This window comes from Coturnix japonica, chromosome 3 (assembly GCF_054131305.1).
Source record: "Coturnix japonica strain WE chromosome 3, WE-NBRP24, whole genome shotgun sequence".
Classification (NCBI taxonomy): Eukaryota; Metazoa; Chordata; class Aves; order Galliformes; family Phasianidae; genus Coturnix; species Coturnix japonica.
The window spans coordinates 3,197,914-3,312,350 of NC_140665.1; the positions used below are offsets into that span (position 1 = coordinate 3,197,914).

Consider the following 114,437-nt stretch of genomic DNA (forward strand, 5'->3'; position numbering starts at 1 on the left):
AGTTTCTGAGCAATCAGTAAATACATATTTAATTATTGATCTTGTAGGCCAAACTGAAGAAAATCCTCAAGCCTTTTGGAGCCTTTTGTCGAGGAGGCTGGAGGAGGGAACTCTAACTTAGGTGGCTTAGATCTTCATAAAACACGCACATTTTGAGCTTTTAAAACCTCTGCCTTACCTGTCACTGAAACTGGCCACCAAGCTCCAAAAATAAATGCAAGGAAACAGAAAAGCAGGCCGCATGATCAGACAACTTAAGTTGTCTCTTAAGTAACCAGAGAAAAATGCTGTCCCTTACTCAGCAACCTTTTGCTTACAGCAAAGTCAAGTAATCTGAAAAGGAAACCAACACTGTTTTGAATATAACATCCATTGTCTCCCTGGAAATTACAGCTGCTACTCTGAGCTAAGTGTTAACTCTGCCTCCTATTCATAACTTCAAGGTAGGAAAACACTTTGTGTTAAATATGCAGCGTTGTAATACTCTAATATTTTAGCACTACATCGGTTTATACGCAAAGTCTAAACTCAATAGTTTCCATGACCTACAGAATGAATATTTGCTCCCTCTACAAAGGTCAGTTTTTTAGTACCGAAAATAGATTTCAAACATCTCAAACCTGTTAAGCATTAACAGCATCAATGTTCATTATTTTCTTAAATATAAAATTATACAACATATTCTTTAAAAGCATTCATCCATCCAAACTCGACGATTGCTGTGAGTCACCCACTGTCCCTTCTCAAAGAGAATCACCACATTTCAACTGCCACTGCCTAAAATAAACAAGCAAATCCACACTTATACCTCACTTCTGAAAACTGGAGTATTGATACATCAGCTCTAGGACCCTGAATTCAAACACTTTGCAGTTATGAACCCACTGCACAGCAAACATACAACTGGGCAATAAATGCCAGTCGCTGATTCAGTTTTGAACAATTTAATGTCTTAATAATCAAAAGGAATGTTAGCCAAGCTGAGGAAAGATGCATGGATGAGTGATAAGATAAAGTAATGTATCTTCAGTGAGAAAGAATGAAGAATAACTCATTCTTCCTGAAATAAAAGGTAAAAATTGCAATGCACCTCTACCTGGTGACAGCCAAATGGATTTCAGGAATGTTTTCTGCACTTTTTCTAAAATGTAGGAGAAAATGAGAACAAAACCTAATTAATCATACAATGCAGCTATAAGAATGGCCATGAAAAAATACATTTTGGGGTGTATGGATATGCCTTTCCCCAGAGGGACAAAGTTCCTTATACTCAATTTCTGGCATCTCTAACCACAATCCTGATTTTGACGGGCAGACCACTTTGTCATCACTTGCTCTATGTACAAAAGCATGCTCTGGAGTTACCATTCTAAAAGGCAAACAATAACTCATTTCATGGCTCTTCTTCAAGTGTGGATAGTGAAGTCTAATGTATTTCTCAAAGTCGGAGAGAAGCGGGACACACAAAAATGTGGGACCAGTAAAACCCAAGCAAGGCCCAAGAACACTTGAAGGTGTCCAGCAGAATTAGGTGTAGTAAAATAACTTCTGGAGAAATGGACAACAGCTGCCATATTGAGGAAACTGCTTCAGTCCTTGTCAAGCTTGTTTCTGCTCTCTCATTCCCCAGCAGTAGCTGGAGTTAAAACAAAGCAAAACAAGCAAACAACAGCAACAACAAAAACAACCCACATGTGTTTTTTTTGCTTTATGTAATGATTCATCAAGATAGTTGTATCTTTTTTTGCAGTATGATGAGTGCCTAATTACAATGATGCAGATCTCTTGTCACCTGCAGGCTAGACTACAGATAACGATGGTTTTTAGTCGGAGTTGATAGTGAAAAAGAACTTGACACAGCATGCAATTGTTTGTTAAGCATGATATATGCTTAAAACACCAGTATTAAAAACATCACTCCCCTTATTAATCTAGCCAGGAGGAGGAAGAAATCACATGTTTTCAAGTTCAAAGTTGCTAAATCCCTTCTCCAGTAGAACATGCTTGTCTGATTACATTTTCAGGTTGAATGCATTGTCACTCCATCACCTGCCTCCACATTCCGTCCCACTTTGAGCCTGTTTGCTTCTGTCAGCTCTTCTATCTCCTAATTTCTCTGCAGTTTCTTACAAGTTCCTTCAGCTTATTATCCATTTTTCTCCTTCAAAAATGGTTATATGCTAGTTGGGCCCCCTAGTGAATCTTGATGTTAATGCACTAGACATCCTTGATAAACATTCCCAGTGTTTTTTTACATTATGTTCTATCCTAGTAAGAAACTTCTCAAAGAACAGCTACTTGTCCATGTGCCTTTCACAAGTGGGCCCTGTATGTGCTCATACAACCTCAAAAGAAGCACAAGCTGAGCAATGTCCACACTAGTTGTATTGTCACTTACTATCAAGACCCAGACTCAAGTACTCAGCTCCATGAATGGCAGCTTCTGCTAACCCGCTGAAAAATCTGCATCAAAAGCTCAGCAGGAAACTTGAGGGATGAGGTCAGAGAAGCAGCTTCCTCACCAGGAGCAAAGCTCAGGAATGAAAACCGCTTAACACTTCAAACACAGCTCCTTGATTAGGACAGAAATCTGAAGTATCCCTGGAGATAAAAAGGCTACAAATGGCATGCGTACACACACATACACATACCAGGTATATGTGGGAAATGGCAAACAAATTCGGACCCTAAAAATGTGATTGCCTACAGCGTAAGTCAGTGAGCAACACTCAAACATCTCACAAACCATGCTGCATGCCTTAAGCCAAACTCAAACTCCTGCATTTAGAAAACAATCTTAGTACTTCCATATCCCTAATTTCAAATTCTTCAGGTACCATTTCATGTTCATTAATGTAATTATTCATCTAATCTTGAGCCATTTACTCATCTTCTGCCTTTAGTTTCTTCAGATAAAAAAAGGACCTTGCTAACAGGAAAAACTGGAGTTGGTTAAAATGATATAAAAGACTGCAATTAAATTTAAACAGATTTGTGATATCACCTAAAATATTCAGTTTTTTAAAGGAATGTTTAGGTTTCTAAAGAAACGTTTTAAGAGTAGGCTGTATTATGAACAAACTCCAGAATTAGACAGTCAAACTTGCAGCAATCTTGGGGAAAGAACAAATCAGTGACATAACAAAGAAACTGGCCATGGTACAGTTAGTACTAACAATGTCAGTATTATCCCTATTAATTATCAATCTGTTGTGCATTTAACTTCACTAAGTGGGATCTCTAAATTGATAAAAGCATCAAAGATCAACAAACATAGATATGAATGTCCTCTGTAAGAATATCTGATGAATCCTTTCAGCCGTGATAATCAACAAGAAGCCTAACAGAATCACAATCTAGCAGTATAGGAAAAGTTGCACATATTGTTAGAACTTCTAAGGTTACTGGAAATTCAGTCCACCCTTTGGCTGTGTCATACGCAATCAAGATTTCAAAAGAAGTTATGGAAAGGAAGATATACATGTATTTCAAAACAGACTTTAAAACAGCTTCTGAGATTGTAAGCCTTCCCAGTTTTGGAGGAAACATTAATTTACAGACAGCTGTAGATGTCCCAGAACACGAGAAAGCAGCATTCAAGTGAGCAGGTTTTCTAATAAGCTTTGTGTTATCTGATGAAAGCAAGGCAAGTCAGAAGCATTTGGAAGCCTGTTTTTCTTTCACTCCAAGATTAATTTTAACTTTACTTCTGAAACCACCAGCAAGCTTTCATTATCACTTAACATGTGCATACGATCTGCAGACAACAGATGTGACAAAACACGAACAAGCTTCAAAAACCAGGGAGTGAGGGGCATCAGACTGTATCTCTGTCGCTTAATTCCTTCAGTCCACTTGAAAAATAACCTCATTTAAAATAAGGCACACTTATTTGAACAAAGATTCTCCTGAGATTAATATGTAGCACCAGATTAATGCAAGGATGAAACCTGTCCTGCCTGATTTCTAAATAAAACACAGTTAAACTGTTGTCCCTGCATAATGAAGTAATGACTGTTTATGGTTTCTCTGAGAATTCTAGTAGTAAGGTTTTAGATGTGGTCACAGAAATCATAAATCTGCTTTGTTATCTAGAAAACAAAACAATTACAGCAATTTTCTGCTATTACAAGCAATTGTCTTTAATTACCCCAATATATTACTTCATTGTCTGAAAAGACAGGATGTCAGGGTGAATAGCATTGGTTTGGCAGCCCCAAATTATCAACAACCATCAAAATGGTACATGCTTTTTCTCTTCCCTTCCCTGAAGACAGTATGTGAGCTTTCAAAGCAGGCTGACTTTCTACCTTACTATCACACAAAAAGAAAAATTAAAGTGAAAGGAATCAGGCAGATAATTTCACAAATTGCAAGTGGTGTGTTCGGGGCTTTCAAGCTTGTTCTTTGCATTGTGCATATCCTTTAATTATCAATCATTTCACAGCTCAATCCACTCTCCCTAGCAACCCATTTCTCATTTGACTCCAATTTACAAAAAAGGTAAGTGGCAAAATAATAGAAACAATGGCACTGTGCAAGCAACCTACTACTTGCCAGTAATTGCTGGCAGCTACACAAGGAAGCCTTGACAATATTGGCCAAACAGTGGCAAATTTCTTGTTCAAAAGAAAAAATCATTTTTATAACAATGAGAAACACCAACCAACCACAAAACGATAGCAACTACTCACTACCCTTACTTGCCATGAAAATCAATCAAATGCAAAACTGTAACACCTCAGTTACGCACCTTGACTGCTTTATGTAAACCTGGGCACTTACACATAGCCAAAGTCTTTGCCCTTGTGTTTGTAACTCTGCACACCCATGTATTCCCAAGACATTTTTTATCATTTACAAATTTTAGAGAATGGCTTCCACCACAAAGACCATATTTGTCATTCTTAAGCTGTTCAAAGACTAATTAGTTACTCTTAAAAACACATTCATTCTGTGCAATCTGCAATGATTTTCTCTCAAATGGGAGCAGCGACAGGTCCATCTACTTAGCTGCAACATTTGTTTTCTTTCCATTTCCATAGCTGTATTAGAAATGATTAAGTTAACTCATACATGCAAATGTGATGTTCCACAGCAGTGGCAATGCAAAAGTAAAGTGCTTCAACTATAGGAAGCAAAGTTAAGTGATTTTTTATTTTATTTTTTTTTAGAAGTTTTTGTTTTACAGAAGTATTTTATGGCACATTGAATATTAGGAGCTCTCTCACTTTTATACGTAGATTTTTTTCCCCCAAGAATATTTGAGTCGGGTTTGCTCAAATTAAAGTTATGGCTGCTGTTACACCTCTGCGTGATGCTTCTTTTTCAAGTACTTTCATGTATTCAGAGAGGCAGCAGTATTTTCACCATTAACACTATTTGTTTCTTCAAATGAAGGCCAGCTATGTATCCTCACACTAATCCATGATTCATGTGACAGTTATGATATACATGAGAAAAAGATGCAGAACTTCCACTCTTCTGCTTTCTCACCCCATTCACCAAATAGTGCATTTCCTTTTATGACAATAACTTTAATTAGACTCCAGCAAAGAGATTTTCTTAAAAAAAATGAAGCTGGAAATAAAGGTAAAATAACCAAATTACATGGGCTCAATTACAAAAAGACATCTACATACATGAACAGACATACTGTTCATCCACAATGGGAGAGTTTTAAATTCATAGCATCCTATCTTCTGAAACTCAAAAAGCAGTACCTCCAAAGGGGCAGTTCATTTTCCATGCACTGGACACAGATACACCTCAACATTCTGCAAAGCAGAGAGACCCAAAAAGCCATTCAGGGGATTTTGGTTATCATATATAAAAAAGCCTTCTCAGAAAAAGAATAAGCAAATAAAAAAAAACTGGTAAAAGAAGGAAGGTGAGTTAAACATCACTGACACATGCCAAAGAAGTCAGATCAGATGGAACTTACTGCAATCTAAATATTTAATTTCCTTTGATGAAATGTCAAGCAATCGAGTTATTTCTCAAGGGACTGTTTGATTTCAAAATAAGTTCCACTTACAGCCTAAGCACTTATAACAATTTAATGGCTACTGATTCATTATCAGTCTGACTTTTGTATTATACTTCACAAATGGCACTGTGTTATGAATTCTCCAGTACCAATCTTACACTGAATTCCACAGAGACCTTTGTAGCCACCTGAAATTAGTCTAGTCAACAAGACTACCAACATGTACAGAACTCTGCCGACAAAGCACTAATGAACAATCAAAGCTTTCACCTAAATTCTGTCCCAAGCTGTACCTCATTTGTTGAGGTACAAATATCACTTAATATGTACTTAACACCATTAGCTAAGAAATATAACTACACAACCTTTTTCTGACTGTAAAACTGGAGATAAAAACTGTGTGCCCCAGTAGTGCAAGTGGTAGGAATGCCGCCTTGTAACACCAGGGCCCGGGGTTCGAATCCCCCCTGTGGTGCAAGTGATAGAAGTACCGCTCTGCAGTACAGAGGCTCGAATCCCGGGAGTTGGACTTGATGATCTCTAAGGTCCCTTCCAACCTGCACGAGACTATTACTATTACAAGCCTTCCAATAGTCAGGGGAGATGGTCCCAACATTTATAGAGCCATTTAGCTTTCCTCCAAAACAGAATATTCTCTAAAAGCTTATTTCTTAAGAGATTGGTGATTATAGTGAAGTTAGATAGCAATAAGGCTTTATTGCCCCAAGGTGGATGGCCTTGCCTTTCAAGAGGTGAATTCAAAGACAGTCCTCTCTCATACCTTATACAACGGCAATTGCATCTGCAAGAAAGGGCCTCTTTGCCCACACAGAAGTATGGCTGGAAGTGTCTGACACCAACTACAATGGAAAAAGGCAGCCTACCATCCTTCACAGACCTCAGCTCCCACAAAACGGGACAGAGCCCATGAGCAGAGTGCCAGCAGGCATGCTGATGCCCACCGGTACTCCCAGCAGTGACAGAGGATCTCGCAGGGTTGCAGTACTCCAGTAGCTTTCATTACAGAAAAGTGAAGTTAATTCACCAAGAAATGAGCCTAGTATTGCAGTCAACCTAACAGCAACATGAATGAAGTTTCATTAATTCATATCTCACACAGCTACAACGAGATTCACATATACATTATATACATGTATACTTATAGTTGATATCCACATAACGAAGGGCAAAAACATTTACTAAACTGCATTTATCATGCATCTTAAGGCACATGGAGATCACTGTTCTTTCAGATTCTTTCTGCAGCTCTTAAGTCTTTAAAAAAATCTCCCTCTCTCCCATCTGGTTTGTGAGGCGAATCACACTGCTACAGTTTCCCAGGCAGCCCTATTTATAAAACAGCTTATCATGAAACTCTGCATTGATTTGAACTATTAAATTGTTGACCTGCTCCGGGACGCTTTTCATTTCTACCTCAGTCAAAAGCAGAAACAAGAAACAAGTCACCAACAGGTGAAAGAAAAACAAAACAGAGGAGCACAGATACAGTTTCAAACAGAAACGTAGCACTTTGTTGCTCTGCCAAACACAAAAATACTCCATTCCAGGACAAGAAATACACACTAGAGATTCTGTAACCATTTTGTAATTACTCTCTTCATTTTCTGAAGAATGTTGTGAGCTGAAGACTCACTTTCCAATTAGTTTTACTATCAAATATAAGGTCTAAAACTAAACTTAAAAACAACAAACAAAAAAACATAAAAGTGTAATTAGAATTTTATGTATTTACCAAAGCAATATAAAATACTAAATATTTGTCTTAAGAGAAAAGGAAAAATGCATACAGTGAAAAGAAAACAACCTCTGTGGTAACTTTGGGGTCTTACAACTCATCAATTAGCAACGGAAGCTCTAGGATCAAGTCTTTGAGAGTATATTGGAAGGTTTAATGAAAGAGACGACAAAAAGCCATCATGGCAGTTTCATATGAGGAAGCTTTAATGTTAGTTGCAATGTATAAAAAAAAACACAACCCAACATTCAAATGAATTATTTTTCACTGCAGTATGCCTAGTTTTTGGAGATAGAATTAAAATTGGGCTTTCATTTTAGAGCAAGTAAAGCATAATATTAGACTATAATACTGCATGCACTATTGAGATCCAAATGCCCACGGTGTTGCAAGAGAACTTTCCCTCAGGCATTTGAAATTTAATGCTTCTTTAATATTCTCTGTTGGATATTGTTAGAATGGAATTTCAAATATTTCCTGCAATTTGAGTTAAAGATTACTGAATAATGCCAAGCAGCAACAAATTTTTGAAGCATACATCTAAAGCTGCCATAGTAGCTCAATGTCCTGTTGTTTCTTGCTTTAGCAAAATTAATTTCTACAGTCTTCAACCATGAATTCAAGCACCACCTGCAGATTCAAACCCATAATTTAACTGTAGTGCATTTCTCCTTCCCTTGACTAATACATTGAGAGTAGACCCTGAATGTCAGACAGCTATAAAAGGTAGAGGCCATTTCATAGCAATACTTTTATATTATTTCAAATGAGACAGAATGCAACTTGAAAATCATTATCTGGCCTATTACTGTAAATAAATGGAATTACCTGCGATGAAATGAATATACATGGGTTTGCCTATATTAAGAGTATATACTGGAAGAGTAGCATCTTTCTACTAGAACTCCACGTCAAAAGGATTTAGTTTAGTTAAGATCCAACTTCTTCAGCACCCATACATTAGTGAACCACCATAGCCACTCAAGAACTAAAGGCAGACTGCAAATTAAACCTTAAAAAAAGTGAAGCACAGCTAGAACACTGTAGAAACAAAGTAGGAAAAAAAACAAATCAAACAAACAAACAAAAAAAAACCACACCCTAACCAAAATCACAGTTCCCTCTGCTTAATTACTTCACAGGGAAACTTCCTTCACTCAGGGATGCAGCTGCTTTCTTTTCCATCATTTGTGTCCAGATTACAAGCACAGGATGCTCCTGATTTGTTCGAGAGCCACAAATCCCTTATTCCTACCAGGCACACACTGACTCGCTCTTTGGTTACCCCTCTATGTCAATCCTTTCAATTCCTCTCAAAATGGCCCAGAACGCTGCTTCAGAAAGTACAACTACCACGACTTCATATGAAATACTTCCTCCACATCTTCATAGACTTCCCCTACTGTAAGGAATTGATTAAAAAAACACCCCAAAACTTTAAAAACTCTATATTGTAAACCAAGGTTTTCACTCCTTGGGTATTTATATTGATATTGTAGATAATAATTTAATTCTTAAGAGAAACACAATCCACTTAGTGGAAGCCATTGACTAGTTACTCCTGTGTAAATACAAAAACAAGTAAAAAGTGATAGTGTAAATCAACCTGAAATATTTTAAGTAAATTACGAAGCCTGACAACAAACAACCTCTTCCATGTGCTGGCTTGAATGAGTAGAAAACCCACACTGCTGTATGGGTGTAAAAGTTCCTGTTTGATGAAGAAAAATACCAATTTCTATTAGAGGAGTGAAACTAAGACTTACTCATACACCAGGAAGAGAGTTCTCCTATTCAAAACAATTCAGAAATTCAACTTTACCGAATGTACAGCTAAGATACTAAAGTCTTTGCACATGTGTGCTATTATTTTTCTTTCACATGGACTCTGTACTTGGAAGAACGGAGAGCAGAAAATCCACTGGAAATGGATCACAGATAGCAGATGACAACAGAATTCTCACGGTTTCTCAGCTTTAAGCTACAACAGAGTAGTTATTACCAAGTCTCTGTACTAATGCAGCCCCAAGTCAGTGAGGAAGCCCTGCAAGAGCAAATATACCTGAGCTGCACCCCAAGCTCCAGATCTAACTACACAGAGACCACCAAGGAGGCTTACACAGTTGGAGTGATCTTTGCCAAACGAGTGACAGGTGTTTCTACCATTAACATAGAAACGACCAACAAAAAACGAGCAATCTGGTCATATTTTTAATTCAGATTTGATTTATTGGTAGTTCATGAAGATGACTGATAGCTCTTACAAGTGTGCTATGCATCACTTGTCTCTTCATAGTAGTCACATTGATATATGGCATCCCATCCACCTACTAAAATAGTAGGGGCTTTCTAAATTCAATTAATGAATGATCAATTACCTCTAATTACATAAAAACATACCTGAGCTATTAAGAAATAAAAATGAAGCCATATCTCTGAAACCAATTCCATAGACAGAAAGCAAAAGTTCTACTTAAGAACATTTTCTGAACTACAGCAAAACAATTAATAATAATGATAATAACAATCAGGGTTATTAGCAGAGGGTCTAGATACACAAGTTTCTTCATAACAATTAGCACCCATCCTATGCAGAACCACATAACAGAAGTTTAGAAGTGGATAGTAAAAAAAATTTAGATCTGGCCATTAGAGTGGGGAATATAAAAAGTCCAGTATGAAAACATCAGTACATTATCTTCTTATCTACCTTTATTTTCTACACTGCGATTCTTATTGTTCTTGCTTATATCTACAGCTTTATCCTGTTTTAAACTCCTGCAGATTTCCTGTCATCTTATAAACTGACTTCTGGTCCTCTCGATCTCTTCCCTGGGATAGACTTCCAAATGCATTTGGTTTCTACTGGTGTTTCTGGGATTGAAAACAGCAATTAGATAGTTAATTTTTTTTTTTTTTTTTACAAGTTCTTAAATATTTCAAGAATTACTTTTGCTTTAGATACATTTTCTGTAAGCAAGCGTTAGAAAAACTGTATTACCTCCACAAATCATTGGAAATTGGGTGTAAAATCTTACCAAAAATAATTCAGCAATTTCTATAGATAGCAGTGAAGAAAAGCTGATCCAAAGTATAGTTACAGAACACTGCCAACTATTAAGAGAATCATTCATTTTAACTTAGAATTTAGGAGAAAAAAACCCCTCAACAACAGAAAACGGGAATTATTCTGGTAGAGTAGGCTATTGAACTACTAGATGCCTTGAAAAGTAATACTTAATCATCACAAGACAGAGATCAAAACAGCTTGAGTATTAATTGTGTTGTTTAATTACAACAATTTCTATGTTACTTGTTTCTACTGAGTGCAACATCTGTAAATTGCATTTCAACAACTAGCTGAATGCCTGATCTGCATTGCACACTGAAGGTTCATTACTTCTTTTGCACTTAATTTGTTTCCACTTCTGCAGCTCTTTGGCTTACAGCCCTACACAAAAGACATACACTAATAAAACACGTGAGGTGCACTAAAGAATGTTAGAAAATGACACCAACATCTCACTGTCTCGGAAATAATGGCAACAGGAGATGTAAAAGCAGCAAGAATATTCTGAGACAATAAAGAAAAATCCCACAAGGAAATCTGAAGACTGTGAAAAAAAAATTGACAAGAAAAACAGCATTAAATTTAGAAAGAATTTCTCTGTTACTCTGAGAAGGCGTGAAAGCAAATATGTCAGCAAATATAACAAATACAGCACACGTCTTGAGGACAAAAGAGAGCACAGATTGAGAATGCAGAAACTCAAACAGTGCATGTTGTTCATAGATCCCTGCAGCACCAGCTATCTGAAGACAGTGACATGATTTAACAGCATGAGGAATACAACTGAGGACCAGCACATGCTGCCAAGAACACCAGAAGAGTTTCCACTCAGAAGCAGAAGATATATTTTAAAAGCTAATAAACATCAGAAAAGAGATGTAAAAAAAAGAGATGGAGAAAAGAAAGCATCTCTCATTTCCCTTGTTTAGTTTCGTACAGTTACATTTTGCTTGGAAGACAAAAAATACTCTAACAAAGAGAAACACCATTTAAGCCAATAAAAAAAAGAACTGCAGAGTTATGAAGTTTTGCTGACTTGAAAAACCTCAATGCTGTCTTCAGTTAAAACATCACAAAAGGCAGGGCAGACTTAAAACAGTGTTATTCTATCTGTCACTAATTACACCAGGAGCATATTTAAAACAAACTGACAAACACTCATTACAGATCAGTTTCAATATTAGGTATGTTATCTCCAGCAGTAAACCAAGGAGCACAAGCTTGGGCAGAAAAGGATGGAGAATGAAAACAGAGCTTTACCTACAGAAGAAACAGCAACTAGCTTAACTGAAATACATTTAACCAATATAACCTGCTATGCTGGCAGACAAATCAGTTTATAACACGCTTATATTGATTTCACTGAAAACCGATATGCAATCAACTCCAAGACAACTGATAATGCTTAGTGAAAATCATCTCACGCGGGCCCACATCAGCTCCTGGGTAAACACAGATCTTAAATAACCTTCATTAAGTCTGTATGATGCATGGATGCAAAAAAGGTCAGAGTTACTGGTGTAAAGGATATTCTGGAACGGTCTGTCTGGACATCATGCTTCCTGGCACTGATGAGGCACCTCTCACAACAAGGCAGACTCTGCTTTCATTCATGGCTATTTAGCTTTGAAATTGAACCCGAGACCTAAAACTTAGGTCCAATGTGCATTCACAGCACGAGTGTATGGCTGTTAAGCAGTACAGATCAGCATTGAGCAGTATGAGACTGAAAACAAACTCAGCACAACGATACCTGTTCAACCCTGAGACTGCTGTTTTCAGTGCTTCAGGAGCTACTTCAAGAGCTGTCAGAGGGTCGGTCTCGATCAAAGCACGGGAAGCCTGGAATTGTGGCATGAGGACGATTAGCAACAAGGCTGCAAACACTGCAAACACGTTGTGTGCTGTGTGCTCACGTTTACGCTTAACATCACTGCCCCAAAGGAGTAACTGATTTCTGAGGACTAATATAAGTCAGTCTACGTGCTGCCCAAGGTGTTAAAACAATCACCTGTAAGGGGCTAAAACAGGATTAACAACTAATCCTGCTGAAAGATGTCAGGGCACGTGAGCCTACAGGCTGAGTGCAATTACAGGGTTTGTTCTGTGAGAACCTCGTCCCGGCCTGAGGAAGGAAACAACCCTGCTGTGGCTATGGCAGCAGCTGGCTGCAGGCTCGGGCTGACAGAGCTCAGCCCCACAACAGCACAGGCCGGCTCTGAGTTCTGGCACAACCAGAGTAGCGTGTCAGCAGCACAGAGAGCAGGACGGGGATGGCGGGCCCGAGCAGCGTGCCGAGCAGCGCCCAAAGGCCGCAGCACAGGGCGGCATGGCGGGGGCCGAAGCGCCGCTACCTGCGCACGCGCAGCAGCCACGCGCGATGTCCCGTCCTTCCTTCCCCTCCAGCCGCTGCTGCCTGCTCCCCTGGCGCGCATGCGCACGGCCCGCGGCTCTCGAGCTCAACGCATGCGCAAGCAAAACACCAGGCCTAACCGCCTTCCAGGAGCGCATGCGCAGATCGCAGAGCCGCTCACCGCCCCCTGGCGGCTCTATAGGCGAACGCGTTCAATGAATCGGCCGGACAACGGCGCCAATAGCGTGCGTGCCCCGAGGCACTCTGGGACTTGTAGTTCGGCCGCCCCCCTCAACAACGCATGGCGGGGTGACTCGCAACTACAGTTCCCATGCAGCTGCGCGCCGCGCCGCGCCCCGCCCCCTGCACGGTACCTCAGCGCTACGCCGGCGGCGGTTGCAGTCGAGCCGTAGAGGTGACCTCGAGGCAGCAGCTCGGCCCGCCGCTCCCAGCCATGGTCGGTACCGTTCAACGCTCGGGGCTGCGGGAGGTGGCTGGGGAGGGGCCGGTGCTCGGGGCTCCGTCGGTCGGAGGCGATCTCGAAATGGCGGCGGAGCCCTTCCCGCCGTACCTGGGGCCGTATAAAGGCGCTGGGGCAGCGGGGTGACCTTGCTGGGGTCCAGGCCCGTCGTGCGGCTCTGCCTGAGACCTGAGGGAGAAACGGCGCAGGGCCGGGGCGGGGCGGCACCTCTGCTCGCTATAAGGGCGGCCAGGTCGTTGGGGTCACCGCTCGCACCCCTCGCTTGTCTCTGTAACAGGCGGCCTCCGCGCTCTGCTACTCAAATCTTTACTTCCAGTACTTTTCTATATGCATTAAAAGTGTTTCTGTGCCCCAAAAATGACTTTTTCCAACGCTTTTCAAAAAAAAAAAAAAAAAAAAAAAAAACACCCCAAACCTCATCAATTCTGCTTCTCAACTCTCGTTTCTATTCGAGACGTGGACTCTCAAGAGCCACCACAAAACAGAGCACTTCATTTCGCATGTGAGCTTTCCAAACTGCTTGCCATGGATCTGCTGCTTTAAAGCTGTACTTGAATGCTCAGACTCATTGGAACATCATTGCTTACAATCCCCCCCCCCCAGCATTCTGTCTATGTATTTGCTATTAGCATTAAACTTCTGAAACAGAATCTTGTGTCTATTGATGCAACTGCAGTTAGCTGGATGACATGGAAAAAGTTAACAGGGGCACCAGCCTGAAGGTCACTGCTGAAGGAAAGAATCCCCTTGGAGTTCTGCCCCTCCTGCTGATGCTGTCTGCCACGTTCCCAGATACATCTGCTGTCAGTGCCTCCCTGTTCCTTTGGAGGAGCAAGGGGAGGGTTTCATAGGATCACAGAATGGCTTAGGTTGAAAAGGACCACAATGATCAGCCAGTTTCAACCCCCTACTGTGTGCAGGGTCACCAACCAGCAGACCAGGCTGCCCAGAGCCACATCCAGCCTGGCCTTAATTCATAGGCTCCAAGCTTCTGAGGGCACTGCATCTAGTTAGGCTGTCTACTAAGTATTCTCAGGCATGGTGGGATTGCTTGGTTGGTCAAGAATAACAAAGATGGCAACTTGGCAAACAGCCGAGTTTAGCTGCAATAATGCTTATTCTGGTCTTTTATAACTTTAATTAGTAATCCAAAGGTCATCACTTGTGTAAGCAGACAACAGATTTTTCTTATTCCTACATCTGGTAGATAATGGGTTAACATCACTCTTTAACTAAACTTCGTAACTTCCTGATCTGTTTTGCCATGTAGTGCTATTATCATTCACAGCACTGATATTTTAAGTCTGCTGATACCAGCAGTAACCACAAAAGTAATTTAGACACCAAGTTCTTGAGTCCCAGCTGGGGCTGAAGGCATTAAACCCATCATTTCCTTATTTGATATCAGAACATTTGCTTTTAATTGCTGAAAATCTGAGGGGGTGGCAATCCAACATGTGTGTTGAATGAGGACAAACAGAGGTCACAGCATTCCCAGTTCCATTTTGTTCTTTTCATTAGCTTTACTGCCCTTTGTTTCTTAAAGGTTTTTAACCACATATCTGATGTATGCAGAGTAGAAAAGGCTTTGGAATCAAGTGCTCAGTTACTCATTCCATTTTTTTCCCTAGTTCAAATGTACCTGAGAGTGATTAAAGGTCACCCCTGCACTTACCAAAGCATGCCAGTATTCTCGTTGAAGCTCTTGGCTCATGCAGTCATGGATTAAAGTGCCTAAATACAAACATGCGTGCACCTACAGCTCCTTCACTGCAGGAACACTGTTAGCTTGAGTGCTACGTGCTTCTCCAAACTTCCTTCCTCAGCTGCTCAAGGATAACAGTGCATGTAAATGATGTGGTATAAGCTTGCTAGGAAGAGTTAAACACATTCTGCCTTTGTAAGAAGCACAATAGATTCAGCGTGTTGATCCAGCTTTTGAAATCAAGGTGAGAATCTTGATCCAGAGATTGTAGAGTCAAAGAGAAGAGACTCAGTTGCTGATGGTAGGTGGGAAGCTTTAGGTTGAGTATAATATAGTGATGGCTTAGAGAACTAAGTAGACAGTAAGTAAGCTTGGAGAGGGAGAACTAAGTAGGCAGTGAGCAAGGAGTAAGCTCCTTACTGTGTGTTAGCTGCTGTGTTTCTTCCAGGCCAAAATGGAGAGTGGAAAACAGAGGGATGGCAGGAAACATTTTTTGAGAGGGTGGAGATGAGTCAGACTGAGAGCTTTTTTTAGCAAGGGTAAGTGTAAGGTCTATTTTAGTTCCAAAATAGAAATTAACCTACTTCTTGGTTTCTTTCAATCTTCTGATCCTTTCCTATCTTGTTGCTAGGCTGAATACATTGGAGTTTTTTGTTTGGATCACACCAACATGGGAAATACACAGTCTAAGATATACATACAGTCTAAGAAGTTCATCTCCCTTCTGTGACACAACTTTAGATAGGATCTTTCTCCTTAGCAACTTGTGAGCCCGATTTCTTAAAATCCTCTATTACAGCAAAAGTTCTGCAGCACCAAACTCATAATTAAGCCAAGCTACCATGAAGCTCAAAGGAAATGCATCCTCTTATTATAGCGATAAGTTCTGGAGCAGCACACTAATTGTCCTGCAAAGCAGCAAATCTGCTTCTGACAAGTTATTTACAATACCAGACAAAGTATTATGGGGAATAGCAGTAGTCATGTACAGGAAAAAAAAGGTTAACTCACCCAGTTGGTGATGAGGGGCTCCAGTTGTAGAATACTCCTCACTAAGCAGCCTTCATCCAGGATGCCTTCTCTCCCTTGAGGCCAGCCCTCAAATGAGCCCAGGGCTGTATCTGCATCCAGCCCCCTTCTAGTCACAGGGAAATTATTTGCACCTGTGTTTCCTGGGCCAGCCATAGCCCTTCAGGTGCTCAATCATCAGTTCAGGCCATGAGCTGACAGCTCCATTACATATCCCTTACAGGATGGCTTTTCATATGCTCCCAATATGGGATTTTACCAGGCCAAGTTTTTGCAGTGCAGTCATTTTCCAGTACTTACTTTCCAAACTGCTAAGATTAGCAGCCTTAAAACAGCATTCACTGTTCCATTTCCTAAATAAAAAGTAGATTCTCCTTCAAAACACACCAAAGTTGGTTCTTAAACCTGATATGCTTCTGAGTCTGCACAGCCTATCATTATTCAGACATCGCAGTACATTTGTAGCTTCCAAAGCAGCACACTGGATCTAGCTTTGAGATTTAATGTGGGAAGAATTGATTGGCTCCTCTCCTTCTTGTTCCTCATTAGTTTTCATGAGGTTTGCAGGGTGAGACTCACAATAAGATGGGTTCAAACGAACGCAGTGCAGCTCAACACCATAACTGGCAGCTAATTAACTAAATATTTAATGAAAAATAAAGGCAAAATCACACAGAATTCTAACTCCATTTATTCAATAGATTAACTTTTATCACTTGTGCTCTCATTTTATCCAGTGCAATGTGGAATGGGACAGCTCCTAGGTAGCCTAATTTTTATGATCATCTCATATTAGCTTAATGCACCTGTGCTTGGCTGGTGACTGTGGCAGATTTACACTCAAATCATAATCATTGACTCATAGAATCATAGAATGGCCTGGGCTGAAAAGGACCACAATGATCATCCAGTTCCAACCCCCCTGCTATGTGCAGGGTCACCAACCATCAGACCAGGCTGCCCAGAGCCACATCCAGCCTGACCTTGAATGCCTGCAGGGATGGGGCATCCACAGCCTCCTTGGGCAACCAGTTCCAGTGTGTCATGGCAGGAATGTTGGTTGGAAAGACCATCTGGTCTGACCTCTCTGTTGCTCTTGAGTCTGAACATCAACTGATCCAGCCGAATAGAAAGTCTTCTGCTCCTTTAGTGTGAGGTCATGCATGTTGTTGTTTTTTCTGTTTCGTTTTGTTCTTTTATCTGGATCTTAAAAATCTTAAAATATCAAGTGCACAAACTCTCTGGGTACCTGGTTCCATTGAGGCATTGAGGCATTCTCTTCCTAACACCCATGCTCAACCTCCCAAGCTTTGCTCCAGAATGGTCTCCCATTCCACCATCTATTACCATCTATTAAGTGTTCAGCAGCAATATTTTTGTAGCTCTCCTTGAAGCATTAGCAGGCTGCTGTTGGAGCACCCTCCATTCTCTACCTTTCCAGACTATGCCCAGCTTCCTCACCCTCATCTTACAGGACGTGTGCGCAGGGCTGCATTTGGTCATGTCATGTCATGCTTGCCTGGATCCTGTCTTGCTTTCAGCATCACTCTTTAAACTCAGGCTCCCAAAGCTGGATCTGTATTTCAGCTGCAACCTCTTCAGTGCTGAGCAAAACAGCTGCCTTTGGTCTGCAAGCAGTGCTTTGTACTGGAGTTCTGTATGCAATTCAATTACTTCTGACATAATCAAATGTTGTGTTTTGTCCATAACTGAAATGATAATCTTTTAAGTGATTTAATAAGTGAGTGTAGAATTCCAGCAGACTGGTCCAAGCCTACTTGTTCCTGTTTAAGCAGTTTTCCCCCTGTTGCCTCTAGGGGAAAAAGAATGATACAAAAAGCAGGCGTAAAGAATATTGGATTATGAATAGCCTTTGGCATGTTTTGCCTTTTCAGTATTAACGTCCTTTTGGAGCTCCCTGTGTCCTGGTTCTGATTAACAGAATGGACTTTTGCTACAGAGTAAGCCTTGTGGTGTTTGTGTTGTGTTTTCTTTTTGTCAGTTACAGTGTAACACTGTATAACACTGTGCGCTGCTGTGAACCTGCACTGTGTGGCTGTAGCTCAGTCTCCCCCACTTTCTTCCAGGGTGAACCCATCAGAGTCCTGGTGACAGGAGCTGCCGGGCAGATTGCTTACTCCCTGCTCTACAGCATCGCCAAGGGAGATGTCTTTGGCAAAGATCAGGTGAGTGTTAACTGAACTGTCCTTTGTCTTTGCTGTGCAGAAATGAATAAACTAATGCCGGAATTAATGTTTGACCACTATACAAGTGATTTATTCCTTGAGAGTCCTGCTCTGTTACACAAGCTTTCAGTACTTGGTTATGATAAAGGCTTTCAGCCCTTTGTGAGTTTTAAGTTGGTATTCCTTACACAAGATACATTTCTAGTAGATAACAAAACAAATTAATTTTCAAAGCAGATTAGTCTGTGACCAATTCAGAGTAAACTGTTTCTTTCTTTGCAGCCTCTTGTACTTGTGCTGCTGGATATCACCCCTATGATGGCTGTCTTGGAAGGCGTCGTGATGGAGCTGCAAGACTGTGCCCTGCCGCTGCTGAGAGGTGGCCAAAAGGCATTTTTCTTGTACCTGTATGGTGTTCTAACACAGCTGCTGGGTTTAGAATTCTATTCTAAACAGGCACAAGACGGGGAACCAGTATATGCCACTGTGATTATTACAGTACTTAGGTGAAAAGCACGTAGCTTCTAGCTCCTGTACTGATCAACCCCTATTCAGTTTGAATTTTTGGAGGCAGTGGAAATCTTCACTTGTATTTGGCACTGTAAATTATTGACTTCTTTTTTGTAAAAGAGAAGAGCAATTTATGCATATTTATGCATGCACATGTGTATATATATATATATATATGCATGAATATGTATATGTATGTATAAACAGAAGATATCTTCTGATGCATCTTTCTCCTGTACTCAGAATTTATAGCTGAAGTTTTAAATAAGTATTTGCACATAGAAACCGTTGAATAACAAATATTTAATCTTTGGATTTAATGCCAAATGGTTTTGCTTGAATTTTTTGGAACATAAAGGTGCTGCTGGTTTCGTATCAGATGATATATATGTATGTATGTATATATGCATTAATATTTTGCTATAAAACTTAGATTTTTGTCTTTTCCTTCCCCTTTTTTAGAGGTCATTCCGACAGACAAGGAAGAAGTTGCATTCAAAGACCTTGACATAGCAATTCTGGTTGGCTCCATGCCGAGGAGAGAAGGCATGGAGAGGAAGGATTTGCTCAAAGCAAATGTGAAAATTTTCAAGTCTCAGGGCGCAGCTTTGGACAAATATGCCAAAAAGACTGTCAAGGTGAATATTGAAACTGACTTGTAAAAATTCAACTCATTTAGAGATCTGCATACATTGTGGTATGATTCTGTGCAAGTAGGAACCTATTCAGTGCAGGCATTTTGTTTCTTAAGTCCTGGAGGCTATAACGCTGTGAGAGCTTGATGAGATATGGTGTGTTAAATTGGTAGATGGTTTTAGTCCTTAATTCATTCAGTGAAAAAGGTAAGTCTTAACATTCTATTGCAATATTCCATAAACACCAGCAATACTTAAAATATTGAAAAGAAAAATCTTTGTTATCTCTCTTCTGTGGGAGAGCTCTTTTATCTGTGTGCAGCTGTCTACTTCATCAGTGGCTTTAACATAATGACCCTAACTTCAGTATCAATATGGAATTACAGTTGCACAAAAGATCAGCTTATTTCAGTTGTTTGCATCTTGGTCTTTGGAGCAGTGGAAGCTTTTAATTGTTCTCTCTCAGATTGTTTCAGCGCAGTTAATGGGATCATGTGGCTGCTCTCCTACTGCTCTTAATCTTAGACCAGACTCCAACTGTGCTTTGTAACTGACTTTTTAATGTCTACTTCCTCTCCTGATGAACTTCCTACTGCTTCTAAAGACTTGTTTGCTTCTTTATACAGTTGGAATAAAAACTATCAGTGTAACTGTTGCAGAGTAATGGAAAATTTACTGAACTCATTTTCAGTAGGGGAAATATAGAGGAAGGTTTGTAGATTAGCTTATGTGATTGAGATTATGTAGAGCTAGACGTTAATAATTTGAGGCATATTAGTAGATGAAAGATGAATAAAAAAACAGATTTCCCATAGTAATAAATTGATCTGACTTTCAGCAATATTTCACTTCTAACTGCCTATGAATATTGAGATAAGCAACTCCCCTGGCTTTCTTAATTATAAAGCAATTACATAAAGCAGTGACAGCCAGTCTCGGAATAGTTTTTAAGGTGATGATAGCTTAGTATTGTTGGAGACAACCAAGAGTTAGTTTTGTCAAAGGCAAAGCCATTCCATTTATACAGTATTTTCACATGACATTGGAAGGAGCTGTGTTTTTAACTGCATACATTTTGCTGCTTCATCATGCCATAATTCCTCTTCTCCTCTTTTCTTTTTAGGTGGTGGTAGTTGGGAATCCAGCAAATACTAACTGTTTGATTGCATCAAAGTCAGCCCCATCGATACCAAAGGAAAACTTCAGCTGCTTGACTCGCTTGGATCACAACAGAGCTAAATCTCAGGTAAAAAGAACCTGTTTATGCAGAATGCTTTCTGTGGTCTCTGCTAAATACAACAAGAGGTGTGCAAAGAAGTTTGTGAATTGAGAAGCCGAAGCTAATTCAAAGGGCATGTTTAATTTTCAATTAGATTGCTCTGAAACTTGGTGTGACTTCTAATGATGTGAAGAATGTCATCATCTGGGGCAACCACTCCTCCACTCAGTATCCAGATGTTAACCATGCAAAGGTGAATCTGAAAGGAAAGGAAGTTGGAGTTTATGAAGCTATAAAAGATGACAGCTGGCTGAAGGGAGACTTTATCCTGGTAAGATCTTGACTTTTAATTATCATTCTGTATTTACAATTTCTTCCAGCTTCGCATGAAACCGTGTAACTGACTGTCTGGAGCAGCTATCCCTATCTCAGAATTTATCCATTTAGCGAGAATAAATCATCCGCAGATACTTGTTCTCAGTCAGTTATTTGCTCTTTAAGGCATTGTGGTACTTATGTAAACACTACTAGAAAAAGCCACTTGGAGTATTCAAATGATTCAATACAAAGTTTTGGTCATAGTTTTGTTGCAGCTCATCTGCCACACAAGCACCAGTTAACTGGTGGTTTCATAGGTGAAGTAGGAAAAATCAGCTTAGCAATCTTCAGCACAGTGTGATCACCCTCTTCTCCCAAATCTCAATCTATGGCCTCATCGGCAGCATTTCTCAAAAGTAATCTGAAAAATATAGAAAACCGAATGTTTTAATCCAGAGTATTAATAAATGAAGTCAGTAAAACAAAATTGAGAACACGGTCTACTTAACTGCAGTATAAAGCGAAAGGTTTATACTTGGCCGGACTGTCCTGGCACGCCTGTCATTTAGTCTGGAGTTGGTGCCTTCTGACTTCCATCTGTTCAGTCCAATAGAAGATGGACTGTTGTGGGCCACGTTTTCCTACCAACAATGCAGTCATTGCAGCTGTGCATCAGTGGGTCACCTCTGCTGGTGCAGGGTTTTACATCTGCAGTATGCAGGCTCTTGTTCATCCCTGACAAAATTGCGCAGCTGATGGCGGTGACTGTGTTGAAAAACTGTTTTGCAGCTGAGAATTTGCTCTACCAAACAGCATTACTGTGCTTTTTGTATCGGTTGTGGTTTCCATGGAAATAATTGGGTGATGTTGCTTTCGGAGCAACTTACATGTAAAGGAACAAGCAAGCCTTTGAAATATGACATTGTGTTCTTGTCTTGGCAAAACTCTGATTGTATTTCTTGCTCTGTATACAATGATTATTTACGGATCGAATAGTATAATGACCAATTAAATGAATGTTTGTAAGTTGGACTTTTCCGTATGGAATTTATTAGCAACATTTAGGCCAAATTGTGATATTTTTTTTCTGCTCCATAATTTAGTATGTTTTATTTGCAGACTGTTCAGCAACGTGGAGCAGCTGTTATTAAGGCTAGGAAGCTGTCCAGCGCGATGTCAGCTGCCAAAGCTATCTGTGATCACGTGAGGGACATCTGGTTTGGCACTCCAGCGGTAAGGTGTTGCTCTTCAATAAGTGTTCGTTTGCCTGATGGTTTGATTACATGCCAGTGCCACTGACCTTGAGTGTGTGTGTTGAGAGAGGGAACAGTCTCTCTTTTCTGGTACAGTGCATGTCATACATGATGCAGTATATTGGAAGGTAAAGTTTTGCTTTCTTCTACCGGTAAAAAATATGTCTGTCCTTGACTCTTGTTTTCAGGGAGAATTTGTTTCCATGGGAGTCATTTCTGATGGCAATTCTTACGGTGTTCCTGAAGACTTGCTATATTCATTCCCTGTTGTGATCAAGGTAACTAGCCTGGATGTAAATCTAAGCCAGTTCTGCAAGACCTTGCTAAACTGTCCTATAAAACAACATTGCTTTCAGTGTAAAAGTGCCGTGACTGGTAGTGTTAGCAGTCTTTCACAGAAGGGACCGTTATTCACTCTTTTGGAAGTAGCTGTCAAAGAAATACTGATAGAAAAGTGGTCTGACATGAGCAGCTATTCAATGGTCATATGAAGCAAAAAAAGAGCAAAGTTCACTTCTACCTGATCTGGTTTTAAAGGTCAAACACAACCGATGTGGTCAGAAACAAGGTTTATGATAGAATCAAGAGTAAGACCGCTTCTTTATGACTTCAGATCATATTATAAAACAGCAGGAAAGCAGGATTTTTCATGTAGCTGTGAATAACTTGTAATCTTACCCAGGTACTGACTTGATGTACATGAGTTTAAGCGAGCAAAGTTTTAAATGAGGGTGACATTTAGTTCTCTGTAGTGCTTTCACTGTAGTGAAAGAGACCCTTAGTGCAAACTGAGTGAAGCTTGCTCTCACATGGGAGTGTTTTTGTTTCGTTTTCATACAGGACAAGACCTGGAAGTTTGTTGAGGGGCTTCCTATTAATGACTTTTCTCGTGAGAAGATGGATCTGACTGCTAAGGAGTTAACTGAAGAGAAGGAGACAGCTGTGGAATTCCTATCCAGTGCATGACTAGATGATCCAGAAATGCAAAGCCATTTGAGAGTGGAAGAATCTAAAAGTCGTCTCTAAGTGTGCAACCAACCACTGTTAGTGTATTCAAGTCAACTGTCTGTGGCTATTGTGCATTTTGAAGTTCATATGCTTACTGGTATTACTGGGCCTCTACTGGATATTAGCAGAAAGATTATTCATTAAGTAAAATTAGTTTGTTGACCAAACTTTATCTGTTCAATACTAGTTGCTTTCTGTGTATGATACAGAATAATTGCATAATTGTTTGCCTATGCCTTGGCTACTAACGCACAATTTCAGTTTTGATTAGAATTTGGCACTGTTGGAATACGTCCCGATCTGTCCATCACTTCAACATCCAATGGTTCGGCTGAGAAGGAAATTAAAATGCCAGTAGTTCTCCTTGAAATGGTCATTCAGTGACTCAAGTCTATTGGTAGATAGGCTCCATATATATACTGTTCGCTCTGGTCTTGCTTACAATGTTTATCAATAGAAATATTAAAAGATGCTTGATCACAAAATGGCTACATGTAGTCTGTTGCACTTCATTTGCATCTTTTAGTTATGTAGGTAGCAGGACTCAACAGTATAACCAGGAAAAAAAAGGACCTAGTTTATAGCAGTAAGGAAGCAAGATTGGGTAATTTTTGTTAATAACATTTCCATTCATCTCTTCTAGATAAAATCTATTTGTCAACATCAACAGGACAGCAATAGGCTGGTATCTGCTTTGGCATTACAGCTTGAAAGCATTGTTGGTGCTGAAGATCAGTACTGATTTGGTTGTGGCTTTGAAGGCAGTCGGAGCCTTTTGTCCCAGGAGACAAGGACTTGCTTGGCTTAATGTATGTGCTTGAGAATGCTTGCTGCAGTCTTCAGACACTTAGCTGCAGGAAGCTACTTTATACTGTATATATTTATACTGTCTTGCCAACACAGGTGCATCTCATACACCACATCAGTGCTAAGTTGTTGTCTGTCCAATTCCAAATCAAAAGAGGAGTGAAAAAATAAAACCATTTTGACCAAAAACCAAATATCCTTAAACAAACAAAATCAAGAGAAGGCTTAAAAGCTCCAAATGAACTCTAAGCAAAAAGGAAGGACTTCTGTGGGGATTTACTAACTGGAATATAAAATGTCAGCAGACATCAGTAAGCTAATCCTTAATTAAGTTGTTCTCATAACACTACTGTAGCTGTTAAATGAAATCAGGGTAATACACCGAAAAGCTACTAAGTATAAATACTTGAAAGTATCATTGGCAATGCAGGGATGAAGGGGTTTTTGGTTTAGGTTTAAGCTTGTGTGGGAGATCTGGCTCTTCAGGATTTGTTGATGTTTGTTGGGAAGCATCACCCTCCAGATGAAAACTCACTTCAGCTCAAGTGGTGCTTATATCACTTGGTATATCAAAACAAGTGCATAATTAAGCTCAGTGTTTGATAGACTCTCTTGTCATTTTATCTCAAGAAGAGAGAAGAAATGAAGCTTTTCCCCAATGAATGAAAAACACTGATTGCAAACTTTCCTTCCTTGCTGTTCTTCCACTGGAGATACTCCTCGTTATCTTTTTGCAGTGACCGCAGGGGAAGCTGGAAACTCCAGCTCTTATGGATGAATCCAAATCAATGTGATGCCGATGCTAACTGTGGAGATTCACACTCTGGGCTTATTTATAAAGCATCATGTCATAGAATATCTATAGGATTTGAAACTTGATCCGTACCAGGGGAGGCAAGAGGACTCTGGCAAAAAGAATAAATGCAGAATGCTCTCAAGGCTCCAGACTACACAAAAGAGGATAGTTGTACTGGAAGAGTTTATTGGCACTATTCATGTTTTGGGGGATTTTTTTTAGGTTTACAAATCCATTTTTCATTCCAAACAGCAGATCTCAGAGCATAACTACGGCTCAGATGTTAATATATAACTGTGTTACACTATCACTGTTGCAGCTGAAAATGGAAATAACCGATTTGTGTTCAAACACCAAGTGCTGAGAAAATGTTCTGACATCTTCAAAGCAGCAGCTTTGCAGAGGAGCACGATAAGAAGTGCTATCGTGTCAGAACAGAAGAGGAGCAGAGAGATGCGTAGAACAAAGTACTCCAAATGCAAGTGAAGAAATTGCAGGCCCAGTTGCAATCTTCAGCTTAGAATTAAGCCCTGCTGTTTGGGTTTTAGAGAACCTTTTATCATGCATATTTACTACCAAAGATGTGAATGTACAGAGGCTTCTCTGAGCCTGCTAAGTACAGGCATCAAGTGTTCTGTAGCTAAATGACACAGCAGGCTTTACACGGAGACCTTTGCTTGCTCTTTCTCAAAAACACATATTCATCATGTGCGTGGGAGTGATTTATTACTTCAGCGTGTTAAAAGCTGCATGAACTCAAACCAGCTCACAGCTGTGGACCCTGGGAGGCCAGGACCTGCGAGGGTGTGCAGAAGTTGAGCAGAGTACAAGGATCAGGTTAGCCCCCATTGCAACACAAGAGGAAAATATAAGGAAAAACGGTTTAGATGATTTAAAGATATGATTTTGTTGTATCCAACATTTCCCCATTGCAAAATGACTAAAAAAAAAGGGCAGCTTGTCTCCTAAAATAGTCTAAACCAACAGACGTGTCACCACCCAGCTGTTTGTAGACTCAGAGTTCAAGAGCAGCAGCCCGGATGGACACGAGCATCCAGCATGGCTCTGCTATCAGAGGAGATACACCAGCAATGTGACGTGTGGCTCTGGTGCTACTCCTGCTGCTGCCTCCAGTTTCTGGCATAAATAACCCAGTGCTGGTGTTTATGGCAGGGTGGTTCCTGCACCAGCAGTTGCTGCTGTCTCCATGCCTCTGTTAGAGCTTGTTGGCTGCGCAGTCTTCTCGCCAGCATAACTTTTATACATGGAGAATGGGAAGATCTCGCCTGCATTATTCACAAAAAAGAAAGTGCCGCTACTGTTTGTTTCAGTAGTGAGAGAAATCCCTAGTGATACACTGTCCTAACATAAAAATAAGTGGATACGTAATTAAAATGTGAGCATGTTTTGAGGCCTCCAGGTGGAGCTAGCAGAGAGGGAGTCAGAGCAGGAAGAGCTTTTCCCCCTCAACCTGTGAGCCTGGAGAACTCAAATACCTGACCAGAAAACAAACAACAACAACAAAAAAAAGACAAAAAAAAAAAAAAAGGCAAATCTTCTACCACTTCTGTAGTTACAGGGGTAGGGGACCAGGAGGGTATCAACCCCCTGTTTTCCCTCCTTCATTGCAAAGAGGCTCTGTGCCAAGGCCACACCGAATGGGCGCCTCCTTCCACACGAGGGGCAGATTCCCTTGGGTGAGAAGAATGAACTTGATACACACTTTGTGTCAGAAACTTGATGCTTGCCCCTTGCTGCTGACCCTCCCTTCCACTCTCAAACAGGAATACTACTTGAGATTAGGTTGTAAACTCAGGAAACATGTTCTGTTCCTGGCTCCGTGGGTGACATCCTTTCCTGCAGCAGATAACCCCTCTCTGCCTCTCAGCTCCTTTTCCCAAACCGAGATGATAACAAGAAGTGAATTGTATCTAAAAAATAGCTGGTAGCAAAATGAGCTGAAATCCTCAGCTGCAGGATGGTGTTTGGCTCTGGAGAAGACAGGGTGGCCATGTACCACACACACAGTGACATAGAGCAAAAAAAGCTCTCAGCCAGCAAACAGGTAATGCTGACAAATAAGGCTTTGCCATATTGTTTGTCAGCAACCCATTGCTCTCTGAACTGTGTAATAATGGCACATCCCCTCCTCTGACTCTTCATGTATATCCAGCATGAAGAGATGTGGATTTTGGAGGATCTTGGTGGAGTGCTCAGAGTTGAATGACTGCAGCAACAGAACTAGCACTGGTCTCTGTGACTTTTCCACAGCTTTCATCTCCTCCCTCACTAGGCTCCCACCTCTGCTCTCCATCCAGTTCCCAATGTCTGGCTCTCAGAGCTTTGTTTGCTTTAATAGCAGGGTGCTGTGTACCTGTTTGCCTTTCTGTCATCCCACACATACAAGAATGCTGTTTCCATGTCACTTACCACACATGTGGATCTAGCACTCAAGCTTTCTACATTATACTTCAGCCAAGAATTTGAGTCAACAAAAGGCATTTCACCCCCAGCTCCCCAGTTCCTCATTGATTCACTCAGTCTGGTGGGGTCACTCCTTGCAGCTGGGTCATCTTGGAGTCTTTGCTCCAGCATTTTGAGCTCACTTGGTACCAACAGCCAAGGGAGCCTCTGTGCAAAGTGCAACTTGGGTCTGACGAGCCCATGGTGAAAGAAAATGACAAAAAATGTACAAAGTCTGTGTAAGGCAGACACGCTTTTTGTCTTCACTGATTTTCCATGTGGATGTTCAGCTGTCCAGAGAAGGTGTGGGACCTTCCCAGAACAGGCTGGGCTCACACACGTCACTTGGCTCAGCCACATCCTAGAGCTGTGTGACGCACAGGGTGATGGTGACATTGCAACACAGCATGGCAAAGCAAACCTTGTTTGCTTTAGCTGTGAGCCAGGCTGAGGGAGAGGTGTTCCTGCTTGGGACATCTGGTGACATCCAGGGCTAACAGTGATGTGGTCGACACATGTAACAGATCAACCACAGGTATGTGAGAACTGTTCCAGTCCACATCATCAGAAGATTCATTTATAACAGCCCAATGGTGCTGTGAAGCCTTGGATGATCACAGACTGCACTTCTATTTGGTTCAGGCCAAGGTCCACGCAAGCCTGGGCCCATCTGCCTCTGTGAAGCTATAAAGGCTCCTATAAGCCACACTGTGCCTGAGCTGGTCATGCCCAAGAGCAAAGTGCTTATAAAGACTTTGCAGCTAATGAAGTTTTGTGCGGGGAGTGAAGACCTCTCATAAAAATAGCACATGGTCCCACATGATTTTTCTCTCTAAAGAGAGATGCAAGAAGAGATCAGACAGATGGGCTTCCCACCAGGAGGTCATCATGACAAATGCACCAGAAATGATGAGCGTGTCACCTCTCTCCAGTATAAAAAAAATAAGCAGGTTTTCTCTTCTGTAGGTCATCACAGACTTTTCTCATACTCAGTATGACAACAGCAAGTCTGTCACAGACCTTCTCCCTGATTCTATCATCAGGTTTCTAGAGCTTTAGCCAGTTGAGTCTTGATATCAACTGACAGCAGCTCTGAACAACCTCCCGCTTAATTAGTTGGATGGAATTTTGCTGATAATACCTAATGAGAATCTCCTCTATTTCACTTCATGTCTGTTGTCTCTTGCTCCCTTGCTGTGATAAGAAAGAGCCTGACTTCATCTTTTCAACATACTCCTTGTAGTTGTTAGTAAACCACTTTTAAGTTCTCTTCAGGCCTCTTCTCCAAGTGAGAGAAGACCCTTTAGAGACCACCTGCATATCTGACTTCACATTCTACTTCCCATTTTTCTCAGCCTGTAGAGACACGGAAGAGGTGCTCTTTCCCTGAATACAGCCAACCAAACACAAACCAAAGGGGCCACTGGAGCCACGAGGTGTCCTCACAAGGCAGCTGCACAGGCTTGGGGAGGGCAGAGGCCCAGGAGAGGAGTCAACCCTGGAAGTGTTGAACTTACAGGTCTGCCTCTTGATATCTCATACTGTTTTTAAAAGGTGAGCGTTTACTTTTTGGCCTATGGTAGAAATGATGCTCCTTTTCATTTGGAAAGAAAAATATCTGATCTATTTCAACCTCCTTTGTATTCTTAACTGGACGAGAAAGTAGAAGTGCCACTTGCTTCATCCTCACTTGTTTCCAGTGCCTCAGTGTCTCAGTCTGACTGTCAGGCAGATGCAGAAGTGGTCTAAAGAAGTGGCACTCCATCAAACTGATTTTGCAATAAGTAATCATTCATGGGCAGAAATTTTACATTGCAGTTCCTGAGCAAACTGAATGAGACTCTCCAAAACTACAGGGTAGCTGCTTTAAGACATGGCTCAGAGTAACTCATCCTGAATAATGTCCTTGGTCTTTTAACCAGGTCCTTAGCCTGTATGAACTCCTCAGTTATGCAATGAATGACTGAGAGTAACATTTTATCTCTACTTTTGGCATGGGAATTGCTGACCATGCACTGGGGGTAAGAAGAACTGGATGGTGTCTGCAGGCTGACTGTCTTCCCACATTAGCTGTACACAGAACTTAGGTAGCTCAGGATGAAGAATTAGAACAATAGGATCTTAGAGTCATGGGACATCTGGGTTGGAAGGGATCCACAAGGACTGTGGACCACAACCCCTGGCTCCACATAGCATCCCCCAAAACCCAAACCCAATGGCTTAGAGTGGTGTTCAAAGGCTCTTTCATGTTATCAGCAAAATGTTCTTTGTATATTTTACTAGTTGGACCTCCATACAGATCAGCCACTCCTTTGAAGAGACTGTGCTACTGAAATTACAGAGCATTTGCAAGAAGTGGCAACAAACTGGGAAGAGAACTTTTAAACTTTTAGTTCCTGTATCTTGCTGTCTTTCAATAACAATTTCACACCAACTAAATCTTCCACTTCACATTTTTTAGTTACTCTTCTACTACCGCCCATACTTACCATAGAACAGTTCAGGTTGGAAGGGACCTTTAAGACGATGCAGTTCCAACCCTCTGGTTGGTTCCGACCACCTCCCTCTAGACCTCCTACCTACATCATAGATAGATAGTTCTCAAAAGAAGATGTGTGAATAGTAAACCTTTTCAATTGTCATGTCCTTTCAGTCATTTGTTCATTCATTTAATGGTGAAATTAGGAGACAACATTAAAATAACAGTGCTTTAGTTCCTGAAGACTCAGAAAGAACATCACTTCATTGATAGGATGAATGCTCACATGGTATCATTCCACACTGCGTGGCAGTAATATCCTTTGAATTAATTTCAGAGCTAACATTTACCAAGCTTCTGAGAAACCATGTGCTTTGCAGAAGCCATTCCTGAGAAATCTGGTAAGAATGTTCAGCAGCTGTGAGAAGATAAATATTTAACCTCTCTTGTTATAGAAAACCTACAATGGGTATACATTTGAGAAGTGTGTTCAGTAGTAAAATCCCATTTTTTAATCATCCAGTGTACCAACAAGGCAGTTCCAGAAATAACTGAAGACAGTATTAGGCAGCACAGCCACAGAGGGAATGCTGCCCTATTTCCTTCGGCTCTCCTTGTGCCAGCCCAGGATGTTGCACATCCATGTAGCAAGCAAGAAAGCTGAACACTGGCCAGGCTTTTGGGGGCTCAGTTTTATAGGAATTCAGTTCCCTAATCCATCTCACCACTGGATCACCGCTGCTTGGGAGACCAAGTTGTTGGCATGAGAAGATGTGGGTAGAGGAGGAGAATGCAGAGGTGCACACCTTGCTGCCCACCATCCTTGCTCAGAGTACAGGAGCTGAAGTGTGGAACCATCCCCAAGCGCTTCAGCAGTGAAAGAAGGGCTGCCATGTTCTGGATCTGTATTGCCCTTTAAAGACACATGGCTCATTACATGAAGGATCCACATTTCTGATATGTCCACAAAGGTGGTGACTAAAATGGCACCTGCTTAGGGGCAAAATTTCTCCCAAGACAACAGAAGTGACAGCTGAGCAAATAAATTGGCATCTGACTCACGGTGCTCTTACGTGGGGCTCCTCAGCCATAACGTGGTACAGCAGCACGGAGGTGCGACTCAGGGAAGTGGCTGCAAAAGAGCCGTTCATTCATGGAGAGCTTCAAATACACTTAAACAAACAGAAGAGTGTGAGAAAAGGTCGTAAATGATTACTGAAAGTTTACCTTAGCTTTTTTTTTTTTATTGAGCTAGAAAGCCAACCCCAGGGATAACATGACACACAGCAGTTCTTGGACAGCTTTTAAGAAAGTCCAGCCATAAAAGTGAAGAAATACAGAAAATGGTCAAGTGACCTCAAAATGAAAACCAACACCACAGAGATGCAACCTGATCAAAGCCGTCTTGGGGCTTCCTGATGGATTTTGCTATTGATTTTGACTGGGTTTTGGCCATGGGCTTCAACAAAAGCGGAACAAGACAAAAAATCAATGTTTCTCACCCTTCTTTTCAGTCCATTATATTCCATTGATAGCACCAGGTATTTTTCCTTATGATGAGTTTTTATCTTCCCCTTTTTACTTCATAAACTTCCTCTTAAGATCCCTTTTGCCCATCCAGCAGATAGACACTGATCTGTCTGGATAGCTATTAACAGAGCTCAAACTCACTTCCAGTTTTAGTGCCCTTCCATACCATCATCTTCCAACTGCTTCAGCTGAGAGATATGTTTGTTTTTGTGGGCTTTTTTTTTTCTTTTTTCTGATTTAGAGTGGGTTGAGAACAATGATGTGCGTAACCCCCATGTTCTCCCAGCTAGAAAATGTCCCATGGCTTTTTAGAAAAGCTATCTAGCTGGGAGGACACGGGGGTTCCTTCCAGACAGGAGGAGCTGATGACATGGAATGATAAGAGGAGTGTGAGGGAAGCCAGACTGGTCTGATGGAGAACTGCAAAAGCTGCTGAGCATGGAATAAGGGAAATGTGGGCAGAAACAGGGAGAAATCAGGTCAGTGGAGAGGGAAAGATGGATTAGCCCTGAGGTAAGGAGAAAGTAATGAGATGGGGCAGAGTGGTGCTGGTGCAGTGGGGAGCTGGGTGTTTGGAGGCAGAGGGAGGATGGTGTCCATCATGTCACCCATGTGAAATCCAAGCAGCTCTGATCTCTGAAGGAAGCTGGTGGAGGACCAGGCTCCAGCAAACATTGTGACCGGCAGCTGAGAGCACACGTGGCCTGAAGCGATCTGTGCCACGAGGTGCCTCTGTGTGTGTGCTTTGGCACTGAAGAAGCAAAGAGTGTGACTGGAAAAAGCAGAGTGTGGGTGGCAGGCAGCCAGCCCAGCCGGGGTGTGTGTACGGAGCGTCACCTCACCCCGCTGCTGTCACAGCACAGAGGAAGGGACGGGAGGAAAATGCTGCTCTGGATATTCTGCTACTGCGAGGAGTCAGGGCAAAAGTCAGAGAGTCAGGTTACAGGAAAGGCTTAGGATCAAATCATGCGGATCAAGAATCAAGACAGGCATCGGCAACAGGAGAGAGGCAGAGCTTGGGGGTGGTCCAAGCAAAGAGCTGGGGCAGGGCTTACGGAATGCTGTGGAATTCCCATGGAGGAGGCTGCTCCTCACTCCAGCACTGAGCAGAGTTGGTTAAAGAAGGAGCATGTAGGGGCTGCAGGGCCACAATGGAGAGATGTCCGTGTCCACATCTCCACATCCCATTGCCAGGACCCAGCGAGACCCGCCGCAACCAACTCTGGCTTGTTGGGAAATTCACCCACACGGCAAAGAGACAGGGGTCCGCAGTGCAGAGAACAGCACCAGGCTGCCATGCTTCTCCCACACCATCTCCTGTCCTTGAGCAGCAGAGGGTTGTTCAAAGAAAGACTCAGATTTTCTTTGGACTTTCTTTCTGCCGTGCATTTCCCAAAAACATGTGCTCATTGCATCAAATGGATGCAGAGCTTTGGTGCTTAGACTGGAAGGCTACTCCTCCATTTAGTTCTGAATCGATATTATAAAGATGGATTGTTTGGCCAAGTGACTGTTTCCCTTCCCAACTCCCTTGGGTGCATACATCTGTGTTAACTCTTGTACACGAACACAGTTCTTTGGAGATATATAAAAATGGTGTGAGAGGGGAAAAAAGTAAATCATTAACCCTCCTCATCCCCACCTCTGCCTATCCGCACCCTGCCGGCTCCACCAAACCACAGAAGATATGGGGGGTGAATTTGCACAGCCCTGTTTATTCCCTCAGAATTATTGGTAGAGTTATGCTTGTGTGGCTGTGTATAACTGAAAACAGTGAGAGGAGTGGTTTGGGTCTCTGCCTGGACAGCTTCACCTAAAGTTGTAACAACCTTTCCCAATCAGGTAAGCAGAAGATGTGCAATAAACAAGAGCCTGTAGATTAATCTGGAGGCATTCAAGGGTAGGACAAAAGTTGTTATGCTATTTATATATTACACTATTAGCTCCAACCCAAACATAAGTAATGTATCATCTCAAAGCTTCACCCATTTCCGAGATCATTCAGCCATGTGTGACTGATCACTCCCAGGAGCAGAAGTCTGTGCTGGATGAAGAACAGAGTGGGTACCTTGCAGGGTTAATGTTTAATGGTGTGGGGCTTGCCAGCACATGGACACATGCAACGCCAGCTGTCTGCGCCCCATGCATGGCTCTGCTCACAGTGCTTACATGCTATCCCACCAAGGACAAAGCCTTATTCTGTAGAGTACCAAAGTCCCCCTGATAAGATGAACTGACTCACTCTCCAATCTGCTACCACACAGAAAAATGCTTTAAATAATCTTTGCCTTTGCTTTGCTTGGCCTTGAGAAAGCAAGGAAGGGGTGGCAGGTAGAAGATGTGTTGACAGATAGGAAAAGATTTCTTTTTTGAGCTTGTTCCTTTTCCCAGAAAGCCTATGAGATGCCTGGGGAACCTGATGGGAGATCTGGGAAGCTGAAACAAGTTAATGATGTCTTGGCCCGGGCAGGATGGCACTGATGGACACGGTTTGGTGATGGGGCTCAGAAGATCAGATTGGTGATCTTGAAGATCTTTTCCAGCCTACACGGGTCACTCTGAAACTAATGCTTCCCATTTATTTCCATGGAAACTGCAACAGATACCAATAACACTGTTGGATAGAGCAAATTCTCAGCTATAAAACACTGTTTTTCAACAGTCACCACCATTAGCTGTGCATTTTCACCAGCCATGAACACAAGCCTGCATGGCGCCCTCCTAAACAACTGCATGGATATATGAAACCTGGTTTGTCCTTCATATCAGTATCACTGCTGAAACTCACCACCCACCGCCTCACTGTGCTCACATCCACTGTTGGGTCTCCATAAATATTCAGCAAGCATCAATGAATGTCAATGGGGGGCATTATTTCCACACGGAGCAATTTAGTGACCTTTGTCACCTTTAATTCATTCACTTTCATGCTAGACACCATTCTGTCAGATTGCCCCTCTGCTGCCCTCTGTCCCACAGCAACAACATGTCATAGGGAACTGGTGAGAAGGTTGAACCTCTGCTGCCATACCACCAACATCCACCTCTAACTCCGTGGGCCAGCATAAAAACATAGGAGGCATTACTTTTGGAGCAGCCCTTGTAGATGACCCTCGGTACCACATCACTATCAGGAGGCTGCTCAAGTAACAGTAACATTCATTAACAGGTTCAGCTGGACAAAAATGCCAAAGAAGTCTGTATTGTGGAACGCTGGCAGACTCACAGTCAGGAAGGCAGGGCACAGAGAGGCAATAAAATGACTTGAGCACTGTTAGAACCAGAATCCTTGTTGGTGCTCAGTTTTTGGACTTGTTTTATGCCATCTGACAGCAATCTATGGGCAACATTTATGGGCAGGAGTGACTCACTTTCCCGGAATGTTACATCAGGACACAGGTTGGGTCCCAGTAGATGCTAATGCGGCTCAGTTGCTTGCCCATACCCTCACTGCAAGGATTAGGAAATGAGCTCTCACTGACTGAACAGCACTGGGTATTTCCTTTTCATTTCTCTGGAAATGAAATGCTGTTAACGAAGTTAACATATATCAGAATATCAAAAGAACGGTTTATGGTAAGAATGAATAACACATATTTAGCGCCCGCTCTGACTAAAGCACCGGGGGAACAGGCAGCTGTTTAAAACTAGATCTAATAATAGCAGGTCTTAAGAAGTGATGACAACGGACATGCTGTCTCCTTCAGAAGGAGAACGTGCAAGGGTTTTATTGCTGTGTTTGTTAGTGAGCTGTGGGGCAGCCACTGGAAGCATCCCATTTACATCTGAGCAGCCTGCTGGCACATGGTAACATATAGGAGGGTGTATTTTGAAGAAGAGATGGGAAGCAGAATGTGAGGAATTGCAAAGCATCACCTTATCTTGAAAAATAATGTGGGGAGACATTCAGACAGGCAGAGCTCCCCTCAGAACGCAAGAGGGAGTGATTTAATGGGAAGGATCAGCTGCCAAACCCCTCCCTGCCCAGCATCCCTTCTGCCTAGCCCTGTTTGTGCAACAGCAGGGCACTCACTTCCCTTCCCACCAAGTGTTGCTGCCTGCTCCGGCATTTAGCTCTGAAGCTTCCAATGACCTCACAAACTGACAGTGCCGAGCTTATTTCTCCTTGCTGTTTATTCTGGAGCTCCAGCGTGCCTAGCAACTTTGGATGTTTTTTTTTTTTCCCATGCTGGTTTATTGTTATTTATGTAGGAGCAGATGAAACGTGTGAAAATTCCCTGTGGGGCTGCGCTAGCAATTTACCCATAAATGGGACTAAGATCTGGTGTTTGGGATTACTCCTGGACACTTATGCTTGATGTGCATGGCAGTGCTGGTGTAAAACCAGGCTGGTTTGGCACTAGGGGCCTGCTAGCAAAGAGCAGGTTGCATCCACACTGCACCCTCATTTCAGATGAAACTCCATATCAAAATCTGAACATCCCACGCACGGGAGAAGTGCACTCATACATATATGTGTATTTATACACAAGCACTCTTACCCACACAGATACCTGGTGTTTCTCAGTTCATCACCCTACATGACCCTTTTCTTCCAAAAGGGCTGTGGCTGCAATTCAAGCTCTATTTGCTTTGTTAGTGGAGGCACCCACACTCATCCCATCCCATCCCATCCCATCCCATCCCATCCCATCCCATCCCATCCCATCCCATCCCATCCCATCCCATCCCATCCCATCCCATCCCATCCCATCCTCTCTACACTTGCTGGGTGTGCCATTGCCATATGGCTATCCCCTGGTTTCCAAGGGTCTCTCAGCAAATCCCCTCATTTCAGGAGGAAGGTCCTTTCTAAGACCTCTTTTTCTCCAGGGCACAAATCTGACTACAAAGGATTCTGACATCCCAAAAGTACTGCTGGTGGGGAAAGACAGCACATCTAGGCTGAACAGTCTGGGTTCCCACCAGCCAGGGTCATTCAGTTTTCCTGATTTAACCAGCTGGGCATACTGGTTTGGCCAGATTTTCCACTTTCTTGTCCCTATTGCAGGTTCACCTCACATCCAAGGGTTTCTGTGCCCTGTGAAGTGAGTGGGAGGCAATCTGAAACCCGGATGCCAGTGGTCCCAAGGTAGTTAGAGATGCATGGTTTGAGGCACTGGCCAGGCTGAAAAACAACCTCACACCCCCTAAATCCTGCATGATTTTATCAACATTGAAACCTAAACCCTTGGTTACACCTACTTGTAGACTCAAAGGCATGACAGATGATGCTGTCATCCAAATGTCATCGTGGCAGTAACCTTACACAGAGTGACCAGGGCAACAGGTATCATGACTATTGTCATATTTTTGGACCTATACTTCACCCAGAGATAAGGCTTCCCTTTGCAGCTCCCTTTCTCCACCAGGATTATTGATGTGCACACCCGACCTCTGAGTCAGGACTCCCTAGACCACAGGATCCAGCAGTTCTCATGCTGCTGGGCTCCTCTCCAGGAGGGGAGGGAGGCTCAGGGCATGAACCTGTGGTCACCCCAGGCGATGAGCATTACACCTCCCTGGCACTTTTACATCAGAAGCTGTTCTGTGGACAAGAGAAAACAATTGCTTTGAGTCATTTTAAACACACTTAGCAGATCCTTTCCTTTCTGTGTCACTGATAGAAAGGAGTTGAGCCCTTCTTTTCAGGTTTACACTGAGTTTAAAATACACCTGAAATGTAGGGAGAGCCCAGCCATGATGTGCTGGCAGACCCGGTGGGGAGTTTTACTGACTGGGTGAGGTCTTCTCTTGAGACACCCCCAGAGGAACATACAAATGGCCTCCTCAAGGCTTTATTCTACTTTGAAGGGATCGATACCAGCCAGCCCTTCAGAGAGCTGCCTGAATTGGTTACTTGTTTATTTCAGTGGAAGGCCGAGTGCTGCCTGAAGAGAACGATGTTTTCAGCACAAAAAAGGGCAGATGAGGTGGTCGATACACATACACTCTGCCCCCACTGGCTGCAGGATCCATCCCATTTGCTCCCAGAGCACTTTACATTATCCTCGGGTGCTTTAAGTCCAGGTCAGCATAAAGTGGCTTTTGTATTACCGAGTATCAGACCCAGCGATTTTGTAACTCCACTTATTGCAATCCTCATAATCAGCTTGAAGGCTCCAATTAGCTGCAGCAATGAGTCAGCCTTGTTGACAAACCTTGAAGCGAAGGGCGACATGCTAGAGCTGCTCCATTACAGGGGAGAGGCCAAGATATATTGCACCTTTCTTTTTAGGCAAGAGCCGATCGATGCAGAAATTCACTTTCTTCCCATGTTCCACTGGGTGATGAGCTGACCATATCTCATTTATTTTTTAAGCCATCCGATGTGTCCAAAAGCTGTACTCAGCCAGACAGGAGTCTCCCTAAATCAGCTTTAAAAGATCCAATTGCCGAGTGGCACAGCTGTCTGGGTGCCACCTGTTTGGCCTCAATAGAAGGCGAGTGGCAGAGAGGAGGAAGCTCTTGAAGAAGGTCATGAAGTTTGAAGGGAAGGCTGTCTAACTGGAGCTCCTTCAGTTCCCATAAGCAGCTTTCTGACTGCTTCTGCTGATGATTTTGCAGAGGTCTCTCATAAAAGCTTAAGGGAGCTTCTCAGCTAGCTTTCTAGAAGGCCAACTTTACCTTACGCTGAGATCATGAGTTGATCCCACCAAAATGGCAACCACTGTGTCCCACATTGTGGCAACCACCATGCAGGGTGCTGGGAGAGGCAAAGCAAAGTCCTCGAGGCATGGGATCCTTGCAGATCCATTGACAGGGCAGGTGACAGGGCAGGCTGTGCCCATGACATACACCTGCTGGAGCTGAGCCACCTTTGTATCTCCACCAGGTGGATAGTGAGGAGGAACAGCTGGCACCGGTCTGCAAGGAGGTGCCACCAGCAAGGACCTGGTAGTGGCACATAGAGGCAAAGCAGCATGTGCCCCGGAGACACAGCATGAGCCAGCCTAACATCTTGCACGGTCGTGCCAGATTTATGGCTTGGTTTTTTCAATCCATTGAAGAGCAGAACAGCCCTCACACCCAGCACAGCCTGACCGGCACCAGCTCATGTCTGTGCTGTCCCCCTTCCTGGCTCATTCCCCACAGCAACACATCAACTGATTGCTTCCCTTCCCAGAGGCTTCCAGCTGGCAAACTCTGCCATTTGTTGTTCCTAAGGAGCTGGTTTCCAAGGTTTTCACTGAAAACTGAAGGATTTGGCTCCTGCAAGCAGTCTGCATTCAGGGAAAGCTTTGAGCTCCTCCAACCAGTAAACCGTAACTCCTGCCAAAGCTTCTATGCTGAAGCAGAGCACCTCACATTGCCCTCGGTGAGCCTGTAAAACATCCCTGGTTGCTTCTGGGTTTCTCCAGCAAAGTTACGTAGCAGTTACATTTCATGTCATAACTCAAGGAAACAACAAATCACAGAATCACAGAATCACAGAATCACAGAATCAGAAAACAAAACATACAGAATCAGAAAAACAAAAACAAAAAGGAAGTGCTTTCGGACAGGTGGGATACGTGCCATTAAAGGACCAGCTCCAAAACACTCAGAACCCAACTGCACAGTAACAAATGCTTTTGATGCTGGTGGACCCAACACAGCAGAAGACTATATTCCAAATACCAGCTGCAAGCTCAGTGCAAGGAACCTGGCAGGAACCTGGCAGTGACCTTAGGTGTCCTTACCTTCAGCAGCATTTGCTGTCCCACTGCCAGCTGCTGCTCCATGCTGTCCAGAAGTCACACACACAAACAGATGGTTTCCAGGACTGCTCTCTGCTTTTGAAGGCAACTGCCCACTGTGCTTACCTTGATGAGGGGCCTCTGGGAGCAAAGGAGACATTGTAGTGTGCCTACCCCAGCAGTGCTGTCTCCTAGATTTTATGTGCCCCCATAACAAGAATAACACACCAAGGATGGAATAATTAACCAATGACTGAAAGGCCTCGATTTAGATTTGTGATTTTCCATTCCCAAGTTTGGCTTGTGGATGTGGATGGCTTTGGCCGGGATATGCAGAAGCAGAGGAGGCAGGGATGGACCTGCCTGGGAGAGGCTCCCCAGTGCTGAGGCCAATGAGAGGAACACAGACCTCATTTGTTCCTGGCTGGGTTTTAGCATCTCTTAGTCACACGCTGCGTTAGGCAGAAAATCACTTGGGACTGCTGCAGAACACCAAAATGTGTGCACCAGGACCATCCACCCCTGCAGAAGAGAACATTACTGTGCAGGAAGATGTTGAGTAATGGGAAAAATATGCCATCACTCTCCTCCTTCCAGGATGTGATGCCACTCAGCCCTGCTGCATCCACTCCTCCCCTCATTCTGAGTCCTACAGCCATCTCCGACTCACTACCCTTCAGCTACAAGCCTCTCCTTGAGAGACAGCTAAAAGGCCCTAATTGTGATTTACAACTCACAGACAGCTTTACAATCCAAGGAACAGCTCTGAGACAATCCATGGAGTCGCCATCAAAACCTGAGCAGTGGTGACATGTCACTGAAAGGAATGCAAGGCTCCCTGTTTGACACCAAAAGGAGATATAAGGGAAGTTCCATGTGCTGCTCCAAGTGGCTTGGGCAAGAGAAATAGTTGTTTTCTGGCATTTCACTTAGTACCGCAAAGAAAACGAAAAGCAAAGGTTCCAGCTGAATTCTTTTGTTGCTCTGTAACTAAGGAAGGGAAGCAAATATGGCATTAATTAAGAGGATTTACTGAGTGCTCTTTCTAGTGAAACAAGCTTGTTCCAGCTGAGATGGAGCAGGGAAGACTGGTGTGGGGCAGAGCTGGGTGAGGACATGGCACATGGCACACACCATGGGTCAGCAGGCACCAGGCCCCCCCAGCACCATAACCTGCTCTTGTTCCCTACAGCCCCACGAGACCAGCAACAGATTGAAGAAACAGATGAAGAAGTGGCTCACCAAGGAGAACCCATGGCAAGGTCATAACTGCTCCTTTTGTCTCACTCATCACCAGTCTACGTGCTTTTCCAGGTTCACCATGCTTCAGTGCACACATGTACAACATCTAATTACCAATTACTTGCCAGTCAAATGCCTATGGGTACATAGAGGTGTAGGTAGACACTAAGTTGTATAGGAGGGTAAAGGGATGTAGATGGGCATGGCAGTGCCCACATCCCAAGGCATGGGAGCAGTGGGATGCAGGCTGGCGTGGGGAAATGGAGATGGTTTCAAGCAAATTGGGGAACACTCAGACCCCATGACAAGCAGCTTTCTTCTTTTCCCCTTCTCCATCTCCTGTAGCTCGGCTTCCAGCCCTGAAAGGAGAAGCTGCGTGCCAAGCACATTTATCACCACATCCAAAGAGCAGCCAACACCTGATTTGCCCTTAATGACAGCGGTGGGAATGGGACTGGGGGGGCAGGGGAGGGGGAAAGGAGGGGGTGACAGTCAGGAAGGGGCTCAGCTGTCATTCACTGTAGGTCACTGAGCCAAAAATAGGCACTGAATGACGCCGGAGCTTTTGTTGGGCCTGCAAGTGAAGCTGCCCCTGCAAGTGAAGCTGCCCCTGCAGCCGCGTGTCCCAGGACAGGGGACAGCACAGTGGTGTTCCCAGCTCCTCGCACAGGCCCCGCGGTGCTGCTGTCGCTGCGCTGAGCAAACATGAAGCAATACAACACCCATATCCGCGCACTGAGCTCGTGCTCTCACACCCCGTTGCTCCCTATAACCCGCCCCTATGACCGCTCCCTAGCGCCCCCTAGCGGACACCCGCCACCGCAGCGCGCGTGCGCGCAGGCCGCGCGCGCCCCCCCCCCACCCGCGCGCGCACGCGCCCCCGCTCCGGCTCCGCCCCGTTCCCTTGTCCCCGCCCGTCCGGTGCCGGCGGTCCGGGTGTGTTCGGTGGGTTCGGCGGGGTCGGTTCCGCTCGTTCGGTTCTTAGGGGCGGGGCCCGAGGGCCGCTCGCATTGACGGGGCCATGGAGGGGCGGCAGGGCTGGGCCGGAGCGGGGAGGAGCCCGAGCGGGAGCCCCGCGAGTCGGGAGGCCCAGCCCGGGGGAGGGTTCGGGGAAGGGGTGGTGAAAGCCGGCGCCGTGCGGGCCCGCCTCTGCCCCAATGAAATTTAAATCGCTCGGGGCTGCCCGCGGGTTGTGCGGGGACGGGAGGCTGAGTCCGGGGGGGGGCCGCTGTCGGTGCCTCTCCGTTCGCAGCAGGCCGGGCGCGGCTCCCGCAGGGCTGAGTTGCGCGGTGCTCGGCCCCGAGCGAACATGTCCTTCGCCAAAGGTAAGCGGGGTTCTGCCCCGGTTCTGCAGCGCGGACGTGGTCGCAGTTTGGGCTTCCCGTATTGCGAAACGGAGGTGGATTCAGGAAGGGAAATCACGTCTGCGCTCTGAAGGCTGCCCATCCCCTCCTCGTTCCCGCTAACGGGGCGCCTCCGTGGTTTCTGGTTGCGAACCCACGCCGGCCTACGGGATGTCTTGCCGCCTGCAGAGGGTCTGCTGGGTGAAGCCGGGAGCTGGGCAGGCTGTGCGGAGCCGCTGCTGTGCCATGGATGTGCAGCGCTGGGCAGTGCTGTGCTGTATGAGCGCACCAACAGCTCGCACGCGGGGCAGGAATCGCGCTGAGATGAGATAAACCCCTGCAGACTGTGAACGTGGGACAGAAATAGGCTCGAACCGAGCTTCTTAGGGCTGTTGGCTGATCTGGGCCTCCTGCTGAAGGTACCCAGCTTGTGGAAGATGGTCGGGAAAATTTCTGCCCTGATAGGCTTTATCTGTCAGCTTTATCCCCAACAGACAGAGAAAAATAAAGGGACAGTCTCCTGGTGGGGCATTCTCCCATGGGGTCTCTCCCTTTCTTAGTCTACTGGAGTCATTCCCCTATAGGATGCCCCCCTTTATTCAGAAGCTGGAAATGCTCCTCTATCTGTTATAGGGATAAAGAGAACTGAGCAAACCTATCAGAGCAGCAGTTTTCCCAACGTCACCAAGAACCTGGAAGCTTTCTTTTAAAAAGTATTCAGCTCTGAGATTCTCTGCTGTTATCCTGAGAGACGTCGCTGGTGTCAGGTGGTATTTTTAGCCCGAGCAGCTCCACTTGAAATTGCACTGCGTAACCTCGCAGCCCTTGGTGTGTGTAGTTGGCAAGTATCAAGCGAAGGGGTGTTTGTTAGTTTTATGTGCTCCAACGTGGGTATTTATGAGGCTTTTACCCCCGTCAGGGATAAAAATTGCCTTGAACTTTGGAGCGGAGCTGGTGGAAGTTGAGGCATTCGCTCTGTACCTGCAGCCCCGAGTTCACGAGGAGAGTGCTTAAAGTTCAGCTGCGTGTTTGAACTTATGGGTCAGCTCCTGGATCTTGGTGCAAGTGGGCCGGCTCCAAGGAGATGTAAATAGTTCTCTGCTGTAGCTCATCCCACGTGCTTACTTGGATTGCAAAAGGAATTAAAACTCGTAACCTTCAGCCCAAACAGATCCTCTTATTTCCCTAGGAGGACTTGTTGCTTGACTTGTCCCGTGCTTCTCTCCTGTGTGCCTTGTTCTAAGGCAGTGAAGTCCTCCTTGGAGTGAGACAGTGGACTCTGGGGGCAGCAAAACTAAGCTTTGTTCGTTACCCTTGTTTTAATATAAAATAGGGATGGCCGAGAGGTAATACACTGCTGTTTGTTCATGTGCAGTAGAGGAAGATCTGTTTCTGATCATTCACAAAGACCCCCTTTACGGTAGCTTGATCTTTCTTCTTTTTCCCTAAATGCTGGTTATAAAGCCATGCACGACAAACATGAAAATGCCCAGCCATTCACTGTGATGTGAGGGCAGTGGCAGGTTGGCTGTGAGATAAGGGTGTGGGCAACGGGGTTTAAATGAAATCCTATAGAGGTGGCTTAACTGAGCGAGCGTTTCCTGCTGAAGGCATTAAAACTACGTGTGTGTGAAGAACACTGATACTGTAAAAGTGAGCTTTGTCCAGAACCTGAGGCCGGTGGCTGCAGAACTGCTTGGAGGAGGCGTTTATTTTCTAATATAGTTTGGAAGCTTATGATAGCTCTTCCAGCACCCCAAGCCTCCCATCTGACTTCACAGAGGCGCAGTAACTGCTTTCCATTGCAGCTTCAGAAAATGTCACTTGCTGGTAGGAAATGACTGCTTTCAGCAATGCAGTTGCACTGGCCTTTCTGTGTCATCCTTGCTATTACGGCAAAGGGGGAAATAAACCTTAATGTGGTCTGTTAAATTTAACAGTGCACTCAGTAAGTGTCGGACCCTGCACAGAAAGCCAGGCCATTATCATGTGTTTACTTTTGCTGTGCCTTCTTTTGGTCTGTTTGTGGTATTACTCAGTCTCTAAATGCTTGTTATCTGGGAGAGACAAGTCTTTTGGACACTGTGGACTAACAGGGTTCTCCTACGTACGTGGCAGCCCGGGGAAGTCTCTTGTGGCTCTGCCTTAAGCAAAACACGATCAGCAGCGCGAATGACGGTTCCTGTTGAGCACTACTGAGTTTCTGCTGGGTGTGTTGCATCATAGCGGGAGGTTCACGTGTTTTACAGGCCAATGAGCTGCTGGAAGTGGATGCCGTTGCTCTGGCTGCAGCCGTGTATTGCAGCACGCGGTTGGGAGGGTTACAGACACCTGGAAGCATCTTGTAGCTGTTGTTGTCCCAAAGTTTAAGCAGCGTTTCAATCTGTGTGGGCTCAAAGCCTGTGAGCAAAGGCACAGTGCGTGCTGAGGCGCTAAGCTGGTATAGATCTCCTTATCCTGATGTAGGAGGAGGTGAGCCTTAACGAAGAGCTCTTGTGCTTCTCTATATTCCACCTAGGAAGGGATACCTGCCAGGCTTTGAGCTGCTCGTACTGCCAAACAAAGGGCATGATTTAAAAACAGACCTATTAACTGTGCTGTTCCCCTTGCGCTTGCCTTTCCCCCCTTCATCACAGCACAGAGAGCTCCGCAGCGCTCACCCCCTTTTGTTTTCTTTTCCTTACCTGCAAAATGATGCAGCCAGGAAAATGGCTTCTGTGGCCTTTGGAGTCACTGTCACTGAATCTGAGGTTGTAGGGTATTTTCCTTAAAGAAAACATAATCACAACCATATTAAAATGAACTGCTCTTGGCTTTCTTAGGCATTCAACAGTCTTTTAACGCGTGTTCCAAACAAGAGAACTTGAAACATGGCTGCCCCTTCTAGCAGTATTTCCTGGCATCGTTGCTTGCTTCATTTGCAAAGTTTGCTCCCGTCCCTTTTTGCACTGCTGTTCACGGTGTTTCTAAATCCCAGCTCTATTTGGCAAGGCAGCACCTCTCAGTGTTACAGAGAAGTGATTGCTCGGGGGATTTGGCAGAAATTAAATTAACTGAGGTCTTTAGAGAACGTACTGGGAATGTCTTTTGAGAAGGCACTCACTTCAAATGCTTTCTTCTGGAAAATAAAGCGGAGTTATCTTCCATTTCTTTCTGTGAGGTGCTTTGGCAACGTGGACTTTGCCGTATAGTCCATTTGTGTACTTATTCTTTTTCACTTTTATGGAGCTTATCACTTTCAAAAGCAGAACAAATGCCGCAGTGATAGACGGGCTAATTCTCTGGGTTGCTTAGTAACTTGAAGTGTGTGCCATAGTGTGAAAATACTCGTATGATAAAATAAGGGAATATTTACTGGAGCAAACTGAGGATTGTGCGAAAGAGTACTGTGTAAATAATTAAACCACGGCTCTATTTGGTTGTGTGAACAGAAGGATACCCTTGGTCACAATGTTCTGTATCAAATACATACTTCAGTGAATGGCTTTTTCACTTTTCTTTCATTGCTGAAGTATGCTGATGAGTTAGGATATGAATTCTGGATTTCCGGATGCTTCTTGAGATGGATTGTTGGGGATTTTCTTTGGGTTTTGAGAGCCGTTGCTTATTGCTCCCGAGTTAAGGTCTGTTCTTCAAACTACTAGGAATGAAAGCTTTGGATTCCTGGCATGGTAATCAAATGAGATTAGGTCATGTGAATTGACTACATATATGTGGATCTCTCCAAAAGTAATGCTTCCTAGTTATTTCCGGCAAAACTACAACAGATACAAAGAGCAGAATAACACTGTTTGGTAGAAAACATTCTGGCTACAAAACACTGTTTTTTGATATACAAATCAGCTAATCACAGAATCACAGAATTATCAAGGTTGGAAAAGACCTAGAAGATCATCTAGTCCAACCATTACCAATACTTCCAGGCTAAATCATATTCCTCAGTGCCACATCCAAGCGTTTCTCAAACACTCCCATGGTCGGTGACTCCACCACCTCCCTGGGCAGTGCATTCCAATGCCTGACTACTCTTTCCGAAAAGTAATACTTCCTGATGTCCAGCCTGAATCTCCCCTGATGCAGCTTAAAACCATTTCCTCTAGTTCTATCACTAATGACACGAGAGAAGAGGCCAACCCCCAGCTCACTATAACCCCCCTTCAGGAAGTTATAGAGAGCTATAAGGTCTCCCCTGAGCCTCCTCTTCTCCAGGCTGAACAATCCCAGCTCCCTCAGCCGCTCCTCGTAAGGCCTGTGCTCCAGACCCCTCGCCAGCTTTGTAGCCCTCCTCTGAACACGTTCCAGGGCCTCAATGTCTTTCTTGCAGTGAGGGGCCCAAAACTGAACACAGTACTCAAGGTGCGGCCGCACCAATGCTGAGTACAGGGGGACAATTACCTCCCTGTTCCTGCTAGTAACACTGTTTTTGATGCAAGCCAGGATGCCGCTGGCCTTCTTGGCCACCCGGGCACACTGTCGGCTCATGTTCAGCCGAGCATCAATCAGTACCCCCAGGTCTGTTTCCTCAACACAATCCTCTAGCCACTCTGCCCCAAGCCTGTAGCGCTGCCCAGGGTTGTTGTGGCCAAAGTGCAGAACCCGGCATTTGGTCTTGTTGAACCTCATCCTGTTGGCTTTGGCCCAGCTCTCCAGCCTATCCAGATCCCTCTGCAGGGCCTCTCTACCCTCAGGCAGATTGACACTCCCTGCCAATTTGGTGTCAACCGTGAACTTACTGAGGGTGCACTCAATGCCCTCATCCTAATGCTGGTGATGGAGGGTGAGCTGACTGAGACACTCTTCATTTCCTGGTCATGGCCACCCAGAACACGTCTTTCATATTGCTGTTGCCACTGCTGAAACTCACCACCCACCTCACTGTGCTCACATCCACTGATTGGTCTCCATAACAAGCATCGATGAATGTCAGCGGGTACAATTATTTCCTCATGGAGGAAATCAGTTCCACACCTTTGTTTCACAGGCACTCCCATTTTGGACGCCATTCAGTCAGGCTGCCCCTCTGCTGCCATCTGTCACACGGCAACAAAATATAATGGGATATTGGTGGGAAGGTTCAGCCTCTTCCGCCTCTGATGTTGTGGGACAAAATAATGGACTAGGAGGCACTACTTCTGGAGCAGCCCCCATATATTTATAAAGGAAATATGAAAGCTGTCTGTAGTACAAATAGGTTAGTTTTATGTGTTCATTTACTTACTCCCTTGAACTTGTGTATTTCATTTTCACTGCAGATTTCAGCAAAGCAATGTCCCAGGCCGGCCCCTCCCAGTTCCAGGAAGTGATTCGGCAAGAGCTGGAGTACTCAATGAAAGTGGAACTTGATAAGATACTTGCGACTGCGCCCTCCAATGAGCTAGAGGTAAGAAGTCTGTTAGAGGCAGGAGACAGAGGCAAATTTTATACAGGGGGACAATGCAGAACAATGCAGTTCTTATTTATAGGATGTTCTCTAATCCCATGGAGAGTAGCGTGGCTACAGTGTCTGTAGGAGACTTTCAGTTTCATTCGAAACACGTGACAGAGTTATTACTTGGTGTTTAATCATCTTTATGTGTGCCCCGGTGGCGCAGTGGTTAAGGACGCCGCCTTGCAACACTGGGGCCCGGAGTTCGAATCCCCCCTGTGGTGCAAGTGGTAGAAGTGCCGCTCTGCTGTTACACAGAGGCTCGAATCCCGGGGGCTGGACTCGATGATCTCTAAGGTCCCTTCCAACCCGCACAAGACTATGACACTATGATACTATGATCTTTAGTTATTAAAGGTTCTCTGTAATCCGTTACAGATTATGTAGAGGAAGGGTTAGGTGTTATCTTAGAGATTGGGCCAGGTTCCTGTAGTTATAATTGTGACTGAAGACCTTCCAGCTGTCCAAGATATGTTGGGTATTTTTTTGTTTGATGTTGTTTTCTCATATTGAGCTTTAAGTGGAAAGGATCTTTTGGCACCTTTTTACTTAAAATTTAGCATGTCTGTACTTTATATGTGGATAAAACTATTCTTGTGAGCATGCTTTATGTCAGGTTTATAATAATGCTTCCATGATCTAATAGGTATGCAATAAATACCTTTGTTAACTAACGTATTTCTTCTTTGTAGCACACTAAAAAGGACCTGGAAGGATTTAAGAAGCTATTTCACAGATTCCTACAGGAGAAGGGACCATCTGTGGACTGGGGGAAGATTCAGAGACCACCAGAAGATTCTGTAAGTTGCAATTAAGTGATGGCCTGTAAGAACGTAAAGCTGATAATTGTTGCTGCTTGCAACAAATGGCTGTAGTTGCCTACAGGAGATGGAACTGCAATGGTTCTGTGGGATCATGTAGGATGACACTTGGGGTTCTAGCTGAGACAATAATTTACTGTCATATGTTGTATGTGTTCATGAACACCAGGTCCTGCTCAACATATGCATCAAGATCTCCAGTGTTACTTTGTTAACGGGGGAGCCGAGTGGACAGATGCCATCCTACCATTTGCTACCTTCTCTGGAGCAAATGGTAATTCTTGTTAAAGAGCCAGTAGGAAGGACCTTCGTTATCACCCTTTTCTCCTGCTGGTGAAGGAAGGTTGCGCGCCTCAGATGAGGCTGTTTCCAACAATCCGTTCCGCTAAATGATTTGAAAGGGACATATGGCGAGTGGGCTGGGTTATAGAGCTGGTTTAGCAACTTCTGTAATCTACAGCAGCTCAGAAGTGAGGAATCTGAAACTCGCTGTTGACTGTAAGGTTTTTTGAGTGTCATTTTACAATGCCATCTATGTTGTTATAATGGATAACCTTCCACTTGAGATGCTGCTGAGAAAGCACTAATAATGTTTTTCTGGCAGTGTTTAGTACTGAAATAAACACTTCCCATTAAGCCTAACCTCATTTTATTGATTCATCTGTGGCCCAGGGCTGTTCTTTTGACTCTTGCGTAACAAATGGTGTAGTTGTATTACAAACTCTTGCTTTTCCCAGTGTAGCAATCTTGGCATGGTGTGAGACTTCTGTGTCCTTACGCATTTGTGGTTTCCCTTTGCCTCTGCAGTGACTCAGATAGGGCTCTGTTTGCAACTGAAAGACAGGCTGTCTAGTTACTTCCAGAACAGATGCAGCACTGCTTTCTAAAGCATTGATGAATGATGCTGTTTTAGAGCAAGGATAGGGTTTTTTCCAAGGCTGAGTGTTTTCTTTTGACTTTAGAAATACGTGATGTCTGTCTCTTCCGCACTGTAAAACTGAATGAAATGTTGTTGTAGGGGGAAAAAAATCCACCTTGAATAAGAGGCCAAGGTGAGAAACTGGAGCTCTAGGTAACATGTCTTACAAGGAAGGCTGCAGAAAAGGGGCTTGCTTTTAGTCTAGGGAAGGCTGAGGCTTCAAGGAAGCGATCATGCTTAAATATGTAAAAAGGTAACTGCAATAACGAAGGGAATAAACAGTTCTCTGTGTCAAGATAAGGCTGTGGATTAAATGACAACATTTTGATGCTAACGAATGGACTGCTTTGTGGAGAGGGAGAGGGCTGTTGTCTGTTTTTGAAGTTTTGTACACTTTCATTGAAAAAAAAATCAAGTTCTTTAAAGGACTGAAAATTACTGGGTAGGATATGGGGAGCAAATGTCAAACCAGAATAGGTTGTTGGAGATTCCCAGGCAAGGCAAGCTGTTTAAAAAGGTCCAGCCTAGGGTCACAGAGGCCTGAAAGGATGACGGGATTAGAGATGGTATCTCTCTTCTTCCTTATGGCCTGTACTGGCTCATGCTCATTTCTGTTGCTCAGTTAGGAAGCAACTTTTGATTAGAAATGTGAAAATATAAAAGTATGTATATATAGTAAAGGCTTTTGCACCATCCTATTGCTTTGGTTCAGGTGAGATGCGTGCTTGTTCTTGGCAGAAATTCTGCTTCCTAGCGTAAACTCTAAATTACATAGCAGAAAATGTCCCAGAGGAAAGCTAGAGAAAAATACCCTCAAACAAACTTCCTACCCATGCTGCGTGTGAATACGTACAGACATATACACACGTTTATACATGTAAGCACACAAAAAAGCAACCAAGATTTCAACAGCTTAGCGTTCATAAATAGGTTATGGGGCACGTTGGCTTTGTCTTCTAATTTTCTGTTCCACATGAAGTATTGCTGAGATCCAGGCTGAGGAGGAAAACTGTTCCAGGATTCTGTCCAATGCCGTGACTGTGATATATGGGAGAAGAATTTCTGATCAGACTTCATGGGCTTTTCATTATCTTCATGGATAACGTTTTATCCACCGTACTTGTTCTTTGAATGTAATTTTCAGTTCTTTTGTGAAATACCGGTTGGCAAGTAAAGACTCCTGATAACAGATTGCAATGGAAGAATGGCTGTGGTTTAATATTCCCCCCATTTTTCTCCCTCGTGTTTTTAAGTATGACAACTAACAACAATGGGCAAGCAAGTTTTAGGCTTCAAATGATAAACCCATTCAGATGAACCCATTTATGTGTGTTTATACCATGTTATCTTGGTAAGCTTCGGACTTGTTTTTTTTCCTTCCAGACGCTTTCCTTCTGTATATCCAAAAGCTTACAGTAGTAGCTTGACCCATTTCTGTTACAGACTTCAGAGAAGAAAACGTGGACTTAAAGTCCTGCTTATCTAGGAGACAAAGTAAAGAACGTGAACATGTCCAGTGTAATTTAATCTTATTGATGTAGATTGCAGTGATCTGCTTGTTTGACTTGGAAGCAGTGGTAAAGCTCTGCTGGGGGCCTCAGAGGAAACTGCAGTGATCGAGTTAACCTCAGAACAGCAGTGCAGACCCTCATCCTCGATGTGAACATCTGAAGCAGTTTGAGTGTGAGCAAGCTGTATCAGGAGAAGTTTGGGCTGGATGTCAGGAAACGTTTCTTCTCTGAAGGAGTGCTGAGGCAATGGCACAGAATGCCCAGGGGGTGGTGGGGTCACCGTCCCTGGGGGTGTTCCAGAACCATTTAGATGTTGTACTCAGGGACTTGGTTTAGTAGGGGAATATTGGTGGTAGGTGGATGGCTGGACTGGATGATCTTGGAAGTCTTTTGGTGATTCTGTGATCATGAAGGAAGAGATTAAAAAAAAAATGAAGTGCTTTTAATCAAAGCTAAAACTTCTTCCTAATCCTGAAGTCTTAAGGCAGGTCTGAAGGGTTCATTTTTGCTCTCTCTAAAACTGTCCTTCCATGCTACCTTGTTTTTCTGTGACTACAATATTGACTAATATGGGTGTATTCTTTTCCTGTCTCCCCATGACGATGGCCTGATGCTCATTTTGTCTCTGGCAAACCCTCCCAAATGTCCCTGCTGTAGGAGTGTGCTTCTGAGATCTGTTAGTCACACTCCCAGTGTTGCCTCATGCGAACTGTTCCAAACATCACATCTTTGCCACTATCTGCAGAGCTGAATGGAGCTGGAGATCATCTCAGAGGAATCCCAAACCACAGTTTCAAGACTGGTTTGAAATGACTAACACTGTCATCACACATCTGTAAGCACTGCCATTCCTGCCCGGTTTTATTCCTGACGTATTTTCTCATTGGCGCTCTCTTGTCAAGTCCACTGTTCCAAACTGAGAGCAGGAACTGATTCTTATTATTCTGGAGCACTTTCTACGCTTGTGTGTATGCTTATAGGTGATGAGGCAGTTCTTTTACATATTAGAGCCTCCACATGCCTGCAAGTGCTTGGTAATAGCACCAACACCGAGCAGTCCAGATGCTGGAAGGATCCCGCTTGAATCTGAATTCCTGACATTTCTTCCTCTCTGAATTAAAGACCCTTCAAGATCCAGGGCTTCAGTTCCAAGTTGTCATTTCCAACACCCGCGCCAAAAGAAACTTTTGGCCAAAAGAAATATTTAGTAAGGCTGAGTTACGAATGTTGTGTTGAAGCCACAGCAAATGAAGTAAATCCTTGACAAGAGGGTTTGGGGTAGAATGGTTGATTTCATTGCGATCAGATTTTTGCTCTGAGCTTTCTGCATAAGCTCATTTCTAATGCAACAGTGAAGACCAAAAAGGGGTGGTTGGCATCCAGCAAATGATTTTTGAGGCAAACTGACTCTATTTTTGGATGCGAGAAGAGCACAGTGAGACTTTAAAGGCGTCTTTTTCTGCTTTTCAGCCAACACCTGAACACTGGGTGTGACTCGTGTCCTGCCCAGCCACATGTTTGAAATGCACTGGCAGTCGAGTAGGGGTGGTGTTGACCTTGGAGTGGATAGGAGATGGAACAACAGCATGTGCTCAGCACTGGATATCTCCTGTCAGTTCCTGCATTCGTGACCCCTTGTGCTGCATCAACTGACCCCGCCTTTCTGACAGATCTGTGCTTGGAACCTTTGGGATCTTTTACCTTCTGTAGTTTGTTCAGATACATCGTACACAGCTGAAATGCTGCCTCTGTCCTGCCTCTTTCATTTGTTCTCCATGTTCCCTTCAGAAAGCACAGCAGAATAAATGGACCATGGATAGAATGAACTGACTCTGAACAGATGGCATTCCTGAACCAATGTGAGAAAGGAATATCGCACTAGATAATATGCAAACAGAACTGAAGCTTTTCAACTGCTTGTTGTTGTATCCAGTTGTGTAGTATCCAGAAGATTGCCAAAGGATTCTCTTGTATATAGTTTTCCTTGTAGCTGAAAGGAAGGGGAAAAGGAAGGAGAGGGAGATGCAAAGGACTTTGTGTGGAAATCATTTTGCCTTGAATTTGTTGCATGTTCCTGTGCATGTTCCTGCTGGCCATAGTTGTTGTAAATTAGGGCTTAAGGTTTAAATCACTTCTCTGGGGGTATGGCACAACTGATGAAAATGGTAATGTTTCCAGTTGGACCTGGAATAATGGACATTATTTGTATCCTTTCTTTCTCCATCCTCCCCCAGCCTCCGGTTAGCAATAAATTTCTTGTGAAAAGGTCCAGTTCTGTTAAAGGTTCCTTTGAATTATTCTGTCCTTTTGATAAGTAGTGAGGAGATGACCAGACCCGACATGCAGATTCATTGCTATGCTCATCTCCAAGCTGTGGTTTTGCTCCAGGCATTACCAGCCAGTTCTGTCCCTCCCACCTGCTGAATGGCCTCGGAGTACATTCATGGCAGTGAGTGTGTGTGGGTGCATAATGTCAGTGCAGCAAGCAAGCATCCTGCTCTGAGCAAACAGGCATCTGTGGGAGCAGGTGAAGTCTTCTCACTTGCAATACTGTCCTGCCAGGGAACACTGAACGTGTCAAGCAGAAAATGTAGTGGATGCTGTTTTAAAAGGTCACTTTCTAATGGATATACAGCCAGGGCTGCTGCTATAGCTTTGGTTTGGATTATTGCAGTTGTGCTCATGTGCTCTGTTGCAAGAAGACAGACATCTGGAGATGCTAAGGTGTTGCTGAAGCGAGATCAGTCTGGCAAATGCCTCTAGGCTGCAGAACTGCTCGCTGATAACCAATTGCTGGAGCTGTTCTTGCTGCAGTCTTTGTGCAGTTTTGCTTGGGTCGGTTACCTCAGGAGTATGCAGGGCACGCCATGCAAGATCTCCAGGTTTGCTGAAGGCAACGTCCACATACCTGTAGTGTCTAGTGCTTATTGTCAGGTCAGCTGTAGCTGATCAGCAATCCCTTGAGGTATGATTACGTGAGTGAGAACATTATTACTTCTATCAGGAAGCTTTGCCATCCAAGCTTCCTGTTCAGTCAACTGGACAATCCAGCCTTTCTGCGCAGATGGGAAAGGTATGGCATGTATAATGTGTTCTCACTTCCTCCTTCCCTAAGTAGCTGACTTTTCTACTCCTCATTTAGTCACCTCTTAATATTTACAAGAGACTCTTTGTTTCAGAGCACATACAGGCATGTATATGATAAGCCATGTATGTTCTGTTTGTTTTCTTTCCTTAAACGCTGGTCTCCTGATTCTCTGCATCTCACTTTCTGGAAGAAATGAGCCTCTCGGCTAAGTTATAAATAAAACAACTCTGGAGACTTGAAAGCTTTCTCTGTCTTAAATTAACTGAGTAACTCTATTGCTGGTCATACGTTTTCCTGCTGAAGGGTTGTAGTGTTCCTCTGTAAAATTAAGTGCCTGTGCAGGCAATCTGAAACCGTCCTGTTTCAGTCTGGTAAATGTGGGTATTTAGGAAGTGGCTTTGACATGGTGTTTGTCCAGGTTGTCACAGCTGCCCTGACTTAGTAACCTCCTCATCCTGGTGTTCTTTGGGCAGTTGTGGCTTATGCAAGTGGCAGAACTATGACAGAAGCCAGGATAGATGCAAGTGACAAGAATCAGTGGCTTAGTAACCCTTGGACTGCATGGGTACAGCTGAGGGCTATGGAGAACAAGTGCCCCTTGTAGAGGAGGAGGAAAAATATTTGAGGCCGCCTAGAGAGATGCAGACTCCTGCTGCAGGCGGGTAGGTCCAGTTTCTCACTTTGCAGCTCGCCTTCTGTAGTAGCTGCTGTGGTCAGTCCGCCTTCTGTTGTCCTCCTTCTCTTCCAGCACATGCAGAGTGAAGCAGGACAAGCTGTTTCAAAGCAGTGCAACCTGCTTCATTCTTTCAGCAAGCAGGAGACGCTGGAGCTCACATCCTGTGCATGTTGGAGGCAGGCAATGCGCTACTGCAAAAACAGGCAATTTCATAGTTCAAGGCATTTCCCTGTGTAACACTGCAATGTCACGTACTGTTGTTCATTTACCAGAAGTACAAAGTTCAGGTAGGCTATTCTTTGAAATAGTTTGTGGAGGTATTATTTTTTAGGCTTCGATCAAGTTTCTGAATAAAAAAGGGAAACAAAAAGAGCATAATTCTTTTCAGCACATTTACCTGCTGGATCTAACAACATTCTCTAAGAGAGCCTCTTTAGAGCCTTGCCTTCAAGGTATCTGAAACCAGAGGGGCTCACAGTCAGCAAGCAGTGCCTGCTCCCCAGGGTGCAGTATTGTGGTGTAGGGGTGTGGGACAGGCTGGGCTGGGGGATGTGATCGCCACCTCCTCACCACAGCCCTCCTGGAGCCCCTTCTAGGGAAGCCAGATGCTGGGACTGCCTGTCATGGGGCTTTTAGTTGCAGCTGATTTGCTCTGGAGCCACGTTAGGCTGCTCCCAATTTTGCTTATCCATCTCTTAAGCCTTTGCTGAAGTAGGACTGTGGAAGTGCTTCCAGAATCCTGCTGTGAAATTTAAAATGCGAAGAGGAATGTTTTGATAAGACTTAGCGGCTTTACATTGGTGTACTGGCGTTTTATTTCTTGTTATTTCAGGTCTTTTGCCCCCATGCCCTAGAACTCCATTCATTTCGAAGCTGTCACCTTATCTTCCACCTTCCTCCCACTTATCAGTCTCAGCTGTCTCTTTCCTTACTTATTACAACCTTCTGCCTTCCCTGGATGATGCAACTGAGCATAATTTATAACCTGGAGGCAGAAGGCTGTGCCAGAGTTTGGGTTGCAAATAGGTTGCAGCCAGCTTAGAGGTCAGAACCAGCAAATAAATGTAGGGGAGGGCATGGGCAGCACTGTTGGCTGAGGAGAGGAAAGCAAAGCAAACAGGGACGAGTGTTTCCCTTCTACTAACAGTCTGTCTTGCCTTGCCTGTATCTCATGGAGCAATACATGGTACAATCCTATTAGCAGCAGACACTGTGACTGTCTGGGAAGATACGTTTGTGATTGGAACGGTTGTTTCATTCCTAGATGTTACCAAATAATTAATCTTCCCTTTGTTTTTCCTTTTTGCCTAAAATAGACTCAGTCACACCCTCACACGAGGAAGCTGGAAAGACTTACTCTACTGCTTCACTAGAGGAGCAGTCAGACTAACATACCTTCCAGCTGCGTGGATGATACATGTTAGGATCTTGCATAAACTATTGGCAGTGAATTGTGAAGTTCTCACTTGAAGCTGCACGTTAAAAAGCCTGACAGTTTTAAAGTAAGGGATCTTGGAGAGCTGTTTTATACAAGATAGTTAATAAGGAAGGAGCCCATTGTCGGTTCTTCATTTGAGGTAGCAGCCATCAATCGTTTTGATGTAGGATCACTGTAGACATGCATTGCTGCTTTAGTGTTGTGGGATTTCCTAATCTTATGATATAGAGTCAAAACTTAAGCTGTCAAACTGCTGGGACCCCCTGAAAGCACTGCTTGAAAACCACCCCTCATAGATACGTGTATTTACTAAGGTAAATCGGTAGGGATGAAACCTGTGGCTGTCCTAAGGTCAGTGCTGAACTTAATGATTTGGCTGACAAATTTCCCCTCATCCCTTGTTGATGCACATAAATCTTTCTGTCAGACCTGTCTGAAATGGCATTTTTTATTACCGCTATCATCTGCGGATTAAATGGAAACTGACATGCCAACATCACCTGCTTTGTTTCATCAGTTAATTCCTTTCTCTAGGGAGAACTTGGATGCTCGTAGGTGACTGCAGCAGTGATAGTGTTACTGCTTGCTGCCCCAGCCATGAGGATGCTGCCTTTCCCTTCTGGCTAGTCTGCTGAAAGGGTGAAATAAAAACTCTGTAACCACCATGTCTGCTACTGTGATGTACTGGAAGGTGGAGGCTTCAGTGCATATGATTTCCCTTTTCACAATTAACCCTTACAAGCAAAATCACCCTCACCTTGAATGCACTGATAACTTAAAAGCATGGGATAGTTTGAGCCTTACTCATAAGGCTCCTCACCTTATTCATAAGGTGCTGTCTCAAGGTTTTTTAGCATAGGGAACCTCTATTGCTTTGAACCACAGGTTAGTACAATGAGTTCAAACTTACCGGTAGGTTGCACAACTTCTCCTCTTTAGTCCTCACCTCCGAGTAGGAAATGCAGTTCTTGCTCCATTGCAACATGAATTTCCATTGGATCCCCAGCCTGACTTGCCCCAAGCTAATGCAGACTTCCGAAGACTGCTAAGCACGTGTTTGTCTTTGGTAATCAGCTGTGGATTTTACACATCCCTTATCAGCACAGAAATGATTTGTTGCTGCTAGAAATACATACAGCATTGAAGCACAAGGGCTTTTCTTCCACAGAAAATCTCTAGAAGGGCAGGTTTAAAAACTGATTGTATTGACTTTGCTTTAACAGTGTTGGCATGGTACTTATCCTTGCATTATTAGCTGCGTTTCCTTGACTTAGGTGGTTTGGATTAGGAGAGAAGCAGTGCCTAATGAAAGGCATGCTGGCTTTCATTACAAGCCTGATTTTGCTCTCCATCTGTCACCCCAAAAGCAGCCCATTCTCTGCTTTTAAACTTGCAGGATATAGCTATCAGCAAGGCAGGAGCTGGTAAACACATCTTGAAGATACCAGGATGAGAAGAACTAAGAACTTCCTGTCTTCTATTTGGAGACATGAATGATGATATCAGGCTATTAAGTGGAGTAATAGTTGGCTTAGACTGAGTCAAAGAACCAGCCTTTTGCCAAGAGCATTGCCTCTGAAAACCTTAGTGCAACGTATCAAAAATGCTGTGGTTTTATGCTGCTTGAGGATGGAAAGCTGGGACAAGTGTGCAAAGCAACTTAAATTGCATCAGGCTGAAGGAGGACATCTTAATAGGGAAGGGTTAGATGTTAGCAAATGTTAAGATTTGAAGTTTCTAGGAGAGAGTGATTTCATTACTGACTTTAAATTAACAAATTATTTTCTACAGATCCAGCCCTACGAGAAGATAAAGGCCAGAGGACTGCCCGATAACATCGCTTCTGTCTTGAACAAGCTGGTAGTTGTGAAACTAAATGGCGGTTTGGGCACAAGCATGGGCTGTAAAGGCCCCAAAAGTCTTATTGGGGTGCGGAATGAGAACACCTTCCTGGATCTGACGGTTCAGCAGATTGAGGTAATTTTTAATATGCTTTGAGTATTGGTGTGTGTGCTTCAAGAGATCTGTGTGCTCGAGTCCAACTTAGAGCTGGAATTCCTGCTGATACAGAAACCTTTCCTGTGACAAATCTGGTCTCAGTTGAACACAGTTGAACACCCAGTAAGTGGTCATGCTTTCCCTTTCTGAGGTAAGGGAGAGTTGCCAGAAAGACTCCAAACTGTTTGTTGTGCAGAACAGTTTTTGCAGCCTCACAGACTGTAACGACTGGGGGGAAAGCGAACCTTTCATAACCAACAGTTGGCTGAAATTTAGATCAGTCATTTTGCAGTGCTCTTGAAACCTGGAATCGTCATGCAGATTTGAAAACTAAGATCAATTATATGTTAATTAACATGGGCATTACCTTACGTGCTTCACTACTTACAAGGTTTTGTTTTCCTTCACTTGATTTATTAACATATTCGATTAGTGTAAGAGTATCCCTCTTTTATCTCATAGTTAGGCAATGCAGACTGGAATTAATAGGCCCGTTTCCTTTTTCCACCAGTCCTTAGGTGTCAGGAGTTAAAGCTAAACGTTCATGCTGAATTTACCATTTCTTTCCGATCTCAGCACTTAAACAAAACCTACAACACCGATGTTCCTCTTGTTCTCATGAATTCCTTCAACACGGATGAAGACACAAAGAAAATCTTGCAGAAATACAGTCAAAGCCGATTGAAAATATATACCTTTAATCAAAGCAGGTATGAACAACTTTTCTACTTGAGTGAAAGGGAACGCTAGTTTGCATTTCCTCATATTCCAAACAGTTCCTAGTTCTGCAATTTCCTTGCTGTAGCTCAGCATTTGGATTAGTCTTTCAGTTTAGAACAGTTACTTAAACTAACCTTGAACGCGTGGAGTCAGAACTGTATGAAGAAGCCCACACAGTTGCAGGTTAACTTCTGTATTTTTGTTTTATTTTGTGCTGTTCCGGCATTGGTGGGGCCTTAACAAAAATGTTGTCTTCCCAGGTATCCCAGAATTAACAAGGAAACTCTGCTGCCAATAGCCAAGGATGTATCTTACTCAGGAGAGAACACGGAGTGCTGGTATCCCCCAGGCCACGGAGACATCTATGGCAGTTTCTATAACTCTGGTCTGCTGGATAACCTTATTGCAGAGGGGAAGGAATATATTTTTGTATCCAATATAGATAACTTGGGTGCTACTGTGGACCTTTATATTCTGAATCATCTTATGAACCCACCCAATGGAAAACGCTGTGAATTTGTCATGGAAGTCACCAACAAAACCAGGGCAGATGTGAAGGTAAATGCAGGTAGTTGTGTGGCACGTCTGAATGCCTTCATGTTGCTGCGAATGGAAGCCTCTTGTCTCTTCCCTATGCGTGAATTCAGACGTGCATTAAATCTTCTTACAGCTATTTCAGACACCTTTTAACACATCAGCTGTGGTCTAATATAAGTGGCACACAATCAGCAAGTTTATAAAGTTTTAATTAAAGGAACAAAGTGGATCCAGGTTCTGGACACCAGCAGACAGTGACAGCTTGAACTTGGCTGGTTACTGAAGGCGATTTCCACACGATATGGGTCATAACCTCTATTCCTTCTCAAAACTGTCAGAAGTTTGGGGATGGTAATAGCAGAGCACCGAGGACCAGGATACAGCAGTTGTATTGCTACTGACTGAAAACTATAAGCTCCTTAAGCAGCTGTAAGTGCGTGCATTATGCAACTCAGCTTGTCATGGCTGCAAATCCGCTCCTGCCCCAGCCACTTGACTTTGCACAAAGTGCAGGTTTGACACCTTGTCCGCTGTTTAGGCTGTTTATCGGGTATTCCCAGCTGACAGTAATTTGTCACATAACAGAACTCTGTGTGATTTTTCTCCCTGTTCATTATTAGCCATCCATGGAGAGTCCAGGTTACTGAAGTACCACTTGTCTCTTTAGTAAATTCTAGCACAGGACAACTAATTGGGTCATTGAAATGTTGCTCCATAATGTTGCAAACTGGTATCAGAGGTGTTTTTTTTGACAAAAACAGCATTTGCAAAAGATTCCCAACAACTTTCATTAACAGAAGTAACTGTTCTGGTGCTCTGAAATGTGATCATTTGACAGCTGTAATTTCAACTTGCTCTATAATTAGTAACCCAGTGAACACAAGTTTTCACCAAGGCTCAACTTTAAATGGCACCAAAGCAGTGCATGTGTTTGGGGGCGGGGGGATGGTTTCTCTGCTCACATCTCATGCACAGGACCTAAAGCTGCTTCTTTAACCCCTGCAGGGTGGGACGCTCACGCAATATGAAAACAAACTGAGACTGGTGGAGATAGCTCAGGTCCCAAAAGCACACGTGGATGAGTTCAAGTCCGTCTCAAAATTCAAAATATTCAATACGAACAATCTGTGGATTGCTCTGTCTGCCATTAAAAGGCTGCAAGAGAAAAACGCTATTGACATGGAGATCATTGTTAACCCAAAGGTAATCAGCTGGGAACGGTTCAGAGCAAACAGAAGAAGTATTTGTTCCTGTGTAACTAAACAAGGGCTGCTGCCTTCAAGAAGGAGCTGGTCTGCTGGTACACGCAGAACTGTGAGCTAAGCTGTGCTGGTTGTCATCGAGTACCTTGTGTTTACACGAGTTTTCTCTTCCAGACCCTGGATGGAGGCTTGAATGTTATCCAGCTGGAGACTGCAGTTGGTGCTGCTATTAAGAGTTTTGAGAACTCTCTGGGAATAAACGTACCTCGTAGTCGTTTTCTGCCTGTTAAGACCACGTCTGATCTCCTGCTTGTGATGTCTAATTTGTATAGTCTTAATGCTGGATCTCTAACAATGAGCGAGAAGCGTGAATTTCCAACTGTTCCTCTCGTCAAACTGGGAAGTTCTTTCACAAAGGTAAACTCCTATACTTAGGTTTTCTTTTCTCTCTTTGTATAAAAGTAGTCCATAGCAACAAATCCATTGAAAGTAGTTTACTTTACCTCACACCCTTGTCCAGCCTGACCCAGAATGCCTTCAAGCACAGGGCATCGCCCACCTCTGGGCACCCTGTGAGCCTCGCCATCGTTATTGTAAAAAACCTTCCTTTTATCCAATCTAAATCCTCCCCTCTTTCAGTTACAAACCATTTCCCCTTGTTCTGTCACAACAGACCCTGCTGAAGAGTTCGTCCCCTTCCTTCTTACAGCCCCCTCTTTAGATACTGCAAGGCTGCTCTCAGGTCTCTGTGGAGTCTCCTCCATGCTGTCACATGTAGATTTGTCAGATGTAGGCTCCAGAAGCAGACTTGAATTGAGTTCTGAGGGAGCTCCCATGCTTGTCTTAGTCCTCAAACAGATGCAGAACAGTCAGTATTCTTTCCTTTCCCCCAAAGGTTCAGGATTACCTGCGGAGGTTTGAAAGTATTCCAGATATGCTGGAACTGGATCACCTTACAGTTTCAGGCGATGTTACATTTGGGAAGAATGTTTCATTAAAGGTGAGTACCACCTTACCTCCTCAGTTGGCTTAAGGTCTGCGGGCCCACGCTCCTCAGTTTGGGATTCTTGCTTTCTTGACGCTAACCCATTTAGTTTCTTTCTCAATGCTCCTTCAGGATTTGAGGCACTTATGTTTATTTGCCTTGTAGCTGTGGTGGTGAGCAGTGTTACCAGCTAACATGGTAACATTCTCGCACCTAAAAGCAAGCAGGCGTGATGCAAGCACACACAGCAAGGCTCTGTCTGCTTTACAGCTGAAACTTACATTGATCCTCCAAACACCACTTAATGTTGACTTGGAATGAGCTAATCTATAGCAGTGTTTCTAAACGCTTGCTTTCCTCTCTGTGAATCCAGGGAACAGTTATCATCATTGCAAATCACGGTGACAGAATTGACATCCCAGCTGGAGCTGTACTAGAGAACAAAATTGTATCAGGCAATCTTCGGATCTTGGACCACTGAGCCAATGGAATGGCACGGCCGGTTCTGCAGACTGCTGTGCTAAGCAGCCTCATCACGGAAGAATATTTAAGCATTAGAAATAAGTACACAGAGGGCCTCCACTTTGTCATCTTCACAGAACCCTGCAGTATTAATTTTAAGTTAATTTCTCTCGTTTATGTTTTTAAGCAGATACGTAGCGCAGTGGATGTGCATAAGTGATCTTTCAGACCTTAAAGAGATTCTGTAACTCAGTTAATATAACCTTGAAGTGCAATACTGTTTGTCTTGAGGTAAGATGGACAGACCTACTTTGTTAAGAGGCTTGCCTCTAACACGTAGTTGTTTTGACTTGCTTGTAAGTGCAGAAAAAAGCTGTGAAGCAATACATGTGGGACATGGTTAGCTACTCACACAGCTTTTTCTTTTCTAGTGAAGTGTAAACAGCAGGCACAGTTGAAAAACCAAAAGTTTCAGTACTGCTAAATGTGCTGTTAAAAACCCCGTAGTTCATGTGCTCACAAATATCCCAACCTTTAACCCTAACCCCCCCCCCCCCACAGTTGACCAGTGGGATTCCTATCACAGTCATACTGTATGTCCCCATTCTAGGCAAGGCTGTCAGTACCTCCATTCTGTATCATGAAAGAGTGGGCATCCTGATGTACCAAACTCACCCAAAGAACCTAATACTTGAGAAAAATGCCTCAGCATCCACCTGTGGTGTTTGCTCTTCACATCCCATTTAAGACTGGATCTCCCATTCAATACCTTGATCCACAGTCTGCCCTCTTTCCAATAAATAACTATAGTCACCATGATGCAATCTGTGTTCACATCATCACAGCCACTTCATTATGTTCATTATTTTCTCTCGCCTCATTTCTAAATTTTTAAAGCAGTTGAAATCCCTCTTCTGACCGCTATTGATTTCTTAATGTTTCTCTTGTAATGACATGCAGACAATTTATTTTATAAGCTTAGTGATAACACTGGTATGTATCATTAAAGAAGTTGGTCTTTAAAAAACAAATGTGATTTTATACCTTTATTTTTGACTGACAATTGAATGACATCTGTTAGGCTAACAGATAAGCATGCCTGCCTCAAGAAACCGTAGGCACACACACACACTGTAAGACAATTCCATCATACATCATCATCACAGGGTTAGGCACTCAGACCGTTCAGGTAAAGAGGTGTGAGGTGAAATACACAGGCACTTTTACTTTGTACTGGCAGCATCCAGTCTTAAAAGGTAGTATAAAAAAAAAAAAAACAACCAAACCTCTTGCACCTTCCTTAAGGGTACAACCTTTTATGAGCAGCCTAAAAACTTTAAAACGCTTCCTGCCCCGTTTTCTGTGTCCTCCTCTGTCTCTATACAGCTGTTTTTATCTTTTAAAGGGGGGAGCAATGAGCTGAATAGTGAAAAACTCACTGTACTTACCCTAGTGTAAGTGGCAGTGCCCAGCCAGCCTTTGGGTAGCTGCAGGAAGCCATCTGCACATCAGCCTTTTTACTTCCTTCAGGTTCCAATCAATGCACCACAGATCCATCCTGCAGTGATGGCTTCGGTCAATGGGCCCACTTTTAGAAAGTCTCCTCTTGAGCCGGCAGTGTGAAGCTCAGCTGTGAGAAATACCCTGACACAGGACTGCTCCCTAACAACTCTGAATCCTATATGCAAGCAAAAGACATTTATTCATATAAAGTAGTTCTGTAAAAAAATAGATTTTGGAACAGTATAGTTTTATAGAGAAAAAAAATTTTCTACAGAGTTCCAACTGCGAGATTTTCTTATGTTGTACCATCATTAAATAAGGTGGGACACCATGTGAATTCCATTGCACTAGAAGAAATGCAAAGCATCTTTTTAATATAAAGATATACAGAGCATTCTAGACAACTACAGCTGTGTTACAGCTATGTGTTCTTTTGGATTTGGTCCAAAGAAACCTGAGTCTGTTTCCAGAGAGAACGAAAAACATTGCACAGACAGCTGATCACTTGTTTCTTGCTGAAGGACACCGAGAGATCACTCCCTGCAGATCCCTCTGAGCCTCATTTCCCCAGCTATCAATAGTGTCCTTTTTTGGACTCTGTTCTTCAGTATTCATCTCACAGTCGTCATGCTTCTTAGAAGAAAGTCGGTCTGTTGTCAGAGCCAAGCGACTGCTCCCGGGGGATTATCACCTCTTCTGCTCCCAAATTTCAGCCATGTTTAGGTCTAAGTTGTTAAGGCCTTTCAGAGCTTGAAGGTTCCCAGTGTAGAAAGCTACATCTGACGTAACCAGTCTGCATTGAAACGTGCACCAAGGTTAGCAGCTGAGCTTAACGAATCTACCACCAGTTTTCAGAAAGACAACCAGAGGTTGTTTATAAATCAGGCAAAAAGTTACAATAATACACCTTTAAATACTTTGCTTGCATTAATCACGTTAAGTATCAGTTCAAAACTCAATGCTCTGGAAAAGGTTTATTTTGCAAGAGCAAAAGCGTACAACTTACAATTACTGCCTGATATAAAAGTTGGTTGTTAGGGAAGGCAGATAAAACAGCAAGTTACAATAATTCAGCAGGAAGTGATAGAAACACAGCCACGGTATTCTGATTGGAAAGCAGCAGCAAGTAGGAATAAAAGTTGCATTTCATAGCGAAGAATTAACCAAGATGAACAGTGCTCAACTGTTACTGCTACTACAAAAACAAGCATTTTGAGGCAGGATGAGAATCAGAAAAGCACATTAAAACCTAGGTCAGTGAAGTTTGGTATTTTCTTTGGTATTTTCTTTCTCAACTGGCCTTAACTACTTTGGAGCATATTCTAGAGGAAATAAATGCTGCTGTAAAAGAAAGAGACTTGGGGCATCCGTTTCCAGCTGGAAATTAGGGACCCCCCTGATGGGAGGGTGTTTGTGCTGGGAAATGCAGTGCTGGTGTATCAGAGGATCCTGTTCTTAGAAGGGGGGCCCTTTTAGGCCCTCCAGCTGCAAGGATTACACAAGATTGAAGGTAGCAGCATGAAGACATGATAGCACATGATTCAGGACAGATGAAACATGCCAAGAACACACCCTGGGTGCTCTTCTTTCTCTGACTTCTTCAACCTAAGACAGTGCTTCACTGCACGGGGGTAAGCTGGCTGAATTCAACACCCAGCCCCCCGACCTCTTAGCAAGCTTGCTGCATTCTCACAGTTAGTAAGAAAAGGCAAAAGTCTTTGTGCCTTTAGTGTAAAAAGCTCCAAATGAGAACTGAAACATGGAGCGTGGCTGCATTCTCCTATAAATTCTTGCGTAAGACAACGCTCGCCCATTTAAATTCATCGGTATAAAAAAGAAATGTGGATACTTACCCATTCTGAGGTCCTCCATCATTGACAACATTGAGGTGGGCCAGCTGCCTCTTCAGATGAAGTTTGTAGCTTGCATTAATTCTCAAAAACAACATCTAGAAGGAGCAAACCAAACCGAATGAGGAGCCATCCCACTGCCTACAGAGAACACACTGCAAACATCTGAACCCCCACTAACTTTCCGTTTCTTTCATGCAATTCATGTGCTTTTCCCATCTGTCAGGCTTTCCTCCTCCTAGTCTAGCTGGCCACTACAATATACCACTGCGTACAGGACAGAATACACTCTTGCTTATCTCTTACATGATGCACTTAAAGGACAGTTTTATTTATTTATTTATTTCTCTCCCCTGTTGTCTGAAGCACCCAGAAACTGCTAGAAGAATTCACCTTTTTCCTGCACTATAACCATTTAGAGTCTTTTTTCTTCTTCCAAGAGGAAGTGCACAAAGCAATCTGAAGGGAACATTTAATTTAGCGTAAAAGAGAAACTACGATTCAGCACATTCAGCAACTCTATCAGTCCTTCCTGTCCTTAGATTTACAACTCTAGTTGTAAATCTAAGCAGTAGCACTAACTGCAGCAAAACACTGAGAAAGGCCATCTGGTACAATCTAGTTGCGTAATACATTTGGAACCTTCAGAACCCGCCCTCTTCGAGCAGCGTGTGACAGAAGAATTCCTAGCAAGGGTTGTGTGTAGGTTTTGCCAAAGCTCAAAGATTCCCACCCCGTGCAGACAAAGCAGAAGTCTCTCTTGTTATGGAGTGCAAGTGCATTTGCAAGAGAGGAGTCACAGGCTTCAGAGGTAACGCTCACCTGAGTTTGCTCCTCAGGAAGGAGGTCGTATATAGCTTCATGCATCTTTGCCATTTGCTTGCAGATATTCCTGAAGCATGCTGAAGGAACAGGAGCTTTCACTTCATACTGGAAAGAAAAGCAAAACTAGTTACTCTGTTCTGTCCCTGTAGAACAGCTTATATAGGAGAGTTTCCAACAGCCAGCAGGATCTCTGCGCTGCTGCTGCTATCATGAATTTCATTTAACTTACCACAAACGAAATGGGCACTGGGCACAACATGGTGCTATTCACCCAAGGACCATCACCACAATCCGTCTTTTAGCAATTCCTGCTTTGTAAACACACTCAAACCAGGATGAAATCTGAACATTTCCACACCTTCATCTCTAACTAATCACCACCAAAGGAATCTACTCCTCTATGATTACCTGCATCTCTGCTCTGGAAAGGGAAGACTGGAATGTGATTTTTGAAGTACCTGGAAAAACTATGCTGGCAGCAATGCCAGCACTTCAGTTGCTGGTGGAGAGGCTGTGCTGGCATAAGCCTGGGTTAAACACCCGTGGTCTCCTCTGCAATCTCCAGCAGCATTCAGAGGAAGAGCTGACTCACTAGGACTAAGAAACAGGAGGAGATGCTCGCTTGTATACTAGTCTGAACTGGGAAAGAGAACAAAGCTTGCCTGAGTGGGAGATGAAACGGGGGAAACAAAATGGGAAGGTCTGAGAAAGCCTTTAAGGAGAAGCCAAACCAATGACTAACAGGAGAAGCAGCAGAAACACAGTGCTTAGTACTCCAGGGGCCCTGCTCCTCGCACAGCACGCGGGATTGTGCCTCAAGACATTAGAGTTGGGCAACCGGTGACTTACAGTTCACCAGTACAGTACAAAGCCAAAGGGAACTGGCAAGCTGCAGCGATGGCTCCTGCGGGACTACAGACAAACTCCTCATTGTGACAGAGTAGCAGCAGCAAGAGGAGGAAACATGAACCCAGCGCTGAGAGTAGCTGCCTATTTTCATCTCCAGCTAAGGTCAAGAGCAGGTAATACCATGAGAGATCAGACAGATTTACTGCTCTTCTTTCCAGATAGTCACAAGGCAGAAAGAGAAGCTAAGAACTCCACCCGGGTTTTTTCCATGACCATGCACCCTTTCTTATCAATTTTAAAAGAGAGGTTTTTAGAACTGTTATCCCACCCTTTTTTGTTTTAACTCCATGCCAAATCCAACAGAGATGCCAGGATCCGTACACAGCACATGGCCTCATTGCACTGGGATGGTGTGAGCACGGCTCCTGCTCCATGGGCTCAGAGAAACTAAAGCAACATCTCACACTGGCCAAGGACCAGGCCAGCAGCCTAACGACTGGGCTAAGTTGTTTCTCTTGCTCCGAGCAGCGTGCCTTCTAGACTGTGCAATCTGGTTTTAAACTGCACTAGACACAGCCCTGCCATGAAACTCACTTGCTCATCCTTTTGGATTTGCATACTTAAAAGCAGATGACCACTTTATCCATCCATAAGTCACTCAAAGAAGATACTGACATGGTTACATAGTTTGCCCATTTGCAAATTTTCCAAGCTTTCTTTTTTTTTTTTTTTTTTTTTTTTATGTTCTTCACTGCCTTCAGTGCTGAGATTTCATCACCGCAGGAACAAGATAAACCAGATTATGGGACATGTTAGGAAGGGAGGCAAACCAACACATGGCATCCTCTTCTGTCCTCTGTGGGTTGCATTAGCTCACATGAGCCAGGCACTCTCACTCAAGCCTTTCAGACCTTTAAAATACAGGAATATTCACAGTTCTTTTACCCTGCCAGCTCACAAGAGGTGAGCAGACTGGAAAGATGGAAGGACAGCAGGGGATGGGTACTTAATAATTACCATCAAAAACAAAAATAGTGTTAATGACATTCTGTGGGCTAACTTGGTTAGTACTAGTAACCAAAATTCTTGCATTTATCTTTCACTTTCAAGAGGAAGATGACAAAAAAGGGCTCAAAGAGCGACATTTTTGATAGAACTTCTATTTTGTGCAGGGAACAGAGCACTGTTTGTGTATTTAGAAAAGGCCATAAGCATCTTTTTACAAGCATAAGCACAACAAGAGCATAAGACCCACATTAGACCCAAAGCAAATGCTAAGCTTTAATAGTTTCTCCACCAGATTAGCAGGCCCAGCAGACCCCACCTCAGGGCAGTCTCTTCCACGGCCCCAAGGAGCGCAGTGTTCTCTACTTCTAGGTGAGCCAGGAACTGGATCCTGCCCAGGACCGATCAGTCCAGTTGACAGACACTCATAAAACACTAAGAGCATTTAATGGCAGAGCTACCATTTCTGCCACACAGTGGGACCCTCTAAGTGCAGGCTTGCAGTCCCCAGGCTTACAGACCTACTGATGGTTTGATCCTTCTTTGTGGAAAATTCCTCCCCCCAGGCAGTTTTTTCTGCTTCCTCAGCTGCAGGAAATGAGGCACCATCAGGAAACTAAGGGAAGGGGAGCCAGCTTTTGGGGAGAGGTGGCAGCCTGGCTGCAGATGAGCTGTTTGTGGATAGCATTGCCCAGAGGAAGGGCACTTCAGTTCCTGCATGGCAAAGCATCTGCACCAGCCCAATCACATCTGGTACAGAAACAGTTTGGGGGGAGGAAGGAGGAAGACAAATGAGGCCCATGTGACAAGTGTTGAGACAAACGCATGAGTGCAACACAGAGCTTTGTGTATATAGAAGAGTTCCAACAACTGATGAAGAAAGTTTAAGACTTCGTTTGAAACAACAAGGCGCTGCACAGTGAGACCTCCAACAGCAATTTAGTGTCTAATTATTTCTGTAAATCATTACCTTGGATAACAGCTTGTCAAATAAGCTATCCATTATGGCAACGAGCTTTGCTGAGATTTCAGCTATGTGGTCGTGATAATCCTGTAATGAGAGAGAAAGTAGATTTTATTTATTATCTAACGACATTCGTATTTTTCAGAGCACAGCTAAGAAGCAGAACTTCCTGCTTAATTAGGAAATGTCAAAAGAGTTACCTTTGTAATGTGGTCAAAGTGCCTGAGCATGCTAAACTGCTTTGGCTGCAGCCGAGCTTCAAAATGAGCCCTGATAATAGGAATGTAGTGTACGATGAGCTGTAGGCAACGTGAAGACAGGGCTGTAAATCCAGAAGTGAGAGAGGAAAAGCAATTAGTACACAAGAAGAGTCATTCTGTATAGACTGCACCTCCTTTAATAAGGTAGATCTAAACACAATGTAACCTGCTTTAAAAAAATACAAGGAAGGAGGTGAGCATTTATTTCCACTGGAGGAGCCTACCCAGTGAAAAGGCTACACTAGCACCTGGCTATTTACACCCAGCTGTGGTAGCATACAGAATAAGGGACTAGTTTTACAAGGGGCCTTAAGTGTCTACTTGACATTTGGAGCCCTGAGCACACGCAGACATCAGAGATCCCAGAAGACCTGACTCAGCAGCTATCTAACCTCCATGGACACATTCCCAAGGCACCAATGTTTCTCCCCCAAGCGATGTACACAAACACACTGCCCTGCCAGCACCAAACTGCTTGGAACCAGCTCCTGCCTGAGTGCCCTCAGGGTTCCCAGCACTGAGCTACTCCTGAGCACACAGGGTCAGAGCCAGCAGCAGAACATGGTGGTGTCAGCATAGTCTCTGTGCTGGCCAAGTCTGGAGCCAAGAGCTGGCTCCAGGGGAGCCTCTGATCCCACCCTCCTCAAGCTGATCTCTTAGCTGGTAATCATTGCACCCTGAAATATAGGAACTGGAGGTTAAGGCATTTGCCTCAACCCATTGCTAAAGGCTCTTCATTTCAGGAAACACTTTAAAACATGGAGGAGGGGTTCATTGAGTACAATCATCAGGCTTCCCTGCAGCATGAAGCTGTGCATTTAGCACTGCCACGCTTCAGCTGGAGCAGCCTAGGCACGTAAACTCTGCTGAATAGTTGCACAATCTAAAGCTCAAATCTGACTTTGGATTCAGCACACAGAGCTCTAATTTACCTCACTGCACCAAGACACTCAACCACATAAAGACTTGCTATTTGGTTCACGGCCACCTACTGAGATCATGTTGTGCTTCACCGAAGCGTGGTTACAAGCCACAGGAGGAATCTGTGGACGCACTGTTCCAAAACAGCACCACAGGGCAGACAGGATGGCACAGCTCAGCAAAACACAGGGGGAGGCTGGTGTCTGGCTGCACCCTCTGCCTACACCGCCCATCTCCAGACCCAAGCACTACACAGGGCACACAGACACCAGAGTCACCCTTGGAAGAGTAACTGCAGCTTCCCACAGTCAGAACATTTTCATGGCAAACCTGCCAGCCTGTTTCCCTCACCCAACACAGTGGAGTTTTATACTCACAGCATTCAGCTAAAACAGCAAAGGGACTGGTTGGATTTTCATGCATCTCTTGCACAGGCAGTTAGCTTTCGTACATGTTTCACCCTCAAGTAAGCAAGGCTTTATCACCTTGTGTTCCACACAAAGCACCCCAACACAAACATAAGTGTTTAGTGTTATGTTTTAAGTGTTTAGTGGATTATTTTATTTTTTGATAGGCAGGAGTACAACAGTTGATGCCTTAAATACAGAACCACATACCTAGATTTTTTGTAGTGATTGTTTTCAACCCAACAACTTGCAGTGCACCGGCTCCAAGCACCAGCTGGCAACTTCGAGAGTTGAAATACTATGAGACATTAAAAAAAGATAATGAAAACATATGCTGGCTGTGTATATATATTCGCTGTCTTCATCAGAGGGAAGTAAAAATACTGGTATTAAAACTACATTGTTACATAAAAATCTTAACAGCTACAACAGAACGGACAAAGTATAATACAGGAATGGAGAACAGAAGAATGAGTTTCTGCCTCTGGCTCCACACCTTTCACGCTGCTTACCATAGAGGAAAACTTGAAAGTATCAATCTCACTACTGCCGAGGTGGCTGAATTGGTGTTACTTACACCACAGAACATGGAAATCTAAGAAATGTCATACAGAAAATGTTAAGTCACGCCAAAAAGCAGGAGTAGAGGAATTCCTGGTATATTAAAGACTTATAACTTGACCTTTCTAATGTAGCTCCAAGAGAGAAATGTTATTAAACAGACACAGGCCAATGGGCTCTCTGGGACAGTAAGAGAGCTCCTCTTAGCATATTCTGTCTTAGGAATTCTATTTGTTGGCCCAGCTCAAGACCCAAGACATCCCACGCTGGGTTGCACGACGCAGTAGAGATGGAAAAAACATTCCTGTAGTCCCAACCCCTGCTCAAAAGGGACAGCAGGAATTCCAGGGCTCACATTTGAACACAGCTGCTTGACATTCACTTCCTCTCTTCCTCCTGAAAAGCAGGATCTTTTCTTGTACCTCCTGGTGGACTTTGGAAGTAGAGCCACCGAGCCAAAGACAGATATCCTACACAGCCTCAGCCCTCTGAGGTATTTAACTTAGGTTAGAGCAACACCTCCTCCTTGTGACTGTTTGGAGGAAAGTATTTCTGCATTCTGGCAGCGTGGCTGCAAACCTTCTCATTTGTGCCAGCTTAACTCCAGTGATGATGACTGTGTTTTTGTTCACTCACAGGTGTCATTTCACTCTGTTTAGAGCGACAAAGTTTCATCATCCAGGAACCACTTTACAGCTTCCAATCACAGAGTATTCTTGCTACCTTCGAAACTTGCTAGCTTTGAAAGTTTTCAAATAAACAGTAGTGAGCTGTAAGGACACTTATTTTGTCCAAAGCATAAAGAAATGTGCTTTTGGTTTTGCTAGTTGTCACCTCTCTGATGGTCATCTCGCTGCCACAGAGACAGGAACTACAACTAAACTGGATGCCTGGATACCAAGCAATAAAACATGAATCATTTATCTCGAGCTACAACAAGAAAAGGAAGGCAGAAAGAAGTAACACAGATGCAAAGGTGCTTAAGTCTGAGGCAGCTGCTGCTGTTCTGCCTGCCTTCACAAAGGTTCTGCAAGTCCTGTGTGAAGCAGCAGATTTAGTAAAAAGAGGTACATCCCCAGTCCTGGATTGACTAAGTTCTCCTTGAATGGCATTTAAGAGGGAAGGTTTGAGGATGAACACAAATGATGAGTACAGGAACCATTCCTGTATCTGGTTATTCAGATAATGACCACTAACAGAAGGATACTATTTCAAGGCCCATCTCCCCAGTATGTTTCCATCCCCTTCAGCCCCCTTTATGTAAAACATACTTTGGCAGAGTAGACTGTTTGCCTTCTATCCATCATCCTTATGTTCAGAACTCTAATACCTGATATAATAATTGTGGGCAAAGACAGATGTGAAAACCCTGAAATAAATAAACGGTGAGCTCTGGATATATAACCAAGGTTTTATGTTGGTTTATGTTTATAAAAGTACTCCCTTTATCACCATTTCTTTGTATCACCTTGCAGCATATACTCTGCCAGTACTCCTCCTCTCTAGAGAGAAAGGAATGAAAAAAGGCCTGGTCTCTGATACCTTTACACTTTTCAGCAGCAGTTTCATCCCATGCTACTTCTCACGCTTCTACTGACTTGTAGAAATCGAGGGACTAGTTCCCTTCCTGAATACAGACAGATCTCCATGACACCTGGAATCAAACTGCTTCTTTGTCAGCAGCATTAATCCTACATCCTGCATGAAGGATGGACAGCCATGACAAACACTACAAGGTGGGATTTCAAACCATCCCTGGTGAACGAGAAGAACAACAGCCTTCTGGACACAGCACATGGCACCTTCAGCACCCTTAGCTTAAAAGCCTACCTTATGACACAGTAAAAAATGCAATCATTTCTTGATAATTTGCATCATTTTCATCAAGTTGTAAAAGTACATGAAACATTACAGTAAATTCACTGCCCTGAATACTCTCAACTGGCACGGACAGCACATTTGGATTCATACCTTCAGTAAATCAGACAGGCGGGTGAGCATGTCGGTGGTGATGGAAGGAATGTTATCCACACACTGGCAGTACTCGAGGATTATTCTTATTAACAGCAATACTGTCCTACAAGGGAGGAAACAGCCAAATACGTTACCTCAGTGCACAGATGATCTCAAAAAAAAAAAAACAAGCAGGCCAGTCATACTGACAATTAGTCCACGGAGCTAAAAATAAAGCTTCAAACGAGCAGAGATTAACTATCAAATACACAGTTTATTGAGTAGACTTCATCCTTTGAAGCATGTTCAAATGCTCCTACTTGACCTGAAATTCTCTTTTGCAGTGATATCAGTAGGCTGGCACTGAAGTTCTGAACCACCAGCTTGCTTCTAATTGAACAATGGTACATCATCATGAAGCAACTCACGAAACAAGAGCCGGTCAAAGACTTTATGTAAATCAGTACTTTCCCCTTTAAGTCTGGGGTAAATTATGTTAGGACTCTGGAAAGTGCCATGTTCCAGGTTTTACTCCTAAAAAAAACCCAACACCTCCAGGCATATTTAACAGTTAAGCCTCTCCATCTTTGGAAACAGAATGCTTCTGAATGAAAGAAATGTGGGAGTACTACGTACTTTAAATTATCTGTGATGTAGCTACAAGAAACTACTTTCAAACTCAAAGCAATCAGGCTACCAAGAAATATGGATTACAGCTTCTGAGATAGCCCTCATCTTCTATTTTTCATTCTGAGTAAGATAAGCAATCAATCAGTAGAGGGCTTGTGTACTTTGCCAGAGACGACCTATACTGTGAGACATAAAAACAATGTGCTGTGACAATAAATCTATATTTTCCATGAACAAGTGTTTTCATGACAAAACTGCAAAAATCAAATGAAACCATAAATTTCAGCCTTGTCTTTCAGAGAAGAAATAGTATTTTAATAATACAGAAGAGCTTGAAAGCTGGTCAGGAACTAAAAGGAAACTAATCTGTGCAAGGAAAGGTTTTATTTCTACTTAAATAAGATTGCTAGAGCTATTAGTATTCATCACAGTTCCAGCCCAAAACACTTGCCAAACTAACCCACTGTTAAGGGAAAAGTAACTCTTACCCAACTGTTGCATATTTTTGTCCTTCAACAATAAGGAATTCAGTTGGCTTCCTTTCTTCAGCACCTAAACATTTTAGCAATAAAGGAAAAGGATGAGTTCAACTAAGAACTAGTATTAAATATAAAAGCTGGTTTCTAGAAATCAGGCATCCCCTCACTCAGGTCTGAAACCAGTGAATCAATCTTTGGGATACTGATCCATTTAAAAAACTGGGTCACTCACTATAATTAATAAGCAACCTCACTGGTCATACCTACTCGAATACAGATGGGATTTGACATCAAAAATCCCCCAAAGTCCCACAGTCATTACAGATTTAGAAACTTCAAATACAACAGGTTAGAAACACAATAAGAAAAAGCAGAAAAGGCTATGAGGATTTCTACTGTAAATTCTCCAGTGATTTGCTATGTATATTAATATTTTACCTTCAAACCACTTTTTCCCTCAGGCTTCACAGCAGAAGCTCTTACTTATGCAGTGTTTCATGCTAAATTTGATGCCTTCAGTTTCCTGTCTTCTTGAAGAAAGCTGCAAGAGCTTCTTTAGGAGGAATGGCTGACAAGCACTGGAGTTGTGTTCCATGATTTGTGTATTAAGGTATGGATGGAAGGTATAAGGCAAAACCTTCCATCCCTTCTGCACTCCTTTTGAGGGGCAGACAGGGCTTCTGCACCACAACATGACTGTATTCTCACCTATTGCCATCTTCCTTCCCCTCTGGGAAAGCTATCTCCCCATTCTAACTGTTCACAGACATTTATCGCGGCAATACAAGATGAAAATCCCCACGAGGTAAGAATACATTATGCATTCCCATAGTGCATGTGGGGAGACAAAGCACAAGGAGAAAAAAGTGACTTGTTTCAGGTCAAACAAGGTTTCTGTGTCGAGGTAAATAACTGAATGTACGTAAGTTTTCACTTCCATGTGTGGCCATACAACATGCAGTCTTTCACTTGAACAACTGGCAGACAAAGCAGTGGAAAGGTGCAAAGCATTTCATAACACAAAGGAAACTGAACACATGCACATACTCCTTGTTCCCTTGCAGCACTTCAATGAAAGACTAAATTTATGCATGGATTGTAAGCTAAGCCTTTACACTGGGAATACTACTGGGAACACAACTCCCTTCCTGTGCTAACACTTAAATGGGTTTTCAAATGAAAGAAAAATAAACTTTTGAAGTCAGCCCAAGTTTCAACACTGCTAACACAAAAAAAAGCATCTGTTTCCTTCCTTCTGATGCCCCAGTCATGCTACAGAAAACGAGCACAGAGCAGAATACATCCGTCAACATTCAGCAGCACTGTCTGTGGATCACACGTTTAGATTCCACTAATAGTAGAACTGCAAGATACGTACCTGATGGCTTTTTTTCCGGGAGAGAAATTCTGCCATCTGACACAGAATCAACGAGATCCTGAAATTCGGCAGGAACTTCAGCTTGCTTCCAGCGCTCGTTGTCCAGGAGCAGGCTTAAGTTACAAAGACAAAAGAAAGGAGGATGAGAAAACAAAACACCCTGTCCAGACACTTCTCTTGCCTGTACTGCTGCTGAATCAAACCTATAGTAATATAAAAATAGCCAGTGGCCCAATGTGTTACATCATCAAACTTTATTATTAGAAAGAAGTGCTTGATGATTAGTAGTAGCAAACCAGAAAAACACCTTTTTGGCCCAGAGATCTGTTTATTCAAACTATCACAGAGCACAGTCAATCCCAGTAAGTAATAAAAGTCCTTACAAGATCACTGCCACTGAAACAACGTGGAAACACTGGAACTTTTGATGCTTATGATGAATGAAAACAAAGGGACTTGGTATGTGTTACTGGGAAGACTGCTTCCCAGTATGGGTTGGATTTTTGTGGTGTGTGGGTTGTTTTTTTCCTTGTTTTTTTCTTGGAGGTTCTTCCCTCACCAGCTAACTCCTGAAATAAAGCAACCCCATCCTCCAACACCACTTCTGAGTTCTTCCTGTAGCTACAAGCTGTCCTTATTTACTTAACTATAGAACAATCCAGTTTAAAGAAACTGCTCTGAAAGCTGTAAAAACCTAAAACAGTTGAAAATAATTGTGTTTTAAATTGGCTGCCCAGCCTGCCCCTCCTAAGTACAACTAAGTTATGAGTGATCCAGGCAATGAAGATTAGCGTTTTCCCATGAAAGACTTGTGTTTCCCTGGTGTTTAATTGATAAAAATTATGCATGTAAGAACATGAAGGTCTTCTACACAGAAATACCTTAGCTTTGTCTTCCTCTCCTCATGGAACCTATTCACAAATTTATTGGCTTGACTTTGAAGTGCTCCTCGCAAGGACATGCTTTTTCTGCCACAGATCTGCTCAGTATCTAAGATAAAGCTTTCCATCAAGCGAGAAAGAGCGACAAACTCATTGGAATTCAGCTTCTCCAGGAAGCCACCCTGTATGCAAAGAAACACGTATTGTAAGGAGACATAACACCACAAAAATTCAGAGAAGTTGAGAATCAACTAGACAGTACATCTGAGGGTTAGCAGTATTTTAAAGGCACATTCTTTTATCCTACATGGGACAGAGTATAGAGAGACTGCAGTACAAACAGCTGTCTTGTCAGAGATCATGCATTCTCTTCATGGAACTTCAAAGACAGCAAGTCAAAATATTAAACAGAAAAGTAGTGAAAACTCATGTTACTTTACAGTGATGTGATACATTAAAGCTTGGGTGCTGCGGGCATTAATTAACATCAAGTGACTGTGACAACAATTACTTACTACCAACTGGGAAAGCAATTTCAGGATTACTCATTAAGCCAGGAACTTGTAGTAACTTCGCACTGAGGATGAAGCTCCACCAGCAGCCTGATCCAAACTCCTTACCTTTGCTCTTGCCATGAGGAACTTGACTGAACGATCATGGCAGATATCAGAAGCATTATACAACAACTCTTGAATATTATTTGCCAGCCTGCCCAGTTCCAGTTCAGTCAACTTCATGTCATCACTGATTCTAAAAATGACAGAACCATTCATTTGAACATCAATTCATAGAAAACGGTGTTTCTGCTCACAATTTGAAAGAAGAAAGAGCTTTGCAGCAGCTGTCAAACATAGTTAATCACCAAAGCCACTCTGTACAGATGGGACCATCTAAGCTGCTGTCAATGCCACATCAGTCCCTGTGACAAGCAAACACAAAACCAAACTGTCCTTATATTCTGTTTTAATATCCAAATTACTATTACTTAAGGAAAAAACCATGCAACCATTACTAATACAATAAATACTGATGTTTATTGACCTAAACATCACCCAGCTCCCGTAACATTCGAGCATCACAAACGTATGATGGATAAACACAGCATTTTAGTCCCAGTGCAGGTGTAAGGTCTACCATAAATCCCTGTGCTCTCCTGACTGAAGTTTACAGCCATCGTTCTGCTACCTCTTTACCCTTCAGGGTCCTAAGCCTTGCCTTTTAAAATAACTTTGTGGCTTGTCTATCATTGTGAAGCAAGCACATAAGCACAGCTCTGCCATTCACCTAACCAGTGAAGATAACAATCTTCTGGTCTAGCCTGGCTGCTAGTGCTGACAGCATGAGATGAGGGAGAAAGCCTGGGACACAACAGCACATCAACTGGGCGAGCAGCACCCTGACTGTGTAATGAAATGCCCATCTCCAAACATGGAGCAGAGGTACAAAGGAAAACAAAGAAGGGGTGAAGCAAGTCCATTTCTGAACAAAGTTTCACAATTAGACTTAGGAACTCTTTTGTTGCTTGAGAGCTCCATCTGTGTGGTATATTTTTAGCTAACTTCTCCAGACCAGTTGAGATCCTGCTACCTCCTCCTTCCTCTCTCCTCACTCTAACTCCGTGGACTCCTCTCATGTTGTGTTTTTCTCCCAACACAGGGTGAGTTGGTCCTTGTGCCACTATATATACAGAGGTGAAAACAAAGCTAACCAAACAAATCTGAGTAGGGACAGTGGCAGTCTATATGGATGACGGTGGTGGATAACCACTTTGTTTACCTAGAAAAGCACATTCCCTCAACGTACCTTTCGTTGCACACAACCCCCAGCTCCCAACACCCTGCTCCTGACAGCTGAGGCAGGTATTGCATGTACTCACATCATCTCCACTCCTCCTGGAGTAACAGACGATGTTGGCTCTTTGCTGGATGAAGAGTCGGTAGTGCACTCTGGTTCAGAGACTGAATCGCTGCTACAGGGCTCGCTGTTGGGGGAAGTGTTTCTCTGAGAGGTAGTGTCAGCTGCTACAAGTGGGAGGTCCCCCTCGCTGAACGCATCGCTTATAAACATGCCTTCGTGAGTCAGGTAAGCCACTTCTGTGTCCACGGGACTGTCTTTCACAGAGTTCTTTTGCAAGGTGTCCTCCAGTTCTCTGGTTCTTTGGTTCTTGTCTAGAACCAAGAGAACCACGCTACGGATAGTATTTAACGTTGCCTAGAATCAAATATAACTTTCATTACACAAAAAAAAGACCCAAAACCCTGTACCGTACACTCGCACTAGGAAAAGATTTTCTTTTACCCACAAAAATCTGACTAAATCCTGGCTTTATTTCCTGCCGTGCAATTAGCATTCAAAGGCAGACCCATCTGCCTTTGATGGTAACCTATATCAGATGTTTCCGAGAACAGTGAAAGAAACCTCATTTGGAGCAATCTAACACATACAAAAGTCCTGTCCTAATCCCCAGCAGCCTGAGATGGATGCAATCAGGCTACAAGAGGTATTATCTCCTTCCCAGCGCTCTCTTTGTTGGCACTAATCATTTTTACCCTGGATGGTGATATTCACATATCCCTCCTTTCAATCTAGTTTGAATTCTATCATCAAAAAAAACTTCAAATGGAAAGTAACTTTATCTCGTGTCTGAACCAGCTACGTGAAAATCTTGGCAAATTAATGCCTTACCTTTATTCTCTTGAGGAAGATAGTAAACTTAGAAAAAATATCCTTCAATAAATCAAACCACTGAGGAAAATTCATCATTCTTATCTGGTCTGCAAGCCTAAAAAAAGAGAGTGGTATTTGGTAAACAGCAAATATTTACTAACCATGCTGACTACCGGCACATCAAGAACAAAAGCAAGCTCTAAATGGAATTGTAACTGTAACGAAAACTGCGTAGACTTATCTAGCAAGACAACAGACATCACCTGAAATACTGTCGTGATTAACAGTGTGTGCAGTGGAATGGAGAAGAAGGCACAGAAAGATAGATCATGCTAGAGAAACAAAAGCCTCACTTTAGCTTTTCTAGGGCATAAGGCTCTTTTCCCAGAGATAAGCGTGTGTTACCATGAAGGAGGAGCTGTGGATTTAATAATATTTTAATCAAAAAATGAGACAACAAGGAAAAACAAAAATACCTTGCAAGTATTACAACAGCTGTGTTATTAAGTTCATTTTGCTGCATTGCAATGAGATCACTTTAATAAAAGTGAAAGTCAGCTGTTTGTAGCAGAGGGCAGGAAAGTCATTGACTGAACAGAAGTGAAACTCTGCAACAAAGAGTTAGGATCCAAGCACAGAATGGTAAACACTGGAGAATGGTGAACAAATAAATCTTCAATGTTTAAAAGTGATGCTGTGCCCAGTCTTTCAGTCTCAGCACGAACACCATGCAGACTCTGCTGCTCACTTTGTATTTTCAACTGCTCTGGCTTTCCTCAGGGTAGCCCTTTGCTGATCCCAGTGAGTCGTGGAGCTGCAGGAAAACAGGCTGGTGGGGCCCTCTGGAGATCCCACGTCCAACCTCTGCTTTCTCTTGTACCTGCTGCTTTTTGCCCTTTCCCTGCATACCTGGACAAAGAACCTGGCTCTGTCTCCACCTCAGCTGTACCTCTCCCATGGTGCAGCTGCAGGCACCTCACCCCTGAGCTTTCCACTCCCCAGGATTGCCCAGCTCTTTCACTCACTAAATCTCAATGCCTTTCTTGCACTGGGAAGTCCAAAGCTAAGCACAGCAACGAGATGCAGCCTCAAAACAGAGGGGAAAGATTATCTCCCTCGACTTGCTAGCTATGCTAATACAGCCCAGGCTGCAGCTGTAAGGACACTTCATAATCCATGGCCAACCTTCCCCCCCAGAGAACCCACAGGTCCTGCCATACAAATCTGCTCCAAGTCAGCCAGCCTCTGCCTCTCATCTTGTGAGGGGCTGCCCCCTCCTGGCTGCAGGACATGGCATTTGCCTCCGCTGGGCTTCGTGTACCCATTTCTTACGTGCTGGCATTGTTTGACCTCTGCCCGGGTAGCTCCTTTCACACGCAGTGTACTGAAACTACCAACACATTTTAACGCAAACAGGGAACACCTTCACACCGTTAAGAAGTGCATGCCTAGACACAGCAGTTCAGGCTGCATGCAGGGAGGTTCATAGAGAATTTTAATGTTTATTTCAAAAGTTAAATTTAAGGGAACAATTTCTAACTTTAGAGACTGAATGAGCAGAAGAACATATGCAGTTTTTCAAAGAGGCAGACAGGAGCAGAGGCTTAAGGTGAAATAAAAGGAGAATCCTTGATTATATGGAAATTAATATAAAATTAGAATGGTTAATTTATCTGTGCTAAAAGCATCCGTCTCCTATCCCCCACCCACCATTAAAGAAAAACAACACAACTAGCTGGATACTTACTTAACAACCACTTCTGTATCTATTTCTTCTATCTGCGATACCGTATTAACCACACACTGTCAAATTTAAAGGGGAAAAACAACAACAAAAAAGATCTTAGCTTCTAACTGCTGCTTTTGTTTCATAGCATGCACAGTAATCTTCATATTAAATAAGGAAAAAGAAAAACAAAGCAAAGGCATATTCGTATCATTTAATAATGTGGTTTTTTTAAGGAATAAAACCAAACAAAACCAGGACAACCCCCCCCCTTCCAGTCACCTGGCTGGAAAATATCAAGAGCCTCCATTCCTAGATTTCTCTATGCTTACTGCTACACTGCAGCCTTTCCTCAAATGACTCTTAGAGATACCACTTTCAGCCAGCGCATGTGGAACAGGCCGACTTCTTTAGGTCTCCACGAATAATGGATTTTTGCTCCAAATGCATCTTTTGTCTTACAGTGATTCGTTTACCCATTTCTTTTCGTATTACTATCAGTTAAACCCACAGTACAGTGGGTTTAATCCTGGTCTTACCATGCACCTTGTGAATTTAGGTCCAGGCCCAGAACAGATGTGCACAGAATGAGCAGGCCCTTATTTTTAGGGCTTATGACAAGCTATGCCATTTGGGAAAACTGCATGCTAAAAGATAAAACAAATTTAAGCTAAAGCCAGTGGATTCAGAACAGTGGTAATCACACAGAGAATGCTGTGATCTTCTGCCATACTCAGGCTGCCTACTCCTTGCATCAAGTCTTCACTGCAAACAGATCTCTGTGCTTCCAGAAGCCCCTAATGCTTGCTGGTTCCCTAAACATGAGACCATCAGCCAGCAAAAAACATCTGAGCAGTTCTTACCCACTTTAACAAACTTTTTTAAGAGATTGAGGCAGCCTTATTGGATAAGTCAAAAACTTGGGGGCTTACCTGTTTTATTATGTTCTTTGCAGTAATGATCATTTCATCTCCATATATTTCATAAAAATTTAGCTTTCTTTGCTTTAAAAGTCCAAATACTAGTGATACAAGTCTTTCCTGTCAAGAAAAAGAAATACGCTAAAAATATCAAGGAGAGAACAAGAAACTGTGCAGCAATAGAAAGAGTTCACGAATCAAACACACTGAGGACAGAATTTACACCAGTCCAGTGCCTCCAGACTAACGCCATGACTGAACAGTACAAAGCTTCTTGTGGTAGTACCAGCTAAAGGAGCTCCTTCCTCCCAGCCTCTTTCATTCCTGTTCCTCAGTTGTGCTCATCCAACTGTGCTTACAGAAACACATTCTTAAGTTTAACACTTCCTTGTCCAGAATGACACTGAAGACAACTGCATCAGCACAAGTGAGAAGTGACACACTGCTGCCTGAAGGTGGGAAGAAATGGTAGAGCAAGAAATGGGAGTATTTCAACATGACTGCCATTCACTGTATGTAACAAAACCCATCCGTTATACAGGGCTAAACAGCTCACAGGAGCTAGCAATTACTGCAGAACAGTGCAGGCACTCCAAAGCCATCACAATAGCTTCATTTTCGAGATCTTCAAAGGAATACACCCTGCAAATGAAGTGTGCATTCAGGGCAGTCATATGCTTGATACAAGCACCTATGAGTGCACAGAAAGACAGAAGAAAAACAGCACACAACCCTTGCCACAAAAGTGGATTTTTATGGCCAAGCAGCTATAAGGGTCTGCTCTTTTCCACCTGTGTGCTGAAGTTCATCAAGTGCCCAAACTAAAACTTACCATACATTTAAAAGAGAAGCAATCATTTCTAACAAATAAAGTAGCACTGGATCATGTTTCCATACGGTTAGTTACAATTATTTAATTAGACCGAGTACAGAAAGGTATGGGGTTAATTTAAATGAGAAATTACATAAAATGGCAATGTTGCTACTGAATCAATTAGTTGATGCTAATTAAGGATGTTGCAGATGCAGACATACTCATCAGACAGTTTATTTCAATAAGAGACATACCTCTTCTAGAATTTGGCAATCATCTTCTAGGGGTCTATTTAAATCATTGCGAGCGTAAGTTGAAAACTCTGCAATCATCATTTTATCTATCAGCTTTTCCAGTTCACAGAGCTGTGAGCCAAGGTGCCTAAGGAAAACAGCCATTGAGATATAAGCTACATAATCAACCTGAAAATGAATCATTAGTTCACATTTGAAGAAAATAACCACACAGCAGGTAATTTCCATGCAATCAGTGCTAGCTTAATGGGAAGCACGAGTCTTCTGGTTCTTAGAGCAGCTGTAACCATGCATTTTTCAGAGGCAACATCATCTTGCAGTAAAAACATATAGACCTGAATATTAATGGGATGTTAAAAATGGAAGCAAGAATTCTTTGGAAGGTGCTGAGTACCCTCTCTTCCCAATGAAGTGAAGTAGAACCAAGAATATTTCACGCTTGTGTGCACCTAGTGCATCAGGTTCTTCCATTTCCGGCATTCAAACTTCTGATACAGTCACAGGAGATTTACTCCATGTGGCTGAGATACAGGGACAGCTTTACATGACAGAATGGCTGTCAGAGAACACAGATGAGTTTCCAAAGTTGCCACTTTTATACCACTCTAAATTAATTTCTCTCCCCTCCCCGCCACGTATCATAGATTTTAAACCACATTTTGCAGACTGTTTGCATACAAAGCCACAAGGTAGTTCCTCACATCAGAAACGTTGGCCAGCCTTTAGAAATGAGCAGCTAGAGAGACCTGCAGTAAAATTCCAAGTGAGAACCTCAGAGGTGCCAGCTACAATGTAGGGAATTCCTGACTTTAAAGAGGCAGGTTGAAACTGCATTGCTCACTGATGTTACTTCTTTATGATAAGGGTGATGGAGCACTGGAACAGGCTGCCCAGAGAGGTGGTGGAGTCTCCTTCTTTGGAAATACTCAAGACCTGTCTGGATGCCTACCTGTGTAATCTATCGTAGGGAACTACTTTAGCAATGTGACTCAGTTTAAAGATCTCCACCTTTTCACTGCACACTATTTCTCCAGCCGTGCAATGAACAGAGGCCACCATAAGACTTGGGAGCAACCATGCTGGGGCTGTTAGATACAGCACTGCACCTCTGGTGGAGATGAGGAGTGATGTTACTTACCTTTCTGAATAGTTACCAGCCAAGGCAAAGGGGACATTTCCCACTTGCATCACTACTTTTTGAATTTATTGTTCTTTTTAAACCTCTACTAAACCAACCAAGGAGGCACCGTTCACAGAAATGCCTTTTTACAGGCCTGCAAATACATCCCACACCCAACTACAATTTCAAAACAACAGCATAGTCTTGGAGTGCCAAGCATACTCTCTGCTGACATAGCACATAACTCAGGTTATTCAATTGCATAACCAAACGAATTCTGATCAAAGTCACAAGTTAGCAGAAGAACACTCAGTATCAGCAATGTATGTACGAGCATCACTCGACTGGATACATTAGCCTTTATAAAGTTGTTTTGGTTTGGTTTTTGTAATTATTTTTTTTCTTCCTGAGTTAATTTCTACCTAAAATTTGGTTATTTTTCTGCAGCAGTCATTCTGGCTGATTCAAGATGTGCTTGTCAGCACAGAATGTCCATGGTTCGGTACGGTTGTTGAGCAATAGCCATGCTTTTATTACAAAACTGGAAACCACTGGGCTGCAGGAACCATGCAACCTCAAAACCAAATGAAACAGTAACTCAGCTAAGCAGACAGCTCCCTCTAAGCAGACAGTAATATACAGCTTTTCCCAAGAGCAGACGCTGCTGAACACATTCTATCTAACAAGTTGTCATCTGACCACTTTTTAAGCTGTTGGGTTTGATAGCTTTGCACTGGCTTTTGCTTGCAAAGCTCCTTCCAGCACAAGGGCACACTGGAGCTAGGACCTACACAGCACATGGTACTTGAACATTCCTACCAGCATGTGCCAAGGTCTGTCAGTCAAGACAGGGCTGAGGAATGGAGCTTTGCAGTAAGAGCTGGGGTGCAGTGTGCATCAGGACTGCAGATCACTGCTTGGAAACCACCTCTCATCTTTGAGCTACAAAACCCTGCAAGATGAAGGTTCAGACCCCACACTCCTAAACCACCTGGAGACAAGAAAGGAGTATAAAGCATTTCAATACTAAAAATGTATCAATATAAAATGTATTGAGCACATGCATTAGACTTAATGCTATACTCATGCTTACGCTTATGCTATACTTACATTATGCTTGTATGTTATACTGTGTCCTTTAAGAATAAGGAAACTTGGGTATATCTTCCCCCTTCAGCCAGCAGAACACACGCAACACATTCTAGCTCTGCTCACATTTTAGTCAAATCCTAGATGGTTACCTACCGGAAACTGTGAATGCCTTGAAGTTCCTGCTGCAACACCTCCTGTGTTGTTGCTATCAAGTCCAAAGCTCCAACAAACTCAGAAGTAGACAGCAGTAACTGTACTGTGGGCTGTGTTTGATGCACAGTAGCCATTAACTTCAGTTTATTGTATGCTTTTATACAGTTATTTCTGGTGAGTGACAGTCTTAAAACTCGAAGAGAGCCTTCACACATTACTTTATCAATTTTGGAGATTTTCTCTCTAAGCAATTTTACAGCCTGGGAGGTTTTCCTGAGGTAGTCCTGTAACTCATGCTGAGAGGTCATTGCATGAAAAAATGCTTCAGAACGCAGAGAAATCTGATGAGCAATATTGACTTCCACAATGTCCAGATAATGGCTCAGCTGGAAAGAGGATGGAAGGGAAATCAAAAGGCATTGCAATGGCACAACATGTTCATCACCATGCAAAACTATACATTGAGAGTACTGCTAAAATGTTTTATTGCATCATGAAAACTTTGCTAGCAATCAAAAACGCTATGATATTCCATTAAACCCTTAGTCAGAGTAGCAAGAAAATAACCATGCAGTATAGCTTGTTCACTTCTTTCGAGATAAGATTATAATCACCCTGGGAAGGCTGACCTGATGCCTAACCTGCTTGAAAATGACATGACAAATAGTTTTAAAATACCCAAGCTTTTCTACTGCACGGGCTGCATGCTGGCACCATTACAACACAGCCATTAACCTTGAGATGGCTCTCAGTACTAGCGTGCAAGTAAGAACAGCATACGTGTGCAAATATGCTATGTACTGAGAGTCATTTGAGTTGATAAAAGATGCAACATGACTGTGCTTGATGGAATTACTTTGGAATGGCTCTGTTCAGATAGTAGGTTGTAGCATCATCTTTGCAGAAGAATCCTCAGGAGATCTCTGGCTGCAGTTGCTTTTTGCCAACCAGTTTGAGCTGTTATTAAAGTTACTTCATGTGCACTGGCACTATGGGATTGCCAGAGACAAAAAAGGCCTACATGTTTGGAACCTGAGATTGAAGATCTTCGTGGTGAACAAATGCAAATTTATTATGCTACCAGACCACTGGGTTGGCCTGATTATCTGAGCTGTAAAAGCTCTGTGTTCTGGCTCATGCTGAATATGCAAACTCAAAGGACTGAGGTATTAGAATGCTCATCCGAATGCTAATACTCAAATGACCTGGTTTCTAAGAGGTGCCAAGCTCTCAAACCTCATGTTGGGATTCTAAAAAGCCTATCCAGAGATGGAAAAAAAGTCAGTTATGCAGTTATTTTCATCCTGCATACTTTTAACAGTGAGGATTTACGTAGCATGTAAACTCATCATATTTATAACATATTTAAAGCACAAACATCCTCTACCAATCAGTTGTGACACATCTAGCCCATAGGAGAAGCTGAGACAGGCTGTGACACAAGAATCAGGGGAAGCGTTCTTATGATAATTTATATATAACATAAGTATGTATGATTTTTGCAACCAGACACAGCTATCTACAGCCTTATTTTTCCACTCTGCTGCAGCAACAGGGGCTCTGGGCCTCTTTCACTCCAATTGCTGAGCATCCATCCTGCTGCTTCCAGCCAAGCACCGAAACTCTCCCCAAGTTCCAAGCAGGTGCCTGACACAGCTTTTTCATCATCGCACAGCAATTGCAGTGAGAAACTGCAAAGTAGCATTCCGAGAGTTCACCTTTAAGTATCATGAGCATGCAAGGAAGGAGCAAGCTACACTGTAGCCGAGCCTGCTTGTTTCCCCCTGACCTGGAGGGAAAGCAGGAACACTAACTCTTGGAGATCTGCAGACATCTTCCGAAAGATTTTGTGTTATTTCTTTCCTAAGGCACCTCTCTTGTTTTGTTTAATTATTTATTTTAATGCTAACTCCTAGAAGCTTTAGTAAATTAAATAGGAAGGAAAATTATAGTTACATCAGAATCCAAAATTACGTTGATTTCCTATAGCTTTTCAATTATTTTCTACTCTGACTACATAATCCTAACATAAAAAACACATAAGACAGGACTCATGTTTCCGAGTGAAGCAGCTCTGCTTTTCTGCTCTCCAACACATCCAAGTCCATTGTGAAATGCAAACATGAATCAGTACAGATGACTTGATAACAAAATAGAAGAGAAAGCTCCTGGCGTATAAAAGACCTGGATTTTGGTGACGCACTGGATCAGGTTGCCCAAGGAGGCCATAGATGCCCCATCCCTGGAGGCATTCAAGGTCAGGTTGGATGCGGCTCTGGGCAGCCTGGTCTGGTTGTTGGCAACCCTGCACATAGCAGGGGGACTGAAACTAGATGATCATTGTGGTCCTTTTCAACCCAGGCCATTCTATGATTCTATGGTAAAACTTAAGTTACAAAAGTTCACGACACTAACACCTCAACAACAAGCACAAGACAGCAGCAGTGGACTGGACTGCTAGTTTCTTTGTAGTGACAGCTAGGGTGAGTAACAACACATCGTATCAGATTCTTACCTTTTCTTGAAGTAACTTGGAGGAAGCTGCATCACGATTTCCTTTTCCACCAGCAGTACTAAAATGAGACCATGGTAAAACCGCATTAAACGTTAAGGGATCTTCCAAGGCAAAATCTGGTTTCATAAAAATCTGAAACAGAGAAAAAGAAGAAATAAATGCATCTCTCTTATCTGTATGTACTCCTTGCCAGCTTAAGAGACATCTTGGTTCACAAAACTAACAATGACTTTATTTGTTCATTTGTCAAAAGTCTAATTCTCTTTTATAAACTCAGACAAATTAGTTCTAGACCCTATAACTGATACACTTCATACTTTAAAAGCTTGCATGATCTGACAAAGCATCATCTTCCTAGAATCTGAAGGGAGCTCCAAAATGACCTGCATTATCAAGCATCCAATATGACCTAAACATCCTGAGCATGAAAGCATAGGTAACACTAAATTGCACACGTATCCCTAAAGGAGCAGTGCAAATATTCCTCGATAGCAGAGGCATCTTACTGCTGATATATTCATTGCTGGGGCCTTAATTTGTACCAGGCTGAAGATGCAGCCAGCTGCTCACATGCACCAAGTGTTGGTTGGGAAGGAACAGAGCCTAAAGCCCATCTTCTTTTGCACATTACCACAAATGCACTAGTCACTGAAGGGCTCGGTTGTGTTATTTTCACTTGACAAACAACTATAGAGCTAGGGCACCTGGCTGGACAGCACTATCCCTTTCTCGGTTTATGAAGTGTAATTTTAATAGATTCAACACAGGCTATGGCATCCTGCTACACTCAGACATTTTTGCTTAGGGGACTTCAAACACTGCAGTGATTGCTGCTCAGCTACATCCATAATTGGCACAGAGTTGCTTTACTTGAGGATTCAAGGAGTCAAATCTACTGCTAATTTGTACACAGTATGTAGCATCCAAACTTCTGCCAAGCACTTTGGTTTCCTCCTGAAACACAGGGTGGCCAATTTTGCCTAGCTCTGAAGTTTTAACTATTAAAGATTTTTTTAAATGGCATTTGTACTCTAAGATCACAGGAATCTACTTCAGGATCAAGATCACAGGAAACAAAACAAAGACAATAAACAAAATAAACAGATTGTTCTTCATTTTGGTAAATTCTAAGTGCCAGAGATCTTCAACTTTAACAAGTCTTCCACATACAAGAGAGTACATTCATGCATTAAAGACTCTATATGAGAAACTCTTATAAAAGCTTAGGGTTCAGAGAAACCATACCTTAGGTACTTGTTCCAGATCTGTCCTGGATTTATCTAAAATTAAGCAAAACACAGGTAGTCATTCATGAGCAAAGAACTGAAAACAACTCCTTAAACACTATTCGATACTACAAGGAATTTTTCAGAACAGAAGTGCCTCATGCCTCACAGCGAGTAGACAGGTGACAGAGTAAGAAATGGAAACACTGGATGCTCTGACTGAATGTGAAAGCATTTATCACCAGAACAGTCAAGCAGGCTGACCAGAGGCACTGCACACTCTCCATCCTTGAAGGTTTTAAAGGCCTGTCCGGGTAAAGCCCTGAGCAGCCTAGTCTGCCCACACAGCCAAAGTTGCTTTAAGACAGCATCTGCACCAGTGCCCCCTTCTAACCTGAATTATCCTGACTTGTTCACACATTCTGCTGTCCTTTGCAGTTTAGGTCTTATGTTTAGAATGTCCAGAGGTGCTCCTACTTGGCTGCTTTGGCAGTGAAAACATTAGTAGTACAATGCAGTCTACTTAGAACCTCACATTCCATCATGCAGTTATAAATCAGCTGCAAAGGGCCGGTAAGAGATCCTTTACTATACTTTACTACCTATTACCCCAATTTTGGTGATGATAGGGCTGCCCATAGAATGATTTGTGCACAGCACTAGGAGTGTGGATGCACAACAGCTGGCCAGAAAGATGAATGAGAACTCAAGACAAAGTCCCAGGCACAAAGAGCACATAGCACAGAAGCAGCCTCCTCTCTGAGGTAAGTTTCACTGACACTTGCATACGATGAACTAGCTGAACTGTGAGAACAGGTACATTGCCGTGAAAAGTGAAGAAGTTTAAAGCAATAAGCCAGAGTCTACCTGTCTTTGAGAAGCAGGGCAAACACTACATCAGCATTATCTCCCACATTTCTCTTGCCTCTTTGTCATCTTAGGGGTATTGAAATACAGACCCATGCTTACAACAGTAAAAGTCCTGGTCTTGTGAGCTGGAGTTAAGGAAAAGCAGGCAATGCCATAAAAAAAGAAACCAGAACATCCAGAGCTTCAGATTACCTAATGATGCTTCTATGAAAAACTGCCCATCTACATAAACAAGGAGCTTCCAGCTTCTTTGGTGACACAGTGATTTTCTTTCTCAAAACAAAAAACTCTTTCAAAATGGATTAAGTTAAGCCTGAAGAAGGAAATTTTCTATTTTGCGGTATGTGCCACGAACAGACTCAGTCAGGGACAGCTGCTTCAAAATAACAAGCCCAGAAAAACACTGCAGAGGGACCTCTTTATGCATGGAAAAGGAGGACGGAAGCCGACTGGAAGAATGAAGCCTGATCAAACACTGATTGACAGACTAACCTTTTTATGTTAACATTTTTCAGAAAATAATTTAAAAGAAATTAAATATTACAAACTTGCAACAGGTTATTTTTTTTTCCCCTTTGCTTCTCTCCTTCCTTTAGCTGGTTTCCTATTAGCAGAACTATTTCTCAAAAGCTTAGAAACTCCGCTTTGCTACAACTGCAGGCACTAAAAAGCACTCCAAGTAGTCTTTGCTAAACCTAATTAGAGAAATACCTCTACAGAGAAGGCCCTTCAGGTCCTGGTGACCAACAAACTGACCATGAGCCAGCGGTGCACCCTTGTGGCCAAGCATCCTGGGCTCACTTAGGAAGAACACCACCTGCAGGTAAAGTAATCCTCCTCCTAAGCAGCATGGGTGATACAGCATTGGGAATACCATGGCCAGTTCTGGGCTACCCAATAGAAGAAAGATACGAACATACTGGCCTGTCACTGGATTCACTGCACAAAGTTGAATGAGGGAGCAGGGTGTATTCTGCATGAGGAGAGGCTTGGAGAGCTCAAACTGCTTAGCCTGGAAAAGCTCTTACTAATGTTTATAAATATCTGATGGATAGCTGCAAAGAAGTACTACGACTCTTCTTGATGCCCAGTGATAGGACAAGAGGTAAAAAGTACAAACTGAGACATAACATTTTTCATGTTTTACTCTGAGAGTAGCCAAACACTGAAAAAGACTGTCCAGAGTGGTTGTGCAGCCCCCATCCAAAAGATAATTAAAACCAGACTGGACAGAGAGCAGGGCAGCTGCCTTAGGTGACCCTGCTTGAGCAGGGGGTTTGGACCAGAGCACCATCCAACATGACTTCCCCCCTCAGCCATTCTGAGATCCTCAAGGCAGACAGTTAGGATGGCCCGTGGCTGCCACTCTTCTTTGCAAAGAAATTTGATGCAATAGTTTCAGCTTATCTTAAACAAAAGAAAGTCTAAACTGCCAGGGACTTAATGACCTGCCAAGGAAAAAAATTATGAGCAGGTCTCACAAGCATTTTGACCTATCAAATATCAGCAGCCATCATGAATGTGCCTGGTCAATTATGCCTGAGTTTTCAATTATTGTTACAAAGCAATCAGCAGCAGCTATTTTTGCACACGAAGCCTATGAGCAAGTGAAGGAGATGATCAGTGTGTTATAGAATTCATGAAAGAAATGACTTTTTAATGATTAAAGGAAGGCTCTGACTGTACCATAGGTGCGTAATAGAGTCCTGTCGAAGGTATCCTTAGAAGGACAAATATTCTTGCATCTTTCATGAACTTTCTCTCTCTGTAAAACAGAAAATACATTAAAAGAATTACTTTAAGTAGTTAAAAAAAGATAATTTTTCTCTGAAACAGAACATTTTCAGGGAAATACAGTACACTGTGCTAAATAATTCTGAAAGCTTTGCAATGATATTTTTTTCCCCCTCTTAAAAACTTGGGCGATGTTTGTCCAGGTGAAAGGACCAAAAATTTCAGCCTGTGGTACGTTATGTTGTTTCTTCAGTATCTTTACAGCTCAAGAGAAAAAGAACACAGAAATTACTGGAAATCCACAACAGCCTCTCTATGCAAGGAGATAGAACAATAGATCAATGTCATGACAATACTCATTTGCTCTCTGATCCAGACATCACACTTAACACACAATACAGGCTTTTCCATTCCATAGCTGAAACCAAATATCTTGGTTAGTCATGCTGAACTTCAAATTTTATCTACAGGCACAATCAACATTGGTGACCACAGCATTTAGAAATTATAGCTCTGAAGACCACCAGCGTTACCTGGATCTCTGCTAGAAGCAACATCATGCTTCAGTTCCATGTTCTCAAATCCTTTGCTTTGCAGTCACTGCATTCAATACATGTTAATCTTAACAGATTGCTCTTAAATGTTTTAAATGTTGAACATGTGAACCAATGGCATTCAAGACAAAAGGATTAATAATCAGAAAGAACTGATACGACTATAAGTCCTGGTACAGAGTACAGTATTCAAAAATACAAAAGAAAACATATGGAATCGTCTAGAGGGAACATTTCTCACACTAAGGATAATGAGATTATAAAACAAGAAATACCTGGATGGAGAGTCAACAAGCACTGGAGAACAAATTAATCATCAGCTAGATGTATGATGCACTACTAACAAGGACAACCACTCATTAGGAGGAGGTTCTCACATCTCTTTCTAGTACTACGTGCATCTAATTTTGGGCTCTTACCGGAGCGATTTCCTGTTGGTATAATGCAAAATGTTCCTTGGTGATCTGTGGGAGGTAGAATGAAGGCGTGACTTCAGAGTCCACAAAGTCCACTCCCCATGTTTTTGTAAAGAAATCAGATTCCCTTTTTGCTAACCTAGGATCATTTAGTGCTGCTGGGAGATTGACTTTGGAATGATAAATAGTCCATCTGTGCTGATCCGCAACTAGAGACGGGCTGTCACATAAACTACTGGGATCGCCTGCAGCACAAAGACAAGACAGGTTGTTAAGCTGAGAAACTGAAAGGTATAGTTTTTAAACATGTTAAAAATGTGGTTCTTACGCAACTGTGTTTCAACAATTAGACAATGGATCAGAATTACCTACACAAAAGACACATCACATCTCCATTACTCTCAGCACTGAGATATTTCTTCCATCACATTACTTAGTACAAGTTTTGAACTCAATAACGAACCCACACTTGCCATCTTTAGCTCAACGCTATTAAGTTACACCAGACAGAAATCCAATCACTTAGACCATTTTTTCATAGTCTCGACTGATTACTTGACCAGAAATAGTTGAAATTCATTAGAATTAGATTCTGCAATTCTTAAGATCCCATCCTAGCTTGGTATAACACAGCAGCTACAACTTTGGATGATGTTACAACAGTGATTATTACAGAGGTAGAGACAGGTCTTGGCCTTTTGTTTCCCACTGCAAGAGGGCTGTGCATTCCAAAGTAAAGCAGACAGACTCCAAGCATGCTGGGTAGGTCTTCTATAGGCTCTCACAGAATACACCTTCTTCTTGCATGTAGTACCGTGTATGATCACCAACAAATGATCCTACATATAATGTGGAGATCTAATTAGAAACTGAAAGCGGGAAGGTTCTCCCACTGCTCAAGGGAGCTGAGTGGTATAAAAGCAGACTTACGGCAAACTCTAAAATAAGAACAGAGCTTATTATGCTACACCCACAATATAAAAAAATTTGACTGAAGAACTGAAAAGGGATTTCCGAGTTTGCAAGTTTAATCATGTTTTCACCCTCTTTGCCCACCAACATTACCTGTAGGCTCCTTGGGACACACATCAGGCAGTGACTGCACGGGTTGGAAGTGTTTTGCAACATCTTTTTCCTTTTTAAAGAAAGCATCGCTGCTGTTTGGCTGAGGCACTGGTGAAGAACTGTGGCTTGATGCCATTGCATAAAATCACCACTTGATAAAAGCTAAACGAGAAACAATAAACATTCAGGCTTCAATGAAGTTACACAGAAAAACATCTTAAAGACAAAACCACAAGGCAGAATGCAACTTCACAGCCTGTTTCCTCCCCTGCCCTCAGCAATGAAGGTTAGCTCAATAAATGCAGACATTAACAACAACAGTAGCAGAAATCTTTCAGGCACTTCAGCCTTCCTGTCACCAGAACTACTGCAGTTCCAGTGCACACAACTCAGGGTACATCCCCCCGGGATCATAGCAGGGAGCTTGGGTAAACAGCTCAGCCCTGTAGGTGGGCATAGAGCTGCTGCCTGCACCTGCTGTCCTGCAGCTGCTCCATGCTGACTCAGTAGCCAACTGCAGAACAACTGCAGGTGTGCGAGCTCACCAAAACCTCCTCATCACGCACAGCTCAGAGGCACTGATCAGAAACCTCCCCTCCCAAGGGAAATAAGCACATCTTGCAAGACCTTGGCATTTAACTATCAACTTCTAACAGCATCACTTACACAGCAGCAAATGGATTTTGGAGGAAAAAAAATCCTATTTCTAAAGTAGGCTGGAAGCATCCTGCAAAACAATTCTAAGGTTGAGCTATGACCCATACAGTACTACAAGAGCACTCAATGGAATGGCTTCGGTTGAAAGGACCTAAAGGATCAAGCTCCAGCTCCCCTGCAGGGAAGGCTGCCAACCACTAGATCAGTTCTGCTTCAAAGTCCTGCACTGGCACATCTTCTCCCCAGAAGAACCTCTGTAACATGACTCGAGGTCTGCTCTAGCCAGACACAGGAGCAGCTAAAGCCATTTGTAGGAAGCACTGAAAACCCGCACTCTTGCTCTCAAGCCTTTCATTAGACACAAACTTCTCAGGTACGGTTATTTTTACTGCTCATAACCCTAAAACATTCACATTCCCTTTACACACCTGTGAACTCTTAAAACAGAGGGAAAAGAGAACAATAAAATACCAAGGCAAGCAGTAACCTTCATGCTATTGAGTGGCTTTCAACAAGATATAAAGATTCACAGACAGAGAGGCCTTCTTAAGTAGCAAGCAATATGATGCTGCACTAAATTATTCATAGTTAGCAGCTATTCTGGTAGACTCAAGAGTCAGGGCCTTATGGATAATTAACCTTCATGAACAGCCGCGTTTGCACAGAAATAAACCTATCTGTACTGCCACCCCTCAAACTGCAGTACTTACAAGTAGAAGGCATTGCTTCCAAGAGAGGGAGAAAAGATGACTGAACACAGTTACCAGCATTAGATCCAAATTACAAAAGAATATGTGAAAAGTCTAGGTGAAGGCACACAGCCTGTCCCACACCCCAACCTGAGCCATCAGGCAAGTGAAAAACACAGTTACACTTGCTCACCAACACATCTTCCTTTGTGCTATCCAGCTACAGACTTTACAAACTGATTTATAACCAGCCGTCTGAATCAGCGTTTTAAACAATGTAGTGAAAGGCAAACCTGCTGATTTAAAGCAACAAGAAACAGTGACATTCAATGTTAACATGGAACCAAACCTCAACTCTTCCAGCCTCCCATGCAGGTGCACTGCAGCTACCTCATAAAGCTGTGCAGCAGGAATTATGCAGTGAGAGCCTCCTGCTTAGAACAGCATATGTGCAGCAACAGGAATGTGTGTCTGGCTAACAATGACATCAACATTTGAGTGATATATGATTAAAACTGTTAGATTAACTCTGCTCTCTCTGGTAATCACCTTAATTTACTCATGTTTGGTCTAGCAACACATGTTAAACTAACACAATAAAAAAACCGAGGGGATCAGATTCTGGGGTAGCAATGGAAATACAGGATTACAGCTACTGCTGCATTCCTCCAAGATATTAAACCTATTCTGTGCTCACTGCATTAATTCCCTTAAAGGATGACATGAAATTACACCTGCTACCTACCCTTCCTACCTGAACACAGTCATGCAGCACAGAATAAAACACCCGTGGTGATGAACACATGACAAATGCTTGGCTGCTGTACAGTCAGCAAAGCAGGAGACCTGAGCAGTGAGCAGTACCTTAACCACATCAGCTCTAAGAAGTTCTGTGATGACTCCCCTATGACTTCAGTTTCACCATGAAGCTCTCAGCAGTTAGAAGAAGAGCACAACAAACAGCACAACTTCTCAGTGTTACTCATAAGTAATTGCACAGGATGGCTGCAGCTCTTGTGCACCTGTTGGTTGGGTTCTGTTGTTTTTCTTTTAAGAATTATTCATATTTGCATAAAGTTCTTCAGAAACTGCCTCTCTGTATTCTAAGGGTTATTCATGCTGGTTTTGATACAGTGAGACTTGAAGTGTCCAGTACACACACTACATGACAGAAGGCACAAACTAAGGTCTCCTTGTTTCAGAAAATAAGGGTAAGGCAGTGGAAGCTGTTCTACTAACTCAAGCTCTTTCTGAATACCTAGTTACACCCTGGGCTCTTAGAGCAAGCAGGAGATTGTCAGGGATGTGGCCAGACTGGAGTCAGAGGAGAGCTGTGACACGTCCCCATACCAAATCATCCACGTCTGATATGCCTTAAAACAGCTCACTTCCTTATGTAACTTGGAGAAGAGCCTGTATCAGCCCAGCCTTCCTGAAAGCCCAATAAATAGGCACATATTTCTGGTCAGACACATGTGTACCTCAGCACATTTCATACATCTTCCAATAGTAACTCTAATCTCATCCTCCTGGACTGAAAGTACACCTTGACTGCACAAGTGGTGACCATCCAGATTAGCTTCATGGGAATGAAAGCAACCTGACAAGGAAGCCACGTATCAGCTTCACTCATACCCACATGTGCTGTCACAATCCAGCATGTTCTGAATCTCCTTGAGCTGTGCTGAGCTGAGCCACGCCACATTACCTTCTCACCACCCCACATATTGGGACTGTATAAAAGCAAGAGCAGGATGCAGTCTCACAGAGCTTCCCTCAAGTGGGGAAACAGGCAAGAAAAAAGGAATCTGACATTGAGAAAGCACTGTGGGTGAACTACAAGGCCAGGGCAAAACAGCACCTGACTTTCATACCGTGTTACTTTGTACAAGTTTCTTTTGCCCTATCCCCAAAAGCCCCTGTCACTGAATAGCCTATGGTTGTTTGAGTCCTCACTAATAATTCAGAATAATACACAAGTGTATGCATTTTGTTAGAAATTTGAGAGAGAGGTATCTCCCTGTAGACAAACCATCTCGGAAGCTGTTATTTCACAGTTCTCCAGGTACTAAATGAAACGAATTAAATGGAACATCTGCGCTATACCCAATGTACCAAATACATTTCTTCTCATCTGGAAACCTAGTTTCCCAAGGAAGAACACTAATTTGAAGTCAGAAGGCAGATTCTGCACTGGGGGAACAGACTTCCTTACAGCTATTTAGGTCAGTATGCGTCAAGTTCTTCAATGCCAAGAGCGGCAGAATCATTCAGGAAAAAATTAAGAAAGCAGTAAAAAAAAAAAAAAGTATGTCAGACAAGAAAAGGTCTCGTGGTTATTTGCCCACCCTATCACAAAAGAACGGAGCGAAATCTCTTTGTACTCTTTTGTTTTTTCCCAGGCATCCGCATTACAGTGCAGAACAGCTGAGAACAAAGGGCTATCCAAAAGCAGGCATCGTACTTGGTAGCAAGCCCTATCAAGGTAGCTCAATATAGGATGTCAGCTGGCTGCAGGAGGCAGGAAACTACTCTGCAGGGCGAGTGTGTGGCAAACAAGAGCACTGACATTTTGCCTTGGGGAGCACCAGGAAGCACCGTGTTTGTTTATAGTTCTCCTAAGCGTTAAGAGCAGCCCGACAGATCAAAATGAAATGATCACCTCATCGCTTCCTTTTCATTCCTCAGAACTTCCACTTACAAGACAAGTAAATATTTGTATAGAGATTTTAAAAAAAGTCTGGTAATGCCACAATTACAATGCCAAAAATTAAAAGCAAAGTCTTCCTTTGCTGTTAGCAGGAATCGTATCATGCCAATAGACACTTCCTACAATACTGCAAAGCACCTGATAAGCTACTCCAACAACTATTCCTTGGCCATTCAAGCTGTGAGTTGAGGGATGAGTTTGTGCTTCTTTTTGTGCTCTAAGATCAGCTTCAAAGCTGAAATACCCCAGCATTTTCTCTATCCAAAGATGAGTATTTTGGAACATCCAGTCAGAAAACAGCCTCAACATTATTGAGCAAGAGGAAAATATGCTATGGATTCTTTCCCTTTGGAAGAGAATCCTTGGATTATCTTAAAATCTAAAGCCTAGGGAAGGCTGATGCAAAGAGCTGAAGATGCAGAATCTATGACACATTGTATTTGTTTAGATGTAATTAAATGTAGGCCCAGAAAGATATAAGTAAAACATCCATTCACGCTCCTCCTCTTTCTACACTTTATTCAAAAAACATCAGCAGGAGGAATTAACAAAACGAAGCTTAATATAATAATAAAAACTGTAAAAATGAACTTGAAAAGAAAAACACAAAGAAGAAGGTACAGAAACCAAAAGCAAAACTGAGCCTACCAGCAGGGAAGAATTCAAGCCCTGGAGCACAGGATGTTTGTTGCCCTTCACTCTTCTGAAGAGACACAGTTCCTCATTTCCCCAGGAGAGTGAGAAGGGAAAGCAGAAGTGGCTTTCACACCGAGCTGCTGCCCCGAAAGAAACGACAGCTACACGATTCCATTTCCCAACTTCTTCCCACTCCAACTGCCAAAGAGCAGGTCTGCAGGCTGTGTTCTCAATCTACCCCCTCTATGGCTCTTCTGACACCTCTCAGGGTAATGTTTCTGTTCAACACTGGAAACACGTGTCCTTTCCTCATCCCATGAAGTTCATTCTGCCAATGGCAAGACAAAATTTCCTCTACATATGTACCAGACTTCTAGCACAGAGAAAGTGGGCGCTGACGACCTAATGACACTGGGGAGAGATGTCCCCAGATGTTACTGAGGAACAGCAAGGGGAAGGCTGAGCTCCCTCCCAGCACACAGACTGCAGGCCTCACTGGAGAGGCTGCCCACACAACACACACTGGATTTTGCTTAAAGAGCTATAGACCTTCTGTCTATTACTTCATCTTTGGCGTTGTTTTCCTACCCAAAAGAAGCACTGTCTTATTTCCAGAGGATTTCAATGGAGTAACTATAGCTTTTGTATATACCACAGTTCAGGAAACCATCACACAGTCTCTCAGATGGGAGAATTACTGCAGCCACTACAACAATTAACGTACTGCAGTAAGAGTGCTTAGTAAGAACACTGCTTCATAGGGATACAAAGCAACTGTGGACACACAGGGCAATTGTGGTTACACTTCAGGATCCTCATTTCACAGGTCACCTTCTTGTGAAGGACTCCTTCAGACAGGATATAGGTGAGACAGTAAAGTCATCACACCTCCTGTGCCTTAGAACTCTCAAAAGCACGCATGCACCTTTGATCCTCCACAGTTTTAACACAGAATCGCAGAGCCACTCAGGTTGTTAGAGACCTTCAGGACGAGCAGGCCCAAGCATCCACCCGACCTACTGTGCCCTGCTGCAGCAGCACGTCCCCCAGTGCCACAGCACAGGGGTGAGTGATGGAGCTCACAGCTCTCCACGGTGCTCGGCAAGAAGCAGAACAACATCGGCGCTCCCCATGCCGACCCCCGGGCTGCACGTGGGGTCGTGCTCAGCCATTCCTGAGCAAACCCACAACGCTGCCCGCAAACGTCCCGGCCTTGGCGAGCACCGCGCACCCACAGCAGCTCCGCTTGCCGTACCTTGGTGAAAACACTCCCGGAGCACCTGGAGAAGGCCGTCGTCATATCTCTGCCGGTTGCATCATACGAGAACCGCCCGGTGCTGTGGCTGCGCGGCAGCCGAGGACCTGAGGGGAGAAGCCCCCGTTAGAGTCTGCCATGTCCCCGTGAGGCACAACCCCCCCGAGCTGCCCCGTTCCCGCTCCGCGGTTGCCATGGAAATACAAAATAGATATTTAAAGAGAAAGGGATCAGCGCGGCTCCCCCGTACCGACCTCGGCCAGGCCCGGCGCTCCCCCAGCGCCCGCCCGCCCAGCCGGGGCCGGGGCCGCCCACACAAAGGGCTCCAGGCGGCGTTCAACTTTCCCGGCCGCTCCCGAGCGGGGCCGGCGGACCCCCCCTCGGACCCCCCCTGCCTCTGGCGGCAGCCGTGCGGGCGGCCTGGCTGCGGGCGAACGGCCGGGGCTCCCCGCTGCCTACCTGCGGCCTACTGCTCACCGCCGCCACCACACGTCGCTCCCCTGCGCAGGAAGCGGCCCGGGCGGCGGCGCGGCGGCACGGAGGCACGGAAGCACGGCGGTACGGCGGCGGGAGGAGCCCAGGCACCGCCCCTCCCTCCCCGCCGCCCGGAGGAGGAGCCGCGGACGGCGGAAGGGGCTGCCCCCCGGCCGGGGGTGGCCCTGGGGATGGTCCTGCTCGTCGCAGTGGCCGCGCCGCCATTTGCTGGCCCCGTGGCGCCATGCCGCGCTGTGGGCCTACAGCTGCTCGTTGCCCTGCTCGCGGGCGGCCCCGCGGCTCGGCCTGTGGCCAGACTTGCATTTTGGACGCTAATTCCGCAGCAGGCCGCCGAAGTCGCGTCAGATTGGCGATTAAAGAAAGGTTCTTCGCCCTGCGCGTCCCTGGAACTGCCCCCCCGGAGCTGGTTCGGACGCTGCTCTCACAAACAGTGTTTAACGTTCAGCTGGTGCTGAACTCGAGATGTCCTACAAAATACAGGGCACATCACGTCCACATGGAACACTAACGTGGTGTCTAACATTCAAAAGGTACCACCACGCAGGGCCACTCGAGGCTCTGGTTAATCAGTGGCAGTAGTTCCATTTGGCATTAAGGAGCAAAGAGGCGGCTGGATGTGTCCCCGTGGGCTGATGGCTACGTAAGTGTGTCGGTGGAAGCTCACACCCTGCACTCACCTTGCCTGCCCCTCTGCTAACACCGAGCACTGTTTGTTCTGGCTGGCACAACTGCAGGACAACTGCATGAAAGGAATTAGGCTGCTCGGCCCTGGCAGCCCAGCTCACTCAACCACGTCATCACAGCTGCCTTTAAGATGTATTTTCACTCCTCAGTGAATGCTGACAGGCCTCAGTTTTGTACAGTGTGCTTTGCAGGCTCCAGAATGGGGAGTTCCAAGTGGCAGCTGCCAGGATCAAGCGTCTGAGAGCTGCAAGGATTCTTGGATTGCTTCTTTGGAAGCATCGTACCTGTCCTGATTAGTGTTTGCCCTTCTGCTCAGGATATTCCTTAAAGGGCAGCAGGCTCCTGTCTTCAGCTCCTCACTTGTCACATATAGTAAGGCAATGGAAAACTGCTGACAACTGTAACAACCTCACACCGGTTGCTAGTGCAGCAGACCAGGGTTTCTTTTTTTGCATGAGAAATTAGTTGTGGATGCAGGAAGGAGAAATAGATCCATGCACACATTGTACATTATATTGCTTTGTGTTGGTTTGTGGAGCTCGTGTCAGCTGTTAGCTCTGCAGACACTGCAGGAAGGAATGCCTGAGAGTTGCAGGAGGGAGGATTTCTGAAGGGCAATGGAAATTTGTGGCTGCAGTTTTCTTGCTTTCACTTCTTGATTTCACTTTCTTGGGCTACCGTACATCTGGAAGCATCTGTGAGTCCCCAGGTTTCAAACTGTTACGTCCTGAAGCACAAAGAAAGATCTTAAGATACTTACCTTGCAGTTACTCCCCTTTTACTTCTGTATCTGGAAAGCCTCAGCATCCTAATACTACAAAGCCAAAAATACATATCAGCCACAGTACACGTGGGAACATCCTATTCATCAGTCATTCCTGGACCTTTCCTTGTGATAATCACAGTTCAAGCCAGTGTGTCTCACAGCTCTGATTGTGCAACATCACATTTTATTGAGGGCAGAAGGTGCATCTTTGATTCCTTTTTATTTACGGTAGCAATACAGCTCTTTTCTGATGATTAAAACATTGCAGAGCTGTTAAGATGCAATTATTTCATGCCCAGCACTGAAGGTGGACATTTAGGTGTTTTTACTGTTGCTTCTGTTGATCCAGGTTAAAACCTTAAAGCCAAAACAGCTGAAGAGTGTAACCTGTGTTCTAGTTAAAAATGGTTACTTTGATGTTACTCTTATGTCATAATTGCTGGCTGCAGTTTCTCGTGACGCCAGCACCACTGATTTGTCCTTTTGACATCCATGGTACCTTTCGTAGACATGCTTCAGGAGATAAAGATGTACCTTCTCACACGTCAAAATACCATTCTTGGCTTTCTGAGGTACTGCTGTTAACATCATCTCAGCAGAGCTCAAACAGGCTTTCTGGGAGCTGCAATAGCAAAAGTAGTGGGAAAAAAATCATGTTAAATATTAAATGCTTATTACTATGGGAAATTTCCTCTAGCAACCTGTAAACTTCGCTGACTGTATCAACAACATCCCAAGCAGTGTGGGGCCCAGGAATACATACAAGAAATGGATGGGAGGAGATTCAAATAGAGGAAAAGGCTGAAAGAAAGGGAATTCCCAGTAGAAGAGCAGCTGTGGGTGGTTATTCGCTACAGCCTCTGTTTGAGAAAGGAAAGCCCTTCCCACAGCCTAAGTGGTAAACCAGTTTTCCCTCTCCAGCCCCATAGGTCAGCCTGAGTCTAAAGGCCAGTGCTGTGGCATGGATTGCATTTTGTAAGACTACAACTGCTGTGCACTGAGACACTCACTGCTGTGCTGTGCCAGCTAGAGCCAAGGATGCAGTGCTCACCTGGCATGCTTCACACCTCCGACCCTGAAGCACCTTCACCCCAGTTGATCACTTTTACACTGAAGAGGTGAATTTAAATCCTCAGTGATTCACTGTGCTTGAGACACAGGGGAAAGCCATACATACCCTCTGCTGACCTTTAAGCTCCAAGTCTCATGTTGCAGTGGAAAGAATTTTGTATCTACTTACACCTGGGGAGCAGAAAGTGGCCCAGCCCAAGGTCTCTCTTTCTCCCAGACTGTAGGATATTCATGGGTGATTTTTAGTGGCTTTGGGAAAGGTGCCTTTAAACCACAGCAAAGTGCTGTGGGGCGCAGAGAGTTTCTGTTCTTGTGCACTCTGGTGTTTGCAGCCTGAACATGCTGATAGCTCTCTGCAGAATGTAATTGCTGTGTTTTAATCAGAAGAGTTTGGTGAGGAGACCGTGAGTCAGTAAACCAGAATTCATTTGATGTGGTGCTTGTCTCCCTTTTTTGAGTACAACTAACTCTTCTGAGTGCAGCACTTTGGTTATCTCAGCTTCTCACTGAAGGCCAAGGGCCACGTAGGCTTTGCAGGAGAACGTGACTCAGTGCTGGCACCATGTTGCAGTGCCCTCATGATATAAAATGACAAACATCCTTATTCCTGTGTACGTGGGACATAGTCCTACAAAGAATCTCTTAGGTAAACAAGTCAAATTTCACGTACTTTTAAGCAGGAATCTCGTTCTACTGCCTTAGATCCTTGTTGGAAGGGCCCAGGTATTTAACAGCAAAGTTGCTTAGTGTGCATTGCAAGCATGGCATTGGGATCTATAAGGAATTTGAGGGGAAAATAATGATTGGATATAATTAGAGGAGCAGGTCCCCAAGGAGCCCTGAGTGTAGAGGGTGATCCTGTCAGTAAAAGAGCAACACTAACAATGATAGGAGCAACCGAACATCAAGGAAGGATTCTGCTTAGAGGAAGCAGGGCATATGAAAGAAATATGTAGAATAAAGAACACCTCACAGAAAGCAGATGGAAAGTTTATGCTCTCCTTGTCTTTAGCGATGTGAAAGGATTTTAAGGATTAATTTTTCATGCCAATAGCAGGGAAAACATTCCCATGCTTTGTATAAGTGGAGCATGGTGTGCATGGCCACAAGAAACAAGGCAGGGGCTTAAGATTCAGAATGGGACAGCGGTTCTATTGGGCAACCTCAGTGGCTTTCAAAAATACCACCTGTGGTGATTTTTAAGATGATTTTTGCCATGTCAGCCAAATGCTCACTACTGTATCTGAGGATCAGATCTACGTAGAGAGATCATGATGGCCCATCTAATGTGCTGTGGCACATTGCATCCTTGTTTGAGGCAAGATGCAGGTCAGGATGGGTGCCTGGTCTCACTCTGGAGGATAATACCCGTATTTTCTCTCAGAGATGGGGATGATCTGGGTCACTACTGCACAGCAAAGTGCTCAAAGAGTAAGAAGAATTGGTCATTCTTATAGACTGCCCCAAGAAAAACTGGCTGGATGAAGGTAGTTTGTCCTCCCCTTGGACAGGAATGGTGTTCTTAATAGTCCCCATCGAGATGCTGTCACAACATAAAGACAGCTAATAACAGGAATGTCAAATCAATCCCATTCCTCCTAAGTGATATAGCATTTATTCCTCCATATCTGCAGTGGTATCAGAGTTCCTCCTGGCTTCAAGGCATTCCTTGGCACACTAGACATGCTGCAGATGTATCCACATTCAATCCAGTTTCTTCTTAGTACTGTCAGCCTCCAGTACTGAGGTTGTATAAAACAAAAAGCTTATGCTTTTGTATCACATTTTATCAATACCAGCTTATTCTGATGAGGTATGTTAATACCAAAATAAGCAGTAGCTGTGGTGTGTTATTTTGTTGGTTTTTGTGTGTGTGTCAGGTTTCCAGGCTACTTTGTTATGTGCAACACTCCCTTTGAAATCAGTCACTGCCACCCCTACATTATGGGGTGTATGTATTATTATACATTATACATCCCATTCTAGCAGTATGCTTTCAGGGTGGTGTAATGGGAAACTATGTGGTCTGAGTGGCACCTCCGATATCATCACCATGAATTCTAATAGGGTTTTGCTTTTGAATTAAATAGCAACATGGGAAGTTACAGAAAAACACAACGTGAGATTCTCATGTTTGGGAACAAGGTATCATGGCGTAAAGGCCATGCATGCCTGATACATGGAATTCATGGGGATTAAGGTGCCTTATCAGGGCCCTCCAGCTTTGCTAGGTGTAAATAGGTAGAAGACTCTTTTTCACTATTGCTGCTCTTTGAGATGCTCCTGAAGAATCATACATACAATACTCTGATTTGGAAGGGCCCCACAAGGATCACTGAGTCTATGTTGCACTTGTTCTCATGTTGTCTTGCTTATTTGGTTCAATTCTTTCTGGCCTCACGGTCTTTCTTTGCCTAAGCAAACTAAAGCTGCTTAGAGTGAGAACACCCATGAACCAAAGCATGCAGATTTGAAGAAGCAAGCAAGCTGGTACCAAGCAAGCAGGGCTGGAATGGTAGTCAGGGACATTCAGAGACACACATTTGATTTTAGTTTCACTACAGGTCTTAGCACAGAAGTTTGTTTGTTTGTTTTAATAAGAACAAAAATAAGGGCCCTGAGTTGTAGATGTCTTTAGACTTTGCTCTTTCCCAGGCTGCAAGGTCCTCAAGTAGGTGGTACAACCACATGATTCCTAATCACGTAATGCAGAAGTGGCTATCATCTTAGTGATCACACATACCACTGCAAGGAGAAACATATGCTGTTATGCATTTTAGGAGCTGGGAGGCTGTACAAGATACACCCTGGCATCTATACTAAACTGAGGACACCTAGGGAAGCAGCACACTGCCTGTCTCCCACCAGCAGCTTCATGAGGGGTGCTACAGGCTTTGCTGCCTCAGGACTCCTCAACTCATCTCCAAACTCAACTGCAAACATCGTGGGTTAAGGCAGGTGGGAGCAATGAGGATAAATCTCTTACACTAAGGGCATGATTTTGTAGGGACATATAATAGCTGTTATTAGGAGAGTGACCTGTCTGGAAAGCATCAAGGCATCTTTAAATGTACATTTTACCTTTGATTATCAAACTTTGCCTGAGTTCTGCACAGCTTCAACAAGGCTTAGGATTTGATTGAGGTGCTCTATTTCCAGCAACCACTTGCAATTACAGCAGATGGCAGCCTTTCCCCACATGTCAAAAAGAAAAGGGGAAAAAAATAGTGCCAGGATTACAGACAATAAATGTCTTTTGTTGTTTCCTGGTGCCTGCTTATTACCAGCAAAAACCTCCACAACGGTGAGATCAAGAAGTGAGAGGTAGAAACAAGACTGAAATAATCTCCTTGCATTTGCAGGACCTGCATCCTCACCAGATGTGTGACCAGCCATTGCACCACCCCTATTTGTCCAGGATGATGTTTTCCTTCCAATTGACATCACAGCTTGAGTTCAAAGTAATTAAAAATCTACAAATTCATTTTTTCACCTTGACAACACCACCAAAGGGAAAACATCAGATTTCATGGCTAGTAGGTCAAAACCAAAGTGACACTTTTCAGCGCTTGATTTAATAAGGTGTTAGTGCCTTATTAAAAAGCACCTCTGTTAAAGACCTTCTGCAGCTGTCTCAATCAACTGTTGTATGGGCAAGGCCTCAAATTACTTCATCTGTTGGTGACTGTTCAAAAGAGCCTCAGATATACTCTGTAGATTTTCCCAGCCCTGAAAAGCAGAGAGAGAACTGATCCGCACTCTTGTCTCCTGCCTCCTTTTGATCCTTGCTTTAAGAGCCTGAGCAGGAACGCTCATTGGGACACGTGTGTTATTCAGACAAGACCACTAGCAGTTTTCCACCACAACAAGCTCTTTCTGATACACTTGATATCCTGTGGAAGTATTTCTTGTTACTGAGTGAAAACTCTCCCATCCACACTGTTTCACAAGTACAAGAAAGAGGTGCAGAGAGGTCCTGCTCTGAGGTAGCTCCTAACACAAACATAAAAGAACATTAGATTCACTTCTACTTAGGCTCTGCCTTCAGTTTCTACCATTTATTCTGCTTCTGTTCTCACAAAATATGTTAATGGCATCCAGATGCTTATTAACATGTTTCATACTAACAACCAGAGACAGGAAATACAAGCCAGATGAGGAAAAGAACAGCTCAAACAATAGTTAAGAGAGATTAGAGGAATTCCAAGTCAGCAGGGCCAAGTAAAATGTACTGTGGAGCCTTCAAGAAATGACTCCAATGGTTGTAAGTGACTTTAATATCAATGTAAATGGCTTCATAAACACCAGGGGACAGGGGAGGTCCCACAGGATCAGAGAACCTGCTATCAAAATCCAGGGGGACATCCAGACACAGCGCACTACAGCAGCCACCGTGGGCTTACAAAAACAATCTGTGTCTTACTGACCCCATTTGTCTCTTTGATAAGACAGCTGGCCTGGCAGCTAGGAAAGCAAAGTCACACATGTGCCATATCTTCACTTGAATAATGCCGGCTTATGCAGCCACCAAAGGAAATGGTCTAGACATCATCACTACAAGAAGAAAGGATGGGCAAGTTGCTTATGCTTAAGGTGTAGCGTCTCATCATCCTGTCCTGGCTCTGTATTCCCCTGGAAGACAGAACCATGGGAGCACTGCAGAAGGCTGTGCTTGTGCACATGTGCTGTGAGAGCTGGGAGACGCAGGAAGTAAGAGTTAATTTCACACAGGAAATCACTGTCAGTGAGGAAATGACCCCAATTCCATGTTGCACTCGAGGTCTCTGTGTTCACAGTCATTTTTTCCCTCAGAAGATGTGCACGCTACCCCCCCCCCAGCTCAGCTTTCAATGGAAGAAACACTTAAAATACTCTACTACCCAGCCTGCAAGACTGTTGTAGGCTGCTTCTAATACCTGTCCTTCAGAGAAGTCTTTTCATCCCTTTGAAAGCTGTCCTCTCCTTTTGTAGCTCTGTAGAGAAATCTGACCAAACAGAAACCTTGAGACCATTATACTGCAGTTCTCCTACCTTCCAGCCAGCATTCATTATGAATGGCTTATCATTACATTTTAATCAATTGAATATCAGAAGTTTAAGGCGTGTTTGGCACCTTTCCTTTCCTTCTTCTTCCAGGTGCATTTGCGGATGAGTTCATTCAGTGTCACATAGGGAAAGCTGTAATGTTTTTGTTTCTGGACTCTGCACAAGTACTCACAGTACAAAAGGTGTTGCTATGGGTTGCTTTTCTTTTCCATTTAATAACAAAATACAAGAATAACTCCAAACAGCAGGTAATTTTTTGGTCTGAAACAGAATCAGAACCTTCTTCCCCAGAGGAGGAGGTGGGTAAGGATGTGCAGCATGCAGGGCATGGGGAGGGTCCTTCTTGTTTCACTCAGCACATCAGGGGCCTCAGGGAGGACACGATGAAGCTGAAGACAGAATTCAGGAAACAGAAATAAGAACCAGGGCAGTTTGGCAAGCACAACCTACTAGCAAAGATCAAAAGGACTCCTTTAGTAGAGAAGAAAAGGCTGAGAAGAGACATGCTAACAGCTTTCAAATACATAAAAGGCTGCCAGAAGCAGGGAGAACAGAATGATTGCTTCCACATCCTCTGGGAGGGAACAAGCATAATGTGCTAAATCTTTCCTTCTGGGGAGATTTAGGTTCAAGATGAGGAGCAGTTTCTCTCTGGAAGGATAGTTGGACCGAGGAACAGACTGCCTGCAGAGGTCACTGAGCCTGAACGCTGGTGAGCAGCACATGGGTAGAGCTGCCCCTGCCCCAGGGCTGACTGATGCAGAGAGGGATTTCCACAGATCCATGGTTACACTGTGAACAAACCTTTAAAATCAGCTGATGTAAATGAAATTCTAGGAAGTGGTGGTTGATGCAATTTGGGAACCCGTGCTGGTTTTCCTTTTCTATTTCCCCCCTTTCTTCTTGAAGGCCTAGGGAAATTCCAGAGATGGTAAGAGCTGTAACAGTCAGCAGAGAGCCAGAACCATCACTGCTCATCGGACATCTATCCTGAGCAAAATGAAGCTGATAAGAATTCATATGAAGCTGATAAGAGCTCATATGAAGCTGATAAGAGTTCATACATAAAGGACAGCATGGTTTGTTGCTTCTTTTTTTTTTTTTTTTTTTTTTTTTTTTTAAAAGAAAAACTTTTATCTAGCAAACCTGCTTCCCTTCTTTGAGTTTGGCAGCTGCAATGGAGTTTTGTAAGACGTTTGACTCAGTGCAGGCGACATTACGATTATAAGATTAGCACTCTCCCTTCTCAGCAAAGCCCACATTAAATGGATCAGCTGGCAGCTCCTCGCAGAGGCTCTGCCAGGATCAGGACGGAATCACCTCGGAGGCACTGGGGCCTGACACAGCTTTGTGTCGCCATGCAGGACCCTGGGAGCAAACACAGTGATTGCTGACAGCATCTGGAGAGGAGGTAAGGAAGAGCCAGGAAGCAAGATGGACTGAGGGCAAGAAAACCATTTAGAAGTCTCTGCCACACAGCTTGTACTGTGCAAGTTGCCATTTATAGGACTATCAAAAGCTAAAGTGAGTTAAATACCCCTAGCACAGAAACTCCTAGTTACTCACCTCTTCACACAAGCTTGCCCTGCTCCATCTGCATCCCGGAGAAGCCAGTTTCTGACATATCATATTTATATGCCTGTAATCTGAATCAGATTACAGTCTGAAAGATTGTTGAGTGTCAGCAAAACTGAAGCCTCATGTGATACTGTTCAATACATTTTCACTGTAGAAACATACACACAGCCTGACTTTATTAACCACAAGCTTAATAAGATAAAAAATACAAATATAGGCTGTGTGTGTCTGTAAGCTTTTGTTACAGGGAACGCTAATCCCAGACCCCTGTGTTATGGAAAACCCTACTGCATAAACACAGTGCATTTGGTACTAGTGTTTTAGAGACAGAGAGGTGGTGGTTTGCACCCTGATGCTGGCATAGTCTCTCATCAGTCCTTTTAATAGAGGGACTTGCCCAATGGTGGTTTTTCCAGGCAGGCAGATGCCAGGAGCTGTGACACGAGCACTGAGTCAGAGGTGCCCGAAGGCACTGCGCACACCTTCTGCTCCTCCTGCTTCAGAACAGGAGGAGTGAGATTTCCAAGTGATAAAGAGTGACGCTGGCAGAAGTGCTGAGTAACACTGAAAGCACAGGAGCGATGGTGGAACTGAGGACTCCAGCCACCCTGCCTCTCTCAGAAAAGCTGCCCTGAATCCACTTTTAACACAAATGTCTAAAAAGCATTATAAACCCATATGTGGTGCTGCTATTCAGCATTCAGGTGACCTTCTGCTTGATTTTGCTCCTCCTTAGAAACAAAGCTTCATTAAAAGAACGTGGGGCCCTGGCAGCTTTGCTCTGTAGAACCCATAGCTCCCCTATGGCTGCGGTGGGATCCCCATACACAGCTCCCTGCAGAAAGGCAGGCCAGACAGGTGACACCCTCACCTTTCCAACCCTTTAAAACCTCACGTTTGAAGCGATTGCCCAGGCATGATGGAAGCAAGCACATCTTCATCTCCATCCTACAAAGGCTTTTGAAAATGTTAGCCACCATGCCAACTGGAAGTGTGGGCCAGAAAGAAGCCAATTAAAAGCCAGGTTGTCTCCGTGTTGCTCAGGGCTAACAGAACAGATGATGGCATCGCTGGAAGCTGCGTTTGCTTTTAATTGTCCTCGTTCCACTGAATAACTAATTCTCTCCTCCTCCCACACAACAGAAAAAAAGCATGTTTTTTGGAAAAGATGAGTTGACTCGATTCCTCTTCACCACGCATGACAGCAAGCTGCAGTTTTTAGCTTTGCATCTAGGCAAGTTTATTACATCGCCGCATGCATTTGTTTTGTTTCAAATCTTCTGGGATCAGCTAAAAATATTAACTTGGAGGGATGAGAGAATGCAAGCACTACGAGCTTCGTGTACATCCGGATCCTAAGTTGCAGCCAAGCAAATGGAATAGCACAGGTGGATCGCGATTGTGAGGTAGTCATACAAAGAGCTGTTTTTGCAAGAGGACTGAGATGAGGGAGGTGCTGGGACAGAGTTGGTGAGGTCTGAGCATGATCCAGGGAAAGCAGCAAACCCTCCTCAGGCCTGAGGTGAAGCAGGGGCTGCCCATAAGGTGTCCCTCAGATGGCTGTGCCCCAGCAGCACAGGGAAGCAACTGCTCTTATCCTTTGATAACACACATTCTCAGCATTAATCCAGGAGAAACTGAAGGGAAACCCTATCCAGACTGAAGAATAGATAGAAACAACAACAACACATTTAGCAGAGCCCAAGCCTGGCCAACACGGTTTGGTGCATTAAGAAAAAAATAATAACATATTTCAATAGAAACACTTAAAAGTCATAATTATAGTGACTAAGAAACTGTCAGATAAAACATCTACAGAAAAAAAGTTAAAACATTTTTGCTGTTGAAGCAGAAATAAATGAAAGGATAAGGACAATGAGCTGTAAATAAAAGCAGACATGATGACCCTGGGAATTATTAGTAAAGAATATAAAGAAGCTTTTCCCAAGTGATTTATCTTGGCGCTATACCTTCATTTACTATCTGAATAAGTGAATTATCATTTCCTATCTACCCCCCCCTGCCCCCGTGCTGCTTGCACTTAATGCAAGCATTCTCACAGGGAATCCCCAGGAATGAGCTGTGTGCTGTGAGAGTGATGTGCAGGGGAAGTCTTTTAATGAGATCTTTCCATGAGGAAGAAGGAAAACAGACAGACTTGGTGTGCAATACAGGTTATAACTCCAAAGGATTCTACTCGTCACATTTCAGAAGGCAGCAGCTTTCCAGGTGTGATCTCAGTGCAGAACTCTTATATACACAGACATTGTAGAAGGAGGAAATCGGAGCAGATTAATAATTAATTCCTGCCTCAGAGCTGTTTAGTTTCCACAGGAGTGACACTGGATCAGCACAAGCATTCAAAATAAAAACATTGCAATCTTGCAGGTGTTGCCACACACAAAGGGGTTGCCTCTGCCAGCAGCAAAGTGCCTCTCTGATCTGTAAGGTCTTTCACACCACGCTGTGAGATGCCTCACCCCTGCCTTCCCCTCTGCGTGGCTGCACAGGCTCCTCAGCAGGGATGGCAGGAGGCTTTACTGGTGCTTCTACTCGCAGCTCAGCATCTTGTCAGGAAAACAGGACAGGCCAGAAACATAGGTGACTCCAGTGCTGGTATTCATTCACTGCAGGACAGGTGAGCACACTTGCAACACAATTAAGAGTGGCATATAAATGGTAAACAAGAAATGGTTATTCACTGCCTCCTGTGATACAAGAAATTGGATTTTCAGCAAAGTCATCAGGCAACAGGGCTCAAAGCATATGGAAGGAACTTCATGATGCGTAGCTGAGCAACAGGACTCATTGCCAAATGTTTTTTTGGGGCACTGAAATGCGAACTGAAATGCATTTGTGTTAAAGGAAAAAACCAAGGATGCCACCTTTTACTCTAAAAACCTCTGAGCCACAGTTTGTACAAGACTTGAGCAACATTGCATCTGTTTGCCCTGCTCGTACTCCTCTCAGACACACACATCCACCTGCCCCTGGAAACCCAATTGTGGGCTGGCTGGACTCTGCAAAGTGATTATTTTGGATTCAAATGGTGCTTACTTATCCCGAAGACCCAGAGGACAGCTGTCAGGTACTGGGGCCTCCTGAGGCAAAGGATCACTGCCTATGGCTTCCAAGCATTGAATCCCCTTCCTGACTGCTTGCCTGTGGCTATTTTAGCCCTGTTATTCCTTCTACATGCTGCTACCGTTCCCCTGTTGTGGCCAAGATGCACTTTGCTCACAGGGGCAGCTTGGAGCCAGGGAGTGGGCAGGGAGCTCCTGGCTGCCAGAGCTGGCACTTTGCCTCTGGTTACTCATCTTCCCCTCAGCTCCACCTCAGGTGATGCAGCCTGAGCTGGTGCCTATGCTGATCCCACACAAACCAGCACGAGCATGGCAAGCTGCAGGCTTTGTTCTGGAAGGGAAAAGGAAAGCAGGCAGCAGCTCCTGAGAGACCAAAGAAGGGCCACAAAGATTCACACACAGGCACTTCTCGTACCAACACTGCACTAATGCATGGCCCCAGCCACCCCTCATATGGTAGTTTTAAAGGCACAGTGCTGACACTATGTGCAATATGGCAGCTCTGTCAAAGGGGAACAAAAGCATGGGTCTCTGCTTCCTGCAGCTGCCATCTCATTGCTTTCAGGAAGCAGATACTTGCAACCAGCAGCGCCCAGCTCAGCTGAAGCTCCAGGCTGTTCATGTGCAACAGCACAGGCAAGCGTTTCTCTGACTTATGTTACAGGATACATTTCCATGCGATACCACATCATAAGTCTGACATGCTGCTGTTATTCATGGCCAGTCAACAGGGTCCTGAGCTCTTGCTGCTCCACGGGAGCAGCATCTCAGAAGGGACAGGCACAGTGCTGCCTGGCTCCAGCAGACACAGCTTGCCAAAGGGCCCCAGCACAGGCTCCAGGAGCCCAAGCAGCTCCTGCAGGTGCTTTGCCGTATCTTTCATAGGATGCAGGACAGCATGTGTAAGTGATCTCCTACAGCCACAAGAAGAGCCCTAGAAGTTGCTTTTCCAGGACTAACACAGCCCTTACTTTAAAGTTAAGTGCTACAGTTAAAAGCAGAGCAACTTTTGTCAGTGTTTTCACAGTGGCTGAAGCAAGACTTGTACAAGCTAAAACAGGGAGCAGAAAATCTCCATTAATTCAACAGCAGCCTGGCTTAATCCATTTTGAAATACAGTGTGCAGGCAGGTAACTGTAGTCATCCCAATAATTTCATATTGCAGAATTATTGCTAGAATCAGACCTGGAAGTTGTCTCTTTTCAGACGGGGTACCACGTGCTGTAGCAGGGTCATCATGTGATTTCATGGTGTAGAGCAGGAGGACACCAGGGTCACATCACTACAATTAAGTCATTAAACCCTCCTGGAGACAGGCCTCATTTTTTCAGTTGTAACAAAGCCATGCACAGATGGGATTAGAAAACCTCATCCTCAGCCCACATCTCAGATACACACCATGCACCTGGTGTGCTGCTCAAAACCAATGGCTGAGTCAGCCCAGGGAATGGTGCTCTGTAGGTGCCAGCAACCCACTGCCTTCCCAGGGAAAGTCCCCAGCAACCTCCTAGTCTCCATAATTCTGCACTGCTGTGAGTCAGTGCACCAAGAGCTGCCCTGCTTCTGCTCTGGAAACAAAAAAGGCTTCATTTACCAGCTGCTGTATCAAGCTGCTGCCTTTTACCTGTATTAAATCATTGCAATTTCCTTCAGCTGAAAAGTAAATTAGCTCATTGGATAACCTGCATTATACAGCACACAAAGAACTGCAGAGCACAGCCGTGTTGCACAAACCAACAGCAAAAAGCTACACGCTGATTTCCAGTTGCATTTCTGCAGATGATCACAAAACACGAAGACTAGAAAAAGGCCTACGTTCACTTTACATCCACGAGCATTCCTCCATCCATTCCACACACCTGTAGTGATCTCCCAGGGAATAGTCACATCTCATTTGCCAGTTGCATAAATGCCTCCTCCCATCTGAACAAACCTTTGTAAGCCAGCCATGGATTTCATTTGGGGCTGGTTTTGGCTAAACAAGCTGTCATCTTGCTGCCAGCAGGGCGCTTCCTCCTGCACTTCTACCAGCTCCCACATCTGCACAGAAGCAAAGGCCTTGAAGTTCAGGGAGTTTTAGTCAGCTGTTTGCATTAAAGGGATGATTTTACATTTAATCTCCCATTTGTTTTTACAGTTTATGGAGTATGAGACCTTCCGTTTAAATTGTTTATTGAAGAAAAGAAGCCTGGGGGAACTCAAAGAGGGAACCACAGTCAAAGCCACTGCTTTCAGTTAGCTTGCATGGCTTATGGAAACTGTTCCTCAGCCTAACTCAACTGCTGCTATCCTACTTTTGACAGTGGGATTACCATGTCTCAGGCTTTTGAAGGCCCATTTAAAAAACAAGATTAAACAAGCCCATCTTGGGTCAAGAAAAACATAATGCCAGCAGGTAGCGTGCAGCAGAGAGCAGGGCTTTGAAAGGTTAACATAATGATGCCTAGAGAAATAGCCAGTTCTTCAGCAATTACACATTAGTCCATAACGTTTCTTTTTCAAAGGCAGAATAGGCTAGAATTTTAACAGAAGAAAGTATCAT

The 114,437-nt window shown here is 43.6% G+C and overlaps 4 protein-coding genes and 1 long non-coding RNA gene across 18 annotated transcripts in view; 2 read left to right on the forward strand and 3 right to left on the reverse strand.

Annotated features, from left to right (window-relative positions):
• WDPCP (WD repeat containing planar cell polarity effector) overlaps positions 1-13,330 on the reverse strand; it is a 128,910-nt gene extending 115,580 nt beyond the window's left edge. For 6 of the 9 annotated variants that reach the window (XR_014944326.1, XM_015856574.3, XM_015856576.3 and 3 more), the window contains exons 1-2: positions 13,170-13,306; positions 12,569-12,657 (exon numbers count right to left, since the gene is read on the reverse strand). Coding sequence is in view for 6 of the 9 variants with exons in the window: in XM_015856574.3 (XP_015712060.1) it covers positions 12,569-12,657; positions 13,170-13,250 (170 nt within the window). In the remaining 3 variants the exon portion in view is untranslated. Of the gene's footprint in view, positions 1-12,568; positions 12,658-12,826 lie in introns of all 9 variants that reach the window. The other 3 variants (XM_085542369.1, XM_015856583.3, XM_085542370.1) reach the window with 3 other exon arrangements.
• On the forward strand, positions 13,331-23,997 carry MDH1 (malate dehydrogenase 1). Its single transcript, XM_015856585.2, has 9 exons — positions 13,331-13,625; positions 18,471-18,569; positions 18,852-18,948; positions 19,542-19,717; positions 20,838-20,960; positions 21,088-21,264; positions 22,371-22,484; positions 22,693-22,782; positions 23,345-23,997. Exons 1-9 carry the CDS (start codon positions 13,500-13,502, stop codon positions 23,468-23,470), a joined length of 1,128 nt encoding a protein of 375 aa, XP_015712071.1. The 5' UTR covers positions 13,331-13,499; the 3' UTR covers positions 23,471-23,997.
• A 17,417-nt stretch (positions 23,998-41,414) lies between these two features.
• Positions 41,415-62,664, forward strand: UGP2 (UDP-glucose pyrophosphorylase 2). Its single transcript, XM_015856556.3, has 10 exons — positions 41,415-41,833; positions 47,104-47,231; positions 47,969-48,076; positions 57,521-57,706; positions 58,304-58,437; positions 58,708-59,005; positions 59,990-60,187; positions 60,361-60,603; positions 61,082-61,186; positions 61,545-62,664. Exons 1-10 carry the CDS (start codon positions 41,818-41,820, stop codon positions 61,650-61,652), a joined length of 1,524 nt encoding a protein of 507 aa, XP_015712042.1. The 5' UTR covers positions 41,415-41,817; the 3' UTR covers positions 61,653-62,664.
• Positions 62,665-99,791, reverse strand: VPS54 (VPS54 subunit of GARP complex). Of its 6 annotated transcripts, XM_085542374.1 has the most exons (26): positions 99,632-99,791; positions 99,173-99,279; positions 97,930-98,245; positions 93,226-93,387; positions 92,300-92,405; positions 92,164-92,208; positions 91,143-91,221; positions 88,606-88,640; positions 87,361-87,492; positions 84,846-85,231; positions 82,481-82,607; positions 81,425-81,532; positions 80,514-80,569; positions 78,785-78,881; positions 77,976-78,310; positions 76,720-76,849; positions 76,100-76,281; positions 75,219-75,331; positions 73,850-73,913; positions 72,750-72,855; positions 70,428-70,515; positions 68,830-68,951; positions 68,636-68,716; positions 65,809-65,916; positions 64,990-65,084; positions 62,665-63,929 (listed from the first exon to the last, which is right to left on the reverse strand). In XM_085542374.1, the coding sequence occupies exons 9-26, from the start codon at positions 87,484-87,486 to the stop codon at positions 63,824-63,826; spliced, it is 2,430 nt and encodes an 809-aa protein (XP_085398500.1). In that variant the 5' UTR covers positions 87,487-87,492; positions 88,606-88,640; positions 91,143-91,221; positions 92,164-92,208; positions 92,300-92,405; positions 93,226-93,387; positions 97,930-98,245; positions 99,173-99,279; positions 99,632-99,791; the 3' UTR covers positions 62,665-63,823. The 6 variants fall into 6 exon arrangements, with proteins under 6 accessions (XP_085398500.1, XP_085398499.1, XP_015712039.2 ...); XM_085542373.1 differs by lacking the exon at positions 97,930-98,245; XM_015856553.3 differs by having other exon boundaries at positions 92,164-92,405.
• Positions 99,792-100,945: 1,154 nt separating this feature from the next.
• Positions 100,946-107,226, reverse strand: LOC146761222 (uncharacterized). Its single transcript, XR_014944327.1, has 3 exons — positions 107,105-107,226; positions 101,652-101,739; positions 100,946-101,078 (listed from the first exon to the last, which is right to left on the reverse strand). It is a non-coding gene; the product is annotated as an uncharacterized LOC146761222 (long non-coding RNA).
• Between the last annotated feature and the right edge of the window lie 7,211 nt (positions 107,227-114,437).

Bases quoted from the DNA above. Each gene is read 5' to 3' on its own strand.
- MDH1 (XM_015856585.2), top strand. From the start codon at position 13,500: ATGCAGCTGCGCGCCGCGCCGCGCCCCGCCCCCTGCACGGTACCTCAG. The intron at 18,570-18,851 runs GTGAGTGTTAAC...CTTTCTTTGCAG, and splicing joins ATGTCTTTGGCAAAGATCAG to CCTCTTGTACTTGTGCTGCT. The intron at 20,961-21,087 runs GTAAAAAGAACC...ATTTTCAATTAG, and splicing joins ACAACAGAGCTAAATCTCAG to ATTGCTCTGAAACTTGGTGT.
- VPS54 (XM_015856551.3), bottom strand. From the start codon at position 93,361: ATGGCATCAAGCCACAGTTCTTCACCAGTGCCTCAGCCAAACAGCAGC. The intron at 87,493-88,605 runs GTATGGTTTCTC...TCTCTGTTTCAG, and splicing joins ATCTGGAACAAGTACCTAAG to ATTTTTATGAAACCAGATTT. The intron at 70,516-72,749 runs GTATGAATCCAA...AATGTCTCATAG, and splicing joins GCCTGTCTGATTTACTGAAG to TATTTCAACTCTCGAAGTTG.
- UGP2 (XM_015856556.3), top strand. The intron at 58,438-58,707 runs GTATGAACAACT...TTGTCTTCCCAG, and splicing joins TATACCTTTAATCAAAGCAG to GTATCCCAGAATTAACAAGG. The intron at 60,188-60,360 runs GTAATCAGCTGG...TTTCTCTTCCAG, and splicing joins AGATCATTGTTAACCCAAAG to ACCCTGGATGGAGGCTTGAA.